At 49.5% G+C, this 141,758-nt stretch overlaps 3 protein-coding genes across 6 annotated transcripts; 1 reads left to right on the top strand and 2 right to left on the bottom strand.

Moving 5' to 3' along the window:
* Positions 1-311: 311 nt before the first annotated feature.
* Positions 312-12,720, bottom strand: Npc2 (NPC intracellular cholesterol transporter 2). Its single transcript, XM_047535269.1, has 5 exons — positions 12,566-12,720; positions 5,289-5,396; positions 3,059-3,231; positions 948-1,065; positions 312-655 (listed from the first exon to the last, which is right to left on the bottom strand). Exons 1-4 carry the CDS (start codon positions 12,645-12,647, stop codon positions 979-981), a joined length of 450 nt encoding a protein of 149 aa, XP_047391225.1. The 5' UTR covers positions 12,648-12,720; the 3' UTR covers positions 312-655; positions 948-978.
* Positions 12,721-13,060: 340 nt separating this feature from the next.
* Isca2 (iron-sulfur cluster assembly 2) lies at positions 13,061-16,042 on the top strand. Its single transcript, XM_047540588.1, has 4 exons — positions 13,061-13,177; positions 13,359-13,461; positions 13,578-13,693; positions 14,112-16,042. The coding sequence occupies exons 1-4, from the start codon at positions 13,107-13,109 to the stop codon at positions 14,284-14,286; spliced, it is 465 nt and encodes a 154-aa protein (XP_047396544.1). The 5' UTR covers positions 13,061-13,106; the 3' UTR covers positions 14,287-16,042.
* Positions 16,043-19,867: 3,825 nt separating this feature from the next.
* Positions 19,868-120,648, bottom strand: Ltbp2 (latent transforming growth factor beta binding protein 2). Of its 4 annotated transcripts, XM_047539649.1 has the most exons (36): positions 119,860-120,648; positions 113,343-113,413; positions 97,589-97,835; positions 71,050-71,240; positions 70,025-70,195; positions 69,334-69,540; positions 68,031-68,317; positions 66,952-67,054; positions 54,341-54,415; positions 51,033-51,155; positions 48,264-48,428; positions 47,794-48,009; positions 46,693-46,712; positions 45,430-45,469; positions 44,558-44,671; positions 42,531-42,659; positions 41,723-41,851; positions 36,879-36,998; positions 32,067-32,186; positions 30,956-31,078; positions 30,605-30,730; positions 30,066-30,191; positions 29,082-29,204; positions 28,859-28,984; positions 28,282-28,404; positions 27,317-27,448; positions 26,909-27,034; positions 26,191-26,340; positions 25,259-25,450; positions 25,062-25,145; positions 24,083-24,211; positions 23,672-23,809; positions 23,423-23,590; positions 22,895-23,176; positions 21,543-21,692; positions 19,868-21,169 (listed from the first exon to the last, which is right to left on the bottom strand). In XM_047539649.1, exons 1-36 carry the CDS (start codon positions 120,339-120,341, stop codon positions 21,018-21,020), a joined length of 5,460 nt encoding a protein of 1,819 aa, XP_047395605.1. In that variant the 5' UTR covers positions 120,342-120,648; the 3' UTR covers positions 19,868-21,017. The 4 variants fall into 4 exon arrangements, with proteins under 4 accessions (XP_047395605.1, XP_047395606.1, XP_047395607.1 ...); XM_047539650.1 differs by lacking the exon at positions 44,558-44,671; XM_047539651.1 differs by lacking the exon at positions 28,282-28,404.
* Between the last annotated feature and the right edge of the window lie 21,110 nt (positions 120,649-141,758).

Genomic DNA, 141,758 nt, shown 5'->3' on the forward strand with positions numbered 1-141,758 from the left:
TAAGCTCTGAGGCTTTCTCCATCATGGTGAATGGTTCCCAAAAGATCACCATGCCTCACCCTTTCAGGTGTTATTATTCAAGTAGGTGATGTTTGCTTTCACCGTCAAGCATGCTCTACGGTCTAAGATTGTGCAAAATAAAGCAAAACAAGGTCACTTTGTATAAAAAGATAGATAAGGTCTAACTGGGCAAAAGGGCAGAAAGAGAGTCTCTGAGAGCCATGGAACTGGGTTCCCACCTCCATGGGACTAGGGAATGTACTATTTGTAAAAGCAGATGACCACAGCCCAAATGCAGAACGCAACCCAAGTGCAGAATACTGACAAGTTTTTATTTATACAAAGGTTCATCTCCAGGTACAGAAAGAGGATACAGTTAATATTGTTTAAAAAAAAAATCAAACATCTGCTAACCAACTGTTGCCTTTAATGAAAACCACCTAAGATAGAACAAAAGACTTGAGAACCATGGAGAACCAGTCATCCACAGCTGAATTTCTGCTGTAGAACATGTCCTCCCTCTCCTGTGAATCTCTGGATTTCAGTAGAGAACAGGTCACTACTGTTGAGGCGACACAGCTGGAGGTGCTGTCCAGAGCCAGCAGACTTCTGTCCACATGCACTAGACTCAGTGAGGCACTTATAGAGGAGGAACCTGTAGATGTAACATCCCAGTTAGACAGAAGTGGTTTGGAAGCCCTCTCCAGGGTGAAGTCCAGTAGCCCTAGGGAAGGTATCTGACAGCCCTAAGCAACTTCCTTCTGTATAATATCCTTTTTATACAGGCACCAGTTCTGAGCTTTCAAGAAACAGGTCTTAGATGCTTTTGGAAGTTGAGAGGCATAATTTCCTTTCATGATGAATTTCCTTTCATCTTACAGCACTCATGCAGTTTCAGGTTTGATTTCTCCCCATTTCTTCCCCTCCCTCCACCCATGCCCTCTCACCTCCACATAGACAAATCAGCATCAAATAGCTCTAGCCTTTGATCTGTATTGGGATTTCCCAGCAGAAGAGCCGTTGTTGTCTGTCATCCTGAAGTTCCCACTTTACTACCAGTTTTATCTGGAGAAAGAGAAAATGAATTGGGAAAAATGAAATGAGGACTTGACCTTAATCCATAAGTGGTTTAATTATGTAGCCTAGGTGGAAATTATAAAAAACCACCACCTAATTCCTCATAGTTTTCTTCTTAAATCATGCCATTAGGAAGTCCACTTAGGAAATGGGCACCAACCATGGACTTTAAAACTTAGAGTGACTCAAGTTACACCTATAATTCACCGTTAGCAATATCCATTCTAAAAGTCAATTTATCAAATATAATTTCTAAAGCATTCTCGTCCCTCTTAGATCAATGACATGTACATAAAGCCTTACGAGAATAATAATTTTATGTTTCAACAATTTCCCACATATTTGGCAATCTAATCTAACCTTTTCCAACAGTAATCATGAGGAACAGAAAGAGGTATAAGGCAACTTTCTTTTAGCCAGAAATGGAAATGTCAAAACACAAAAGATGACCCAAAGACATTTATAACTGAAGAGTTTCAAGGACAACCACCCTTTGTAGTAGCATAGTTTTTGCTAACTTCCTTAAACTGTTTTTTGATAACACACCTCATTAGAGATCTCTGCTTTGACTTGTTGCCCTCATACTATGAGCTGTTCCTTCTAATTTCTCCCCCACCTTTTATGGTGCTGGGGATCAAATCCAGGGCTTCAGGCATTCTACCCCTGAGCCACACCCCCAGCCCTGTCCCTTCTAATTCTTAACTCAGGGACACTTGCAGGTCCTTTCTTATGCAGACTTCAGCTCACCTGTCATTAGTTACTACCTCTCTTTTTGTACTCACAGGTTTCTTCATCATGTAACATTTGATTGACAATGATAAACAGCTTTGGAAACTTGCTTTGTAAGTTTTTTATGACTAGTATGCATGAACTAGTGCTTTACTTACTTAGCATTGACTAATGCTGTTGAGCTATTTTTCAATTAAATGTAATTCATTTAAGAGTGACTTAAATGAAGTGACTATCAAATATTAAGTACCTACTCTGCATGAAGCCCTGACTAGACACTGCACATAACCAGAGTTCTGAAGGCCCATGATTATGCAGCCTACTCTGCTACTTCATTTACAAACCTCTCTCTCACCTTCAGGGTCTCTAACATCTCTTAAGCATAGACTTCCTATAAGTGCATCTCTAGATATTGGGGGTTGAACCCAGGGGCACTCTACCACTGAACTACATTCCCAGTCCTTGTTATTTTTTTATTTTGAGACAGTGTCTTGCTACGTTGCCCAGGCTGAACTTGAACATGTGATCTCCTGACTCAGCCTCCAGAGTCACCGGGATTACAAGTGTGCACCACCATGCCCAATCACGATTCATATCTTTAAACAGGCCCACTCCAGCACCATCTACCCTGAAGATCTTGGCAGAAAACACAGGCAAGTGGGGATGGGTCAGAGGTATAGGCAGAGAGAAGAAGAGAGGGTGGAAAAAGTTACCTCTCTGCTATGGAGCAAACAAACTGTATCACTCTCTTATTAAGAGATTGATGGGAAAATCTGGATCTTCTGATGACTATGCTAAGTCAACTTGGACCTTGAATTATCTGGTACCTGGTTGAAATGTTTTAACACTGCACAGGCTTTGGAGTTAAAAGCCTCCACTTTAAAATTAGGTTATTCTTATAGCCACTCTTGGTAGAGTGGACTCTGTCCAAACTATATAGCACCAGAGTCTCAGGCTTCTTTTGTCTCTAAGACAGAGCTGATATCACCTCCACATAGGTTGTTCATGAAAGCAAGTGAAATACTACATGTAAAAATGATGTCATTAGGCACCCATGAAAGAACAAAAGCACATTAAAAAGTCTGCCCTTCCTCATGATTCTAACACTCAAATCTTTCTCCTCTCCCTTAAGTCTCCTGCTTCTTCATCACAGAGCCGACGCGTCCTGTTCCCCAGTCTTTGCTTTCTGCCCCCTGTCCTCAGATTTCTAATCCTGCCCAGGGCTCCCAGAGTCCTCAACAGTGTCACTTACAGAGGGGTATTCACTCTTCACTGGCAGTTTATTCAGGTAGCTATAGGTCTTGTCCTTTTGGATGGGACAGTTGATTCCACTCTTACAACCATCAGGCTCAGGAATGGGAAAGGGGACTGCCACACCCATCAGGATGCCATGCACCAAGGCTGTGCTATTTTCAGATTCCGTACCTAAGAGGAAACAATCAGGTGGCGAAGGAAATAGCCTATGTGAAAACTCGAAACAAACCTTCAGGTACATTCTCAAACAACAGCACTGTATACTCACAAACCAGCAAGTCCACACTTCCAAATTCCCAGGTTTTACTTCTCTTGGCAGTTATACTTAGTACATAGCACCAAGCAATCAATAGGGGCTGCTTTCTTTGTTTCTTTTTGGGGGAGAGGGAGACTGGGGATTAAACCCGGGGTGCTGAGCAAGCACTCTACACTCTACCACTGAGCTTTATCCACGGCCCCCTTTTTAAGACTTTCATTTTTTGAAGATTCTTGCTAAGTTGCCCAGGCTGGCCTTGAACTTGTTATCCTCTGGCCTCAGGCTCTCAAGTAGCTGGGACTGCAGGGATGCACTACCATGCCAGGCAACAGGAACTGTTTTCTCTGCTCCTAACCCCACCTGGCTCTCCACTGCCTGTCATAGTTCTCAGGAGAATCAGAGCTACCTGGACAATTCACCTTATCTGAGAAGGCAACTAATTTTTGGCAGTAAAATTTCTATTTACTATTTATAAGAGTTTTTGTAAAAAAGTATATTGTGTTTTAAAAAAAATTTTTTTTTTTTTTTTTTTTGCGGTACTGGGGATCGAACTCAGGGCCTTGTGCTTTCGAGGCAAGCACTCTACCAGCTGAGCTATCTCCCCAGCCCTAAAAAATATTTTTATCAGTTGTTGATGGACCTTTAATTTATTTATTTGCATGTGGTGCAGAGGATCAAACCCAGTGCCTCACACATGCTAGGCAAGCGCTTTACCACTGAGCCACAACCCTAGCTCCTGTATTATGTTTTTTAAAATCATGGTCTGTTGCAACATGAAAGAGTTAACTCTTTAGATATTAAGTAAGATTAGAAAGAGGTACATTTCTTGATAGGCTCTACCCTCCATATGACAAGATGGGCAGGAGGAATAAAGGTATTATAAAGTTAGCCAGAATTATGAGCTGATAGGTATTTTGGAGAAACAGAGTAATGGCTGTTTCATTCTTTCTGCCTGGGCTGGGGATGACTTATGTTTAGAAGGCATTTCTTTTCTTTCTTTCTTTTTGGATTAAACCCAGGGGCATTTAACCACTAAGCCACATCCCAGTCTTTTGTATTTTATTTAGAGTCAGGGTTTCGCTGAGTTGCTTAGGGCCTTGCTAAATTGCTGAAGATGGCTTTGAACTAGCTATCCTCCCACCTTAGCCTCCTGAGCTGCTGGGATTACAGGTGTGCACCACTGCACCCAGCTCTTTTATTTATTAATAATTAAGGGGCCATGGTACAGTGCAGGAGAGAGAACAGGGAGCTCACAGTTAGGGTAGTCTGTAGGCTCACGAACAAGACATGACAGGCACTTTGAGGTTCCTTATTAGACTGTCTAGTCTAGTTCCATGGCACAGACAATGAGGGACAGATTCAAAGTATATACTCTGTCTGGAAAGCAACATTTTACATTTCTCCAAATTCCTGGGAAGCTGAAGGTGATGAATGTGGTACATGAAAACAACTTGATACTGCTTCTTCACGTTGAAGAAGGCTCAGATGTGTTTTGTGGGTCCTCGGTGGATTCTCTAAACTTTGCAGAGGCCACTAAGTATGAATTGTACCTTCATTTTCAGATGGATGCAGGCTTAATAACTGAAAGGTAGGTTGCTTGAAATAATATTCAGGGGGAGTTCCAAAGTTTACTGAATTGAAATCTGTATTGGACTCACAGTCTATAGCCAGATCTAGTCCCATAAAAACCTGCTGTGCAAGATGGGCCAAGGTAGGACAGAGAAAAGCCACGCCGTCTTTTCTAACCTGTGAACACAGGGAAGTTGCCCTCTGTAACTGGCAGCCAGGGGCTCTGGGAAGGGTGCATACGGGAACTTGGTATGAGAAGGGTGTCTCATAGTGAATTCCAGCTAAGGAGGTCACAGAATTCCTGACTGCCAACCCTCCACCCCTCTGTTCCCATGCCTATTCTAATACTTGATGTTTATGCTATACTTTAGCAGAATTTGAGGTCAAAACCATGTTTACTCACTGCTAGTGAAGGTGACATTGACACTGTAGGATTGTCCTTTCTCCAATTCACAGGGTTGGGTGGGGCATGGGCTCACATTTACCTCTTTTATAACTCCAACCTTAGAACCTGTGAAAAAAGAAAAAAATGAATTGGAATAGGTGAAAATATCGACCATTACCTAATGGGAAGGTCTTTCTCTCCCATTTAGTGAGTGCTCGTTCTCTTTTGATGCTTTCCTGGGATGGAATCTTTCAGACAATCTGCAGTTACAAGTGAGAATTTGGTTTGTCTTACTGCTAAAATCATATCCTGTAAATTGGACAAAAAGAGAATTAGTTGGTCTCTTGACAAAGAGAAAGCTAATATTTGTCAGAGACCATGCACACAAAAGATTTTATTAAAGAGATTAAACTACAACCAAAGAAACTCCAAATGCTCCTAGATTCTTGTCTTGCATTCCAAATGGTAAGGGAGGGTCACAATTTAAACTTAAGCCTTAAAAATGTTTGCCTCACGGGAGGATTGAAGTTTGAGGCCAGTCTGGACAACTTAGCAGGACCCCATCTCAAAAATAAATACATAAAAAGGGCTGGAGATATAGCTCAATAGTAGAATACCACTGGGTTTAATCCCCAGTACAAAAAAAAAAAACAAAAAACAAACAAAAAAAACCCAGTTGCCTCAATCTTCCTTTAATCAAAATATTACTTTTTCCTCTTTCTAGCAAAGATATAAGCATGTAAATTGTTTTGTTTTTTCTAAACATGTAAATTTGATGAAAGTTGTTCAAAAACTGTACTTTATGTAAAAACAGCTAAAAGGCAAACTCCAAGGAGGAAGGTCAGAAATGAGTCACATTGGCAGGGTGTGGCAGTGCATGCCCAGTTACTTGGGAGGCTGAGGCAAGAGGATCACAAATTCGAGGCCAGCCTCAACAATTTAGTGAGACCCTGTCTCAAAATAAAAAAGGGCTAGGGATGTAGCTCTCAGTGGTAGGGTACCCCTGAGTTCAATCCAAGTTCTGCAAAAATAAAATAAATTAACAAAAATGAGTTACATCATCTTTCTACCCCAAATTCTTCAAGAGCAAATTGTTTTAAGGTGTCTGTCATTTGTTGGAAAGTCTGCCAGAACTCAAAACAGTCAGAACCTCTTTAGTGGTCCAGGCTCCAAGGGTTCTTAGCTCCTGAGTCTTTCTATATTTAGACCCTATGAAGATTGTACCCTGGGTAACAAGAATGAGAGAAAGCTGAGGCTCCTGAGGATAGGGGGAAAAAAGAAAAAAATAATAAAACTACACAGTGACTTTATCATCCTTGTTTTAGAGGTTAGAAAACACAAGAGCAGAAAGATTACTGAGACTTGTCCAAAGTCACACTGCCTAGAACACACAGACCCAAGACTCATTGACTGACTCGGAAACCCTGTCACTGGAACCTGGAGAAGCTTTAAATACACCATGGGGCTAGGGATACAGCTCAGTTGGTGGAGTGCTTGCCTCGCAAACACAAGACCCTGGGTTCAAATCCCCAGCACCACAAAAATAAATAAGTAAATAGGTACACAGCCATGTGACTAATGAAAGGACACCCCAAGGAATTCCTGACTGAGAACTATCTGAGCACTCTGGATGAAGATCCAGGCTCAAACTCAACCAAAAAAAGCCTGTCAGGTTTATTTCACCTCATGAGTATTCTCTTTTTGTCTTAGAGGTTCAACCCCACATCCTTTGTGATTTTCAGTGATAAAGTAACTTATAGCCTTTCCCTAAACTCCTGGTGAACCATTTGCCTAGTATTCTATCCTCTTGAAATCTCTCCATGTTTTCACTCCAGCCTGGCTTTCTAAAGAAATAAATCAGTACTAAAGGCGTGGAAAATGAAATGATATGTATCAGAATATCTTGGCTTTTGAAATTGGATTCCTGAAGCCCACTCACTTGTGAGTAAGCGGACTAAGGAATTTAAGAGGAACCACCATCTTCACCCTAAAGAGGAATGACCCTAGACAGAACTACCTTCCATATGAAGTAGAAATGACCCTTGAGAGGAGCTACTTCTATTTCTGAAGTGGGAACTGTGCCGCCTCCATAGTACTGAGTTCTTTGGTCAGTCACGTCCCATGAGGGAAGAAATCTGAGGCCTACTCTATAGGTCATGAAATATTTGGGCTCAAAAAATAATAAGCAGTGCCTCAAATCTTGACTAAGTCATTAGGAACTTGATGTTTTTAAAAAATCAAAGAGATGAAGAGGACAGAGGTCAAGGTTTTTATAGATCCAATAAAAACTTAGGACCCAAATTAAACTTTACTCCAAATAGAGCTGTTTCACACAGCCAAGATAGCAGAAATATCAGTTGCGTTAAAGAAGAACACTGGTATCTGAGTTTAGGTTTCTCTTCCTCCAAAATACTTTCTTGGCCTAGGTCTATATAACTAAATGATATTCTTACCAACACTACATACATTTAAAAAATAAGGCAGATGCTGGAAGATGCTAGGAAGAGTCATCAATAGAATTAATCTGACCTGCCAGTGTTGCATCTATGCAGTTTCAAAAAGTGATTAATGGTTCACAAACTAGGTTTAAAAGGAGTTAGTTAAAAGAAGAGAATAAGGACCAGGCATGATGGTGCACGCCTGTAATCCCCTTGGCTTGGGAGGCTGAGGCAGGAGAATCAAAAGTTCAAAGCCATCCTCAGCAACTTAGCAAGGCCCTAAGCAACTCAGCGAGATCCTGTCTCTAAATAAAAAATACAAAAAATGGTTAGGGATGTGGCTTAGTTGTCAAGTGCCCTGGGTTCAATTCCTGGTACCAAAAAAAAAAAAAAAAAAAAGAAGAGAATAAAGTATTAAGGAATAACTATATATTCTCTGTAAGTCTCTGAACTAACTCTCCCTAGGAGCTGCAAACTGTTCCTATTTGATAGGAGCAAATTATGTAGTATCTGTAGTAAGCCCTCCAGCCCCCACTCTAGGTCCTGGGATGGCTGTATCAGGAAACTCCTTCCCTTCCAACACAGGACTTTAAGCAGCACACACAGGCCACCAGCGATGACTCCAGTTGTAGTACTACCATTTGCATTTGCAATCCTGACACTGGCTGCTCCCAGTTTGTCCCTATCCCTCCCTATCATCTTCCAGTCATGTTCTGGTATCTTTCTACATCAGTGGTCCCTGAAGTTCACTGAGGTAAGCTTTTTAAAATTTTTTTCCTTTTTTTTTTTTTTCTTTTAATCTCATTCTAATCAAGGACAAAAGTGCTCTTTCGTCATAATAAATACTTGACAAAAAAATGTTTTAAGTCTTTTTTTTTTTTTTTTTTTTTTGGTACTGGGGATTGAACCCAAGGGTGCTTAACTACTGAGCCACATCTCCAGCCCTTTTTAATATTTTTATTTAGAGACTCCAGTTGCTTAGGGCCTCGCTAAGTTGCTAAGGGTGGTTTTGAACTCACAATCCTCCTGCCTCAGCCTCCTAAGAGCCGCTGGGATTATAGGCGTGTGCCCTAAGTACAAGTCTTGGAAAAAAAAAAACCCATTTCCCCATCCAGGCCCCTGAAACCGGACGGGTGAATGAGAGACAATGTGCCTAAGGAGTCTGATTAACAGTGACTGACAGGTTGGGTCAAGTGTTGCCATTCAGCCATCATCGCTGAGAGGCAGATTCTGGAGCCTGCTGCCTGAGTATGAAAACTCACCAGCTCCACCACTTACAGTGTACCTTCAAGGCAATACAGTTAACATCTGGTGATAATAATCACACCTACCTTATAGGGTAGGTGAGTTAACACATACAGCTTTTAGATAAGTACCTGGAACACAGTAGTGCCATTTAAGTCTTTACTATGCTTATCTTATTTGGATTCACTCCATTAATTTAATCTAGAACAGCTTCCTAGATGGTTCAGTTTGACCCCAAAGTTAAGCCTCTGACCTCAAATATACTTCATGGACAGAAATTATGTTTGTAGTCAGAAGAATGGAGTTTCACCGTTTCAAAAGCAGAATGCATGAAAACAGCAGGCTAACTGCAGGTTGAGAGTACATTATCTACTATGCAGTCACCAAATTAGCTTAATACTGTAAAAATATGACAGGAATTGAGAAGCCCAAGTGGATGCACTTTGCTTTCTCGGCTTACGCTTGGTGGAAGAGTCTCTTTAAAGCACTTCTATCAAAAAATAAAAATAAAAAATAAAGTACTTCTATCATCACATTAACCAACTGCTCCAGAAAGGATATAAATAACACTTATTCCTCAGCTTGCTTCTCCTTTATAGCAGTTATTTTGGGGGGCAAGGGGGTACTAGGAATTGAGCCCAGAGGTGCTTTACCATTGAGTCACATCCCCAGCCCTTTTCTTTTTTGGGGGGCAGGGGCAGTACTAGGGATTGAACTCAAGGGTACTCAACTACTGAGCCACATCCCCAGCCCTTTTTTATATTTTATTTAGAGACAGAGTCGCACTGAGTTGCTTAGTGCCTCGCTTTTGCCGAGGCTGGTTTTGAACTGGTGATCCTTCTGCCTCAGCCTCCTGAGTTGCTGGTGAGTGCCACTGAGCCCCGTCCCAGCCTTTTTTACATATTTTTTAAAAATTTTGAGACAGGGTCTCGATAAGTCACTTAGGATCTTGCTAAGTTGCTGAAGCTGGCCTCAAACTTGTGATCCTACTGCCTTTGCCTTCCCAGTCGCTGGGATTACAGGTGAGCACCACCATACCCAGATTATAGTAAACTTCTTAAACTGTACATAGTCAACACTCTAAACAGTATAAGATGTACTCTCTTTCACTTCATCCCAGCTTCTGTGGATAGGAAAAAACACACAAAATCCTGAACTTTAACAATCTGTTGAACTCAGCACCTACATCAAGGTTTTCAATGTCTATATTCTACCTGCTTCTTTAAAGGCTGGGTCACATGATCTAGCAGGACCTAAGTAGAGTTGTACTTCTAGATCTTTTATCCAGTTTTTTTTCTTATAAAAGCTTTTTGAACTTCCAATGTCAATAGAACAAACTGAACTCTGACTTGCAGGACATTGCAAAACCAAAGTTTGCTTAGTTTCATTCCCCACTTGAGGAAATCCCACCCCAGGGGCAGGTGGGTGGAGAGTGGAATGCAAAATCTTTTGATGTGGGTGCTGAAGTTTTTACATTGTATTTCCCAATTCAAAAGTAAATTGAAAAGCTGTGATAGGAACCCTACTTCCCTTTAAGAAGTTCTTCCTATAGGTGTTTACCTGCCTTTTTTTCCAAATGAATAGTATTTCACAGATTTATTTCATTTCTTTTTTCAATGTTACCATTTAAATCCGAAGTAGTTCACAAAGACCCACCTGTTTCCTACTGCTTACCAGTTGTGAGATATTAAAGCAAGTTATTCTATGTGTCTTAGTTTCCTCTTCTATAAAACAGACTGTAAGGATTGAATACATTATTAAAATTAATAGAGTCTAGCCGGGTATAGCAGCACATGCCTGTAATCCCAGAGACCTATTAGGTTGTGACTGGAGGATTGAAAGTTAGAGGCTAACCTGAGAAATTGAGCAGGCCCCTGTCTCAAGAAAAGAACAAGAAAAAGAAAAAGCTGGGGATATAGCACATGGTAGAATCACTGGGTTCAATCCCCCGTACCTCCAAACAAATTAACACAGTGACTTCATTCAAATGTGGGTCACTCAGTATAATGCAGGGAAAGGCAGTAGTTGGAAGCAACAGTAGCATCTTTTAAGTGCCAGTCCCCAAATTCAGTGGAACAGCATCTGCTAAGTATTGATAGTCCTTTATTAATCTTTATCTCCCAAGTCCCCGACTTTGCTTTTTCCCTCATCGTGAGTTTGATGATACAGTGGGAAAAATATATACATTACCTCATTTGCTTTTCCAGCAAATAGTTAGTGAGCAGTTACTATTTTACGCCAGCATTGGATATAAAGGAGCAAACTTAACCTGTTTTCCCATTTTGCTGTGTAACTTTAGGTAGGTTACCTAACATCTCTGGAATTCATGATTGATTATATGATCTCCATGTTTCCTTCCCACTCACATATCTTACAAAAACAGTTTTACATCTCTTTCATTGATCATTACACCGTTCCATCTCCACCTTTCAATACAACTGCCGGAGTTCTGCTCCAACAATTAATTCTATAGACTTGACTAAATGAACTCAGAATTTCTTTTTATTTGTTCTTTTTAGTTATACATGACAGTAGAATGTATTTGGATGAAATCATAATTTCTATACCTGTTGTATTTTCCAACCAAGATTCCAACCACAGCATTGAGAGGGAATTATGTGTCATAAGATATGATTAGAAACATGATGATTTTTATAGGAGGAAAAACTGATTAAGAATCACAAAATTTTGGGGCTGGGGAGATAGCTCAGTCGGTAGAGTGCTTGCCTTGTAAGGACAAGGCCCTGGGTTCGATCCCCAGCACCCCGCCCCCCAAAAAAAAAAAAATCACAAAATTCTATAGCCCAAGGGAACCTTGCCGGTAGTGCTTGCCTGTTAAATCTCAGTGGCTTGGGAGGCAAAAGCAGGAGGATCTCAAGTTTGAGACCAGCCACAGCAATTTAGTGAGGCCCTAAGCAACTTAGTGAGACATAGTCTCTCTCTCTCTCTATTTTTTTTTTTTTTGTACCGGGGATTGAACTCAGGGGCCCTAAACCACTGAGCCACATTCCCAGCCCTATTTTGTATTTTATTCAGAGACAGGGTCTCACTGAATTGCTTAGCGCCTCGCTTTTGTTGAGGCTGGTTTTGACTGAGGATCCTCCTACCTCAGCCTCCGGAGCCGCTGGGATTATAGGCGTGCACCACCGCGCCCGGCTAGAATTAGTCTTAAAATACCACTGATGGAGTTCAGTAGTAAAGTGCCTCTGGGTTCAATCCCCAGTTCCCCCTATATAAAAAAACGGAAGGATGAGAGAGAAAGAAAAGGAAAGGAAGGAAAGGAAGTTCTGCGTCCCTTCCTTCAACCCCTGCGTTGCATGCAGACCTTCCGATATCTTCCCTGCAAACTTTAGGGAACTTCAGCAAGAGAACCACCAAAGAAGTGTACAAGGACCCCCACAAAACACGAGTTGTTGCAAAGGAAAGATACAAAGTTGTGTGTGACCAAGTTTCATCAAGGCCGGCACTTTCTTCCCCAATCCCGTCCATTCCACCCGGAGTCTGAAGCTGAGCCTAGTCATCCCAAGAACCCGCCCAACCCAGCCCCGGAGGTCTCAGCACTGGGGTTCCTGCGTAGAGGCAGCAGGAACCTTGGGCGGGCCAGGGGCTCACCGCAGTCCTTAAACTGCACCGGCTCGGCCTGGGCGGTAGCGATGAATGCCAGGAGCAGGATCGCTGCAGCCAGGAAACCCATTGCAGACACGGAGGAGCCAAGCTCGAAAAAAAGTGGCCGCCGCGGTCACAAGATAAACTAGTTGGGACGGGTGGGGGGAGGAGCCCAGTCAGGCGACCTGTCACCAGCAACCACGGCTGAGGTTCGCCTGCGCCCCGCCCCCGGCTCCAAGGAGCCAGGCCAGAAGCCATCCCGCTATCCCCGCCCATCTTGTCCGCTCGGAGGCGGGGCCAGCGGCGAACAGCCCCGCTCCGCCCCGCCTCTCTACTCAGGACTCCGCCCCGGTCCTAGTGGTGCGGCCCCTCTTCCGCAATCGGGAGCATTTCTAGCCAATCAAACTCCTTCTCCTTCTACGCTAATAGGAACGATGGGGGCGGGTCTCATTGCGGCCACGCCCACCAGCCATCTTCCCGCCTCCTGAGGCCCTGACGGAGGAGGGGAGAAGGGCGGTGTTAGCAGGGGCGGAGTTTGTTGGGGAAAATGGCGGCCGCCAGGGGCCTGTCCGTAACGGCCACAGCCCTAAGAGCGGTCATTCCCTGGCGGAGGGGCAGGTACCAAGACTGGAAGGGTGTTCTTGGGAACACTTGGGAAGGGTGTAAGGTTTTGCTTCTCCAGGGCAATTGAGAAACTGAAGCCCCCGGGGGAGGTGAGGGTTTGTCGTGAGACGGTCCGGGTGGGGGTCGCCAGGCACCCTTTCTGCTCCTGAGCTCATCCTTCTCCCTTGCACCACAGGCTCTCCGCTTCCTGTCAGGGACTTCAGACGCGTTGGGAGGCGTCATCTTCCAGCCCCGAGGCTGGCGAAGGGCAGATCCACCTCACCGACAGCTGCGTCCGGGTAAGAAGGCCGCCAGACACGGGGTGGCGGTGCCCAGCCAAGCGCTTGGACCCCCTCTTTACCACCCTTCTATCACTGCTTGCTTGGCATTCTTGATCTCTCTTATTGCATTTCAGAGGCTTCTGGAAATCACCGAAGGATCAGAATTCCTCAGGCTGCAGGTGGAGGGAGGAGGATGCTCGGGATTCCAGTACAAATTTTCACTGGATACAGTTATCAACCCCGACGACAGGCAAGGAGGAAGGGGCGGGTCCTCAGAATGTGTGGAGGGGGAAAAAGTGACTCCAGTTAAAGGTGCACTTTTATTCCAGATTTAAAGGACTTGTTAAGGATGGTTAACACCGCCCTTCTCACATGTGCTGTGAGGATGCAGAAAGATCGGTTGGCTTGACTCAAAATAACTAAATTATAGGAGGAAAATCGACCTGCCTAGTCCGTAGGGTAATGGGTGGAGAGTCAGGCTGGACTAAATTCCAGACCCAAATCCGTATACATTCCCAGTATTCATTCTTTTTGCTTCAAAGACAATCAGTACCTGTTAAGAGGTAATAAGTAATGCTCCCGCTGTACACTGTGCACTTCTGGCCCCAGAGGGTATCCTGCTTTTGGTGTTTGTGATATTCATTAATGCCTTCCTCCTGTCTTTCCAGGGTATTCGAACAGGGTGGGGCAAGAGTTGTGGTTGACTCCGATAGCTTGGCCTTCGTGAAGGGGGCCCAGGTGGACTTCAGCCAAGAACTGATCAGAAGCTCATTTCAAGTGTTGAACAATCCTCAGGCAGAGCAAGGCTGCTCCTGTGGGTCATCCTTCTCTGTCAAACTTTGACATGATGACAGGTGACCCAGAAATTGCCATCAGTTGTACCAATCTGAGGAACTTGGATTAGTAGAATTCTAGAGGTTTCCTTCTAATCATGTCCCTCTCTCAATTTTATTTTCCTTAATCCGGGAGTGTTGTGTTCTTCCACTATTATTTTCAGAATGTGAAGCTTTTACACTTGACCTAAATTACCCCCCAGCTCCCATACAATGCTAAGGTCAAGCTTCTAGATATTGTTACCTCATATTTAATTACTGGTTGAAATCCAGTGTACTCTACAGAACCTCCAAGCCTCCAAAATTTGGAGTTACTTCTCTAACCTTCAGAATGCTTGTACATACATGTATAGCAATGTATAAAAGCCTCATTTTAAAGAATATTCTTATTGTGTTTTGGATCAGGGTCACAGATTGAGTGGTTTAAACACCAATAACTAGGTCAGAACTGAGGAGAAAGGCACATGAAATGTTATCTTTTTCAATTGACCCTTTCACTACCCGCCCCCGCCCCCACCCCACTGGGAGTTGAACACAGAGGTGCTCTTCTCTGAGCTACACCCCCAGTCTTTTTGTTTTTTATGTATTTATTTTATTTACTGTAATTGTTTTTGTGGTACTGGGGATTTAACGCAAGGCTGCTCTTGCACCAAGCTATATCCTCAGCCCTTTTAATTTTTTATTTTGAGACAGGGCCTCACTAAATTATGCAATCTGACCTTGAACTTATGATTCTCCTGCCTTAGCCTCCCAAGTAGCTGGGATTATAGGTATGTGCCACAAATCTCAGCTCTCATTTCACCCATTATGAATGTGCTGCTGACATTTTCTTATTTTCTATGCAGCCCATTCACTATTTCCCAGTGATAATGTCATTGTCATTCACAGATCTAGGATTCAAAAAACCATGAGCCCATCCTCCAGAAAACTTGGACCAATCTCTGATACCTGAATTACTTGAAAAATAGCCTCACTGCTCTGTATTCATACAGACATTTCAAGATCTGTGACCATTTAGTAATTGAATCCTTTTAGGATATGTTGCTTTATCTGCCTTATGGTATAAAATGTCTTTGCTCATGCACAGCTGGAAGTGTCACTTCATTATGTAGCTAATAGAGATCATTTTTTTTTTAAAATTTGTTCTTATTCTACACGATAGTAGAATGTATTTTGACATACATATATGGAGTATAACTTCTCATTCTGGTTGTATATGATGTAGAATTATATTGGTAATGTAATCATATATGCACATAGGATAGTAATGTCTGATTCATTCTACTATCTTTCCTATTCCCATTCCTCCTCCTTCCCTTCATTCCCCTTTGTCTAATCAAAAGACTTCTATAATAGAGGTCTTTTAGAGTGAGTTAACAGATGAAATGCAAACTGCCAAGTTAAATTTGAATTTCAGATGAACAAATTTTTTTGTGTCATTTAATCTTTGTAATATAAGTATGTTTCACTCTTATGTATGTCTACAATACATACATTTACGTGCTAAACATGGCAATCCTACTTTAGGGTCTCTAAAAGAAAAGATTTTAAACCACAAATCCCAGTGCATTTTAAAGTATTTGTGTAGATATGCATTTAAATGGGTTATGGAGCTTGAAATAATTCTATTATGGTGCTAGGGGACCCAGAACAGTAAAGACAAAACTGAAAAAGAATTTGCACTACCATCACAACAAATAACTTTTTAATTTTTATTTTTTGGCACCAGGGGATTGAACCCAGGGGCACTTTACCACTAAGCTACATCCCCAGTCCTTTTTATTTTTTATTTTGAGAAAGGGTCTTGTTAAATTGATGAGAGTCTTGTTAAATTTCTGAGTGGCCTCAAACTTGTGATCCTCTTGAATCAGCTTCCTGAGTTGCTGGGATTATAGATGTGCACCACTGCACCCAGCTAACTAATAACTTTTTAATACGAATGTGGGGGAAAGCACAATCAGGTTGATTCTGGAAGAGTTACTGATTAAATCCATCTTTTGTTTGGGAGACTTAAAGTTTGTTATAGCAAAAACTTGTATTTCTGGACTGGATAGGAATTAAGGTCATCTGGTGTGAAAATTCACTATTAGAATAATGAAAATAGAGTAAATAGAAACAAAGTATCTGTGATTGAACCTTAGATACTTATGTGTAGGACAATCTAGACCTAGTGGAAAAAAACAGTCACGTGGTTAGAGGAAAGAAGGGGACTCTTGGAAACGTGAGCAGATTTCTTAGCTATCCATGGAAGGAGGCAGGAAGGAACATACTGTGAAGTGTCTGTGTACACAAGTTGACACTGAGAATGAGAACTAATTGCTGCCAACACTTGGGCCTAATAACAATTTTCAGTTCAGATTACTTAAGTACTTTCATCATCCTTATAAAGAGATGTTGCTACATTTAAAATGAACCTATTCTTCCAGAACATTGTTTTTGGCCTTCTTTTTTTTTTTTTGGACCAGGGATTGAACCCAGGGGTTCTTTACAGAGCCACATTCCCAGCCCTTTTTATTTATTTATTTTTTTGAGACAGGGTCTTGCTAAGCTGTTGAGTTTGGTTTTGAACTTGTGATCCTCTTGCCTCATCCTCCTGAGTTGCTTGGATTACAACTGGCTGTGGGTTATTTATTGCTTTGGTGGTTTTAAAACTCCTGAGCACAAGCATAACAGCTTTAGTTGCTAAATATATAGTCCATTAATTTGCAGTGGTCAACTGGGCAAAAACAAGGCCTCGTAGACTGCAGAAGCCTAAATGTGAGTGCCTACTATTAATGGAAGAAGTAGAATTTGGGGTTAGAATGTGGTGGCTTTGGGAGATATCACTTTAGTTCACACTGACAGTCCTTCATGGGGAAACTGGAAGTGAAACAAGAAGTCTTTGTTGGGAGTGGGGTGGCTTAAGAAGACAGGGCAAGGGGAAATGACAGCAGCAAGGAGACAGTGGGCCATTTGCTTGGACTAAACATCATGCTAAACAAATTTAGTGTCCTCTGCAGGCCCTTTCTGACCAGTTGCCCTCTTCCTGGCAGGCCAACAGACATTTTCACAAATTTTGCTCATTGTGTAAATTCATTTAGGAAATCTTTATATTCTTCCTTTGTCAATCGAAAGATCTTTAGTCTTACCTGTTCTTCGAAGAGGAGGTTGTCAAGGCCTTATTTGTTATAGAATCGGCTCTATTTAACGTTGTGTGCAAATGACTGGGCATCATGTTCCATCTTCCCCCCTCCACCCCCTTTTTTTTTGGAGTGCTGAGAATTGAACCCAGGGCCTCATGCATGCTAGGCAATACTCACCCTGTCTTTTCTTTGGCAAACACCATATTAATTGCAAGAACCAAAGAAGACAAAGGGACATCTACCAGACATGGTGGTACATATATGTAGTCCCAATGACTCAGAAGGCTGAGGTGGGAGGATCACAAGTGTTTGAGGTCAGCCTTGGTAACTTAGTGAGACCTTGTCTCAAAAATAAAAAAGTCTTGGGGTATAACTCAGTGGTAGAGCACCCCTGGGTTAAATCCCCAGTACCAAAAAACAAAACAAAAATCCAGGGAAGGGGCTGGGACCGTAGCTCAGTGGTAGAGCACTTGCCTCGCACATGTGAGGCACTAGGTTTGATCCTCAGCACCACATAAAATTAAATAAAGATATCGTGTCCACATACAACTAAAAAAAAATGTAAACAATATAAAAAAAAAATCCAGGGAATTCTGAGTCTGCTTTATGTTCTGGTTCAAAGATTGGGCCCTCTTGGTTGATCTTGTTATGGAATCACATTCTTCAGTTATGTGAGGAAAGTGACCAGTGGTATGTAAACTATATGACTATATGTGTCCACCTACTCTTAGTTTCTTTTTATGGGAATGTTGACTGAATTCAAGGGATACAGAGGAAACCTGTTCAAAAGAATGAAGAGATTGGGAAGAATTTTAAAGGAAGTGTCCTGGAATATACTTTTAACTTTCTTCTGAGAATTGAGTCCTGTTCTATTGTTATGAAGCATCAGAGTGGAGGACCAACATTTGGCAGATGCAACCAGGTGTAACAAATAGATAAGCAGCTTTATTTAAAAATATTTTATTTTTGAATAAGTAATACATGTACAAATTCAAAAAGACACAAAAGGGGATACAGTGGAAAGTGTTCCATTACGGTACCTGGCCACCCTGTCACCCTCCCCACCAACTACCATTGTTTCTAAGAATTTATTCCAGAGATGTAATCCCATAGATAAAACGTGAAATAACATGTGCCCAAGGATATCCATTACAGCACTATTAGCAAAAGATGGGAAACAATGGAAATATCTTTTGATGAGTCTGATTAATTATGGTTTATCCATTCAATGGAATAGTATTCAGCTATGAAATAGAATCAGACAGGTCTTTATTTGCAAACAGAAAGCGGAAGAAGCAAAGTGCAGAACAGCCTGCATAGTATGCCATTTAAGTTTTTTAATAAGAGGAATTCCGTGTGTGTGCATGCAGTATGTCTACAATAGGTGGGACGGGTTGGAGGGCAGTGGGAACAGCATTTAGGAAGGCACAGTGCCAACGGTATATTTGAGGAATGGTAAGTTCTCTGAGTGATGGGGTGAAGGTGGAGAGGCAAGGATAAGACAGACAGCTGTTCATTTCTCTTTCCTCTTTAGACAAATAGCATGTTACATACTTATATAACCTCCCTATTCCCTGGATATCTTTCTTGTTGAGGCAATTTATTTTTTGTTTTTAGGTTTCCAGAGCAATTGTTTTAAATCTTTTGCTACTACAAATAATGCTGTAATAAATAACTTCCTACATAAGTCATTTCACATTTGGTGAGAATATATCTGAAGCTTAAATTCCTAGAAGTGAAATTACTGGATCAAAGAGTTAGTGTATTATAATTTTGAAAGACACTGCCATATTGTCCTCTTCATAGGTTGTACCAATTTGTACTTCCGTCAGCTATCATGGTGTGTTTCCCCAGGTGCTTGTCAACTAAGAGTCTTAACAAACTTTTTGATCTTTGCCAATATTTTTAAAAAGGTCCCTCGCTGCATTTTCAGTTTCTATTATTATAAAGGAGAGACTACTTTCACATGTTTAAGAATCATTTATTTATTTATTTTTGTTTAAAACAACTAGTATAGTGATCTAGAGCAAATTTGTTTTTCTGTCTCAATTTCCTCATCTGTAAATTGGGGATGAAAATAGAAGGGAGCATTGTTAGATGATTAAGTGAAATTTATGCCCAGCACTCAACACAGTGCCTGCATGTGGCAAGCATTCAATAAATTATTGTGTGATAGCCAACAATCAGAGCAGCAGGTAGGACAGACAGATTAAATTAAGAAAGTAGCATTCATCTCTATGTCCGGTCACATGCAGCCGTGGTCAGTTACATTGCCATTCATCAGAGAAATGCAGTCAGAGTTGTCCTTGGCTTGGAATAGTGAAGAACTTTTTCCCATTGGAACCCATTGATAGGCATTTGCCAGAGCTGGTCATGGGTAGGCACAGTCATATCTAACATTTTGACTTAACCAACATAATAAAGAAAGTTGGTCTAATATGAAATAAAAAACAGAAGAGCCAGATGTACTTTTTTTTTTTTTTTTTTTTTTTTTTTAATTCCACCATGGTTCTGAACTCCCAGCTAGCCCAGGTTGGAGCCCTGCAAACTCAGGGATTCTGGACATTCATTTTCTGAAGGGGAAGAGGGCAAGGGACCTCTGAGTAGGGAGGAGAAACAAAACAGAAATCTGACTTCTGCTGAACCTGACCACACCAGAAAATAGACCTTTTTATTTGTAAGAAGATTAAACTGATTTTCACAAAAAGAGAGCCCTGAAGAGATTTGTTTCCTAGAAGAAACGTACATATTTAATAAAAGTCTTTGGAGATGGATCCTCTGTCCTGTGGCAGCCCTTGCTGCTGGTGCACAGGGGCCATCACTGGGTGGATTCTGAATATTTATTTACCCCAAACTAGGATTTTCTTTAGACTTGCAATGAAGCCTTGACTCCCTCTTCCGTACTGACTCTCGTATTTTCCATGTGGCCCTCCTGCAGCTTTCTCTGGCTCTTTGCCTCTCTCTTCACTTGTGTCTCCTACACTCAGCAAGCTAATACCAGTCTTGCTTCTTTGAGATGAGGGTGTCTTCTGCCCCTCCTTGGGACCACAGAACTGGCTACAGGATGGAGTTGTGGCAAAATCAGGGCCTAGAGCAGGTGGCTAGGTGGAGGTGACAGTTTTGAGAGGGGGCATTAGAGTCATCCCCCAAACTCTCCCAAACTCTTTCTTGTACCACAGATTCTGAAGGACCATTCAGGGCAGATGTAACCTCTGTCCCAGTTGTGGAATCATCGGTTGTGGATCATGGCTGGAAAGGGGTGTCTGCAGTATGAGGCCATGAGACCTTGCATGTTTGCACAACCTGGGGTTGGGAGGTGAATGACAGCTGTCCTTTGATAAGCATCCCATAGCAAGGCCAAGCTAGGTGGTGTGCTGGGCCTCAAGGCCAGTGGCTGAAGCATTAAAGTGGTGGTGTCTGAGCCAAGCAAGGGCATGGAGGCAGTGGTGGAAGCTCACAGCCAAAGCCTAAGCTGGGAGAGATGAAAGCAGGCAAGGCTGTCGGAGCCAGGCTGAGGGCCCCAGCCTGATATCATGGCATCTTCCCAGCTAGGAAAGCATCCTCAAGGCCCCTGCCTGTGGCTGGAGGCCATTTCCAGGTAGCTACCCACACTGACCCCTCAGTGCAACTCCTTAGCAGCACAGTGTGGGGGATCTGCCTCTGCCACATATCCTGGGGAGCAGTGACAACGGTAGGAACCCTCCGTGTTCTCGCAGTGACCATGGGCGCAGAGCGCAGCGGGCCCGTTCAAGTCATCACACTCATTCACGTCTAAGAAAAAGGGGAAGGAGAAAGCTGAAGGGTGCCTTCTGCCCTCTGGTCACTAAGCCCTGGCCCCTGCTCCACAATGGAATCCTGGTGTGACAGAGGCCAAGTCACCTCCCCAAACCAAACAACTCAAGGACAAAAAGCAGGAGACAGTGACCTCACAGTGTGCCCAAGACCTTGCCCTCTACCTTTTTTCTATCCTCCATTCAAGAGCTTCACAGGCACACCATGAACCTTCCTCTGGCTTTCTCACCCCCTGGCTTGAAGCCGGGCACCCCAGTAGGGGGCAGCAGCGGATCTCCCAGCCATCCCAAGTGCAGTCCCGTGTCTGTGGGCAGGGGGTGGTCTCACTTATCCATCAGGATCCTAAACTTACCCACACAGGCCATGTGGGCTGCATCCAGCTGGAAGCCCTCAAAGCAGTCGCAGGTGTAACCCTCCCGCACGCGCACGCAGCGGCCATTCTCACAGCCATTTAGGATGCCGCACTCTTCTGCCTGAAGCCCTTCGAAGGCGGCTTGGGACTCTGGCAGGAAGGAGTGAGAGGGAAGCTGAGGCCCCGTGTCCAGACTCCAATCTCAGACCTCTGATAAAGGCTGTCCATGTTGATCATGGGGATGGGATGGGCTGGGAGGTCATAAATTCCCATAGAAAGGTGCTAAAGCAAAAGGCCATACTCATGTCGTTTAGGTGGGAGAAAACTGAGGACTCCAAGAAGGTTGGGACTCCCTGTTTTCACAAGTGGGCTCCTGACCACTGAGCTACATCCCTAGTCCTTTAAAAAAAATTATTTTGAGATAGGGTCTTGCTAAGTTGCTGAGGCTGGCCTTGAACTTGTGATCCTCTACCTCAGTCTCTGGAGTTTCTGGGATTATCGGCGTGTACCACCACACCCAGCAGTTGGGTATTTCTATATAATTTTTGGGTTTGGTATGTGGGGAGGTGTTTTTAAGAGTTTTACATCTTTTTTTTTTTTTTTGATGGGGAGAGTGGCAGCAGAGGGGCCTCAGTCAACACAAGTAAGACTCCTCCCTGATCTGCCTTACCCCTTTTCTTTATTTTATTCATTTATTTATACGTGGTGCTGAGAATCAAATCCAGTGCCTCACACATGCTAGGCAAGTGCTCTACCACTGAGCCACAACCCCAGCCCCCTTACCCCTTTTCATTAAGCACCTCCCACTCCCTGAACAAACCCATCCTGCCTGGCTGGGTGGTCCTATTCAGTCTGATGTGATGGCTGTGCCTATGGTGTGTACTGTGTCCAGGTGCAGGTGCCAGGCCTGACTTCCTCATGAGGATCTAAGGCCTGAGTCCTGGGGCAGCCACCATTCACCAACTTGAGGCAGGGAGTCACCACTGTGGACTTTTAAAGTCATTAGAAATCCTTAATCTCATTTCAGGTCACAAATCTGAATGCCAGGCTTCCTTAGAGCAGCTGTTCTATATCCTGTAAGTGGTGCGGAGGGACAACAGACCTGAGCATACCCGCTTTCTCTCTACCCCCACAAGGAAGCTTTTGAAGCTGGGGCAATGTCCTGTACCTGTGTCCCTGTGCTAGTTCACTGGGAATTGGTAGGGTCTGACCAGGGTATTTGGGTCTTGAGTGACCTGCGGCTTGGCAAATCGTTCCCTTCTCTAGCCTCACCCTGCTGGCAGTATGATTGAAGGAGATGAAAGGGAAATAGCCTCAGTGTCTGCCTCTTTCCTCTTTTTGCAACAACATACCTGGATGACTGGCCATGTAGTGGGGCTGGAGTTGAGATGGCTGCAGAGGAGACTCAAGGACTGGTGTGAGGTCCCCCAGGTGGCTGGCCATGTTGGGGAATGGGGGCTCAGGCATGATGTCCTCAGGGCCCAGGTAGTTGTAGAAGGGGGCACTGTCTGAGCCATAGAGGCCATAGTTCAGGTCATCTGGACCTGGGCCGTACTCATAGCCAGGCCGGAAGTGGATTCCAGCTTCCCGCTCTGCCTCAATCCGGGCCACGTTGCACAGCTGAGCATAGACCTCTTTCGGGGAAGATGGAGAAAGGAAGCTGGGCTTCAACTCCTGCTAGCTAAAGCCTGGTGGGCTAGTTTACCTGGCCCACTCCCCAGGAGATAGGGAACTGGTGGGGACACGTGACTCCTGGGAGTTCCTGGTGTGCTCCCCCTCCCACCTCTGTTTTCAAAGAGCAATGTAAGACAAGGTCACTGATCTGATTGCCTGCTCCTCCCTTCCCAGGACTGGGCCAGCCCTGCAGGTGTCCCCCTTACCAGAGCTCCTTGGGGGACACAGAGCACACTGCTGACTCCAGGCCTCGCCATCCTGGCAGCAGCATTCCGTGTAGGTCGTGCGGTGTCCCCGCAGGGGTTGGCTGCACACATCATTGGTGACTTTTTTCCAGCAGATGTCCATGTGGATGTCATGGTCTGGGAGGTCCTCTAGGTGTCACAGGGCCCAGGGACACATGAGCTTCTCAGCCTAGGCCCCGCCCCCTGCTGCCCTCACCTGAGGCCACTCACCTGTGCTGCTGGTGCTGTTCACGCAGCGCTGCCCACTGAGGTCCAGGGTGAGCGGGGGGCTGCAGAAGCAGTGGAAGGAGCCTTCTGTGTTCACGCACTCGCCGTTCTCACAGGCCATGTCCTGGCACTCATTGTGATCTGTGGTGGCAGGAGGGGTGTGGCAGGGCCAAGGTGGCCTGTCCGTGGACTACATTCATGGAAGAGGGTTTGCCTGTGGCTGATCCTGAAGATCTCTCTCCCCGATCCAGTCCAACCTGGAAGGCCCCTCCCCAGGGACGATTGCTGCCAGTCCTGAGCGCTCCTCACCTCAGACCTGCCTGCAATGGGCATCTTCCCCAGGAAGGGGTCCCCCAGCAAGGGAGGGACTGGCCAGCAGGGGCTCGGGGTGGGAGGGGCCGTGCGTGTCCTCACCCTCACACATCCGGCGGGAGATGTTGTAGTGGTAGCCGGGATTGCACAAGCAGATGTAGCCAGGCACGGTGTTGAGGCACCGGCCATTCTGGCAGAGAGTAGGCCCAAACATCCCACACTCGTCGGCATCTGTGGGAGGGCAGAGCTGAGGTGAGAGGACAGGGAGAGGCAGGATCAGGTGGTACTTAAGGTCAGGGAAGCTGGGTTGTCTGGGTTTGAATCCTGGCCCTGCCCCGTTTGAGTTGGGTGACTGGGCAAATCGCTTTAGTTCTCCTTAGTTTCCTCTTTTGCTTGTCATGAGGATTAAAAAGTGCTAATGTACTTAAAGTGTTTAAAATAGTGCTCGGCACATAGCAAGCACTCAAGAAAAGCTACTTCTGGGGCTGTGGTGCTCGATGGTGGAGCTCCTGCCTTGCATGCTTGAGGCCCTGGGTTTGATGCCCCAGGACAACACATACACATACACATACACACACACACACACACACACACACACACACACAAACAGGCTATTTCTGTTTCTATTATTTCCTTCTCAGGACTGGCTTCAGGCCTTAGGCACTGAGCGCTTAATACCTGAAACTCCCTTTGGGGATACGGGCTATGCCAAGTTTCTGGCTTTGTCAATGGGGCCAGGGACATGGGGCACTGTGTCTGGCTTCTATACAGCAGTACACTTGCTCTGTCCCTGTGTTCATAAACAGGCAGGTAAGGGTTAGCCAAGGCACCATAGTTGTTTCTGGAGGGTGCAGACTTGGGGAAGCAGGGAAACTGAGGCGAGGGTCATGTGGACACTCCAGGAGGAGCTTGGGTTAGAACTTCGAGCTGCAACCGCAGGGAGTCAGCCCTGGACAAAAAAGATGGAAGCAACCAGGGAGGCCGGGGCTGGTTGCAGGACTTCCCTAGGGACCTCCTGGAGGACGAAAGTAGGGCCTGGTGTGGCAAAGAGAGTTTGGGGAGGTGTGTTGAGGGTGGTTACCTGCATACATGGTCTGTCCAAACATCCAGGCTCCTTCCACAGGGATGTAGCCTTTACCACTGGGGCAGAGCTCGCCGAATTCAACTGCAGGGAGGCGTCCAAGCTCAGGGAGGGAAGGGATGTGCCCCCTTTTCCCTCCCCACTTTGTCACCCTGCAGAGCTGACCCGAACAGGATTTGGGACGCTTGGGGCTTTACCTGAGTCCTCAGATGGGCAGAGTTCACAGGCATGCCCCCACCTGGCTCCCTCGGTGCAGCAGCACTCGGCCTGCGTGGAGTTGCGGCCCAGGAGGCTGGAGCATGGCAGATGGCCATTCTGCCCGGAGTAGCACGCCGTGCGAATGGGGCCTGGAGCTCGGTCTCCGGTTGGGGCCTCAGGGATGCTCTGAGCTGTGTGTGTTAGATGCCCCTTTTTATTGTCAGTTCATCACCCTCCGAGTCGCCCCAGCCCTTGACTGTATCTTTTAAATTCAACATTTGTACAGCGTCACAGTGTATGAAATGCTGTCACTGTTGTCTGGCTCGGTGCTCTCAAGGTCCGGTTGCGGGCTCTGTTCCTTTCCCCTCTGTGCTGGTGTACCCCATGGGCAGTCCTCCGATCCATTCTGCTCCAGAGGTGCCCAGCCCTTCCCACCCTTCCGTGTTCTTTGCAAGGTTATCCTTGCTTTCCCAAAGTCACTGAAGCCAGCTGACCCAGCCCAGCCTTGGTTGGTTGAGAGGGAAGGGGAGGAGGATAGTCCAGCTTAGCTCACTTTCAAACTTCCTCTCATCCCAAAGATTCATCCAGGGATGGATTTAGGGTCCCTCCAAGGCTCAATCTGAGGTCCCTGGGGCCACACCAAGTCAGTGTCAGATCCTGAGCCTCCTCTAGGTGGCCACGGTCCTGCAGCCTGGATATTGCACACCCCACTGACTTGGCTCCTGCAGCCCTTTTGCACCCACCCTGACTCCATTCCCAGCCTGCACCTCCAACACTGCCCAGTCCCCAACCTAGGCCCCCTCTCAGTAACTGGAGGCTAGAGGAGCGGATGCCTTTTATAAGGCAGAGAGTCATCATGGCAGATGACACAAGGGGGGGGTGTGAGTGGGGGAGTAAGGGAGTGGTCCTGCCAGAGGTTCGCGGGTCTCACCTCCAGGTACCCGAGGGCGAGGGCGGCAGTGCCCCTCTTGTGCGTCATACTCTTCAAGGTCGCTGGGGCAGAGGCACAGGAAGGAGCCTTCGACATTCTCACAGAGGGCAGCCCCACACACCGCCAGCATGAGCTCACACTCGTTCACGTCTGCCAGGCGTGAGGACAGGCTCGTGGGCAGAGAAGAGGAAGCCCATGTGCCCTGTCCCTGACTCCAGCCCAGCAAGGCAGGTCCTCAGCCCCCCAAAGGAACCATGCTAGGCCTTGGCAGAAGAAGCAAAAGTGGGTATGAATTAGCAGGAAGGAGGGACAGATGGACAGAGGGCATGGGAAGGAAGAGAGGGATGGCAGAAAGGGGTCATAGACGGACCAAAGAGGAAGGGCTAGCCCCCACTGTGCATTCTCCAACCATGGCGCCTCTTGAGCCCCCGAGGTCTCTAGGGAAGAGGGAGTGGGCAGGGGGCACCTTCCTTCATGAGCTTGCTTTCATTGCCAGCCCAGCCAAGATGTCAGCTGGAGAGGGGACTTGAAATCTCTCTCCTCCTTGAGGCTTCCCTGGCCCCCCCTTGGGAACCTATCATGCAGCCATGAGCCCACGAATGATTCAGGAAGAGGGCCCTAGGGCTTCCTTTAAGGAAAGTCACGACCCCTGGAGGTAAGAAGAAGAACCCAATGGCCTTCCCTGGCCCAGACCTTGGGTGACCCGCAGGCTTCTCACCAACACAGTCCCAGCCTGAGGGCGAGGTCTCAAAGCCCTGGTCACAGAGGCAACGGAAGGAGCCATCCGTGTTGTCACAGAAGCCATGGCTCCCGCACAGGGTGTCATTGGCACACTCGTCTATGTCTGTGGGACAGCAGGGGCCAGGATAGAAGGGGTATGTGTGTATATGTGTGTTATCTGGTCCATTAACACCAAGATCTGTGAAAAGCAACCTCTGAATATGGGACAAGAAAACTCTAACAGTAACATTCCTTTTCAATTTTTGTGTAAGCTGTGCTGTATGGAAAATATACAAACTTCAAACAGCTGTACAAATAGTGTCCTTGGGAGAAAGTCATTTCTAGCTCCATACAGAGGAAAAACAGATGTCCTCAGCCCTCCCGCTCCGCCTTCACTCCTACTCACCAATGCAGTCTCCAGTTGGGGCCATGTAGAAGCCAGGCTGGCAGCCTTGGATGCAGCGGTAGGAGCCAGGGCTGTTCTCACACCTCCAGGCCCCACACACTGGCTCTCCGTTATCCTCACACTCATCAATGTCTGTCCCCAGAGCCATGAGAGGAGACAGATGTGGCCAGGTCACTGTTCTGGCCCCTCCTTATTGGCATTGCAACAAGGTCATGTCCCAAAATCTCTGGAATCTTTGATCTGGTCTAATTTACTGTGCTTACCTCAACCCTGGAACAGCAAGTTCAGGGCAATTTCCTCCAACCCAGCAGGGTGAGCATATAGAAAGAGAACTGTCTACTATTTAGGAAACACTGAGCCGGGGACCTGTAATCCCAGTGGCTTATGAGGCTGAGGCAGGAGGATTGGGGGGGTCAAAGCCAGCCTCAGCAACTTAGAGAGGCACTTAGCTCAGTGAGACCCTGTCTCTAAATAAAAATACAAAATAGGGCTGGGGATGTGGCTCAGGGTTGAGTGTCCCTGGGTTCGATCCCCAGTACCAAAAAAAAAGGAAGCACTGAGCTCTCAGCCTTCAGCGATACTCCTTTGCCTCCATCCTGCTCCCCCATCTGTACCAGCAGAGCATGCAACCCTTCCATAGTGGATCACAGGGAGCTGTCTTTGTATCTGTCTCCCGATTGTCTATAACTGTTTGCCTTAGTAAAGAACATTGAACATAGCAGGTGTTTAATGTTGACTGAATCAATTTGGCCTTTAAAACTAGATTGTGTGCTCTGCCAGCACAAAAATTATGATTGTCTTCATTTTGTCAGCCTGGACAGTCCTGGAGCCAGCAGAGGCTCAATAAATGCATTATCCTGGGATGATTAATCTGTGCAAAGTGCTCTGCTTCCCTGGAGCTGAGGACCAGATGGGGGTGGAGGTGAGCAACATCGAGCAGAGCCCCGTCCACTCTGAATCCTTACCCACACACTCCCCACTCTCTGGGGAGGGCCGGAAGCCAGTTTCACACAGACAATCAAAGGAGCCCTCGGTATTGACACAGTGTCCCCCCAAACACTGGTCTGTGGCTGCACACTCATCCACATCTAGAAAAGAGACACCTGTCAACAGACCAGCCAATGGTCTCTTCCCTGTTATGACCCTGTTCTGCTTCCTCTAGGCCCCAAGTAGTCCATAAGTTGGCTACAGAGTGGCTCAGGGTAAGAAAGGGCTAGAAAATCCTAAGGAGAGTCCAGAGCTGGACATCAGAGATCAGGTTATGGGGAGAAGGCTGGAGCCAGGACTCTGTCAGGGGGCAAAGGGTGACAGAGAGTTTGGAGAGGGTGTGCCTGCTACAGACCTCACAGAGAGGCTCTGCCAAGAGGCTCCGAGTCCCTCCCCACCCTCCCAGCTCCCACATCACTCCTGCTCTTCCATCCTCTCATGCTGCATGCAGCCATGAGCATTTTATTTCATTTCAGCACAGGTATGCAGAAGGGCGAAGCCTCTGGGTAGCACCCCTGGTCTTGGCCCCCAGACTCGGCCATGCTGGCTTCTCACCTTGGCAGCTGGTGCCTCCATCTGCGCTGGCAAAGCCAGGTGCGCAGAGACAGAAGAAGGACCCGTGGCTGTTGAGGCACTCACCACGGGGCGCACAATAGGCCTCCCCTGCACACTCGTCCACATCTGCAGGGGAAAGATGGCAATGAGTGTCTCCAGAGTGTCCCCACCTCCCCATACACTCACTGTCTCAACCCTCAGTGGGGCCACTCGGGTCACTCACCCTCACACACAGTGCCATTGGCCAACTGGAAGCCTGGGGGACACAGGCACTGATAGGAGCCAGGTGTGTTCTTGCACTCGCCTCCCAGGCAGCTGCTCTGGGTGTCTTCACACTCATCCACATCTGCAGGGCCACACAGGGGAGGGAGGTAGCTGATGGGGGCGCCTCCCAAGGCCAGGGCTGAGGGGCAGGTTTCCAGAGGACCTGTCGCCTGCCTGTGGGACCATCCTCCCTGCATAGAGCAGCTGGGAGAGGCTGGTGAGGGAGCAGCATCTCCTCCCCACACACTCCCCACTCTCTGGGGAGGGCTAGAAAACAGCCTCACACAGACATTGAAGGAGCCCTTGGTGTTGACACAGTCCCCCACACCTGCACTGGTCTGCGACTGCACGCTCATCCATATCCAGAATGGAACCTGCTCTGACTAGGTTAGTTCACCGCCTGAGCAGCCCTGGCCGTGAGGGGGACAGAGGCACTGATAGGCCCCTGTCGCTGCTGAGAGGCCTCTGATTTCAATGAGTAGCAGTGGAAAACAAATGGGAAATGAATCAAGGTGATATACAGGGAACCTGAGAAGGTACCAGAAACTTGATTCTTAAAGTTGGCTCACAGATTGCCTGAGCAGGTCAGTGTTCTCCAGCAGCCACCCTTACAGGGAACACTTAGGGAGTTCATCATTGCACAGATTCCAAAGGCTCCTTGAGTCTGCAGGGTGAGTCTAGGACAAGGCCCAGGAAGCTGCACCGTGAACCAGGCCCTCAGTGATGCTCACGCACACCGTAGCCTGTGAGCCAGCAGCTTATTGGCTCATAAGACCCAGGTCTGCGGTCACCTCTCTGACTTCCACTCCAGGAGGAGAGAGAATATGCACCCCCAGCCAGCCCACCATCCTGGTGGGCAGAGAGACCCCAGTTCCTTCTTGCTTGTAGAGGAGCAGGTGAGTCCCTGTATCCCAACTGTGCTTCCACACAAAGGGGCTCTTACCTTCACAGGTGCGGCCCTGGGGGCTGGGCCGGTACCCCTCACGGCAGTCCTTGCAGGAGAAGGAGCCCACAGTGTTGGTGCAGACTCCTGTCGGGCAGACTCCAGGGAAGGTGCACTCATCCAGGTCTGGCAGACAGACAGCCATAGCCAGGGATCCAGGAGGGCTTCCCCAGCCGGTGGGCCTCACCACATTCTGGCCCCTCTCCAAGCTTAGAGGACATTTGGGGCTTCTGGGGAAGGGCAGGCCCTGGCTGGGGGCCTTCTATATGTCAATCTCCATGTCTTTTCTCTAGATTGCTCCATGGGTAGTCTAACCTCAGCTTCCTCTGGTCTCTGTAAACTGCTGTTCCTCCTGTCCTCATCTTTGTACACATGGATCATGACAACAGAAGCTCTCCTTGGGGCCAAGTCCCGTCATAGGATCCTCTAGCCTAAGCTGGATCCTCCCTTACCCCAAGACTGGCCAGAAAATAGAGTGTTCTTTGGGAGGTAAGAAGACTGATATTCTGTCCCCTTGGCCACCACCTCCCCAGGGCTACCTTCACAAGCAGTGCCATCTTCATTCACCCAGTACCCGCTCTTGCAGGGCGAGCAGGTGAAGGAGCCCTCGGTGTTGAGGCAGAGGCCTGTGGGGCACGAGGCCCGGCTGGCACACTCGTCCACATCTGAAACAGACCATTGGGTCTGCCTGGGACTCTGCAGGGCAGACACGCCAGGACAGCCAGCCAGACAGGTGGGCAGGGATTGGGGAAAGCACAGGTCTTGGCAGGGATGTTTCAGATGAGCGAGGTTAGGGATACATGATGGGGGTGGATGGGGGGCACACACAGAGAAGAGGGAGCCACAGGCTGGATTCGCCTGTGAAGGAGGGAGGCTCAGTATCTTTGTACCTTGGCAACCCTTCTCATCTGAGGTGACCTTGTAGCCATGCTCACAAAAGCATCTAAAGGAGCCTTCTAGGTTGATACACCTTCCATGCGTGCAGACCCCGGGATCCAGACACTCATTCACATCTGTGGGTGAGAAGTCCAAGATGGCGTGTGGGCCTCTCCTTCATGCAGTGGCTCTTGGCAGGCATAGAGCATTTCAATTGGAATCAGCCCTCAGAGGGGCGGAAGGCTACGAAGCCATGCTCCTTCATCCCACCTGCGCAGGGCAGGGTCCCCTCCCCACGAGCTCTCAACCCCATCTAGTAACACAGAACACTCTACACATGTCCTAGAAAAAGGGACCAGGTCCCCCAGCCTTTGGGCTGGTTCAGTCCATCTCAGGATACTTGGAATGAGGGGTCCAAGATTTACCTCACTGTGGGTCTGACCCTTTCCTACCTGCCATCAAACAACCCATGTTCCCAGCCTGACCACCAACTTCAATAGGTGGGCGGGCAGTGTGGAGAGTGGCCAGGACATGCCTGGGTGGCTGTGGCAGTCTCAAGGGCCTGGGAAATGTCTGCCCTCTCCAGAGCCTCAAAGGATCTATTCAAAACAAAGTCCCTCCTGGCATTCTGAACCCTAGGCCCTTCTTGTGGGGGCTGAAGGGAAAGAGCACGCCCCCTCCTGCTGCCATGCAGCCTCTGGAGGCAGGAGGACAACCACTGTTTGCTGAGTGGTACTGTTTAGGCAGTGCAGTCGTGCGAAGAGCAGAAGAGCCTGGCTGCCAGCTTTCCCCACCACTCAGTCTCATCCTGAGACCCTTGGGTTCCTCACCCCACCCCACAGGAGCCAGTCACAGAAGCTTCTGGAGCTTGGAGCTCTAGCTTTAGAACAGATGTGGCCAGGAAGCAGATGAGGCCTCCACCCTAGCTGATTCAGAGGGCAGAGCACCATAACAGAAGCCCACTCATGTCATGCTCAGGGTCATCTGGGAACCCAGCTAGGTCATGGAGGACAACTGCCTCCCAGCCACTTCCCTCTGCCCACCTCTTTCTCTCCCTGTGTGTGGGCTCAACCAGTAGTCCCAAGGCCGGATGGCCTTCTCAGTGCCTTGGCAAGCAGCCCTCACCTACACAGCTCCCGCTCTGGCCCCTGTAGCCCTCCTCACAGGCCAGGCAAGTGTAGGAGCCAGGGGAGTTGATGCATCTCCCATCAGGGCAGGTGCCAGGGTGACGGCATTCATCAATATCTGTAAAACAATGGTCCCTCCTTCAGTCATCCCTGGGAACCGCAGGTCATGGGTGGCTTCGCAACACAGTGGGTCCTTGACTCTGCCCTTGGTTGGGGAGAGAGATGTCAGTTTCTGCCTGGATGTAAACTAGGAAAAAATGAGAGATGCCCTGGGTTCCCAACTCTACCTCCACCTCCCACCCACTTTCCGGGAAAAAAAGAGGGTTGGAAGAACTTAAAAATAAGAAAGGGAGACTCCCTGGGTGGGTACAGTAGGTTGTGGTTGCCATTAGCTTGGGAGGGTCAGAGGGCTCTGTTTGTGAGCTGGACTCTGGGCTGGGCCTTCATATCTCCCTTGGTGAAGGCCTACTCCTTTACATAGATGACCATGACTGGCACTGGATGTGCTTGGCACAGCTACCAGTTGGACTGTTGCTACCCATCCCAGACTAGATCACTAGAGGGGTAGTGGAATCAAAATGAACTTCCCCATCCCAGGAAATGAGGACCAAGACTGAAACCCCCATCTTGGATTTGGCCCAGACCAGCCTTGAGGCTGAGTTCAGGCTGAAGGGGCAAAGCTGGCAAATCTTCTCTGCCAGAGAGGTGTCAGGCCTTTCTTCTAGCCAAAATCCATAGGGATCCCACTCTGCTGAGATCCAAGGACATTAGACAGAAAGGATGAGCCTGGGCACCAACCAGACAGGCAGAGGAAGAGGGGACCCAGGGAGGGAGAGTGACAGGAAGGAGGAGGAGGGAGATCCTTCCCCTAGAAGCTGAGTGCAGGCTTTTCCCCCAGTGACCTGGTATCCTGGGGAGTCTATTGTCAAGTTACCCAGGGGACCTGGAATGAGGTAGGGAAATCAGACCACAGTGACTCAACTCTGGGTTGAAACTATAAAAGGACATTCTGCTTCTCTGGCACAAATGTTGCAGCTCCTGGTCACCAGTGGTGACAGATTGGCCAAGTTCCAAAGAAAACAGGAGGATTTATCCTTCCTACATGGGTAACTGTCATTCTCTTGGAGGAAGTCCACCAGAGGCCCTACTTCCTGAAAGAAAGACCTACTCAGCACCACAGAGGAAATGCAGGAACAGGCCAAGGGGCAGAACACAGGCTTTCTTCTTAGAGACAAATGCCAGCAGCTAGTGCTGCAAAGGAGGACAGAGACCCTAAGATAGAGAGTGAAAATGAGTCCCCCCTGAGATTGTTTGACCTCCAGAAGTCAGGACACATCAAAGCCCTCTGTCCCAGGGGACCGAGACCCTTTCAAGTCCAAAGCTTGATCTTGAGGGTCCAGAAGAGGAAGACACAACCACAGGGCAGATGGTTATTCAGGTGAACATCAGCAAGGAAATGCAATCCTAAGTGATCTCAGGGGATGCTAAGTTAAGACTCATCTCAGGAAAGGCAACCATGAGCCCCAGGCTCAGCTATTCTAAGGGTCTCTGTAAAGATAAGATGGAAAGAATGAGAGAGAGATGGAGAGAATGAAGGACCCAGGACTGCTAACATTGGCCACCCAGGGGAGAGCGTCCAGCTTCCATGGCCTGCTGGTCCTGGCTGAGGTTGCTGAAGGAGGAGGCACAAAGTCATTGGGAAGTGATCCCCACTCCAAGGATGCAAGACTTCGGGAATAAAGAGAAAGAAATTGAGACAAGGATTCTTCTAAGTCCATGTTGAGAAAAAACGAAATTTTTGGATCTCTCTTTTAGGCATTGTAGAAGATTAGGTTTGCCAAGAGCAAAGGCCCATGGGCTCTCTCCTACTCCTAATGTTCTAGGCACGTCTTCTGGAGATGGTGTAGGCAGCATGTGATGCTGGGCATTTAGGAGACAAGTGGTACCCACTAAAGCTCTTCATAAAATATTCCAGTTCTTCATTTTCTGGGCCATGGTAGGTTTGTGCCTCCCGTTCCCTGGGGCCATGAGACTAGCATTGGCCGATGAGCTGTGAGTGGGTATGATGTGTGTCATTTATGGACCAAAGCATCTAATTGTGTGCAATGCTCTAGCATACTCTTTTTTTTTTTTTACCATGGAGACTGGTCACATATCAGGGACTGGATATTCCTTTAACCCTGTTCTGGAGAAAGCAAACATGGAGCAGAGACCCCAGATGACCAGTGATGGACCCATGGCATTGATGAGCTTGACTGCATTCTATGTCACTAAAGTGGCTGGTAATACAACAATATCTAGTCTATCCTGACATCTACTACTGGCTTCCTTCCTCACACCAGAGCCCCAGGCAGCGAGGATCATATGTGAGAGGTCTGTTGGCAAGAGGGAGAGAGAGGGCAGAAAATCCAAGCAGCCCCTCAGTCTCCACCTGAGCAACAGAAGGGCTCTCCAGCATGAAGTGGGTATAACTGAGTCATTAACCAAGTCAAGCCAAAGGAACCTGATGTAGATTCTGGATGGACTGGACATCTTGATATCCAGATATCCTGAGGCTGTTCCACCAACCTGTCAGTCCCTGGACTGGAGCCAGTCACTCACTGGGTAGAGATTTTTTTTGTCTAGTCAAGGGTTTGAATTTTAACCTAAGATGGTGGTATATTTTGGTATCTATTTATTGCTGTATTCCCAGCCATGGCTGGCACACAGTGGTTGCTCAACAAATGTTTGCTGACCAAAGAATGGGACAATGTACCTAAAAATTTTGCCCACTATCCTCTGGGTGTAAGGCTGTTAAAGAGATCTCCAAGGGACCCATGGAAATGGACATGCCAGAGACAAGCTTGCTAGTCTGCTGTCCATGAACTGGGAGGATCCCTGAGCTTCTCTATCCAGAAATCAGTCTTTCCATGAAGAGATACAGAAGCACCAGCTCTGTTCCTTGTGCAAGCGTGGGGTGGAGAGGGGAGGATGCCTAGGCAGGGGCCAAAAGCTCGGGGGACCTTGGATATGGGTGGGGAACAGCAAAGATCCTGGCAGTCTGCAAGAGAATCTGTTCCCTGTCCGTGGGAACCCAGAGTTCTGGTACGATGGAAATGCCATTGAGACTACTGCATGGGCCACTGTCCAGACCACTCGGCCTTTCACCAGAGACTTTGGGTTTCAGTGGAGAGAGTGGTTTCTTCGTTGGAGAAAGAAGAAAGAGGGAGCGGAAATTGACTGAGCTCCCGGGGTGACGGGCCGGGCTGCGGTGGCTGGTGGAAACCTGGAGAAGTGTGCAGACTACGTCATTCTTTCTTTCAACAGTCTTGAAGTGTCTGCCCAGGCCAGGAACTCAGCCTGACCTTCTGCATGGGGTGTGTGTCTAGAACCTTTCCTCTGGATGGGAAGGAGGCTGTCCAGAGGAGGGTACTGGTGTGGGGGGGTCTGAACATGAAAAGGTACGGGGCTCTCAAGTAGTAATGTTTCCCCTATTTACTGAGGGTCTGTAAGTGCCAGAGATGGCACTGAGCACCTGGGAAATATTAGCTTATCTGGTCTTCACTGGAGCCTCTGAGATGTGCACGAGGGTTTCCATTTCCAGACACGAGTCAATAGCCAAACCCAGGCCTGTCTGCACCAGATTCTGTGCCCTTAAGACAGACTGGTTAGTATAAATCTGATATTTTTAATACTATGGCATTTTCTTGGCTCATTTTCTTTAGTTTTGCTTTTCTTTTTAATAAGCCTGAGTGTCAAATTCATATTATTGTGATGCTTAAATAAGGTTACCCACCAAGCACTCAGTAAGCCACCTGGCACATAGTAGGCACCCATCAAGTGGTGGATGCCTTCACTCTCCATTCGCCTGGAAGATACCCCACTGTCCTGTCTCCTTGGTTATGAGGACAAGGGGAGTGGGTTCCAGCTCCGATCATGCATAAGCCTGAGTTTTAGAGGAGGAGCACAAAGGGGCGTCACTGAGAGGAGAAGGTGACACTGGGGGCGAAGACAGTTGTGTCTTATACTTGAGGCCCTTTGCTAAGACCTTCTAGGACTCTGGACTTTGCTTCCCTGGCGGTGGCATTGGGAAGGTGGGCTCTCCCTTCTCAAGACCTACCAGCTCATCCCTTACTCCAGGACCCTCCCAAACCAGGCAAGTCCTGGCCAGGGAACCCTTTTGTGGCAAGAAGGTCCAGCCTTAGCTCGGATCCAGGGAAGAGTTTTTCCCAGAAAGAGCCTTGATTTACCCTCATACTCCTCTTAACTAGTCTCAGGAGCATATGACCTAGTCCTTCTGCAGGTATTGGACACCCTGCCCTGGGAGGAGGGTGGTAGTGGCATGTCATCCAAGAGGTTTACAGAGCAATGTGACAGAGGCAGGCTTGAGTCAGCCTGTGAGGAGACTGTTTGGCAATTTCACAGCCTTGTTTTAGCTGTACCTGGGCAAGGGGAGAAGGATCTGGGATCTCCATTCATTTATTTGTCAATGGGCATTTGTTGGGTGCTTCTCAGGCGTCCATGCATGGGTCATCTATGGTCCAGCCCTCAGGAGCTCACAGTCTAAGATTTAGCAAGAAGGCCAAGGCTCCCAGATAGACCCACTCTCACTGCCACATGGAGAGGGCAGAGGTGTGCAGAGATGTTCCCTCTTGCACTTCCTGCTACAGGGGGGTGTAAAATGTCACGGAGGGATGGAGGGGCTCAGGAACTCACAGACATGTTTCTGACCATGAGCCTGGGCTCAACATCATGGGGACAAACTAGAAGGGGAGCTGGTGACGAGCAGTGTATGGGGACAACAGGCTGACCCCATGTCGCCATTCCTTACCTTCGCAGCGTCCCTTCCTGACCATGGTGTAGCCCTGATCACACTCGCAGTGATAGGACCCCTCCGTGTTGCTGCACTGCCCCCCGCTGCACACCGCTGGCTGCTCACACTCGTCTACATCTGCAAATGCACAGGACGGTCCTGAGTCAAAGGCAGCCCTGGGGTGTGGGGGAAGTTCCCGAGGCATCCTTTCCAGAGGCTGAGGACCAGGATGCCATGCTGAGGCCCGGTCCAGGAGAGCACACTACCTGCCACCATGTGGCCCAGTCAGGGACTGCTCAGACCCCTGATGACCCTGAGCTCCTTTCTCCCTGGGGAAGCTGCTTTGGGGGCCCCTGAGGACCCCTACAGCTGTCTTTTCAACCTGATGCAAGTGCTGGTCTTAAGTCGAGTGGCAGTCTGCAGGGGCATTGTGTGAGGAGACCAACATACCACATCCTTCCTGGCCCCAGACAGTAGCCATTGGTTCTACCCCTAAGGGACCTTCTTAAAGGTCAGAGTGGCTTATGTCATTGTCCAAAGCATACTGATGACTCTAAAGCCCAGCCTTGTCACGCCACTCCCCTCCTTCATCCCCTCCCAGGGTTCTTTGCCCCTTCAGCCCTCCAGCCCTTGCAGACTGGCTCCCAAACCTGGCCCAGCCTCACTGTTTTCTAATTTGCACCCACCCCTTGGTATAAACTTATTCCTAGCTGATTTCCACTGGCCCAACCTCCAAGTCTTCATTCACACAAATGCCTCTGCTGGGAGCGTCTTGTTAGGAGATTTCTACTCCCATTTCCAGAAGTGACTTCATGCATCAATTCTGGGGCCTTGAGACCATTCCCCTTCCCTGCCCCCAGTCAAATCAATCTAGTCCTCATCTCTGCTCCTCCCCAGCACTGGTTCAAATATTTCACAGGGTCCTTCTGAAATGCAATAATCCAGTGAAGAGTTCAGCACTGTGCCCGCCTGGCAGTAGTAAGCACAGAGATGTTAGCTGTTATTATTCCAGCGTTAAGCCTAGCCCATGATCCAGGCTCCTGAGCCAGGAGTAAGATCTTTCATGACTTGGCCCCACCCACTTCTTTCACCTTGTTTCCAGCTCCCATACACCTCCTAGCCTTGGACACATGGGACCTGCCTCTGACCCTCTGTACATGCTGATTCCTTGCCTGGAGTGGCCTTCCTCCCACCAGCCTGACTATCTCCTACTCCTCTTCCTCCAGCCAGTGTGCTCATTCCCAAGCTTCCCTTTGGACTCAGACCCTAGCACAACTGTTCACTGACTGTTCCTTTCTCCCTAACCAGTGGGGATGTGTGTTGTTATCTTGGTGTCTCCCAAGCCCAGCACAGAACCCCAGTAAGTGCCTACTGAAGGAACCCAATAAGAAGTCTTTGTGGGGCTGGGGTTGTGGCTCAGTGGTAGAGTGCTTGCCTAGCATGTGTGAGGCACTGGATTCCATTCTCAGCACCACATACAAATAAATGAATAAAATAAAGGTCTATCAACATCAAAAAATAATAAGTCTTTGTTTACAGGCAGTGTTTTCATTTGAGCAGTCCTAAGAACCCCAGGGCATGGCAGAGGCACTGACAGGTGTCACATGCACACTCCTGGGCTCCCATCTGCAGGTCCTGACCCTGAGGCCCAGGAACCAGCACAGTAACAACTCTCCAGGCAATCTGGAAATACGGGTCTTCACTTTGAGAGGTTCTAATCCCAATGAAAAGAAGTGAAAACTCGTGGGCAGAGCTAAATGTGGGAACTTGATAGAGAACCCTTAAATGAGGTGGGGCTAGGACCAGTGTCTGAAGATGGTGTTGGGAAACTGACCTTCTATATGAAGAAAAACAGAAATGGAAATGGGCAGGAAAAAACCCAAACCATGTTCTTAACTGCCATGCAAAGATGGACCCCATAAAAGGTAAAGCTAAAAGGTTTATGAAAGAAGGTGTAGGAGCATATTTTGTGACTTAAGGGAAAGGAAGGGCTTCTTCAACAGAATCTCCAAAGCATTAAAAACAAGGCAAGCTGGGTGCGGTGGTACATGCCTGTAATCCCAGCAAATCGGAGGCTGAGGCAGGAGGATCAAGAGTTCAAAGCCAGCCTTAGCAGATAAGTGAGGCACTTAGCAACTCAGCAAGACCCTGTCTCTAAATAAAATATAAAAAAGGGCTGGGGTGCTGGAGTTGTGGCTCAGTGGTAGAGTGTTTGCCTAGCACGCATGAGGCACTAGATTCAATCCTCAGCACCACATATAAATAAATGAATAAAAAATTAAGGCCTATCAACATCTAAAAAATTTTTTTTTAAAAAAAGGGCTGGGGATGTGGCTCAGTGGTTAAGTCCCCCTCTGGGTTCAATCTCCAGTACCAAAAAAAAAAACAAGGCAAAAAAGTTGAATTTCAATAGATCAAAATTAAGGATTTCTGTTTACAGAAGGACAAGAGGATATGGTTAGCAGAGAGAGAACAGAATGAGAGTTGCAATATCTAAACCTAGCCAAACATCCAGCATAGACAAAAGACTCCTAAGAAGCCACAAAAAATAAAAATAGCCACCACCGGAGGAACAAGTCATTCACACATGCAGAGACCCAAAGGCTAATGTGCAAGGATATGCTCAGACTTGAGTAATATAAATATTATTTTTAAATAACATGTTATCTCCACTTATATTACCTTACACAAGTTGTGACAGTTTGTGTTAAGTGTATAAATTAACTGATTCATAAATAAAAATCAATACAAAATGAAATCATTAAAATAACGAGATACTGGGGCTGCGGTTGTGGCTCAGTGGCAGAGCACTTGCTTCGCATGCATGGGGCACTGGGTTCAATCCTCAGTACCACATAAATAAATAAAATAAAGACATCGTGTTCATCTACAACTGAAAAAAAATGAGATACTACTTTATGAGACTGGCAAAATTTAGAAAGTATTATGTTGGATAAGGGCTCTTCAAGTGGCAGCCAAGTGCCATGGGGGTGGAGGCAGTTTAGCTGACCTTAAGCCCCGCCCCCCTCCCAGCTGCTGGGGCTGGCTGAGACTTCTGGCCCCCGGGGCTGGCACAGAGCAGAACCCCTCATCGGGGCCAATCCTGGCGACATGGATCCCTGCAGCAGCCATGGCTCGTCCCTGGCCAGCTCTCTGAGCTGGGTCTGCAGAGGGCACACCCTCTTTGGCCGCAACACCTGCCCAGGACATTGGAGCCTGGAGAACCTCCCTGACAGCCAGCTGACCGAACCACCACCTTCTGTTACAAACTCTCCTGGCTGCCACTGCCCCTGGGACAGCGTCCAAGTACTTTGGTCTGGCATTTAAGTCACTTCCCAAACTGGCCTTGACTCCTGCCACTTCCTCCATGGACCCCACAGTCCAGTTGCACGGACTTGATCATTATTCCCAGTGGGCGCCAGGGAATACTACTCTGGTCTCTGCAGAGTTATTCCCTCTGCCTGGAATAACTTCTGCTCCCTCCATTCTTCTTCATGCTCCACCATGGTGGCCAACACCCTGTGTGACAGGGAGTGTGTCATGGGAAGCAAGCCATGCTTTGGAGCCTGAGTGACTTTGATTCTGTTTCCAGTTCTGCCACAACTAGGTGTGAGGTCCCTGAGTGTTTCAATTCACCTCTCTCAGCCTTGTCTTGTTAAACAATAAAATGGGGATAAGGACTACATGGGTTGGCATGGTGAGTTTTATATACTAAAGTAATTAGGACAGGGCTGGCATACAATAAGTGCTCATTAAACGGCAGTTATTAGGGGCTGGGGATATAGAGTGTTTGCCTCGCATGCACAAGGCCTGGGTCTAATCCTTAGCACCATGAAAAAAAATGGCAGTTATAATTATTGCACCCCAACTAAGTACCCCATTGGGAAAACCTTCCCAAATTATCTCCTGCAGAGTCAGTTGCCTGCTCATCTGGATTCCACAGTGTCACCACCCACATCCAAGTCTCTCAGTATCCTCAGCTTAGCAGAGTGCCTGGAACCCTGGGGCAGCATGCTTGAGTCACTGAATGGTGCATACAACTCTCCCTCTCTGCGTGAAGTTGGATTATCTATCCCCTCTTCCTTCATTTCCCTGCACATTCAAGTGAGAGAAACTGACGGCTTTGGATTTTTCAGACCAGATTCTTGGGGGATCAGAACCTAAGGGGACCTTGGCAGTAGAAGGATGTACAGCTTCCCCTGCCACCCTGGGGGGACTGTGAGTGACCACTGGCCAGAACCAGCAATGTGAGCTCCAAGAACAGGTTGTGCCATTCTGAAGATGAAGCTTCCCAACAGTTACGAATCTTAAGGCGCTGCTTGGGAAGTGCTTCCTTATACTGTGAACTCATTCATAAAAATATATGGGGAGCATTCTATATTATTAAAGGGTCTGCATTGGAAATGTGTTTACTAAGGGTCCCCTAGTGGTGGGCCAGGTCTTCTCAGGGAAGCTCAAAGCCCTGCAGTGTCTCTAAGCTGCTGGGACCTGAGCTCCTCTCTCAGGAGCACACCTGCTCCCCAGTCTGCCAGGGGTCCCAGCTATGCATCCTCACAGGCTGCCCCGCTTCCCTAAAATGAAAGCAGATCCTTGTCACTCAGAGTTTGGAGACTGACTTTTGAGCCCCATCTCTAGTCAAGTGCCCTGATCCCCTCAGCTCCAGTCACAATTCCTGGAGGCCTGCAAATAATGCTGTCTGCCCATCCTGCAGTCCTGAGTAGGGGCAGCTTCCTCCCCGTCACATTGCTGCACTGTGCCTGGGGGCTGTGGATGTCTGCTTCCTCGCTGTGTGGGGCCTAGACAAGACTCGTTCTTCTGTGCCTGTCACAGCCCAGAGCAGGGCCAGGACAGGCTTGGCTTACCTTGGCACTCCTGTGTGGCCTCCGAGATGACCAATGTATAGCCGGAGTAGCAGAAGCAGGAGTAGGAGCCCACGCTGTTGACACAGCGCCCTTTCCCTGTGCAGGGGTCCCTCAGACACTCATTGTCATCTGACCAGAGGGAGGGAAGGAAGGAGGGAGGTCAGGGAGGCCAGCATGCCTTTCTCTGGGTATCTGCCAGCAAACTGCCCACACTAGGGATGGTGCTATGTGGCATGGAAAGGGTAAGGATGGGGAAATGAAATTATCTTGGGTTGAAAGCTATAGGGTTGACCCATCAAGCCCACTCAGACACTAAGGGCTGGTGTGACTGCTACCACTTCCTCCCTGCCTCTGTCCCCTTCTCCCAGTGGCCCCATGATCACTTTCTTTCTCCTTTAAGACCTCAGTGGGTGTTTCTCCTTTGTACAAAAATATTGCAGAGGGAGGAATGAGGCCCACACTTGATGACTGATCTTGGCTTCAAACCTCACGCAGGGATGGCCCTGGTGGCGACACTGATCTACTTTGCAGGCAGCAACATGGTTAGTTTAAGGAGAGGGCTGATCTCAGGGTGAAGGGGAGCCAGGTGCTAGCTGGGGTGCCTCCCACTCTCCTGGGGTCTGGAGGATCATCGGATGGGGATCATGGACTGGTCTTCTCCAAATGGTCAAGTTAGCTTTGTCCACGGGGACTGTGCTTCTAACTCTTCAACCACCCTGCCCTGCTGCCTGGACTCTGGACTCCATCACTTAACCCCTGTTCCCATCTACCCAGCCACTAAGAAGGTGCAGGACACCCAGGTGAATACCTGTGCAGTAGGCCTGGCTGGGGTGCAACTGGAAGCCAGGATTGCAGACACATCTGTATCCATCTGGGAGATTCACACAGGTTCCAGGGCCACAGATGTTGGTGGATCCAGCAGCACATCTATCAATGCCTGCAGGAGACAGAGCAGAGCAGAGGTTCTGGAAGGGTGAAGAGGGGTTGGAGGCAGTGGAGTGGGGTGGGGAGAGCCTGGGGGAAAGGGTTTCAGGGTCTCAGATGACAGAAGTCCACCCCACCTTTGCCAGGCCCCTCATATCCATGTGTAGCATGGCCTTGTGTAAGACCCATGGGACCTCTGCTGGCCCTGTACCCCACCCAGGATGGAGCTCACAGCAGTGCATCCTGGCCACCGGAAGCAGTTCTAGTAGCTCTAATTCCCTATAAGCATCCAGGAGGGATGCTGAGCCACCAGCCTGACCTCACCTGAATGTGGGTGCTCTCACCCACAGAGCCCAGGGCTATCCTCCCTGGAAACTCCAGCCCAGTTTCCCCTAGACAGACAGACAGATCTGTTGAGTAGGGTGCATGGAGGAAAGCACTAGGGGAGAATGGGAGAGGAGGGCTGGGCTCATTGAACAGGACCCAGGATGCCATGAGCCTGATGTGTGAGCAGAGATGTGTGTCGAATGAATGAATGAATGAGTGAATAAGTGAATGAGTGAGTGAATAAGTGAATGAATGAATGAATGAGGCTTTCAGCCTCCACCTCTGCCCTGGGGTCTTAGCCTGAAGCCCACACACTCAGAACTCCCTGCCTGACCTCACTGCTCTGAGAGAGCCCTGAAGCCCTAAGGAAATGGAATGGATGTGACCTGTGTGTGACCACAGAGGGCATCACAGTATTTGCTAAATTGAACTGAATTCAGTGCACACACTGGCTACCCTCTCCCTGGCCTAGTTTCAAGTTTGCACCCCTCTGCGGACCTGTGGGGGTCCCAAGCCAGGTTCTGAATGCTGCTCAGAGGCTGAGGTTGGGGGACGGCAGGGGAGAAGGGGGATCAGGTAAAAAGGCTGAGGCTACTGGTGGTGGGGCTTTGTTACCCACATTGTTGAGGGAGAATGCTGGCCTGGACCAGCTTCCCTGTACCTCTGTCCCTTCCTCCAGGCCCTTTTCTTTGTCAGAGACTCAGCACTCCTGAGCTGAGCCCCTCACCTGGTGCATCAGTGCATCATGTCCGGAGCTGAGCCCAGGGGAGGGAGGTCAGCAGGGGACCCCTGGGAAAGCCCAAAGCCCACCCCACTCTCCCCTCTCTAGACTGTTCCATCAGGCTACATGATCTTCCCCTTTGCTGAAGGAAGTCCAGAACTGTGCCCACTCTTGCCTCCTACTCCAGATGACTGGGGTCTCTGGACCTCAGTCCCTGAGGCTAAGAACACAGCTGGTCTCTGGAGAGGGCAGACGCCAGGGTACACACGTGCACAGGGAGCAGCTGTGACAGAACCAGCCTGCCTTCTATTGAACCAAGTCCCCAGACAATGGGCCTTTGAGGAGGGCACATTCCAGAGCAAGGTGAATTTGCCAGGGATCTCCCCCACACCCGCTCCTCTGGTAGCTGACCAGAGGGAGCCCAGACTGCCTCCTCTTGGGACTTAGACAACTTTGGGTAATAGAACTTGGTTCCTTCCTGAAATAGCCCTCCCTGTGGGCAGGCGGTGGCTGCCAGGGCTCTCACTGACTCAGGGTAAATAGCCTCGAAGAGCCTGCTCCTGTTCTACGAGCCCCGCTTCCTTGAGAGGGTACCCTGATTTTCCTGGAGGCCTCTGAGTAAGACCCCCCCACCCAGCAGGCCTTCCTGTCCCCATCCTGGGCTTGAGCAATGCCCCAGGGAGGGTTCCTGTTTTCACTAGGGGGACCCTGTGCTCTTTGTAAAATGAAGCAGAGCCACAAAGCCTGGACGGAGTCCCCTGGAGACTGTTCATCTGATTGGAGACACCCTGCCCCGGAGTCAGCTCTGGACAGCCACATCTCTCAGGGTTGGGGCAGAGAGCTCCAAGGACTGCTGTAGCTACCTGGAGGACCCAGCGTCACTTGCACATCAGTAGAGTGGGTCACTTGCTCTTCTTCCCAAGTCTCTGGAATCCCTTGTCCAGGCAGTGGTGATGTTGGTCTTCCGATGTCATCCCCTACAGAGGACAGATGGGAGCATGGCCCCTAGGCTGGCCATTCAGACTCACAAGAACCTGGAGCCTAGGTGGGTCACCCCTTGTGCCTCCCAGTCTCTTGCAACCTGACCTGGCCCCATATGGAGCTAGAGAATTCTAGAATGCATTCAGTCTCACCCTCAATTTTACAGGAAAGGAGACTAAGGTGTGCAAAAATGGCCACTTGTCCAAGGCCAGCCAACTTGTTAGAGGCAGAACTGAAGCACTTCAATATTCTTTTCTTTCTACTTGCAAAGCATCTCAGCGTTTACAGAACTCTATTGCAAATATCAACATCTACAGCCGGGCAGGTGTCAATGTCCATTTTATGGGCAGAAGCTCAGGCTCCTAGTTTCTGAGTGCAGCTCTGGTGAGAGGAAGTCCCACAGTTTCAGGAGGTAAGACAAGGCCCCTGGGAAAAAACTCTGGGGACTCAACCAAACCCTGCTTCAGCTACTGCCTCCTGTTTGGCCTGATTTACACACTGAGAGGCACCATGAGATTCAGAAAGTTAGGTGGATAGGAAAATGTTTGCAAAGCATCACAGGGTCTCTGGCTGATCCCACAGCCCCGCAGGTGTTTAGGGCTCCTGGACTGTGCACATGCCACCATCATTTGTGACCTCCTCTAATTTGAGCCCCACAGACCAGCTCATGCATTGTAACTCCCCATTAGACTGAGACCTCCCTTTCCCTCCCTTCTCTTTTCCTCCCCATGAGGTTCTAGGAGGAGGGACTCACCTGGGATCCAGGCAGGTAAGTAGGTGACATTGGTTGTAACCTGTATGAAAACAGAAGAAGGTTACTTTGGGTTCTTCTGTCACTTCCAAGACATGCGATCTTCCCCCACATTCACTCCATCTAGGCTTCCTGTTCACTCCTTCCCTTTCAATCAGGTGGTGATGAGCTCTTCCTGCGTGTCTGGCATCCTGCTGGGCACTTTCTATCCATGCTCTTAATTAATCTGCTCAACTACTTAATGATGGTAGCTTGTAACATTAAACGAGCTCATGTATGTTTTGTGCCAGCTCAGTGTTAGGCACATGGGGGACCATCAGTAGGTGTGGTATCAAGGCTATGATCCCCACATCACAGACACTGTGACAGAGGCTACAGAGGTAGACTAGAGCATCCAGGGCCACAGGACCAGTGCGGTGAAGCTGGAAACCAGGGTCACACCTGGTGCCCCTCACAGCAGCTGTGCACAGAGGCAGCTAAGCAGGGGAGAAGCACAGGACAAAGAAGGCTGGGGCAAAATCAGGACTGTGAGGATGAGGAAGGAAAGCCTTGTTCTGGGAGGACTGCGTGTGGTGCTCCTGGTGGAGAACAAGCACCAGAGATAGAGTATTTGGGGACATCAGGCTTGCAGGTCTCAGATGCAGGGAACAGTAGGATTTGCAGCCTGGCAAAGGCTGAAGCATACCCACTTCTGCTTCTGGAATAGTTTCTAGAAGGATACCAAGTCCTGAGAGTATAGGGGAATTCTGGGCCCAGGGAAGGGAGTTGGACGTCCCTTCTCTGTGAAGCGGTTTAAGACTCTTCCTAGAGTGTAGCGTGCCTACACTTCCCCATGAGCCACCCACAGACACCCTGAGGTATAAGCTAAAACTGACTCAGAAAGTGTCAGATCTGGAATGAACTGGAACCAGCTCTAGATCTCATGTGTGGCACTGAACACTTGAGTGGCACAGTCCCTCTGAACTTCCTGAATGGCCAGACCATCTGGGTGAGAGGAGCTTGCACAGGTTGCTCCATAATCAGGACTGGTTTTCTCATTGCCATTAGGAGCCAATAGGGTCTTCAGATCAGCACCTCTCTTCCTCCCTGCCACTACATCATCTCCCCAGTAAAATACGACATGAGAGGAGAGTCTATCCTTGAAAGACGAGTCTATCCTTTTCCTTTTCCTTCCTCATGGGACACTTCCCTGGGGCTCCAGTGGCTGCCAGTTCCCACTTTCTACCACCTTGATACCACCTATCCCTGGTAGGAGGACTCACTCACCTGACCAGCCTGAGAGTCACCTGGGGAGGAAAAGGTAGAGCATGAGCTCAGGGAGAAGTAGCAGCCCTCTGCTCTCCGCCCATGACCTGGCTGCTTCACAGTCTATACCCTGACTGTGTCCCCAGATGTGAGCAGCACAGATTGACTCTTCTTACCTGCCTCTGCCTGCTACTTCTACCCATCGGGACTGATCGTCACAGAAGCCTAGGTCTGCAGGGCCTGCAGGTAGCCCAGCGCAGCTTCTCGCTTGGTGAAGGGAAGTCTCCCAATTTCCTCTAAGGTCTCCAGTGATGGAAGTCCCACCCCTCCAGGCCAGTCCACCCCATCAGTCCTATGACCCACCTCCTTGCATTGCCATCTCCTTCTTCCAGTCACATGGGTCACTCATACCCTTGCCCTGGGTAAAGGGCCAGGGAACAGTTCTAGAAGGAGGAGTTGCTCCTGGCTTGGCCAGTGCTCACATTTATGAAAACAGGGGTTCTGTCCTCCCTGTCTTGTGTGTTTCAGATTCTTGGGGCCATTTTGGTGATCATATAGTTGACCTGGTCCTGATACACTCATGGCTTCCTCCATTCAGTGTTCCTAGTAACCTGGGCGTGACTTCATGGTTTTCCAGAGCACCTGCCAAGGAGCTTCAAACCCAGGCTCTTTCTGACCTGGCACCTCCTGAGTCCTAGGCAACTGAGCTGGAATTAGTGCTCAGACCCCAAAGCCAGGGCAGGAGGTCAAAATCCTACAGATATTTCAGGATTCACTTGCAAGCACAGTAACCCCCAGACCCAAAAGTTGCATAGCTGGGCAGGGGGTGGAGAGGCCTGGTCAGCTGGGGAAGGGTTGCTGCAGACCTCTCCCACCTCCACGAGCACCCCCCTGGGAAGTGGCACTTCCTGACCTCATATAGGAAAGGGAAATGAAGCCTTCCTGTCAAGTCAGGCCATGAGAGAGGGCTCCCAGAGCTGCATGCTGCTGCTTCATGCTTCCTTTCTTAATGCCCCCAAAATGAGACCCCAGGAACCCAGGAGAAACACCTCAAGCCTCTTTGAGGTGCTAAAACCTTAGAAGAAAGCAGAACCCCTCAGTTATCTCCCACAGTCTAGATACCCTTATCGGGAATGGTCCCAGCTTCAAGCCAGGTGTCAGTGGCTGCCCGGAGTGGCTGCCTCTCTGCTGGCTGGGGCAGGGGTCCACTGCTCTTCTGCCTTTGCTCCCTCGAGGGTCCGGCCAGTTCCTCTTCCTCAGCTTTCCTCATGGACAGGCGGATGTCTGAGCTTGAGTAGGTGTAACCATGGCCAGCAGGGCAGATCTCCCTGAAGGCCTCTGCAAAGCCAGCACCAGAGGACAAACTGAGTGACACTGTTCCTGCAGGAGACCAGACCCTCCCTCCCCACCCTTTGTGGGACAATTGTGGCAGTAAGGAAGGACGAAGCCCCAGGCCAGGAAAAGTACTTAAGCAGGGAGGGAAGACCAAGAGTCCTCTGGCTTGAGAGGCGTCTACCCAGTCTGGGGAAAATGGCTGCTGGCTTTGAGGAAGCCCCTTGATAGCCAGAGCTGGGATGGGGACAGGGGGTTACCTGTGCCAGGCAGGGGACATTTCTCACACTTGCTTCCCCATGCTTTGCCCACACGGCTGCAGCAGCATATCTGCTTGGTGATCTGCTGGACCAAAGGCAGGGCGCAGGTGCCAGTCCCCAGCGACCGGTAGCACAGTCCCTGCTGCATGGAGACGGCCTTGTCCGCTGCAACAGACACAACCCATGGTGATGGCAGGTGGCCAGAGGGAGGGGAAAGTGCAGACTGAGGGCCGCGAGTAGAAGTATGTCTGGCCTCCTGTGCTCAAACTAGCCTGGCCTATGTCTCAGTCTGGAATTTGGGGACCCTGAAAATGCTCCCAAGAACTTTAGGAGGAATGTCTGAGTGGAATGCTTCCAGGTCTCCTCCTGTTATCCACTTGGTGAGGCCCTGGGCTCCCCCTCCTCACATGCAGAACTCGAGAACAGGGAGTAAGAAGGAAGTTTCTTGTCTCCAGCTGCTGCTTTCCAGTATTCACCAAAGTCCTCTGGTGTCCCTTTTCTTGTACTTTGAGGGTAAATACTGAAGAATATTCTCTGACATATTATCTCAGTGGAAGATGGGAGGCCTGGCCAGTTTGCAAGAGATTTTATTCCCTAGAGGGTAGACTAGACTCTGTGGGTCAGTGAAGGAAGAATGAAGAGGACAACAATCAAGGCTGAGGTGTCCATGATCCTGGGAGCCTTGGTCAGAAGCAAGAATTAGCAGACCAAGTTCAAATCCCTGCTCTTGCTCAGCTACACAACTCACTGGGCCTTGGCCTCGGCATATGTGATGCTGATGATGCTGACGTGCCTTGGTAGTGGGTTCCTCTGTTTATGCCTTCCCAGCATCTGTGCCCATATTATGGTGTCAGCACCTTGGTTTCTATGGATTCTGTCCCACGCCCAACCTTGGCCCTCCTCCTGCCTGAGGAAGCATAGTCCATACCCCTGGTCAGTGACTGAGTCAGGGATGGGCACTTGACCAGATAGGCCTGAAGATAATAAGCTGTGGGACTTGACCTGGGTTGTTAGAAAAGGGGTTCTCATTTTTAAATTGAGTTTGCAAGACAGAGAGAATGGGAGACAATGGCGTCTGGCAGCCACCTTTGAAGGAACTATGAAACTGACACAGGATAGAGAGCAAGAAACATCCTGCACATGCTGTGGGCGACTGGGTCCAACCAACGAGGCCACACTTACTCCCTCACTTCCTAGTTTTGTTGATCATTTCATTCTTTTTCACTTAAGGCAGTTTGTGTTGGTTTTCTGTCACTTGCAATCCAGGGACTCTTGACTAGTATACCCTTATAGTGCCGTGGAAATAGGAGCAAGGTATGTGAGAGTGACTTGTCAAGGTCATGTGCTACACACAGGTAAACTGTCCACCAGTTCATGAGTCCCTGAATCTTCAGAAGCAGTCTCTGCCTCTGATAGCCAGTTCCTTTGGGAAGGAAGGATTCTGTCCCTGAGTTCCAGGGGGGAGATGATCCCAGGGGGACTATCAGGAAGCTGGACCAGCCCCTGTAGGTGACTGCTGACATTGCTCAGGTGCAGCAAGGGAGGGAGGGAAAAATACCCACCACCTCCTGCCCACAGGGTGAGGAATCACTGGAGGAGCTTGTGGGGAGTAACACTGAGGAGGGAGAGAAAATGAAAAGCTTCCCTGAATTAAAGGTCTCTTCCTGGGACTAATAAATGAGTCACCTTGGATGTTGAACACATGTGTTTCATAAAAGAATCTTAAGTGACATGGAGGAGAAGGAAGGGTTGAAAGCCCCTCAAGGCTTTCATTACTCTTCATTGCCCCCGTGATGTTCCCTGAGGGCTGCCGTACGTGTTCTCCCTTTCTGGGCTCCTTCACTCTCCCAGTCCCCCTCCTAAGGTTCCTGCCTGGAGACACTGGGCCTAGTCTCCCTTCCCATGGGCTACTCCCTCTGGGTGGCACCAGAGTCTCATTCCTCCCTGTGTCCTTCCTAGTCCCAGTACCAGGCCCTTTGCAGACCAAAGAACTGGCTGCTGCAGGTAGTCCTGCTGAGCCGGAAGTGGTTGCATCCCAGGGGCCAGTCAGTACCAGTTTGTTCAGCTCTGGTCTGGCCTTCCTGCCCAACAAAACCCCCTTCTGGGCTGTGGTATCAACTCTGCCACCAGGAAGGGGGAGTGGGAACTGCCAGCCTGCACCCCTCCAAGTGGAAAACTACAGAGGTAACTGGAAGAAAACAGTTGTCGTGTGTACCTGCACACACACACACACACACACATATGTTCACAATGCTAATGCTCATGACTCATGACACATGTGTTCATGGACATTCAGAAGGGACCATGAGATTATGGAAAGGCCCTGGGATCAGTTAGCTGCATCACTGATCTGTGTATGGTCCTTTAAGAAAGGTCACTGAGCCATGTGACCAGGCTGCTAAGCTCAGGCACTGGAAGACGCAGCCATGGCTCAACCACATGCTACAGTAAGAAGCAGTACGTGTACCCCAAGTCAGTCGGGTAGCACATGGGAGAGAAATAATCAGAGAAAAAACAAGCAGTCACCTACAGGGGCTGAATTTCAACCTGCAAAGCCCCAGGAGGAAAGCTCAGGCAGAACAGGAGGCAGTAAGTACCTCTGTTCCTATGGGATGAGCAGCTTGGATTTATTCATTGGCCCGACACCAGGTTGAGTAGCAGACACTGGCCCTGGGCACAGGGTGATGGGGCCCAGGGAAATATACTGTTCTGGGCTTGGCTGGTGCACCCGGAGGGTGTCCCCCACCCCTGGTCCCTGCCAGCACTCACATACACAGCGGCTTCTCGAAGGATCCAGCATGAGGCCAGGTCTGCAGGTGCACAGGTAGCTGCCCCGGGTGTTCACGCACTCCGAGTCCTTGCACAGGCCCAGGGTCAAGCACTCATTGATATCTGTAGGGGTGGAGGAGATGACCAAGCACCGGCCCCACTGAGGCCTGATGATAGGGAGGGCTACACATGGATCTGAGAATGCTGTCTTCAAACAGAAGGACAAGAACAGCTACTGTTTCTCGAGTGTGATCCTTCTCTCTGTGCCTCAGTTTCTTCATTTGCAAAATGGGAGAACTACGAGACAGTGTTTTTGGAAGGATAAAATAAGAGAAAAATAGCAGGGCTGGGGCTGTGGCTCATTGGTGACTGGGTTTGATCCTCAGTACCACATGGAAATAAGTAAATATAAAGATATTCATTTATAAATAAAAAAATACTTTAAAAAAAGAGAAAAATTGTAAACTGCTTGGTTCAATAATTGGTAAGTAATAATGGTCCTAATAGTAAGAGCTAATGTTTATGACATGACTATTACATGCTGCAAACTATGCTGGGTATTTAAGGTACACTTCTCCATTTAACTCTCACAAACAAATCTGCCAAGTAGGTCCATGTGTCCTCATTTTATAGATGAAGAAACTGAAGCTCTCAGCCCTGGTAACTTTCATAAGTGACATGGTAAGGAAACAGAGATGGGGCTGTCTGGGTTGGAGAGGCGAATGACAGCCAAGTCCTGTTGAACCTTCCCTGAGAGACCCTGAGCAGAGCCCAAGACCCTTGGTAAATGTCTGCAGGGAGGGAACAGGAAACAGGAAGCTGAGGGGCGGTGCTGAAGGGGCTGGGAAGGGAGGAGCAGAGAGAAGGAGAGTCAGCAAGGGTGGCACAGAGAGAAGGAGAGTCGGCAAGGGTGAGCAGAGGCAGAGGGCTAGGAGGCATGTCTGCAGGCCTCGCAAACCCCCTCAGCCAGGCTGCACACCCCCAAGCCCATGGGGCTTGTGCTCTTCTTCAGGCAAGGAGGTGCACTAGCTTCCTCTATAATGTCTAGAACTTCTCAGGCTGCATACTTCTTCCTGCCAAGGGGAAGTCCCAATCCTCACACTCCAAGAAGACAGTGCCTCTGTTGGCCATGATAGCAGCATAGATGCTGAGCATGAAAGGCCAGGGCCAGCCATCTCTGGGGCTGGGAGATAACCCAGGAAGCCCACTGTCATGAGTCACTTGTTCACCTGTAGTTTGGGGAAATTGGCTCAGGAAGAAGAGGCCATAAGATGACACAGTTAGGATACCAAGGGGTAGTATGACTTGGTAGGATGCCCCATCACAGCAGAGGCACCTGGGAGATGTCACTGAGAGCTAGGAAGGGGAACCCATCCACCTGCCTCCAGATTGTCCAGAGTGATATATCTTCTCACAAATCTGATGCGCCTCCCTTCACTTGAGAAGCTTCTGGGCTCCTCATCACTCCAAGAGGGAGCCCCTAACCCATAACATGGTATCCAAGGCTCTCCTCCATTTTTCAAAGCTGCCTGTGCTACCTACCTCCTGTGCGTCCCTAGGCTGGGAGCCTAGCACCTCTCAGACACTCCAGTCAGCTCATACTGTCCCTGTGTTTATCCCCTCTGCCTGGAAAGTCTGCACCCCCTTTAGCTGACCAACTTGTGCTCATTTTTAAAAGTCTTGGTTTGAGTACCACTTCTCCCTGATCCTGCCGGTCTGGGATAGGAACCCACCATGGAGTCCCATGGCACCCATCAAGAACTTTCTCTTGTAAGTAATTGTTTAGGGAACCATCTTCACCTAAGGAAGGGACTGGGTCTTACCTATTACTCTGTATTTAGCAACTAGCACAGTAGATGTTGCTCAGAGATCCCACTCCCATATTCTTTGGAAATAGGAAGGGATGCTGGAGAGAGAGGAGGGATAGGGCCTGTGGATGCAGAGGTAGGTAAGTCCCTTTTAAGATATGGGGACCATAGTCACAGACATGGGACAGGGTTGGTTGAGGGGGCAGGACTGTGGGACGGGGCTTGGTATTCTGTATGCCAGGAGCTCTAAAAAGGAAGGGAGAGAAGCTCATTTGAGATCCTGAGAATAGCCATCAAACTCCAGACTGGTAAAGCTAGCAGGAGAGGAAGCTGAGAATGGTTTAGATATGAACAGCCATACTGTGCCACCAAGGGCAAAAATACAGGGTTCTCCCCACACCCGCAGTTCACTGGGCCCTTTGCCCACTGCCTTGGGGAAGTTGACCCTGGGCTAGCTGGACCAGAGGCCTTCCCTTTTGCCTGGTCCAAGCACCTTTTCTTATCCTCGTGCCAGAAATTCCTTCCACAGCCTGGTACCCTGGGTGACAGTCAGTCACCCAGGCTTCCTAGGGCTTCTCCCTCCTGAAGAAGCCTCCCTGTGGAAGGGACTTAGGGGGCAATCTGGGGCAATGGCCTGACTCCAACCCAACTTCATCCAAAGCAAATCTTGCAGACCCCTGATCCGGTTGTCAGAGTTCTCCAAAGGGAAGCTGTCTGGGCTCCCCACTGACCTCACCAGCCCAGGAGCCACTCACTGGCAGGAGGCACCGCTCAGATCACAGGCCCACATCCCAGTAGGGCTCCCACTCAGCCTGATTCTGCTCAGTGGCAGTAGTTTCCCCTCCGCTAAGGCTTCCAGTCCCTTCGCCATCCAGGTCCCACTTCCCACCCTCTCTTAACTTCTAGTAGTGACAAAGCCATGGCCAAGCCCCTCCTTCATCCTTTGTCCCAAGGTGCCCAGGGGCCAGGCTCCTCTGTGGGCTCTGTAATGCAAACACCCCAGCCTCAGCTGGCCCACAGAGCCCATCAGCCTGGCCAGGGCAGGCGCTGGGCTTCATGGTCCCCCTTCTGGGCCACCTGCACAAGTTTCTTTCCTTTTCCTGGCCGTGGGGTGAGGCAGGTAGGAGGGAGGCCTGAGCAGCCAAAGGTGCCTTGTTGGGAAAATCTCACAGTCCCCACCAGCTCAGGCTGACTTGATCCCTCACCTCAGTGGAAATTCCTCCCTTTCCGGGGAGCACACACAGCCCTAGAGGTCACCTGGCCATGGTCCAGGTGGGCACAGGTAAAGATGGGGAATTGAAGGGAGTTTGACTCCTTAAGCAAGTCCCTGGCTTCCTTTGGCTCCTGGAACCAGCAGCCCCAATCAGCAGTTTCCATATGCCGGTGCCAGGGGAGGCCACCCAGGCAGTGACAGACATTCCTCCTTTCCGGGGGTTGCCACCCCCAGAGCAGGCCCCATTATTTCCACTCTAGCCCAGCCCTGGCCTGGGTTATTCTTACCTTGGCAGTGAGTGAGGTTCAGTCTCTTGTACCCCTGGGGGCATTCCAGCTGGCCATTTTCAATCACAGGGGAGGCTGAGGAGTGAAGGTAGAGACAGGTCTCACTGGAGGGCTCCTGGCTCCTCTGTCACTCACACTGGGAAGTGAGGTGCGGTCTGGATGTCTGACCTACTCAGCAGCTCTGTGGCCCGGCCCCCCAAGCCATCGCCCTGGGTCACTGCACCACCTCCCTCTCACCAGGCTCCACTCGGCCCACCTTGCTAGTGTTCAAAATGATATTGGGTGAAATAAGCCTGGCCCAGAAAGACAAATACAGCACGCTCTCCCCTCGGTGTGGACTATGAAAAGGCAATACACAGAATCAGAGCCGAATGTAGTTCCCAGGGGCTGGGGAGATCTTAGTCAAAGGTACAAATTTCAGCTAGTCAGGAGGAATAAGTTCAAGAGATCTATTCTATGACATGGTGACTATAATTAACAACAATGTATTATATGCTTAAAAATATCACAAGGATTTTAAGTGTACTCACCACAAAAATAAAAACACCAAAAAATAATGGAACTAATTAACATGCATCTTACATGCAAGGTAATAACATGCTAATTAGCTTGAGTTAGCCACTCCACAGTGTATTCATATTTCAAAACATCATGCTGTATATCATATATGTTTGTGTGTATATGTATATGTGTGTGTGTGTGTGTGTGTGTGTGTATTCAATTATTGTCAACTAAAAAAAAAAAATTTTTTTTTTTTTTTGGTACCAGGGATTGAACTCAGGGGCGCTCAACCCCTGAGCCACATCCCCAGCCCTATTTTGTATTTTATTTAGAGACAGGGTCTCACTGAGTTGCTTAGCGCCTTGCTTTTGCTGAGGCTGGCTTTGAACTCACAGTCCTCCTGCTTCAGCCTCCCAAGCCACTGGGATTACAGGTGTGTGCCACCACTGGGCCCAGCTAAATATGTTTTTATTTATTTATTTATATTTTTACAGACTGCATTTCGATTCATTGTAACTGCTAAAATTTTTTTAAAAATACAAAGAAAGTAATTTTTCCTCTAACCGACTTCATACCTCATAGTTATAATATTATATACAGTATATATTGTACTATATTCATGTTAAACAATATAACATATGTCTCAACAGCCTTTATTTTTTGAAATAATTACAGATAAACAGGAGATGTATGATTACAGATTGACTAACAAGGACATGATTACCAGTCTTTTAAGCTGATACACAACCTGCCTTGATTTCACAACATCCCCCCTTTTCCATGTAGAAACAACAATTCCAAACTACTGACATTAAATAAAACAGGGACACATCTCCATTACTATAGAGAGACAGAGTGCCCACCTTCTAGGAGAACTCCTGCAGGTAGCTCACTATTCACAGACCCCTCCCGTTGCTGGAAAGGGCAGCAAACACAGAACATCATCTTTTTCTTTAAAAAAATTTTTAAAAAGTGGGTGGGAGATGTGCTTGCCTAGCATATATGAGCCCTGGGTTCCATCCCCAGCACCACGACAAAACGAAACAATCCAGGCGGAACTCATCTTTAAGTTTCATGATTCCTGTGCCAAGACATAGAAAGTGGTCCTCAAGGGCACAAGTGACTTTCACAGGCCTATTCCATACAGAATTTCATAAAAAGATACCCCTGGCTTTGCCAAGTTAGCTACACATGACGTCCTATGGGCTTTGATTCCCTTGGGACAATAGCTTGTCTCTCCTTCCCTGTCACCTTACTCCAATTCTCATTCTCTCTCTCATTCTCTCTCTCTCTCTCTCTCTCTCTCTCTCTCATTCTCTCTCTCACTCTCTCTCTCTCTCTCTCTCTCTCGATGAGAGCCTCACTATGCTGCCCAGGCTGGCCTTGAACTCCTTGGGCTCACGTGATCTTCCCACCTCAGTCACCCAAGGAGCTGGGAACACAGGTCTGTGTGCTGGGTCTGCCATGCGGGGCTCCACAGTTCCTTTTCATTTCAGTCAAACACCACCAGTTACACTTGCAGAACTGTTTGCTGAAGTTTATTTTTATCCAATAAGTCATGTAATTATTAAAAATATATGTGCTCTGGCTTTTCTTTTCTTTAGTGATTTACAAAAAAATTAGTTCTTCATATGTTCTGTTGTTGAAATAGATTCTTGCAAATACCAAGAGACATGTTAGAAATATTTATACTTTCAGCCAGGCCCAAAGGTGCACACCTGTAATTCCAGCAACCTGGGAATCTGAGGCAGGAGGATTGCAAGTTCAAGAGCAGCCTCAGCAATTTAGCAAGGCCCTAAGGAACTTAGTGAGACCCGGTCTCAAAATGAAAAATGAAATGGTTTGGGGATGTGGCTGAGTGGTTCCCTGGATAGGAAGGAAGGAAGGGAGGAAAGAAGGGGGGGAGGGGGAGAGAGAGAGAGAGACAGAGAGAGAGAGACAGAGAGAGAGAGAGAGAGAGATTTATAGTTTGAGTATCGCAGTGTTTGTCAAATTTTTTTCTAATAACAGTAGATTTTATTCCATCATAGCTGCTCTCTCCGGGCACATTACACACTAAAGGAAAGGTCTGTTATTGATCATAGAAGATACACATCTATATTTTATAGATTCTTGATCATTTGGCTCTTAGGTTACCTTTTATGTCACATCTGGTAGGTCGTCATTATCTTTCCCTTGGGATAAGGCTGACAGAATGTTAGAGGAGCATCGTCCCGAGGAAGGTCAACATTACATTTCTCATGATTGCTTGCAATCATGCTAGGAGTATTATTCTGAACCCATGGTTTCTTTGCGGGAAGTGTTTGTGAGGGTTGGTTTTGTTAACACCAGGCAACATAAAAGTCCAGTCAACCGAGTGCTGGGAACCATGCTATGTTGTTATGTGACAAAGACAAACACAAGGAAGTGCCACAGTCTCCTGGAACACCCCTTCCCTGAGGACACATCACATACCAAACAAGATATGTGAGTCTGACATCCAGACAGGCCAGTGAGGACATACACTAGTAAAGCTTAATATTTAATTTTTTAAAATGTGAATTGAAGTTCTAACATTTTTTTTCTTGCCATGGCCTGTCTTGAACAGCCTGCTGTGGAGACTGGGCTCTGGCCCACTTTCATGGAGATCAATGTGGATTCTGAAAATGCTGAGATTGAGACAGAAAGATGGGAGCGAGGCTGGGAAACATGCGTGTCCCTGGCATGGAGCCTGGTGGTATGAACTGAGGACAGAGAGGAGGGAAGGGAGAAGGTTGTGGGGAAGCCTCAGAAAGCAGCCTGCGATTGGATGTAGCCTCTGAACACTATGAAGAGCAGAGGTGGGGGGAGAACGCAGGGCAGTTGCCAGCAGACTGAGGAATAATACCCAGAAACATGGATGCGACACTTCGGAGCTGTAAGGACACTGGAGCGTGCTGTCCTGTCTGTTTCTAACTCTGTAAGGCAGGGTTCCTTATCCCCATTTTACAGATTAGGAAAGCCATGCTCAGAGAGGTTAAGTAACTTGCCCAGGTGAGGAAGTTAGCTGGGGTTGAATCTAGACCTCCAGCCAAAGGCCATGTCCTTTCTATGATACTCCACTGCCCCTCTGCAAGACAGAGACAGAGACAGAGACAGAGAGAGGCTGGGGGTTTGTGGATGAGCCAGCAAGCCAGGGCAGCATAGCCTCTCCAGATGTCAAGAGGGAGAAGTTAGGTGGAAGGTCTTTGCTCCTTCAGTGATCTGGAAAGGAGAGGCAGAGAGCGTGGATAGAGTTGGAGCTAGAGGGGAACCAGCTGTTGGCACCTGCAGAATACCCTGAGAACTCAAGGAATGTGTGATGCTAGGAGGACCCAGCTGCATTCGTTAGTCTAGAGACAGATTCTTTCTATAAAGTGACTTCACTTCCTGCCTTGGTAAGGGGACTCTGTGCTCTTGCTGGGCTGGAGAGAAGGGCTGGTCAATGCTTCGTGAAGGCAGGCTCCTAGAGAGAACCAAGCACCAAGTCACTGTCTCTGGTGATGCTCCAGTTTTTGCATCACCAAATAACCCCTCCTCCTCCCCCAGGGCTCTCAGCTTCCTTCCTCACCCCTCACATGAGCAGCTGGTGCCCAGCATCTGTAAGACCAAGTTAACATCCAAGCCAGAAAAATCAGCTTAAAGCTCCTTCGAAGAAAGAAATCAGAAGTGGCCATGCAGCCCGGGGTAGGAATTCAGTCACCAGCAAAGTCAAACAATACACCCCTCCACCCCATCCCACGCACCCCAACACACATCAGCATTCTCCGGTCCCAGCATGCAACTTGCTGTGTTGTGACTGCCTGTTTGCTTGTCCATCTCCTCACTAAGCATAAACTCTGTGAGGATAGAGATTTCATCAGATCATTGCTCTGCCTCTCATGCCAAGCCAGCACCTGGAGCCAAATGGGCATGCTGTTCAAATGGAGACGAATAATAATAGCAAACACCAGGACAACATTTACTCCAGGCAAGCCCTACTATAAAGATTCTATGTGTATTAACTTATTTAGTCCTCGTGACAACCTAAGTAAGCAATAATGCTTACTTATTCCCATTTTACAGATGAGCAAACCAAGGCACAGAGAAGTCAGGAAATGTGCCTGAGGGTGGAGCTGGCATTAGGAACCTAGGCAGTCTGGCTCCAGAGGAGAAATTCTGAACCATTCTTTCTGCTGCCTCGAGATAAACTAACGGATGAATTCACAACAAGCCTTAGGAGTTGTCTAGGAAGAGAACCCTAAGGTCCGGGGGAGGCCAAGGGAGACAGCCACCCAGCAGGAAGCTTATACCCTTCCTGAGATACCCCGCTTTTTTTTTTTTTTTTAAACAAGGGATTATGAGAAGGAATGGAAAGCAAAATGTAGAGGTACTCAGAAGGAGGCCAGAAGAACTCATCAGATATTGGACAAGCACCCTGCAACGTGTCTAACCAAAGTGCCAAGCGGAATTGACAAAGGAAGGGGTGAGGGCCTGTCCCAACCCTCATGGTCCCGCACCGGATCTAGGACCTAAGAATGGGTCAGAGGAGAGAGGAGAGAATTTGAGATCTTGAGATCTTGAGAGAGTGGCTAAGCTGTGATTCCCACGGTGCTTCAAGGAGACACTTGGGGGCTTCGGCCTCCTTGCAGTTGGCACGCTTAGACCCCACAAAACCAATGCAGCTCCCAAGGGGCCCGCTGGGATCAGCTTGAACTCCAAGGAGTCTAAATACCACAAAATGCATGGGAGCCACTTAGGGCGGGCATGGGGCCACATGGTCTCTAGGCCTTGACTTCAGCTCTTCTGGCCCTTAACCTCTGCCCTGTCCACCCACGCTGCGCTCCTATTGTTCACAGACTGGAGAAAGGAGCAGAGGGTCCCTGGCTGCATCCTGCCCTGTCCTGCTCATTCTCCCCCAGCTGCAAGGACTCCCACAGAGGCAAACTCATCGCTGGAGAAGGGTTTGGCCCCCACTCCACATGCAGAACTGGGAGGAGACGTGAAAACATGTGTCTGGCCACGGTGCTGTTGACAAGCCTGATGATCTCAGCCTGCAAATGACAGGTGCCCACAGCCCAGAGAGGTGGACGGTCCCTTCAGCACATCCTCTCTGCCCACCGAAAACTCTCACATAGCTGATGAGGCTGAGCGTGGTGATGCAGGGGCACAGGAACAGGCTGGAGCCTTGGCCCGCTGGATTTGCAACCTCAGGCATGTTCACTGGAGAGAAACTCCTACTCCCCCACAGGGTGCTAGGGCCACTGGACCCACATCGAATTACTGACTCTGCTCTGTCTCACTCTGTGACCAGAGCACATTTACCCTCTTTCAATCTGGAGTTTTTCATCTATAGAAGGGGGGACAGAAACTCAGTTTGTAGTTGTCATGAGGATTAACTTTGCAGAAACAACAAACATCACACAGAACCTAGCACGATGCCTGCTATGTCCCCAGGGGCTGCTTCCCAAGGACTAGTGCCCTCCCCTGCCCTCCCCTGCCTTTCCCTCTCATGCCCTCCCGCCCTTCCTTTCCCTCCCACCCTTCCTTCTTTCCTGCAACTCTGCAGGACAGCACCCTGGCCTGCTACCCTGTACCAGCTGGATGAATTTGGGTGAGTTACTCAACCTCTCTGGGCCTGGGTTTTCTTATTAATAAAATGGAATGACAAGTCCTTCCTCATGGGGCTATTGTGAACACTAAATAAGCATGTGAAACTCTGAGCCCAATGGTCAACGAATTTTAGTAACAAACATAATGTCCACTGTTCAGATTTTCCTCCTTGGTGAGGTGCCAGCAGCTCCCCTTGGTGATGATGGACATTTCTCCCAGAGATGGCCTCTGACTGTTTCCTCAGAGTGGCACTGAATTCAATGGCTCACAAACAGTGAGGTGGAGAGGGGCTGGGCAGACCTCCAGCTCAGACAGGAGTCTCCAGCCACAGGACCCAGCCTTCCCTGGAGCCCTGCAGGACAGATATGCCTCATGGACGCCTGCCCACCCCTGCTGGTAGGGAGGGAGTTGGCTCAGTCTGGGGCCCAACTCCCAGGAGGTTTCTAGTCCCTTGGGAGAAGCTCTCAGACTATCACTAGCCCAAGGAGACTCTGCTTTTAAGCCTAACAACTGGAATTCTGAAAATCCCATTTCTCTAGGGCAGGGGACTGGGACCCCCACCCCAGCACAGCTGTTGCTCAAGCCGGGGTCTTCTAGTTTAGCCGTGCCTGAGCCAACACACACGGAGGAGCTCAGGCAGGCACATTTCAAGAGCCACTGGAAGCAGGGGTCTGGAGTCAGAGAGACCTGTGGTTTCGGGTCCAACTTCCACATCTGTAAAATGGGCACAGTAGCAATCAATGCCTGGGAACACTGTTACCATAGGATAAAATGAGAAAGCCCTTAGTGGGGTGCCTGGCACCCACAAATGTTCAGAATGAACAGCTGCTAAGGAAGCTGACGTGACAATAGTGCTGTTGCTGCTATGACTTGCCCTGAGGCCCTCTGCTCCAAACCTCCCCTCCAGCGCACATGGCCCTCACCTACCCAGCCTCCCCAGGGCTGGCATCCCAGAGCCCATCTGCAATGCTCCCCATGCCCCAGGGTCAGGACCAAAGCAAGGCAAAGCATTCTTGCTGCTGAAGGTTTCAAGGAAACCTCATCCCTTCAAAAGTCAACGTCCTGTTCTGAGGATGTAGCTCAGTGGAAAAGCATGCTCCAGGCTTTGCTGGGCACTGGAGTTTTGAGTCAATTGACCCTTGTGCTAAAGTTGAGTTCTGCTTACCAGAAACATCCACACTTTGGCTTTTTCCTCTCTAGAACCACATGGGCAAGCTTACTGTCTTCTGCCTAGATGATTCTTTCAACGTTGTCTCTGTTAACTCACTCGTAGGCCTGGCTATGTGTTGCTAACCTGCCTGTCTATTCAATCAATCTTCTCGACAGGCGTTGTTGTTTGTGTACAACTAACTCCTGCACCATCCTGGTGTGCATCCACTTGGCTAGGAAATTCCCATCTAGTATCCTGAGTTCTGTCTCCTTCAGGCAGGCGCGGGTCTCTCCAGAATGATGGGTAAGCTCCGGGTCCACTGAGAATCAGACACGCCATGGTTGGAGCTCTGGCCCCACCTGTCCCTGCTGTGTGACCTTGGGCAAGTTCCTCAGCCTTCTCTGAGTTGTACTTTCTTCATCATTAAACAAGGTTCAAGATCCTGAGCATGCATGTGACCACAGAGGTGAGGGGCCAGCAGAGTACCGTTCAGCAACTGGAAATCTTTCTTGTTTTTAGGAGGGAAGGACAATACATTCCTGAAGGGACAGAGGGAGAGAATCAGCTGTCCCTGGAGATGCAGGGAGGGGCCTGGGTTCTGAGGTGAACTCATCCCAGGCCAGGCGGACGGAAGACGATCTCGTGGCAAACAGCTGGAGCCACCCCTGTGGGCCTCGAGCTGTGTGCCAGCCCCGCCTGTTCCAGCAAAGGGGCCCTGGGGTTGACACAGACAGTGCCAAGCTTGATGGGGCAGCAGCCAGCTTTCCAGATGTCTGTCTTATACGGTAACTTAAAAATGTGGCCTCAATCAAAGTAGCTTTCGAGAGTTGTGTGTTCCCCACACTCTGGCAGGGGGCACTGCAGAGGCTCTGAGCAGGGACCTTTGATAATTCCCAAGGAGTCAGGAAGACACGGCTCTTAGCTCCGGCTAAGTCCTGTAAGGTCAGCGGGGGACATGCTGCCACAGGCAGCCTAGATTGACTCCTGGAGCCATCTCTCCGGGAAGGAGCTCTGCAGAATTCTTCTGGAAGAAAAGGGATTTGTCTGTGCCATGCAACTGACGCTGGAGGTAGCTCTTTCCCCATCAGGAGCAGTATTCTGCAGCGGCCTTCCTCAACGAGGCATAACCCTAGCTATCAGAGGAGAAATAGAGGCAAAGCCGCTAGGGCCAAAAATGTTCTAGAACTCAGAAGTCCTGCCAAAACCATTCTAGCAGCTCATCCTTTCAGCCTCTCAGGCCTGCACGGTAGCTTGCTTGTCACGCCTGCTTACAGCAATGTCCCCTCAGCCCCAGCCCCAGGCTCAGGAATGGAGCTAGGTTCCCCAGCCTCTCACCCCTTCTCTATGCAGTGCCCACCCGCACTTCCATGCATTTTAAGTGTTTACGTCGCCCTGGTCTTTGTTACTTCTTGTTCAGCGTGTTGGAGTGATTGACATCCTGGGGTCTGTACCCAGCTTGCTGAGCTTTGCTAAACACAGTGGGACAGGGGAGGCCACCACCTGGGAGGGTGGCAAGGGTAGGGGTGAGCCTTGGGTGCTGCTGGGATTCTGCACCCACACGTGCATGGGGGCACCTGACCCACAGAGCTCTGTTCCTGCACTCCACTACCTGGACAGAGCTGGCCAGCTCTACTGGGCTCAGGGTCTCTGGACACCAGAGGGCTGAGCTCATGAGGCTGGCACACCACGGGACCAGGAATGAATGTGCAGGTGGGTGGGCAGGCAGTCCCTGAAGTGCAGGTTTTGGTCTTCTCCCTGTCCTTTATCCTCCCAAGTGAAGGCTCCCCAGTACTCAGAACCAATTCCGAGGTCTAGGAATGTGGCCACTGCCCATCAGCCCTGGCTGAGGGGATCAAGCACAGGATTTCTCACTGACAGCAGGTGTCCCTGGCCAGGATCCCTGATGGGCTCCCATGTCCTGGACAGGCCAGGTCTTATGCTCCTATTAAAATCCTGTAAGCACTGGAAGTGACACTTAATTGAAGAATCTGGGGTGGCTTCAGTTTTTATTCCCACAAATATCACTGACATATCTCTGGTCACTAACATCACTAACATCTGGTCACAAATTGGCCCAGTAAGTTAAAGAGAAGAAACAGACCCCATAGGACCCTGCAGGACCCTAAGTGCTGTCCCCCACCCAGAGGGCTGCATCTTGAGGGCTCGGGATCATGCTTGATGGCCAAACCTGAGATGCCTCAGGGCTTGAAGACTGGCCCAAAGGAAGGTTCCGAGAGGAGCACAGTCCTTAGCTGCAAGGAAGGCTGGAGGTGGAGCCCAGCAGTGAAGCAGGATTCTAGGGAGGCCCCTTCCAGAACCCCATTCCTCAGCCACGGGACACCACTCTTTCCCTTCTTCACCCATAGTCCTTGGCTGCTTAGCCCACTCTTCCCCTCCAGGGTTTCTCAGGCCCGAGGCAACACCGCGGGCAACACCAGGGCAGCGTCCAGGCTCCAAGACAAAGAGAATTTTTTTTTTTTTTTGCAGGGCTAGACAATTATTGAGCTATGATCCTGGCCCAACAAGAAAAACTGATAAAGCTATCATGGAATTGGCACTTGGGTGACACCTTGCTGCTCCCTCCTAGGATAGTCCTACTGGATCAGGTGGTTCCTGGGCAAGTCAGCACCTTGGCCAGCAGCAATAGGTACTGGATGCCCCTAGGAGGGCTAATGGTCCCTGTCTGCATGAGCCAGCTCTTGGGAGCAGAACCTGCCCACATAAATGACTTCTGACACGTCTGCTTTCCTTCAGGAGAGCCAGGGCTGGGCAGGGCCCAGCAAGAGGCACACTGTGCTCCAGGGACTGTTGCTCACTTTCCTGGTCTCACCTGTATATGCAGTTTTTGTGGGTTGTTAAATTCTTCCCTGCCTCTTTGACTGTCCTACCACCAAATCACTCTTCAAATCTCATCTTAGATATCACCTCCTCTAAGATCTACCAGTTTGAGGTAGGGTCCGCTTCCCCACAGTGTACAGATGTACAGGTTGTACTCTGCACAAAAGCACCACATTTAAGGGAATTATTGGCATCCTAGATTTTTATACTTATGAATATGGTTCTGAACAAATGGAGAGGGCACCTATGATAGCCTGGCTCCACTGTCTACATCCTCATAGCACCTGGCACTTGTCCAGTTACTACAGGAGCCTCTTTCCTTGATACCCACCAACTGTGACCTCCACTTGACTGTAAGCTTGGAGATGGAGGTGCTGGTTTTACCTCCTCACCATCCACTCAGGCTCTACACACTATGGATACTTCAAAGGGGTGCTGGTCGAAGTAAATATTTGTTGACTAAACAGATTGTGGGAACTAGAAGTCTCAAGAACTGGTCTGATAGGAAGGAGGAAGGAAAATAAGAAGAAAAGTGGAAAAAATATCTCTGGTCTGCAGGGGAGGTGCTTAGTCATTCACGCAATTCTTTCCACGGTGGATGGGTGGTCCCTTTTGCTTTTCTTGAGGATCCCTTCTAATAATGATGAAGACGGTCCTAACGGTGCAGTCGCTCCTCGGTATCCATGGGAGATTGGTTTCAGGGCCCCTCGATGTCAAAATCCTTGTGAGCTCAAGTCCTTTGCATGAAATGGGGTAGCATTTGCATGTGACCTGCACACCCTCCCTTGTGCTTCACCTCACCCCTAGATTACTCATAGCACCTTCCGCCAGGTGAACACTAGTAAGTGGTGTTTACAGTATTGTTTAGGGAACAGGGACAAGAGAAAAGCCTGCACGTGTCCAGCACAGACCCCGCCATCGCAGGCCGAATCCCCAACGAGGGCTGAGGTGAACATGCTCAAGTGCGTGGGGGCACACCGAGGGTCTGGGGAAAGCAGGAGGCTGCAGGAGAACATGGCCATGCTTCCTTCATCCGTGTGGCTTCAGCTCGCTGCAGGACAATCTCAAGTTTTAACTTCTTGGAACTTTCTAGAATTTTAACTTTTTGTGGTGCTGGGGCTCAAACCCAGGGCCTCAAGCATGTGAGGCAAGCCCTCTACCACTGAGTTACGCCCCCAGCCCCTTGGAATTGTTTTCAAAGAGTTTCTACCTGTGGTTGGTTGAGCCTGCAGATTTGGAACCTGCAGACGCGGAGGCCGAGCGTAATAGCTGCTGCGTGCCCACCGAGGGCTGAGCGCACGCATCCTTCCTGTTACGCTTCACAGCAGCCTCACAAGCCTGCCATTATACTGTCTTCACAGATGAGCAGACCAAGATGCTGGTGGGCAGAGCCGGGGAGCCTGAATACTAACCTTGTGGCTTCTCTCAAATTTCTATCACACTGAGAAGCTGTCTGCACTTTATTTTTAGTCTGGAAAATGTAGTCACTGTTCCACTCCTGAGTCTGACGCTGGGAGCAGCCCTGCCCCTTCCACCTTTGGGCTTCCCTCCAGGCCCCCCTCCAAAATGCACTCACCGAGCTGACTGCTGACAGGCCAAAGGAACACACGCCAGGCCCAGGCCAAGGAGGCAGCCGGCCCAAGCAGGCAGCAGCCAGCCTAGCCACAGGCACCTGCCACCCCTCCCAGATGTCATACCAACACCCACAAGAGCAAGCACCAACGGGTGTTTTGCTTACTCCAGAGTCCTCAGTGCTCGGCACATGGGTACATACCTGGGGGTATTTGCTGAATGAATGAATGTTGGGTTTTTGTTGTTGGTTTTTTTGTTTTTTTTTTTTACCATTTAAAAGAGGGCAGGAGCCAGGCATGGCAGTGCACGCCTGTCATGCCAGCGACTCCAGAGGCTGAGGCAGAAGGATCACAAGTTTGAGGCCAGCATCAGCAACTTTGCAAGGCCCTAAACAACTTAGCCTGACCCTGTCTCAAAATAAAAAAGGAATGTAGGAATGTAGTTCAGTGATAAAGCACCCTTGGGTTCAATCCCCAGTACCCTCCGCCCTCAAAAAAAAAAACAAAAAAAATGCAGGGTTCTCACACTCCAAGGCTGAGGACATTCTGGGACAGACAGTGGAGAATGGGAGACAGGAACAGAAGGTGAGTGGTGAGAAGCAGACCTGGGGGTCCCTCCAGGGAGAAAATGAGGGAAACACTGGGTCGCCAAATCAAGACCGCTGGGCCCTGGAGCCTGGGCAGGGGCGTATGTGGGAGGGATTGGTGGAGGCGGCCCAGCACCAGCAAGGAGCAGCCGCTCACAGGCAGACAGCAAGGGGCCAGGGCAGAGGGGCTGAGCCGGCTGAGCCGTCTGCATCCTTGAGTGCTGGCCAGAGGCTCCTTCCAGGATCTGGAAAGCCTCCAGGTGTACCAACCTGTCCACTGCCTGGGGCCAGAGGTGGTCAAGGGCATGGCCTGCAGCAGAGGTCAGGCCCTGGGAGAGCTTCCCCAGAACCCTGGACCTTAGCACCAGCACTCACCTGGTCTGGGTGGGCACGGAACACAGGAGGTGACCCCCCAGAAGGCTCCCACACTGCCACAGCAGTCCTCCTGGACGGTCAGCTCCAGCAGAGGATTAGCACACTGGAAAAGAGGCCGTGGATACCTGTAAGCCTTCACTTCCCTCCCTCGCTATGCGCACAGCGGTCCCAGGTAAGCCCAGGATGCAGAATGCACATGCCACAAGACACCCCACCATGGACCTGAGAGAAAGGAAGCCCGTCCACCCTCCCAGCCACTAACTCGCCACTAAGACACTAGATCTTCCCTGGGCAGGTCTGCAAGCCACCACCCTCAGCCCATAGACAGAGGGTCCCAAAGAACAGCTTTCCTCTGTGCACCTCCAGGGAACTCTGGGGTGACCCACGCTGAGTGGGGCCAGGTTCAGTAACACCACAGACTGGAGGGCTAGGAAGGACCTGGGGCTCAGGTCCTTGTCCCCAAGCTCTCCACCTCCCTCGTTCCCCTATCCTCAGAAATGCAGAGCTGCAACCTCGAGAAAAATCACCCTGAGTCTAACCTCCTAGCCTCTATTTTGGGGTGCCTGGCCACTGAAAAGTCACCTGGTCTCCCATCACGAGCTGATGATGTGTCAGGGGGAACGGGAGCGTCTCTCAACTTTGCACCACCAGGGTTTTGGTGAGTAACCTACCTTCACTAATCCCACACTTCTGTGACCCGTCCAGACTAGAGGCCAAGCTCCTTGCCAGGCATGATGGCCCAACTGTCCATGAGATGGAGGGTCCTGGGCTCAGCTCTCGGAGATCCCAGGAGGTACTGGGACCAAACCCTAGACTAACTTTGCCTGAGGGTGACAACGCCTCTGCAGGGGACTCCCGAGGTCCTCTTCTGCCTGTCTGGGACTGACAGGTGCCAAGGGGAGGCTAAGAAGGAAGCCGGTCTCTTCACACTCGGACAATTACGGACCCTGGATTTTGCCATCTGGGAAATGGGAGACCCTAAGGACACATTCCACAAAACAAGGAAGAGAAAGAAGAGAAAGGCAGGTCCTGGAAGGACTGTCCTGGAAGGCAGGGGTGAGGCAGGAGCGCGTCCTTACCTGTCCGTTCACAGAGCTCAGGTAGCACCGGCCCAGCAGTCCCTGAAGCCTGGGCAGCACTGCGGGGGGCACCTGGGGGGGCTCCCCAGACCGAGCAGGGATGCTGTTGCTGTCCCAGCGGCCGTGGCCTGGGCTGGAGGGGAGCTGGGGTGGGCCTCTGGCCTCCACGCTGTTCTCCTCCAGGGTCCCGTCCGCCTCACCCCGCACCCGTGCCACCTGGTGGATCTGCACTGAGGCCTCGGGTGGGTGTTGGATGTGCACTTTCACCAACGAGGGGTTCACAGAGGCTGGGCACAGAGTGGGGTTCAGAGTTGAGAAGCAGGGTCCCACCTGCACTGCCCCTTCCCCTGAAGAGTGCCCACAGCACTGGGCCAGGTGGGCCACGGGCTGTGTGCTTTCCCCAAACTCCCTTTCCATTTCTTTGCTTGCTATTAGGAACCCCAGAACAATCCCCGCTTTGAAGGCAGGATGGAGCACCAACTCCTCGGCTGAGGGACCTTGGAGAACTTCCGTCATCCTTCCTGACCCCATCTCCCCAACACTGTGCAGCCCCGAGCTCCAAGCTAGCCACTGCTGGCCCCACCTCAATGCCAGTCCTTTCCCCAGCTGAACCAGATGCTGCCCATTGGTTGAGGGCTGACTGTCTTTCCTTCCATGCAGCCTTCCCAGACTGCTCCAGGCCCCCCTCCACCCCCAACACTACACAACTCTGTTCTGGTTTTTTAAGATCCCTTTTTTGCAAGCACAGTTGCGCATGCCTGTAATCCCAGGGGCTCAAGGAGGCTGAGGTAGGAGGATTGCCAGTTCAAAGCCAGTCTCAGCAACAGCGAGGTGCTAAGCAACTCAGTGAGACCCTGTCTCCAATAAAATACAAATTAGGGCTGGGGATGTGGCTTAGTGGTGGAGTGCCCCTGAGTTCAATCCCTGGTAATCCCCCCTCAAAAAAATCCTTTTTTTATTTTTTTGGTACCTACTAATGAAAGACAGGGAAAATGAAAAATTGCATATTGAAATTCTGCTTCCCATCCATCCTCCCTCTATTGTCCAGGAACATGGACTCCTGACCTCACACTGCTTTGCCTTCTCCAGCACAGGGTAAATGCCAAAGCTCAGGAAGGAATTCAGATGGAAGGGAGAGAGAAGTGCAGGGAAGGGAGCAGAGCCCTGCAGGGACGGAGGAGGGAGGACTGACAGGCAAGGATCGTCTGCAGGTGCTGCCCCGTCTCCAGCCAGCACAGCGAGGGTGGCACCGCCTGATCTGGTGCCCCTCCCAGGTCTGCTGCCCCCACCGTCCCACGCTCACCCAGCTGGTTGGAGAGAGGCAGTGTGAAGGTGGACTGCTTCAGGGGGCCTTCCAACAGGGCCCTGTGGCGGGAGCCCCTCTCTGAAGTCTCCCTGTCCAGCTGCGGGGCGGGCAGGTGGCAGAACTTCCCGGTGGAGTTGGCGGGGCACCAGCATTCATCCCGGCCGATGCAGCGCCCTCCGTTCAGGCAGGGGATCTGGCAGAAATCTACAACATCAAGCCTCACGGTGACCCGTGGTCAAAGAACAGTGGCACCCCCAGGTGGCTCGCCAGTGACAAAAGAGAAGCAGGAAGAGCAGGACATGAGATCTGGATGGCTAGGGGAACCCAGAACCCCTGAGTCCCCAGAGTGAAGAAGAGCAGATCCCTGGTTTTTCTAAAAAGTCCTTCCATGTCTTCCCATAATGACCTAGGACACAGGCCAGTGGCATTACTAGGAACTCCCTCACTTCTCTGTTGAGGTAACTTGGACTGAGAGGTTATGTGACTTGCCTGCCTAGAGTCACATGGGCAGGCTCCGTGAAGACTCAGCTCTCCCTATGACTTGGGACAACTGATGGAGCCATAGTACAGAACAGAGGGCTGCCTTCCTTGGGGGAGCTGGGCTCCCGTCCAGGGCAGGCCTGTCCCTTTAGCACCCCAGCCCCCCAGGACCAGCTAGAAACCATCTGGGTGGGGGAAAGGAACTCACAGATGCGGAAGCCGGACTTGGGGTCATGCCCATGGCCGCCCTGGCTGTACAGGGTGGTGGTGTCGCCCCGCTCACAGCTATTGGCACAGCGCCCGCGAGCACAGGTCTGTTTGCAGATGGTGGGGGTGAAGACGATCTTGATCTTCTTGATTTTCTCTGTGAGGTTCTGCCCTGCAGAGAGAGGGCTTGGGTCCAGGGGGCAGGGCTGAGAGGCACAGCCGTGACCTCCAGAGCCTGGTTAGAAAGGCCAGTGGGACAAGGGGTACATTCACCCCCAGAGCATTTGCAGAGTATCTATTAGATGCCCGGTCCAGGGTGGGGACAGGATAACACCTTTGAGAAGCTCATAGATGCAGTTTTGTACACCTTACCCTCGTGATGGGTATGACTTCAGGCTGAGCCACTAGAAATTGCCATTTGTGTAGGTTAAAAGAGCAGAGCACTGGCATTTTGGGTACATTCAACTTAATATTTCTATTTAACAGGACTGAAGCTCAGAGACATCCAAGTGACCTCCCTTTACACAGCCAGCAAGTGCTGCAGCTGGGCTTTGAACCCAAAGGCAGGGAATGGCATGTCACTCAGGCTGGCCAGGAAGGGGAGCCTTTCTATAGGAAGTGGGGAAGATAATGGCTGAGGGATGATTACAGTCATGTTTGGGGGCCCGTTTACCAGAACAAGGATCAGGCACTTTATTTGGTGGGTGTAGGGGAAGCCATTGAAATATTTCCAGCAAGATATCAAGGAGGAAGTGTGGAGAACTCGTGATCCAGGAAGAGTGATGGATGGGCAGAGACAGAGCAGCCAAGGTCTTAGGACCTCAACAGGGGCCAAGTCCAGACCAGCTGGTTTGGCAACCCTGGATAGAGTTTGATTCAGGGCAAGTACTCAAATACTATTTTTTGATTGGCTGAAAGAATGACAGTCAATGTGATAATTCACCTCCTCTGGGAGAGTGGAGAGGGAGGTAGAGGTGGGATAAAGAGGGGTGGGAGATTTAGAAGCCCGAGGCAGGGCAGCCTTACCCCAAGGGGAAGAAAGATGATCTGGAGACGCTGCCTGCTGGGGACCATCCCTCTGCTCCAGTCCCAGGCCCACAGGCAGAGCATTGGAAGTCAGCTGGCCGCTGGCAGCATTGGCTGGATAACGTCGGACCGTCCGGGACAGCCCCGTGTGCTGCTGGGAGGGGAGGACCTGGCTGAGCCCACTCAGGGTCCTGTGGAGACAGACAACCATGGCACGGTGGGTCACATCCCAGGAGCAGTGTCTCTGTGCACTCCCTCATCTGGCCACCCACCTCCAGGCCTGCACATTGGAAAAAGGCTCTTAGTTTAGTTACTCTCTCCCCAACCCTGTATGCAACTGTCAACATGGAGGTGTCCCAAGACAGGAAGACTGAGCTAGGGCTGGCCAGCCATCTCTGGGGGAGCACCCTCCCTATATGGAATAGCCAGGCTTTTGCTGAATTATTCTGGGCAGGGCACTCAGCTTCTCTGGGCCTCAGAACCTTGACTGCAAAATGATGGCCTCAGGCTGTTCCTAGGTAGTTCTGACATACTGAGAGTCTTTGGAAGCCCACTTACGGGCTGACCCCTGTCCTGAAACCCACCATGCCACCCACTGCCACTTCTTCATACCACCCTTTGTATGAATTAACTGTGGAACAGGTGCTCCACAGACGCCCGTTCACAGGTGGATTCAAGGCAGAGCCTAGAATCTCACTCTCATTTATTTTTATTATAAGATAATATAACAACAATATTCCAGGAGGAAAACATGAACTCATCATCCCCCACCCAACACAGCAAACCCTTCCGCCTATTTCCTCCCAACCCTTGCTCATATAAGTGATTTACACTGTCATCATCACCCACAGATAAAAGTTAAATTGATCTTTTCACTCTTTCTTTTTTTTTTTTTTTTTTTTTTTTTTTGTACCAGAGATTGAATCCAGGAGCACTAAACCTCTGAGCCTTTTTATATTTTACTTAGAGGCTAAGTCTCCCCAAGTTGCTTAGGGCCTCACTAAGTTCCTAAGGCTGGCTTTGAACTCGCCATCCTCCTGCCTCAGCCTCCCAAGCTGCTGGAATTGGGATTCCAACATTTTTCATTTTTGTCATTTTCACTGTCCCATGGTAGTTCATCTGAAGATGAATCACAACTTACTCAGATATTTGCCTCAAACATATTTAGTTGTTTTAAACTTTTAATTGTGGCCATTCTTACACATAGGATTTTTGTTTTTCCTGTTAAAATATTCCTTTGGGGGTTTTGTTGTACTATTTTATTTCATTCTGTATATTTGAAAAGTTTAAATGTTTTCTTTTTCAGAGGATCCACTGTACTATTCTCATCTCTTTTATGTGTTTCCAATTTTTTAATAATAAACATTTTGAAAGGGGTGACTACTTTGGGATTAATTCAATCCCTTGGGCTGCAGGACTGTGTCAAAGGTCACAAACATTCATGGCTCTGACATACACTGGTGCTTTGCTTTCTGGAAGGGTCACATTGAACTACACAAACACACCCTGTAGAGCAGACCCTCACTGCAATAACATGTTCGTTTTTTGTTTTTGTTTTTGTTTTGTAGTTTGTTCATTGAATGAGCATAAAATAGCACTTCAAAGTTGCTTTTATCTCCCGTTTTAAAATTACTTCTGAGGTTGAAATTTTGTTCGTCAATCTACTTAGATTTGTGGAAACTTTTGGCTCATGACCTTTGACATCTTAACTATTTGAGTTGTTTGTCTCATAAATTTGAACCCACCAGCCGCAGATGCCTTTCCCTGGACTGTTGAGAGGACTAAGAGAACACAGAGACCATGTGGTTATTTTGTGAATACAAGTAAACAGTCACAATTTGAAAAGTATGCTGGAATTTTAAAGTCCCATGAACAAAGGGGTAAAAAAGGGTGAGTTACACTTTGTACTAAATACCTCTTGCCAGGCCAGATAAGAAAATGTGACTGAATCCCTTAAAATTCTTCTTCATCTAAAGGGAATTAAAAAACTAAAAAATTTTAAAAACTCAAAAATAATAAAAAGAACTTGTTATACATAACAAGGATGCTCAGTCATCCTTATATATAAAGAACCAACTGCCTAATCTGGTGTCAACATATTTTTACCATCAGAGTCCTCTGTGCCCAATTTATTGTCATTGACTGCTAAAATGGACAATTAAATGACAGAAATAAGAAAGACCTGCCTATAGTGAGGTTCACGGCAGATTCTCCCTGCATAGAGGCTGCTATCCCCCTAGGACACCCCAGCATAGTCCTCTGAGGTGGGCAGAAAGAGAGGGCAGTGGGCAGGCTGCAGGCTCTTGGCTCAACTCTGCCCCCTGGGAGGTCTCCAGCTGGTTGCTGCTGCCCTCACCACTTAGAAGGCAGAGGCAGATGGGCCAGGATGGAGACTTGAGCTGTGCAGACTGCAAGACGGATTGTCTGGCCTTGTGCCATCTTTACACTCGTTTCCCTTAAGCCAATCGCATGCCTTCAGCCAAGTCCTGGTTGCATGTCTCATCCTGGTCTCAGTGAGGCTATGGGGTATCAGGAGAAGGGTCTGGTGCCATGTTTGGTCCAAAGAAGCAGTGTCCACCTATGGACGATAGAGCAAGGGCAACGGAGGAGAGCAGAGCCCCAGGGAAAAGGTAACTTTCTTGGAAGAGCTGCTGCAATTTCAGTCATTGATAGTAACAGTCCTCAAACTTACACTGCAAGGATGGAACTTGCTCTCTCTCTGACTTGTTCCAGGGAAGTCCTGGCAAAGCTGCCAGAGTGGACCAAAATTTCATCTCTAGACTTCAGGATTTCATGGATCAGTGAAATTGTGAAATAAATTTAGGAGACCAACATAAGTTGCCAACTTTTTATTTAGGTAAGACATTAAAACACAAACAGGTACCAATGATTATCACTGTAATTTCATGTAAGAAAAGACATTTCAATGCCTAAAACACACTCGAATGAATTTAACGTTATGGAAATCTCAGCACATTGACTTCCTTTTGTCTCTTTGTGAACCATAAAAAGTCCATCACAGACCAGTACCAAGTCAAGGAGGATCCACTAAGCTCTGCTCTCACCCAAAGTCTCTAGGACTCTTTCAATCAATTTGGGGAGAAAAAATTCTCATTCCAGCTACCTGGGACCTCCAGGCCCTGTGAAAACAACCTCAATGGTGTGTACCCACAACTGTGTCACACAGTTAAATGTGCAGGGTGCACCCACACACTGCCCCCCAACGCTAAGATCGATGTGGAGACACTGGGTAAGGGACTAGGGTCACCTACCCCATCCGCTTCCACTCTTGCCTGGTAGTTTCATGCCAATTTATAAAGATATAAATAATTTGGGCTTCCAAAAACTATTTGTTATTGAAGAGTCTTTGTTGCTAAAAGACAAGTTGAAAAGATCAATATAAGGTACATAGAATAATCATCATTACCATTCACTGAACACTGAGTCAAATGCTCTATTTTTATTTATTCATATTTTTATTTTTTGAGATAGGGTCTTGCTATGGTGCCCAGGCTGGCCTCCAACTCATGATCCTCCTACCTCAGCCTCCCTGGGTAGCTGGGATTGTCATCAGATATGTATCATCATGTTCAACTGAGCCAGGTGCTTTAAATATGTCACTTTATTGCTCAACTTAGCAATTAAGAAAAGTAAGTTGCAAAATAATATGGATGATATGTTTCCAGTTTTATGTTTTAAGAAAAATTTCTCCCTCTGCCTTACACATTTATATAGGCAAAAGAAAAGTATGGAAAAAAAAAAGAAAAGTATGGAAAGATTTGTAAACAGTGTCAGCTCCTTGGGGATGAGGGTACTGTGTATGTGTAACTACAGTTTTAAACTTTACATAGTTCTACATTTTTGGAATTTTTAAACAAGAAATATGCATCATGCAGAATACATATGTATTTCTTTTGTAATAAAAATAAATCTCCATTATTCCCAGAAACTCCATCTTAGAGCTAGGGCAACCAAGGTTCAGAAAAAAGCCTGCACATGACTAGGACCCAAGTTGGACTGTGGTGGGGGCCAGGGTTGCAGATGCAAGAAAGACCATATCTAGAAGGACTGTAGAAAGTCTCAGGAGGAAACAACCTTTGAGCTGGTGCTTAAATGGATGGGTCTCAAGAACCCAGAATTAGATTAGAAAAATAAGATAGAAAATACACAGAGGTGGGAAGCACCAGCCATGTTTAAGAAAGAATCAGGAGCACAGTTTGAATAAAGCACAGAATGGAAGTTAGGAAAGGAAAAGGAAATGATAGCCATTTGGTGTCAGGAAGCATGCTAAGTATTTCCCAAAATATATCATTTATTTAATCAAACAACTCTATGATCAAAAACCTCTGCTTGGGCAAAACTGCCCTAAACAAAGTAGAGGATAAGTAGCAAATGGGGAAAATATGTGTAATCATATCAGAGACAAAAGAGGAATCTCTGTAACATCTAAAGAGTTGCTAGAAACAGGAGAGTCCAGCAGCTGTAAAAGAAAGTCAACAAAGGATATGAAAAAATCAGTTCAGAGGGGGAAAAAGTGTTTCTTATGCATAGAGAAATATGTTCAACCTCTCATAAGAGATGTGCAAGGGAAAACTAGTCTAAGATAGGAGGTCTTAATCCATCAGACTAGCAACACTGCAAACGTTTAATGACACCCATTTGGTGAGACTGCAGAACAGGCATCCTCAGATGTTGCTGGCAGGAGTGTAAACTGATACGACCATTTCTTTTGGGGGGGAGGGGTACCAAGGATTGAACCCAGGGGGTTTAAGCACTGAGCCACACCCCCAGTCCTTTTTTATATTTTATTTGAGACAGCATCTCACTAAGTTGCTTAGGGTCCCACTAAGGCTGCTAAGGCTTACTTTGAACTCGAAATCCTCCTACCTCAGCCTCCCAATCTGCTGGGATTACAGGCATGTGCCACCGATACAACTCTTACAGAGAACAATTTGACAGTTTTGCATTATACTCCCAGCACAAGGCATGTATGCTTTCACCTTGCAGTCCCCTCTCAGAGACTATCCTGCAGGGAAACCTGCTGTGTGGTAGGTGCTACTGCTGTCCTGCTCAGTTCCCCTTTGGGGCTGGTGCAACAGTTGCAAAGGAAGTAGCCAAAGACTTCCACCTGGGACTTCTGAGATGCTCCTCCCACCACCTTGACTACTCACAATAACTGCCCCAAAGGGAAATTCAAAAGCCCCATGGTCTCAAGAGGGACAACTTCATTAAACTGCAGCCTCAATCAGAAGGCTTGATTTACCTGGGAAACTATTCTTACTCGGTCTCTCCATGTCCCATTCTGCTCTCCTTCTCCTTAGCACTCTCCCAGTGAATCTCACACACAAATTCCACCTCTGGGGAACCTGACCTAAGGTACTGGTAAACATACAAAATAATACATGAGTATTCACAGCAGAACTATTTTGTAATAGTGAAATATTTTGTACAGAATAGAAACTACTGAAATGTTCTTCAGTAGGGGATTGTATAAGAAAACTAGGATCCAAAGTGCAGTGTGGAATGGGGTGAACCCCTGTAACCATAGCTACTCTGGAGACTAAGACAGGAGGATCACATGTTCGAGGCCAGCCTCAGCAATTTAGTGAGACCCCTGTCTCAAAATAAAATAAATAGGGCTGGGATGTAGTTCAGTGATAGAACACATGCATGAGGATCTGGGTTAGATACCCAGTATGGCAAAACAAAACAAAACAAAAAAACTAGAATCTATCTAGGAATGGAGAAATGCACCCTGGAAACAGAAGCAGCTCCTTGACATCAGTAAGGAAGGTTCTCCAAGATACATATTGAAATGTGAAAAATCAACAGCCTAAATCCCACCTACCAGCTATTTTTATATAGCCTGTAACCTAACATTGGTTTTTACGCTTTTAAATGGTTGAAAAAAAAAGTCATAAAAGTAATATTTCTTGACATGAGAAAATGATACAAAATTCAAATTTAAGTTTCCATAAATAAAGTCTCTTTGGAGCACAGCCACACTCATTGTCTAGCACTGTTTTTGCTCTGCAGCTGCTCAGTTGAGTAGTTGCAGAAGCCATATGTCATAGGAAGCCTAAAATATTTACTCTCGGGCCTTTTATGGAAGAAGTTTGCTGACTCCTGGTATAGGGCATGTAAACTTTTGTGTAAAAATACAGAAAATAAGGATACACATTGTATATCTTTGCATATTCATAAAGCAACCTTGGACGGATACCCTGGAAAATTAATAACAGTGGTTACATATGTGGGAGGGGTAGCGGGTGGGAAGTGGGGCAGGGGATCAACCGGTGCTGTAATTGAATGAATGCTTACTCTGTGCCCGGCTCCGTGCCAGTGATGCACGTCACATGCATTCCCTCACGTAGGCCTCTCAAAATTCACTACCCCCATTTTTTAGTTGAGAAAACAGAATGTGCAGAGGTTCTACGCCCTGTTGAAGACTGCAGAACACCTATGTGCAGAGGCCAGGTTACTAGGCCAAGCTAACTTCATCCTAAATCCACCTACCATCTGTCACTTCTCTCACCATTTTACAGATGAGGACATTAAGGTTTTGAGGGATTCAAGAATAGGTTTGAGCCCTCACGGACAAGGGCCTGAAATATTGGGGAAGTTGTATTGACTGGGTAAGGGGGTGTCCTTGGAGATCTTGGAGTAGGGAAATGAAATGGTCTTAGGAACAGCCCACCCTCTTTCACTCATTCAAGAAGCACGTATGAGTGTCTGTCACATGCCAGGCACTGGGGCCCAAGGATGGCAAGGATCAACTCCCCTCTCAGCTCCAATGGAGGCTGGACAAAGAGAACAGCACCCCACCAAAGGTGAGGGGAGCTGGGCGTGGTGGCGCACATCTGTAATCCCAGAGGCTCAGGAGGCAAGAGGATCATAAGTTCAAAGCCAGCCTTAGCAACTTAGCAAGCCCCTAAGCAACTCAGTGAGACTCTATCTCTAAATAAAATATTTTTTAAATGGTTTGGGGGGCTGGGGAGATAGCTCAGCTGATAGAGTGCTTGCCTTGCAAGCACAAGGCCCTGAGTTCAATCCCCAGTACCGCCAAAAAAAAAAAAAAAAAAAAAAAAAGAACTTCTCCCTAAATGGTTTGGGGGGCTGGGGTTGTGGCTCAGTGGTAGAGCACTTGCCTAGCATGTGTGAGGAACTGGGTTTGATTCTCAGCACTGTATATAAATAAAATAAAGGTCCATTGACAACTTAAAAAATATTTTTTAAAAAAAGGGCTGGGGACATGGCTCAGTAGTTAAGCACCCCTGGGCTCAATTCCCAGTGCAAAAAGAAAAAAAGGTGAGGGGGCTCAGAAGGAGCCAGCATTGGCCTTGAGAACTCTTGGTCTCCAAGCCAGTCTAGGACAGGATGCAATGGGCATTTCTGATGATTATTATTCTGCAGAAAGGCTCCCTGGTAGTTGACAGACCAGGAAGGGGAAGGCTTTGGCTAGGGTCCGGGTCAGGAGTGACCAAACATGGGACCAAGAAAAAGGCCTGGATTCAAGGGAGATTCAAGAGCAGAAACAGAAAATTCCCAGTTATGCCTGAACAAATGGGCAGAGGGGTTCCAGGAACCCAGACCTCAACCTGAGAGTTGCCAGATGTGGATGATGGGCTTGGTTTTGGACATGATGAGTTTTGTATCTCAAGATGGATCTTAAGGACTGGGTGCAGGCGTAGCTCAGTGTTAGTGTGCTTACCTAGCATGCACAAGGCCCTGGGTTCAATCCCCAGCACTTAAAAAATAAAATAAAAATTAGGATGGTTCTTAAGATGAAAACACCCAGAAGCCAAAACTCAGGAGAGTCCAGGGGCTGTAGACCCAGGGTGGGGTGGGGGTCCTAAGTGAGGAGGTACTGGCTGCTGAGTTAAGGGGTGGGCTGCCACCACTCAGGGAGAGCACACAGAACTAGCAGCAAACTCTGACTCCCAATTTGAAGGAGGAAAATCTGTTAATGAACAGAACAGTCTCAGTTTTAAGCTTTGCTCCCATAAATCCTTCTCCAACCTCTGGCGCCTGCTCCCACTTGTCTGCTAGGGCACGATTAAACAAATGAACAGGCAATCGGCTAATATTAGCAGAAAACCATGCCAACAGCCCACCCCACTTCACTCGGCATTTCAACATTTCGCTCTTTTCATGGGCACGTGTGTGCCTATAGCTGGCTTTTCCTTTTGGCTTCGGCTTCATTGCTTTGTCAGAGTTTCCAGTTAATTCAATCAAGGATTTCAACGTATTGATAGTTCATGGTATTCCTTATGACTTCCGGGAGCTGTGACACCTAAGCACTGAGGAATGTAAGTGTGAAGAGCAGACAGAAGGGTGGAGGGGCCTGGGGCAAGCAGGGTTTAGGGGTAAACAAGGAAGAGGCTGTGAAGGGAGGCAGCAGCCAGAGAAGGAAAAGGAACAGGGAGACTGTACCAGAGAGGAGGGCGTTCCCAGAACTCTCTGCTTCAGGCCAAAGGGGCAGTGCTGGCCCCTTCCTGTGATTGCAGGCCCAGCTCACCGCAGGTTAGCACACCCTGGCGCCTCCCATGTGGCTCAGTCTTACCTGAGAATCTGGGTGCTGTCAAGGCTGGGGGAGGGCAGAGCTCTGCCTCCTCTCTCCCTCTGACTGACCAGGGAGGCCTTGAGCCCAGGCCAGGGTCAGATGGCACTGGGCTGCCATACCCCCAGGGACCAAAGGTAGAGACAACAGGGCAGCGTGCTCAGTGGGTAGTACCTGGGTAGGCCAGCACCTGCCTGTTGCCTGGCAACATCTACACTGGTATACTCACTCCCTGCTGCCCATCCTGAAAGGGTAACAGTCAGCCCTTCCAGGTGTCCCCCAGGTGTCTCAAGATCACTCCTGCTGCCTGCTGGGCCACCCTCCCAAGTCCTTCAGCCCCCCTGGTCTGCCCGAGGACCCCACTCAGCTCTGTGAGTCACACCCCGCTGCTCTAAGACCAAGTCGGGAGCCTCTTGCACTTTTTGTGGTCACACCCAGGTCTGAGAAACCTGGATCTCTGGCACACAGACCCCAGGGGATGCCCCTGCCAGGATGGAGGGGGTGGGGTGAAGGCAGAACCCTGCAGAGGTCTCTGCTGCCCAGAGCTGCTGGTCTGCTTCCCAGCCATCTGGGGAGAGAACACAGCATCCCTGTTTCCAGGCAGGTAAATAAGCAGGAGGCTCCAGCTCTGCGTGTTCTGGGGAATATCAGGGAGGACAGCCAGCCCCCGCAGAGACCTGAGCCCTGCCTCAGCAGCAGCCCTGAAGTAAGTGCTGCCTCAGTCCCCAAGGGGTCCAGAGACCCCTAAGAGCCTCATTGCTCTCCTCCACCCTCCCACCCCTCACGCCTCAGTGAACTGTGAGCTCTTTTCCACTGAGCAGCCTGCTCTGTGGCCTCCGGCTGCCAAGCCCACACACCTTGGCTCGTCGCCTGCCTGTGTTCTCTTCTGGCTGGGCAGGAGAGCCAGCACAGGCTTCCCAGGCACGAGGCCCACCCCCGGTGTGGGACACAGGTGGGAAGAGAAGGTGGCCCTGAGGGGTCGGGGAGGCCCAGGTGATGCCCTTTCTATTCTACCTACCTTTCCCAAGAATCATATTCCAGGGCAACAGTTCTCTCCCTCCCACCAGGGAGAAGAGCCCCTCCAAGAGTCCTCTGCCTCCTGGGCCCACAGGACCACCCTAGAGCTGGGCCAGCGACACAGACTCACAGAGGGGAAGGGACTAGGTCTTACCCTCTTTATATTTTCAGCTCATGGGAAACCTCAGTCTCATGAATTACCAAGGGGCACTTAAGAGGCCTTTGAAAGGTGCACAGTCCCATTGTGCACTATGGGAAGGCATCAATGCAGACAGGGAAGCGGAGGTTGGGGTGGCCTAGCACATCTGTTGCCTTTACATAAATTAGAAAAGGGTCCCCTCAACTATCAAGAATACAAGTGACAATAAATGTTGGTGAGGATGTGGGGAAAAGGCTCACTCATACGTTGATGATGGGACTGAAAACTGGCATAACCACTCTGGAAAGCAGTATGGAGATTCCTCAGAAAACCTGGGATGAACCTACCATTTGACCCAGCTATCCCACTCCTCAGCTTATACCCAAAGAACTTAAAATCAGCATACTGCAGTGACAAAGTCACAAAAATCTTTACAACAGCTCAATTCACAATAGCTAAACTATGGAACCAACCGAGGTACCCTTCAACAGATGAATGGATAAAGAAAATGTGGTCTATATACACAATGGAATATTACTCAGTCATAAAGAGAAATGAAATTATGGCATTTGCTGGTAAATGGATAGAACTGGAGACTGTCATGCTAAGTGAAATAAGCCAATCCCAAAAAACCAAAGACTGAATGTTCTCTCTGATATGCAGACACTAACTCACAATAAGGGGGCAGCGGTAGGTGGTTAGGTAAGAATAGAAGTACTTTGGATTAGATAAAGGGGAATGAAGGGAAGGGGGTTGGGAATAGGAAAGACAGTAGAATGAATAGGACATACTTTCCTATGTGTATATATGAATACAAGACCCAAGACCAGTGTAACTCCACATCATGTTCATTCACAAGAATGGGAAGTTATACTCCATATATATATGACATGTCAAAATATATTCTATTGTCATGTATAACTAATAAGAACAAAAAAATTATTTAAGTAATTGGGATTGATGGTAATAACCATAAAAAAAGAAAAGAAAAGAAAGAAGGAAGGAAGGAAGGAAGGAAGGAAGGAAGGAAAGAAGGAAGGAAGGAAAGAAAGAAGGAAGGAAAGAAAGAAGGAAGGAAAGGAGGGGACCCCTCTGGGTAGCCAGTGACAGAAGTTACCCCACTTCCCTCAGGAAGACTACAGCAGGCCAGATTTTAGCTCTGTTCATCCCCTTACCAGCACCCTTGGGAGAAAGATGCACAGTCATTCACACATTGGCCCAAGGACAAGGCCCTGCATGCAAGCATTTTATAACAACTCAAGAGAGGAAAAGCAGGAGAGCCACCAGGCAGTAGGCTCATGGTCAGGTAAGCTGTGCAGCTCAAATGTGCCAGGACTCCTAAGAAGTTGGAGTGCTAGGGTTGGATGGCTGGAGAAGGCTTTCCAGAGTTGTAAGATGTGAGCTGGAGGAAGGGTTGGGGAGGGCAGAGAGGACCATAAATGCAAAGGGACAAATCAGGGACGTGTCAGCAATGATGAGGCTCGTCTGGTTAAAGGGAAACAGGAACCAAGGATGACCATAATAATAGCATAATAAAGGCAAATAACTACTTTGTGCTTATTACATGCCAATCCTTTGCATATATTAACGTACTTAATAATCATTAAAATTTGGAAGTCGGAGCTGGTCATGTGGCCCCTACCTGTAAATCCCAGCAGCTTGAGAAGCTGAGACAGGAGGGTCTCCAATTCAAAGCCAAACTCAGCAATTTAGTGAGGCCCTAAGCAACTTAGTGAGACCCTGTCTCTAAATAAAATATAAAAAAGGGCTGGGGATGTTGCTTAGTGATTAAGTGCCTGGTACCAAAATAAACAAATACATTAAAAAATTGGAAGTCAGTATTATTATACCTATTTTACGTATGAGGCACAGAGAAACTAAGTAATTTGTCTAAGTCACACAGCCAATGACAAACAGAGCTAGGAATGAAACACAGGTGTCCTGATGATATTCCAGTTCAGAGCCTGGACTCTAAACCTGTATACTATGTCCCTGCTTGAGAACTATATTTTGGGACTAAACTTGTAGAAGACCAAGAGCCTGGGCCTCATCCTGCGGACCTCACACATAAAAGGGAAGCCTTGAAGAAGGTGTTTTTACTAGGAAGTAACATGGTTAAAAGGGGTGCCTTAGGAAGACAGGTATGGAAAACCCCTCCCTGAAGATGAACCCCCTTCCTGCCCTGTGCCCACATTGTCCAGGGAAGAGATGCTCCTCGAAGAGCTGGGTGTGCTTTAGCCACTTTTGCATGCCAGATGGCTGGATCTGAGCTCTTAAGGGCAAGGCATGAGTCCAAGTCATCTAACACTCCTTGTGCCTGGAAGGAAGGAGCAGGGAGAGGGAGGGACAAGGGGTGGGACAGAAGCCAGCAGGCAAGGCTGTGCCTGAACAAGAGCCCTGTTAGTTACCTGACTCAGAGATTATCCCTCTTTGAACATCCTTTCTTCCAACTGGCCTGAAAAATCCACCAGGACATACATGCAATGAACAGTAAAAGGATTAATAGGTAGGTGGAATTCACACGGGAAGCAGTTATTTATCCCTGGCTCACTGGAATGTCTCTTGGGGGTGCAGCTATGGGAGCTAATTGCAGGTGACCCGCTCTTAACACAGGCTGCTGTGGGCAGACACCTAGGGATGTTAAACCCAAGGTCCAAAGGTGTGTGTAGATGTGTGACTGGAGAACAGATCAAGGCCTGAGTTTCCCCTGGCTATTGGAACAGGCCATCTGCTCATGCTGAAGGGAGACTACTGCTCTCAAATCCAAGGACAGGAAGCCAGCTGAGCTGAGACCATGAGACTTGTCTAATAGCGTCTTCTCCTCTGAGAATCTGCTGCCCAGTGTGGGTGGTTGGGGCGAAGTGGTGGAGTCCCTAAGTGTCACAGTGCTCCCTATAGAACCCATCTTGATCAAATCAAGTAGTCCCCCTTTACTTGCAGTTTTGCTTTCTGCCATTTCAGTTACTCTCAAGGTCAACCACAGCTCAACCATGTTAAATGGAAAATTCTGGAAATAATCCATAAGCTTTAAATTGTGTGCCACTCTGAGGAGCATGAAGAAATCTTTCACCATCTGACTCTGTCCCCTTCTTTCAACCAGCATATCCACACTGTATACACTACCCTCCCATTAGTCACTTAGTAGCTTCCTTGCTTATTGGACTGACAGTATCAAAATGCTTGTGTTCAAGTAACCCTGATCTTACTTCATACTGGCCCTAATGTGCAAGAGTAATGATGCTGGCAATTCAGATGACAAAAGAGAAGCCAAAGAAAAGCGGTATAGTGCCTCGTTTAGGTCAAAGTTCTTGATTATAAGCAAGGAAAGAAAAAAAAAAAAAACTTTGCTGTGTTTGCTAATATCTATGAATTTTCTATCCATGAAATTGTGAAGGGAAAAGGAATTGGTGCTAGTTTTGTTGCAACACTTTAAACTGCAAGAGCTACAGCCATAGTGAGTGATAAGTGTTTAGTGAAGACAAAAACATTCAGTTTCAGGGTTCAGTACAATCTGCAGCTTCAGGCATCCACTGGAGAATCCTGGGATGTGTGTCCCTGGGATATGGGGGTTCCTGTGACAGTGACACTTACTGAACACCAGGCACCAAAATATACGACTTCATAGAGGTTCCCCAACAAAATCCTGAGAGGTAGGACTCAGCGTCCCAGCATGATCTATGACACTTCTGCACAGAGAAGGGAAGTAGCTGGCCAGGCTGACCTGGCTTGAGTGCCGCCATCCAGGATTCTAAAGCTCAGGTCTGCTGGGCTCTGAGGCTCAGCCCGCTCCTCCCATCACCACAGCAGAACCTCCAGTCTCAGGCTCCAGCCACAGGCTGCCATGGTGGCGCTGCCTGAATCACAAAGAAGTGGATGAACCAGGGTGGTGGGACAGCTGAAGCCATCTGAAGAATGAAAACATAAGGCAAGGCCCACGAGACCTGGCAAGGGCTGCAGGAATCAGAGGAGGTGCAGGAGGGAGGAGGACAGGAGGCTGCTGGAATGGAGCAAGGGCCATTTCTCAAAGCCACAGAGAACCTGGTATATGGGCACATCACTGCCACCAACTTGGCCATAAAGTGCCTACTTCTTGAACCCTTGGGTTCCCAGCTCCCAGCTCTGGAAGACTCCCCACTCACCATCTTGAACCCCTCTCCCCCTGCACACACACACAGAGCTTAGCAGGCCTGGCCTAGGGCACAACTCACAACCCATACCCTCATCTCCTGTGCCCTAGAGTCCCCAGTATTCTAGTAGGTGGAGCCTATAGAGTGCTAGCTTGCTCAGGCCAGTCGATGACTTCAGATGCGTTTCCCCACTCCTGAGGCTGCCTGGACAAACCCATCATCGACAAAGTTGTTGGAGGCCTAGGTCAAGGGTGCACTCCTCAGAGGCTGGCCAAAGTCATGGCCAGCTTGCCCTTCCTGCTCTTCCCACTCCAGAGCTATGCACGAAAGATTTCCACAGAAACTCAGACTCCAACCTGAGACATTCAGCAGCATAGCCTAAACCCCCCAACCTATTTTGCCATTAACACGCCAGGCACTTGCTAAGGTATCTCATTTCAGCTGGGTCTTGACATTGGTACCTTCCTTGATGAGTATAACAGCCCCCGTCATGGGAACTGTCATCCACCGCCCCCCACCATCTTGTAGATGAGAAACTGAAGTAAAGATAGGTTGTTAAGCACCTAGGCCCACCCCCAGTAGGGAAGTGCAGGGGTGGGGTCTTCAGGCCCAAGCTCTGTCAGCCTTTGGCCTTTAGTGGATGACTTCCTGACCTCGGCTATGACAGGAAGTCTCGACAGGGCCAGAAACACCTTCGGATCTCTGGGCAGACTCTCAAGAGTTTCTAGTGACTGCTGTTATCGCTCTGACATAAACAATAGGCTCAGGAAACCCCAGAATCATGGACAAATAAGAATGGATGCCATTCACACAAGACCTAAAAGCTGCCCGGTGCATTTATACATTAGTAACACCTGACAATTCTGTAAGGTAGTGATGGTCATTCCCCCATCAGAGAGGTGGGAAAACTGAGGCTTCCAAGGCTAAATCAGTTGCTCTAGGAGGCATGGCTGCTAAGTGGTAGAGCTGAGACTCATTCAGGCTTATCTTTGGGATATAAATTATTTCACAGCTCCTTCCTTTCACGCTACTATATTCTGTAGGGCCTCTGATCTCCATCCAAGACAGAAACATGAAGTCTGTTTTCTTCCCCAAGAAAGTGGCTCTGGAAGGGTGTGGCCTGGAGAGGACACTGCCTCGAGGGCAGAGTCAGACTCCTGCAAGGCGCCTCTGTCGCAAGCCAGGTCCTGTTCCGCCCTTGTGGGTGGATGAGTTAGGCCGGGTGGGGGGCTGAGGCCCCTGGAGGAAAACAGTGGGGCGGGCAGCCCCCTGGAGCAGAAGTGTGGTAGCTCCCGAGGTTTTGATTTTTAATTTTTGTTTTGCAAGGAACAGAGATTTTTCTCCTCAAAAAGCACTCCACTTCCTTGAATTTTAGAACTTTCACAAATATTTTTTTAGGAGAAATAAGAAGAAAAAAATCCCCACAGAATGCTTGTCCCAGCTACTCACTTCCACAGTGAATCACTGACACAAAACCACAGTTATGTGACTAACAAAGGAACTGTGTGTTTTCACATTTCATTATTGGAAATCATTTAGCAATCGTCACTATGTCTCTGCAGACAGACAGACAGACACACCCCTCTGGGTCCTAAATGCAGCCATCTTACAATAGGGTCACCAGATGACTGCATCTCACCCCTTCTCGGCTAATCCATCTCTGCTCAGCCTAAATCCCCCCTCAGCCCCTCTCCCGCGGTGCGGTGCATGCGCATGCGTGATCCAGTGAGCTCAGCGAACAGAAACACGTTCTCGTGTCCGAGTCTTTTTCTTGGTACTGTTATCATAATACCACTTTGCTTTGCTGAAGCAATTTTCACCTGGGAAGCTTGCAGAGCCTCTTCTGACAGGGGCAACTGAATTAACTGATGGCAGATTTACAGATGGAGTAAATGGAAAAACTGTTGGGCCCATAAATCAGAAACTTCCTCTACATCTGGGACAAGGGTTGGAACCTGATATGTATTTGAAAACTTTGATCCCAAGTCACAGGCTCCAGGAAACCTCCATTAGGATTTTTGAGACATATTCTCCCCACCGCCTTCTGCTCACACCGTGTGTCATGGGTGCACAGCCCCAGCGGGTGACACCCACTGAGGAGCCAGAGTTCTGTGTAAAGCTCTCACACGGGGCAGACCTTACCTGGAATCTGAGAAAGAGCTTTGGCTGTCTTTCCATTTCCTCTTGCCCATCACTCCCTAACCTTTTCCTTCCAAACAAAAATCCTAGAGTACTTAAGTTAGTCAGGCAGGATAAGTACAAGGAGCTACACAGTCTGTTATTGCTACTTTCTAAAGTCTGGTGCTGGAAACTGCAGGCATTAACATTCTACTGAGGCCGACAAGCTCCCTTCATGCCCCATACACCGCTGCACGGAAGGCTGCCCCAGGCTCTCACCCTTTTTCTGGATTTTTCTGGATGCCTCACCTGCCCTAGTTGTCTGTAGCTTCCGAGTCAAGCTAGAAGTTTCTGCCCTTGCCAAGCTCACCTGCTCCAGAGACTGTTAGGCAGAATGCTGGGAAGCACAGGTTAACCTTGGTTCTCTGGCTTGTGGAGTTGGGGGTGACAGAATAGTGTCCTCCCCAGGACATTGTGGGAACTGGCAAATGTGCTGGAAACCTACTTGCCACTGCAGACCCCTGCTGCCTGTCTCTAGACCATGCTGGGGTGTGAAAGTTTCCTTCACCCTCTGCCTTTCAGTCTGGTTGAACCAATGAGGAACCCCAGCAAGGGGTCAAAGGGCAGGAGGAGAGTCGGGGGGTCCCATTCTCCCACTGCCTCCCAACAGGCCCTGGGGTAGCCCTGGAAATAGTGCTGTCCCACAGCTGTGCTGCCCTGAGTTCCAGCCACCACTGGCCCCTCGTCCCTTTAGACTTGGAGGCTTCAGGGCTTTCCCATATGGCCACCCAGGAATGCCCCATCCTTTTATGTCCATGCCTTTATAAATGGACCCTTTATTAAGCCGTCCCCATCGAGTGTGTCCTCTCTTCCCTGCTGGGACTCTGAATGATTCAGAGAAGAAAAATGATCAGCTCTCAAGTCCTGAGCAGCGCGCCCCGTGACTCAGCCCTTCATCCTCATCCCTTCTGATTCAGACCACAGTGCTGCTGATGGCCGGTATTAGCAGCAGTGTCCTTTTACACTGAGACTCGGGGAGGTGGGAACCCCACACACACATCCAGTGGCTGATCAGCAACAGACTCAGAGGACTGAGGTCTGCCTGGCTCACAACCCATGTTCTCAACCCCTGTTCCATGGTGTCTCCAGAACTAAAGTAGGTGGAGCCTGTATGATGCTGGCTTCCTCATTAAGGCTCCATTTGGGAGGTTAAAAAAACAACCAGACTTCACTCAAAAAGCCACAGTCCTAAGTCCTACTTCACTATAACCCCAACCACAACCCCAAGGTAAAAATCTCACCCCAAAGCCACACTAATGCTACTCCTCTAATCTGACTCCGCCCACCACTCCATTGTTCAGCTGCATAAAATGAATGTCACCCTAACCACAAGCCTAGTCCTACCCAATCCTAACCCAAACATCTAGACTCAGAAATCTAGACCCACCACAAAGGCTGTGGGGAGCACTGGGGGCTCTGCCTGTCCCTCTGCCCCCACCCCGGGGCAGCTGCTGGCCATTTATACTCCACTGTTGGACACAGTTGGCCAAACTGCTGTGCAGCACCCTCTTCCTGCATATCACTTTGCTGGTGACTTTGATCTGGGTACCACAGGGAGGAGGAAGCGAAGGGCCAACTAGTACAGTGCCTGAAACACAGCAGGAATCCTGTTGATGACGATGACAATGACAAAGGAGATGTAGAAAAGGAAAAGGACCCACAGGTTTCTCTATCACCAAGCCGCAGGCTGTGGGCGGGTAGGCGGCCATAGTTTGAATCTCAGAGACTGATGAAGACTGGGGCCAGGCTGGAAGGAGTCCTTGCTGTAGTTTGGATCTTGAATGTCCCCCAAAGTCCATGTGTTACAAGCTTGGTCCCCAGAGAGGTGGTACTGGGAGGTGGGACATAGTGGGAAGTCTTTGGGTCATTGGGCAAGCCCTTGAAAAGGCCTATAGGACCCTGCTCTCTTTCTCTTCCTCTCTGGCTTCCTGGCCATGATAAGTAGTTTGCTCTTCCACACCCTCCCAGCAATTGCCATCTGATTGCCAACCAGAGACCTAAAGCAATAGTTCTGCCTTATCTTGAACTAGAAGATCCAAAATGGTAAGTTGAAAGAAATCTCTTCTCTTTATGAGTTAATAATCCCAGGTATTTTGTTATAGTGACAGAAAGCTGACTAATACAGTCCTTTATGGCACCTGAAGCTGGGATTGTCCTAATAATCCTCAATTCTGGGAGAACCTGGAGAAGGGAGGCACTCAGTCTTCATCAGAGATTTGGGGACCACCTCTGGCCAGATGTCCACCTTTGGGCTTAAATAAGAGAGAGGGGAGGGAAGAGGCAGGGTGCCAAAAGCAGGTACCATTTCCCTCAAATCTGCCCCGCTGTCCTATGTGGGGAGCAGAAGAAAGAGTCAGAAGGCCCTGGTTCCCCTTCTCCCCTGAGCACTTAGAGGCTCCTCACCAGCCCCACAGTGTCTTCACTGAACAAAGCATGGTGGAAGAGGGAGACTCGCTGGTTCTGCCACACAGGGAGAAGGAAGACACACGGGCCCCCACCTTCCTCACAACTTCTCCAGGGACCCAGGTTCGAAGCATAGCCAGACTGTGTGCCCTGAGTTGCATCTGTCCAGAGCAGCTCTCTTTGTATAATTTATACCCTACAACCAGCTGTGTTCCTGCCCAGGGCCTGAACTCGAGTCTCGGCTATGTGTGTGGGTTGAGGAAGTGCAATAACACTACAAAACCCCAGAGGTCCACCTCTCTTTCAGAGGAACCTAGAAAGAAACTCAGTGGTCAAACCAAGATGGAGAGAACTGCCTTGAAGCAACATGCTTTGTGAGGAAATGGGAAACATCTTTCTCCCTCCTGAAAAGAAGCCTAGACTAGGATCGTAATGTACAGCTGCACAGACTGTGTACTGCACAGCTCTGGTGTACCTGTCCCAGAGACTATGGGGACATCCCCTGGTGTTATGTTCAGCAGCTCAAATTAACCATGAGGTTAAAATCATGAAAAGGTTGTTAGAGAGGACTGCAGTAAGGAACTTCTACAGGTGACCCATGCACACACATGAGGCATAAGCAAATACCCCAGCTCACTGTCAGGACTGCTACACAAGAATAATAAACATCCGCAAGGTGTTTAGAGTTTGCAAAGTGATCTTTCCCACACACTGTCTCAGTTAATCCTGACAACTTCCCAGTGAGAAAGGGATTGCCTTTCCCATTTTCCAGATAGGGACATTAAGGCTTAGTGAAGTTCAATCCCAAGGTCATGGTGGCTGAGCTGGGAAGCAACATTTGGTCTCCAGAGTCCATGTCTATTCAAAATAGTGTTGTCTAGGTCCTAAGGTTTGGAGAGTTCCAGAAATCCCAGGGGGCAAAATTGGGATTCAGAACTATAATAACAAGTCAGGAAAAGGTGTTTGTGGGGCAGGGGCAACTGAAAAAAGAAAAGAAAGGGAGGGAAGGCTCTCAAGCCCCAGAGACCCGCCCCCCACAAAGTACAAAGGGTCGAGTCAACCCAGCTGGGAGGCACTGCTCGCTGCCAGGAGGAAACGGAGACAGATGAAGGTGCAGGCTGCCCCACCCTGCTGCACTGGCAAGGAGGACCTGAGGCTAGACCGTCAGCAACAGCTAAGGTCTGCCCGGGTCAGGGGCTCAGGTGTCCTTGTCATGACCCTAAAAGTGGACAAAAGGGGAGTGGCCACATTCACCTTCAGGGTGGAAAAGGCCAGACTGAACGCCAGAATAAGACCATCAGCTCTTGAGCGGGGGGGAGGGGAGTGCTGATCTAGCCCTCTGATTCATAAAGGTGCAAACTGGAGCCCAGGGAGAACAAAGACTTTCCCAAGGTCTCCCAGCATGCACTGGTCTCTTCTCATGTCCCAAAGGCATCGGAGAATGGTCCTGGGTCCGCGGGACTTGAATGAGGAGGAAGGAGGGCAAACGTGGCAAGCAGACACGCAGAGGGGAGGACGAGACGGGAGGCAGTGGGAGCCGGGGCCAGCAAGCCTTTGACTGGGCCAGGGTCTCCTGGGCTCCCAGGACACCCCACACCCTAGCCGCCACCTCAGTTTCCCCGCCTCAGACACTGCAGTGGAGAAAATCCTCCCTTGGTAAACGGGGTGCCTGCGATGATTTGCTGCAGGTCAGGGAGCAGGCACACAGTGAAGAGGTTGGTTGCAGGGCAGACTCACTGCCAAGTGCTGCCCTGGCAGGACTTGTAGTTCTCCCAGCCACCCCAAGAGACAGGGGGTTAGCTTTCCCGACACCCACACACTGAGCTGCCTCCTGGCACCTTCTCGTTGGCCTTTCTTCCAACCACCAGCCTCCCACCAACCGGCGCCCAGTACCAGCCCAGCCAGGCACCAGTCTGGGCTCCCCGACACCAGTGCCATGGAGCCTCCTTCCAGCCAACCAAAGCTGACTCCTGGCTCTAGGTTCATGACATCACCAGAACTGTCCACAGCAGCCCTGCAGGAAGCCCTGTCCCCGACCCAACCCCCGTTGCTACTGTTGGGGGAAAGGACAGAAGTGGTAAGCTGCTCCATGGATTCACCATGCTGGTGTCCACTCCCAGCTGCCCTCCCATCCAATCCTGGGACAATCCCATGTCCATGTCAGGAAGAGATGCTGGCTTCTCTGTCCTCTTTGCCCCCAGGAAGGAGTGCGTGGGTCTCCCTGCAGTGACTCCCGGTGCAGTCAAGAGATTGTTCTGCTCCCTCTGATTCACAGACACCACCCATTTGGGGGCAGAATCCTGGCTCCCTGACTGGAGATCTGGGCAAGGCCTCGGGAGGAAGGGCAGCATTCTCCCAGGGAAAGCCGTGGCCGTGGTCTCAGCCAAAGGAGGTTAAAGGTCACAGGTAGGGATGTGCTGAGAGGGCCTCTACTTGGGCACACGCTGCCACCTGGGCTCAGGGTCCCCTCCCGCCCTCCCCTTACAGACCAAAGCATGAGAGGCTGTGTGCATCAGGGACAGGCGGGGCGGGAGAGGGCACAGGTCACCTGGCCTCTCTAGGCCTCTCTGTTTCCTTGCCACTGGAACAGGACCCTGGCAGCCTGAGGCCATGAGCTGAGAGACATACAGGAGATGAGGCACGGAGCACCACTCTGGGCTGGGTGCTGAACCACATCAGCAAAGCGACAGAAACCCTGGTCCTCCTGCACCTGACATTTTACTGGGCTAAGAAAACAGTAAATCAAATATATAAGTCAAATATCCAAGATGTTAGTATTCTGGGGGGGTGTGGGGGAAGGAGCCAGTAGTGGGTAGGGAGTTTGGAGAGTGTGGTTTAGATGGCTGCAGAGGGTCTGGTTGTGAGGGGTGGAAAGGCAGCCAGCCCTGAGAGAATCTGGGGAAGAGTGTTCTGGTGCTGGTTGAGTTGTGTCCCCACAAGGAGATACATTAAAGTCCTCACTCCTGAACTGTGCGTGTGGCCTTCTTTGGAAATAGGTTTTTGGTGGTGGTTGTTGTTGTTGTTTGGTTTTGGTTTTTGTTTTATATTTTGGTACTAGTGATTGAACTCAGGGGCACTTAACCCCTGAGCCACATCCCCAGCCCTTTTTTGTATTTTATTTAGATTCAGGGTCTCACTTGAGTTCCTTAGGGCCTCACTAAATTGCTGAGGCTGGCTTTGAACTGGCAATCCTCCTGTCTCAGCCTCCCAAGTGGCTGGGATTACAGGCGTGCAGCACCACACCAGGTTAGAAATAGGGTTTTTGCAGATATAATTAGTTAGGTTTAGATAAGGCTATAACGTAACAGATTAGGGTAGACCCCAAATTCAACAGGAGTCCGTATAACAGATGACAATAGAAAGGTCATGTGATGAGAGAGGTCAGAACTTTTTCAGTGCTGGTGACTGGACCCTGGACCTTGTGCATGTTAGGCAAATACTCCACCATCAGGCTGCATGCCCAGCTCTTGGAGACAGAGGTTAGATTGATGCAACTACAAGCCAAGGAATGCCAAGGGTGGCTGGGAGCTGCCATATTCTAACAGAGAAGCCTGAGACAGATTCCTCACAGAGCCTCCAACCCTGCCAAGACCTCGATTTAGGACGTCTGACCTCCAGAACTGTGACAGAAGTATCTGATGTTTTAAGCCACCTAGTCTGTTTGATATGGAAGTCCTATTGATATGGAACTATTGCCGTGTTCCAGGAGGGAGAGGTAGCAAGTTCTAAGGGCCACGGAGTGGGTGCATCTCTGGCATGTTTGAGGAAGAACCAATTGGCCAGCATGGCAGAAGCAACAAGGTAAGTCCAGGGAGCATGGGTTGATGTGGGTTGATGTTGGCAGTGTCAGAAAGGTTTTGGGGTACAGATCATGTAGGCAAGCCCTGGATAAGAGGAAGCTGTCACACTTTGGACAGAGGGTCCCAGGTGGAGTGGGCTTCAGGGGGTGGGAGTGGTTGTCCCCCATGATCTTTGTCTCCTGGTGTAATGGACACATTTCATTAAATGGCAAATGGAGCTCTCATCCTAATGCGGGTGGAATGAAGATACTAATCAGCCAGCTGCTTTAGGAATCCAGGAAAACTGTCCAGGATGATCCAGCGGGGCCCAGGGTCTTCATGGGAGCCCTCAGTGTGGCAGAGGAGGCAGGAGAGTCAGGGAGAGAGGCAGCTGAAGTGCGAGGCAGAGGAAAGACACATGGGAAGAGACATCTGCTGTCACCAACTTTGAAGATGAAGGAAGGTGGCCACAAGCCAAGGGATGAGGGCAGTTTCTAGATGCCCTCAAGTGACAGCCAGCAAGAAAACCAGGGCCTCCATCTGTCACTGCAAGGAATTGAAATCTGCCACCAATCCAAATGAACAAGGTTCTCTCCGGAGCCTCCAGGACACAGCCTAGACACCTAGACGTCCACCTGCTGAGCCCCGGGTCTGACGTCTGACTACAGAACAGCATGCTAATAGCCCCATGTCGTTCTGACCTGCTAATCTGTGGTTATATGTTCTGGCAGGCACAGAGAATGAAGACAGGGGACTCTCTCAGAGGTGGGGTGTGCAGAGAACATCCAGAAGAGACCGAGACTGGGATTCTAGGGAGAAGGCAGACTCCAGGGCTTCTATGGGGACAGCCAGGGTGGAGCCACCACCATGAGGCCTCAGTTCCCCAGACACTTCCCCACGACCCACCAGCCCTGCTCAGCACATCCTCAGGCCCCTTGTTACCCATATATGGACCAGGCCTGCTTAGGATGGCCCCAGGGCTCAGCCTCTAGGGCCTCAAGTCTGGCCTGCGAACAAACCCAGTGGACATCCCACCCCCATTCTTGACACATCCCCCACTCTCCTCCCCATATGGTGGGTGAAATAACACACCAGAGGCAGCGAATGACACTACAGTTCTGCTACTGCACCTGCTGGTCACGTCCCCTCTGAGGCTGGTCTGGGCTTTGACTTCTCCCTAGAACAGGCGTGCCCCAGTGTCATGCACACACACACACGCACACACACACACAGAGCCTAGGTTTCTCTGATCTTTACCACCTCCTCCCATCCACCCAAGTCCTCATGGTGAAGAGAACCTGCCACTAATGGCTGCCACGTACTGAACCCTAACTCACATCAGGCACCATACCAAGTGTTTACCCACCTGGTAATGCCATCAGGTGAAGACTATTGGCTCAGAGAGGTTAGGATGTATACCTCATGTCACACAGCTGGTAAGTGGTAAATTCAGAACTAGAACTAAGGATTTTCTGGATCCGAAGCCCAGGTGTCAACCCTTGCTACTCAGTGTGGTCCAGGGACCAACAGCATCAGTATCACCCATGCTAGAGATGCTCACCCCAGACCTGCCAAGTCAGAAGCTGCCTGTTGTCAAGTTCCCAGGAGATTCAGATAGTGGTTGCATATTGGTCTAAACCATAATTTTCCATAGCTTAATGGTCCCCAGTTCTTATAACTGGCCCACTCTCCATCTCTCAAGGTCCTTGCCCAGCTGCCTAGCTATTCCTGGACTTGGGGCTCAGGGGAGTCTCTGGGCCCTACAGCCAGTGCAGGCTGCAGCTGCACATCAGGCCCCAGCTGGCCCACTGCAGGGCATCCCGCCTGCTGCCTGAGATTCTCCTGGCCCCTCCCTCTTGTCTGCCTCTGTGACACAAGTCACTTGGCCTCTGTTTAGGGCTCTTCTGAAAGGGGCCTCTGGCTATCACCAATTCCTGCAGTGTGTCCCCTCCCAGACATCTCATGTCCCCTTCCCACTCCTATAAAGTCATGTCACTCCTCTATCTGGACACACAGGGCCTGTCCAAGTTGCTATCAGGAGAAAGGCCAACGACTGCTTGGGAAACCTGGCCAAGCTCACAGGAAATGTCTGACACCACCAGGCAAGTGGGATTTGGCCTCCCAAATCAAAACACAGCTGGCCGGACAGCAGCCGCCGGCAGGGTGATTGGACTTTCCCAGATTTCATGGCATGGAGGCCCCAGGGCAGAGAGGGAGTGGGCTGGCCTGGAGGCTGCAGCTCATTAGGAAAGTCACAGTAGCCCCTGGCCAGGGAGCCTGTGAAAGTCAGAGAGGACGCCCCTGCTGTGGGCCAGAGACCTCATCAGGACTGTGGCCCCTGCTAAAGACTGAGGCTCGCACGCACCTCCAGGCCATTCATTAATTCATTCAAAGTATGTCGACTGAGCACCTATGGTGTGCCAGGCACAGTGTTCAGTGCCAGGGACACATTCATGAACAAGCAGGACACAGTCCCTGCTCTCAGGGAGCTCCTGGTCCTGTGAGCAGTGGACGGAGCATCCTAAGGTGAGTGAAAAGTGCCACACAAGGGGCACCTGCCTGGGGACCAGCAGAGTGTCGCCTTCTCTTGCCCTCTCAGTTGCACCCTGGACGATGCCCTGGTTTCCAGGTACAGGGTGAGGGTTCAATGCAAGTGAGCATTTTGTTAGGTGAACTCTATAGTTTGAAGCAATATCAGCAGCCCTACATAGTCAAGGGGCAGGTACAGGGCACAGACCCTCCCCATTATGCCAGTAAGAAAGTGCTGCAGGGGGGCAGATAGCAGGGTGGACAAAGTGCAGGGAGGCATTTGAAGGAAATGGGCCTGGGCCTTAAAGGATGGGGAGGAGTTGGATGGGTTGGAAGATGGGACAGGAAGCATCAAATGGTTCTGACTCAGGGGCACAAGGGGCAGGGTGACTTGCCAAGTAGCATGAGATGCATATTACAAATGAATGAAGCCCACAAGTCAGAGACTTGCAGGGGGAAAGCCCAGCTTGGACTCTGCACTCACCCTGCCTCTGGTTGGCCCTCAAGCTGGCCCTTCTCTGTGCCTCTAAGGTGCCTTCATATTGGGGCCACCTGTCCAGGATCCACATCTGGGAACAATCAGAATAAGGCCTAGGCCCTGCCCGCCAGCTCACAGTCAATCTCTGCCCCTCTGTATTGTCCACTTGGACCCTTGGCTCTTCTTGTTTCTGACCCAGCCTCCCCGACTTTGGTCACAGATTTAGTTCTTCTCAATTTGACCTTGGAGATCCCTAGGCCTTGGCCTCAGTCTATCTTCCTTTCTTCCTGCTCCTTTGGAAATCATCCATTTGAGTGCTCAGGACCCTGGAGCCCCACCTCACCAAGACCCTGTTCTTTCTGTTCTACCTCCTTTCAGAGTTTCTGGACAGCCCCCACCTCCTTTCCTTCCTCTTCCTCCAACTCAGCAGGTCTTTCCTAACCTTTCCTGACCTTTCCTGCTGGGGACTTGCCCTCAAGGTCAGCATCCTCCCCAGTACTCTTGGCCTCTAAGAGGGCAAATCCTTTTTCCCCTTAGTTCAGCAAGATCTGCAACATCTCAGAAGGAACTTCCTAAGTAGAAGCAAATGGAAAAACCAACGTGAAAAACCAAAAGCAAAATACAGTACTCTAGAAATAACCAGTTTACAAAGTTCAGATTTCCTGTCCTGAGCTAGAAGAAGTCTAGCCAGATCAACTGGCCAGGGACTCCTGCCTGGGAGCACTCCCCAGGTCCACTTCTATCCCATCTCCTGCACCCACATTCCTCTTCTCTTCCCCTCTAAGGAAAGAGGCTGGGTGTCCAGTGAACAGAAGGGGCTTTTTCTGCAGAGGAATGCTTCTAATCACAGAGAGCATGGGAGGAGGCGGGGGAGGAGGAGGAACATTCACAATGAGCTTACGCGAACATCTTGCACTGTTCTTATCATTCTCTTTATATTATCTAATTTAATCCTTACAACAATTCCATGACGTAGGTGTTAGCACTGTCCGCTCCTTACTGATGAGGAATCAAAGGTACAGAGATAAGTAACTTGCCTGTGCCCAGGAAATGACAAAGGATGGGAATCAAGGGACCCTGATGCAGGAACAGGCCCTCCTCAGCTCTTTCTCCCAGGCTCTGGAAGGGGAAAGACTTCATCTCCCCAACTCTTCCATCCCATCTGTGAAGCCCCCACCTACCCCAATGCCTGCTCCCTGCTCAGCCCTGAAGGGAGGGATAGTAGGAATGAGGGACAACATGAGACTTCTCCACACTGTCCTGAGGAAGAAGCCCCTATGACAGGGCCTGAGCCCTGGACCCAGAGGTCCCGATGAGGTGGGCACTTACCCAGCTGGTGGCAACTGTGGCTCCGGTGGCTGTGTTTTGGCCACAGGACCTCCTCTAGCTGCGCTGCTCCTGCGTAAGTTGGGTGACCCCTCAGCTGAGCGTCGGGGTGCCAGCCTGGAGTTCTGGGGGTCAAATTCCTCCTCAGGAATGACCTCCTCGCAGCGGGCTCCACGAAAGCCAGAGCGGCAGATGCAGAGCTGGGGCCGACTGCAGGAGCCTCGGTTCTGGCACGGTGGCTGGCACACGGCTGAGGAAACAGGGAGAGAGAAGTGACAGTCGGGCCTGGCACCCTCCAGTCATCGGCTGCCCAACACCTTCCCCTCAGAAGCACTCCCCTGCCCCAGGGAGTGGCCTGAGCCCTGCCTGGCCCCTCACTCACCGAGGAAGCCAAACTCCTGGCCTCAGAAGGCAACCTAGGCCCATTTCCCTCTCCTTTCTACCCAGAGGCCTCCAGGAGCGTCTTTGATTTTTGGACAAGAAGTCAAAGACTTGACCAGAGTTGTGGATGGCTCACAGCAGCCCTTCCAGCAGAGGCCTCCGCAGGGCAAGCACACCAGCTGGCAGTGTAGTTATAACTAAATGTCCACTCCTACCCTGCTGGAAGCCCACAAGGGTAGGCGTTTTGTTTTGTGCCCTCTGGTAGCCCCAGGACTCAGACCATCACTGAATAAATCCTCAATCGATATTGAATGAACGAGTGAATATCTTTCATGGGAAAGGCCTCAACAATGGCCTATTAGTCAGGCCTGAGCTGGTGGGTTTTTCTGCTGCTCATGAGCTCTGTGACCTTGACCTCACTAAGCCTGTTTCATCTTGAATCATGAGGAGCAGACTGAGGAGGGGCCTCTCAAAGGCACCTTCAGCCTAACAATCTCTCCCATCTTCCTCTTGGAAGAACACCTGCTCTCCAACTCCTGACCCCAGCTAAGCAGGGCCTCCTGGCTGGCAGCTGCGAAGATTCTACTTTCTGAGTCCAGGGTCAAGCCTGGGGATGGGGTAGGACTGAAACTGGCCCCTTGCTCCAAGCCAGCCCTGCGGAGCAGCATCAGGCCATGATTTCTCTTTCCATTGCCTTTCTTCACCTTGTGAAGTTTAGAACAACTGATCAGCGATCAAGGGAGAGTCACGTGCAGAGGCCCACCTTGAGCCTTCCCTCTGCCTCCAGGAACCTCCCCGTGGAACATATACGAGCCCTGGAGAGCATACTGGGCCCTCTAAATCCAGTCTCATCCACCTATCACTTACTCACTCCATAAATAGTTGTTAGAGCCCTACTGTGCACTAGGCAGTGAGCATGAGGTCCTTGCCCATGTGGGGCTTACAGTCCAGTGAGGGAGACCAACAGAGGCAGGAAAAGAACAGCCTGATAGAGTGTCAGGCAGTATGGAGGGCCACAAAGACAACCATGGCGAGGCGGTGTTCCAGGCCAGCCCAGAAGGGTGGCCAGGGCCCCTCTTTGAAGAACGAGGTGGCAGTGGTGCAGGGAAGGTGTATCAGAAGATTCAGGCAGAGGAAAGGCAAGTTCAAAGCCCTGGAGGCTGCAAGGAACCAGCAGGCTGGGGGCTGGTGGGGAGGGAGAGTAGGCCCAGCCATCCAGGGTGGTTGAGGAAGCAAAGGCAGGTACACAGACCTTGTCTCCTCCGTTATTCTAAGCTTATTTATGAAACTCTCAGGCACCCTTATCCAGACCAGCTATCTGAGGTGTGGCTGGCTGCCCTTCCCTTCTGAGAGGAGCACCAGAATCCACATGGCCTATGTCACCTCTCTCTCAGAGAGGTGGCTCCCCAGTACCTTCAGGGGATCAGCCCACAGACAGGCAGTGAGGCCCTCCCAAGGCTGACCCCTCTCACATTCCTTGAAGTCAGGCTGCCCTGGCCCAAGGTGGCCTCTGCTCTCTCTTCTTCCTGACTTTGCACATTTTTCTGCTTCCCCTGCATTTACCTAAGTGCTACTATAGCATTAAGGTCACCTCCCCATCCCTGATGGCCCACCTCTCAGCAACTGTTTCCTTCTCCAAACAACAAGGAAAAGTGCTTACTGTGCACAGCACTCAGTGGGCATGCCCGGGTACAACGGGCTTTTCATGTATGTACCACAGTGTCCCAATCAATTCAGTCAGCCCCTCCGAGTGCAGCACTTGTCCTTACATCTCTTTGTATCTTCAGTTCCTAGCAAGTGCCTAACAATGACACAGCCATTATCTTTTTCATTATGGCAGTTAATGTCCAATGAGTGCTGTTAGACTCTCCCATTTAATCCTCAGGACAAGCCTAGGCAGCAGATATGATGATTCCCAAGTACAGATGGTGCCTCCCAAGTTGAGGGAGGTTAGGAGACTTGCCTAAGGTCACCCAGCTAGATGACAGTGGAGCCAGGATTCAAATCTGGATCTGTATGACTGAGCCCAGACTCTTGAGCTCACTGACCCCCAGCAGGGCTGATGTGACTGTTCTTCCTCCCCCCTATCTCTGAGCCTTGGCCCAGCTGGTGGTGGAACAAAAGGGATCTGTTGGCTTCAAATAGACCACCAAATGCACCCTGGAGCCCTGTCCTAGGAAGTTGTACATCCCAGGTTGACCCTGGTGGTAGAGACACCAGAACCCAGACCCCTCCAAAACCCTCACAGTAAACCTTGATATGATGAGGGCAGATGAAAACCAACCCATGCTTCTACTCTACGGCCATTCATGAGCATTTACTAGGTGGGAGGCTTGTAACAGAGTCTCTAGCACACTGTCTCACGTAGAAAGCAGGACGCACAGGCCAAGGGACAAGTGCTGTGTTGGCTACAGCCTCTGATCCAGGCTGCATAAGGTTATAGGAAAGTCAGAAAAGGCTTCCTGGAGGAGGCGCTGCTGGCTAGGGTGTTCTTACCTTGATGGACATCATGTCCATCCAGGGCCAGCCTGCCCAATCAGCAGATAGTGGGGAAATAACAGGTCTCACTGCAGGATTACGACCCCTTCCCAGAAGGCCACTGGCCCCTAGACCTTGCCAGACAATTGTAACCAGAGCACCTTCCAAACACAAACTGCCGCCATGGTAGGATTTTGCCCTATCACCTGGCTGACACTCCATTTTCCTCAGCAGGCTTAGTCCCCACCTTACCACCCACCAGGCCTTTGTCACCACCACTACAGAGACACAGTCAGCTGGGGCGAGCCTGGCTGCAAAACCAAGACAGATGGGCTCTCAGGGAGAGAGAGAGAGACCCTTAGTAGATGGAGACCCAGACCTATGAACATGACTAGCCTCACTGTCTCTTTCAGTAGATGAACAAAATCTCCAGCAAATGCTTGTATCAGATCAACTGGAACGAAAACATAATCGATGTTAATGTCACCAGAGTCAAAGATGCGCCCATAGCTGGTTCAGGGATAGACTGCTTATCCAGAAAGAAACATCCTGAATCCCAAATATCAGATGATTGACATAGCACTTGATTTTCACAAAAGTTTACCTGGGAACCTGCACTTTTCTTCCCAGGAAAATCATATATAAGATCAGAGAGCTCAACCCTTGGTGTGTCACCACCGGTCTTCTGTTTTCTGAGCAGTGAGGGGTGTCTGCACTCTGCCTTTGGGGTATGTTTACTTTCACTTTGCTGTTCTCTAATAAATCTTTGCTATGCCTAGCTTTTGACACATCCTGAAATTCTTTTAAGTGGCTAAGTCAAGAACCCACATGGGCTGAGTTGAGATTCCTCTACCCTCTTGGAGGGACCTTATTCCATCCCTTTCCAGTGACAAAATCAGGGTCTGTGAACACTGGGGAAGGCAGACACGCCCAGGACAACCCTCTGCCCTGTTTTTCTTCTTAGGGAGGGAGAGGCAAGGGAAGGCCTGAGTGGACCCACCCCTCTTTTCTAGCAGAGACCCAAAGCCTGGCGTGGGTGAAAGGAGGGTCATACAACTCCCACCTCTGAGCAGGTGATCCTCACCCCAAAGACAGTCATCAGAAAAGAGTCTAGTCTCCATTCTCCCCTCCTAATGACCCCAAAGATGGCCCATCCTTGACTTTAACATTAAGATCTTTTATTCTCTAGAAACCCAAGACCCCCACAGTCCAGCAAAGTGAGCCCCTGTGCCTTGCTTTGACCCACCTAATTCTGGTCCTGCCTCATTTCCACTGACATTAGTGAGCACCTCCTCTCAGTCAGACCAGGCATGGGGGCGCAGAGAGATAGCAATAGTGTGCCCCACACAGAGGCAGTTCAGCCAGGTGGTGGGTCCTCCCTGTGTGGAAGGCCCTTGCCCAGCAGGGAATTCAGTCCTCTGTGAGGACGCAGGTTGCTACAGTGAACACCTCAGAGCCAGGGGGAAACTATGGAAAGTGCATTTTCTGTGTATAACGTGGTAAATAAAAGTTTGAAAAGGTTTCCAAGCCAGGCAGATGTGTTAGTGGAAAAGAATCTACTTGGGAAGGTAAGTCTTCAAGATCAACCACCAAAGAGGCGGCCGGTGCAGAGGGCCTGTTAGGGAGGCAGATCCTCCAACAAATAGCTTTTGAACCAGCTCTCGCCAGCTTCACTTGCATCCTGTCACTTGAGTCCCGTCTTGTGTGGTTTTCACAAGTCTCAGCAAGATGCCGAGTGCCTGACTTCCTCCCTGAAGTGTTCAAATGTTTTGTTCTGAGCAGAGCATATTCATTGTGGGACTGGAGTATAAACTCCTTTTTTCTCTATTCCCCCCAAAATCACCCCCAAATGGCCCACAATGGTGGCTCCAATTGAAACCAAGTCCTTGTGTTTGCTACGCCAGCAGCTCCACCATCAAGTGGCATTCCCGGTCCTCTTTTTTTTTTTTTCTTTTTTCTTTTTCCTTTTTTGGTTGTTGTACTGATGATGTAACCAGGGCCTCAGAGCACTGCTGGGCAAGCACTCTACCACTGAGTTGCCTACCTGACCTATTGGTCTTTCTAATGTAAAAACAGTCCATAACTGGGTGCAGCGGTGGACACCGGTAATCCCAGCAGCTTGGGAGACTGAGGCAGGAGGATCACAAGTTCAAAGCCAGCCTCAGCAATTTAGCCAGGCCCTAAGCAACTCAGTGGGACCCTGTCTCTAAATTAAAAATAAAAAGGGGTAGAGATGTGACTTGGTGGTTGAGCACCTCTGGGTTCAATCCTTAATACTGAAAAAAGAAGAGACAAAAGTATCTTTTGTGTGGGAAGAAGGATGTTAAAATGTTCCTTTTAATTAAAGGTGATGATATGTGGTAGTAGTTTTTTCTCCCCCTAATATCCTCACTTGGAAAAATGAAAATCTAGCCACTATACATTGGTATTTAAGAAATTTTGGAGTATTGTAATGGTGCATAAAATTCAGTGATACTTTGCATGGGAGGGGCAAGAGTGGTCTGTGTCCTGAGACCCTACAAAACATTTCTACTTCAAATAAGCACTATCTAAAGGAAATCAGTCATCTCTGACTTGCTGGTGGGTCCTCTTGCATAAAGTGGAGGGCAAAGCCAAAGGCCCCTGAGAGGTGGCTCCATGCAGTGCAGTGGGATTTTAGAAGAGAAAACCTGAAACCATGGTGGTCAGGAGATCTTCATGTTTTGTCCTTGGAGCTTCAACCTGGGCATTTTTCCTACAGAGTAGAGATCACACCTCCTGCTTGAGAAAGCACAGTATGAGTTACAGGGCGCTAATCAGTCTTCGATGGATTATTGGTGGAGGTTATCAGCATGATGCTGCCCTGTTTAGCCCTCCAGGGGTTGACCATCACAGAAAGAACACGCCAGGCCCCTCCCTGCAGAGATCTGCATCCTCAGACAACTGGAAGGCTCTGCCATACCCACTTGTCAAGGCCAGTCTTCAGCCATTCATAATCTCAGCTCTTCTGGAACCCTGTCTTTCCCACACTCCTCTCTTCTTCACTGAACATTAGATATGTGGAGAGTTCAGCTCTGTAGAGTTAACCGGACACCAAAAGAGGAAGAAAATTCTGAAAAGTGCTCCAAAAGCAAGAATAGAAGGCATTGTTTCCCCAAACGCCCCCACCTTTCTGGCTGTGCCCCTTCTACCTTCCCTCAGCTCCAAAACACTAGAGCTGAGATTTGCTCAGATTTTCCACACAAAACCCCTACTTTTGGGAGGAGACCAAGCTCAGATCCGGCAAGCCTAGAGGGAAAGTCTAGAAACAGGTCCCACTATGCAAGCTGCTTCGGCCATCTGCTCAGAGCCTCTGGTGATCAGTTCCTTGGTAGCAGAAAGTACATGGCACAGGGTGTCAGAAAGATTTGGTTTGACGCCAGCTCAGTCATATCCCAGCAGCGTGACCTTGGACACCTCTCCTCTCACTGAGATGGCTCACTGTGCTTCAGTCATCTTCTTCATAAGATGGGACTGATAATTCCTGTCTCCACAGCTTATTCTAAGTCTCAACATAGATCCTGGATGTAAAGTATTTGAACTTAAATGGATTAAAATGAAATAAAATTTAAAACTCAGTTCCTCAGTCTCACTAGTCACATTTCCAGTGCTTTAATAGCCACCTGTGGCTCATGGTGACCATACTGGCCAACAAGATACAGAAATTTCTATCATTACAGAAAATTCTGGTGGATGGCACTGCAAAGTTTTTATTTTGTTTTGTTTTGTTTTGAAAGAAAATAATCCCAGAGGCAAGAGGTTTTCTGAACTCAGAAACCCTCAGCATGACTATTTTCCCAAGGAAAAGCAATGTCAACTTAGGCCCTGGTTAGAGAGACCATCCAGAGGCTTTCCAATGTCCAGTACAGCCATTCTCCTCCCCAACCCTATCCATGCCCCAGGCAGGGCATTTATTATCAATTCTCTCTCCTAGGTCCCAGAGACATCTTCTCCTTCATCTGTGACTCGTAAAATGAGGCACTGATGTCAGGATGGGCCGCCGAAGCCTCTCCCTTCCTCCAGCCTTCCAGCGTCACCCTCTTCATCTCCAGACCAGCCTCCAGGCCCTGCCTCCACACCCTGAAACTTAGCTGCTCCTCAGGTTCCACCTCCACTTTTCCTAACATCTGTGATCTGGGAGACTAACAACCTCTTCCCTGCTACCAATCTCTTTCTCGCTTGGAAGACTTTGCAAAACTGACCATCTCTATCCACCTGCAGTACTTGCCTCAGCCCTTTCCTCGGCACCTCTCCTGATTACTCCCACCTAGAGGTCTCAGTTTCCCTCTGGAATTTGCTTACTGGAGCATTTACCTGTGGCCCTGTTTTTCCTCAATCATGACCCTTGGTTTCCACAGGAAGGGGACCCTGATATTACAGAGCCCTGAGGAATCCCTGTCTGGCTCAACATACACCTTCAGAACCCACTGGGGATTCATTCTCTCCACACTCAAGCCTTGACCAAGTACAATGTCTCCAGGGCCCTGACCTCAGGCCTGAGCCCCCAGGCCATGGAGAAGTCAGGGCCTCAGGGCCTTGCCCGGCTGCCACCACAGCTGTGTTGGGCCGCTGCGCTGCTCGGGACTGCTGGAGAAGGCACAGGGGCTCCACAGCCGGCCAAGTGGCCGGCCAAGCGCCCAGCTCCAAAATAGCAGTTGTGTTCACATAAAAGCCTCTAATGAGAGAAAGATGCCGTTCTTGGCCTCTGGCGCACTCTCTGCAGACGGCCGTCTGGCAGGCCAAGTGGGCCTCTACCGTTTGGCGGCCCGAGGGGAGGAAGGGGAGGTGTGAGTCAGACCTTGGCCCCCAGCCTCTCCGCCTGGACCGCCCTGTTAATTGCATTAGCAAATGCTGCAATGCTGGGCCAGTTGGGGGCCGGGGGGTGAGGGGTTGGGGCAGACAGCAGCCCCAATTACCATGAGCTCCAGCAGGCATGAGGAGCAAGACCTCTGGGCATGTCCATCCTTGAGGGCTCATCTGGGAGGAGGCTTAGAAGCCTCAGTCCCAGAGAGGCCTCTGGAAGTGAGGGAGGATGATTTGAGGACCTGGAGTGTCCACCCTCAGGCATGAGCCTGGGATGAATCTCTTCCTGGGAAGCAGCTAAGAGTCCTGGAAGATAGTTCTGTGGTTGACATGGAGCCACCCATCCTGGTGCACCAGCTCTGGGGCCTCAGTCACGGTGGAACAGAAGCATGGAAGACAGTGTGGCCTCACAGTCACAGGCTGGTTGAATTCTAACCAGGTGACCTTAGGCCAGTTTCCTTCCTCTGTGTGCCTCCTGCCCTCATCTAGAAAATGATTGTGCCTCCCATATTTGCTACTTGCCTACGATGGTAAATAAAATAGACATTGTCCTTTTCTTCATGGAGTTTCCAACTTAGAGAGACCATCACTAATCCAAAAGTAAAACAGAAATCGGGATGGGAGACGTGAAGTCAAAGAGATCCAGAATAACGAGGCTGCTCAAGAGCAGCTCTTGACAGCGGTTGGGGCAGCCCCTTGAGGCAAGCAGTGGGCAGATGACAGGGGGCTGGAGGAGGAAAAGCAGATGGGAAGAGAGCAGCATGTTCCAGGAACCCAGGCTGGATTCTGCAAGTAAGGACTCAGAGTCCAGGCTGGAAAGCAAGTCAGGTTCAGAGACACCACAGCAGGACGCTAAGTGGGTGGTGGGGAGAGCAGCCAACAGGGAACAGCAGAGAGGTACAGAAAGGTACACAAGGGATTTGAAAGGGAAGTCAGGTTTGCAAAGGTTTCCAGGTGAGAAAGAGATCTGGTAGCAGGGGAGAGGTTGTTAGTGTCCCAGGACACAGATGTTAGGAAAAGCAGGGGTTGAACCTTGGAGAAGGATGATAAAGCCTGAACTGGTGGAAGGTGTCCCAGATGGCCCCAAGGTGTCTGGGGATGCCATTTTGTAGGGTGGGCAAGACCTGGGTGGGGAGTTGGCTCAGAGGAAGGGAAATCATGAGCTCACTTGGGATGATTTGGGGTTGGGCTGTCTGGAAGATACCACAAACAGATGTTGAGTAGGCAGCAGATGCAGGAGTCTGGAGGTCAAGGAAGGGGTCCTGCTGAAGATATATATATATATATATATAAATCTAGACTTCAGTGGCCCCAAGATGAAGTTTACATTTATGAGAAAGTGCTAGATTGTTCCAGGAGAAGGGCTGTGAGAAAGAAGAGAGGACACAAGACTAAGTCTTGGAAATCCAATATTTAAAAGTGGGTAGAGGAGAAACAGCATCAGGGACATGGGGTTGGGGGAGACCAGGACACAGAATAGCAAGACAATCACTCTAAAATCAAAGGGAGATTGGAGTGTTTAGTGCATCCTGGTAAAGTAGGCACCCGGCATTATTGTCACTGCATGTTACACAGTACTACTGGAGCAGCAATTTTTGCTAGGCTTGGTTCCCATGGCCCCCGTCTTTGGAGTAGGAGGTTTATAAAATCCTGGGGAAGTCCAACATTTAGATGTTGGGTAGAGGCTTGGGGATGTGACTCAGGGGTAGAGTGCTTGCCTAGCATGCTCAAGGCCCTGAGTTTGATCCCCAGCATCACTAAAAATAAATAAATAAATAAACAAACAAACAAACAAAAAGAAACAATCAAAGATATTGGATAGAGAAGGAGACCAACAAGAGGTAGCTGGGGATAGAAGAAACGAGCAGGTCACCTATGTGATCCGCTACTCACTCAGTCCTTTAACAAACTTGAATCAAATATGTACAGAGGACATAAAGGTGTGGAGGGAGGGCCAGGCACTCCACTGGCATCCTAGAACCCAGAACCTAGCTTCAGAAAGCTCCCAGTCAAGGACATCTTCTAAATGTTATGTTGGGCAAAGAGTCCCAGGGGAACACATACCTGCTCACCAGGAAGATCTAAGGTGTCCCCTACAAAGTATCCTGCTGAGACTGTGCCTCTCCACTGAGGTCATATCGTTATTCCCTGACCACCTCCCACCTTCCTCTTCACCAACCCCTCAGTCCACAGGATGGTCCATCCAGAGATGACCACCCGTAGGCTCAAGCCTACAACTCCTGGCACGTTTTGTTGTTGTTCTTTTTAGTTATACATGACAGTAGAGTATATTTTGACATATCACATATACAAGGAGTATAACTTCCCACTCTTGTGGTTGTACATGATGTGGAGTTACCCTGGTCGTGTATTCATATATAAACATAGGAAAGTTATGACCGATTCATTCTCCTGTCTTTCCTAAATCCCATCCGCCCTCCCTTCCCTTCGTTCCCCTTTATCTAATCCAATGAACTTCTATTCTTCTCTCCTGCCCCCCAACCCTTATTCTGAGTTAGCATCCACATATCAGAGAGAATATTCAGCCTTTGGTTTTCTGGGACTGGCTTATTTCACTTAGCATGATAGTCTCCAGTTCCATCTATTTACTGGCAAATGCCTTAATTTCATTCTTCTTTATGGCTGGCTCCTAGCACTTCTAACCAGTTAATGAAGAACATAAAAATCCCACCCAAATCCTGACCTTTTTCCCCAAGATTTATTAAGCACCTGCCATGACAAAGTCCTGGGCTGTATGCATTGTGTATCACTTCATGTACCTCATTTTTTTTTTTTTTTCTTTTTGGCAGTACTAGGGATTGAATCCAAGGGTACTCTACCACTGAGCCACATCCCCAGTTTTGTTTTTGTTTTTGTTTTGTTTTGTTTGATACAGGGGCTTATTAAGTTGCTGAAGGTCCCCCTAAGTTGCTGATGCTGGCCTTGAACCTGCAATCCTGTCTCAGCCTCTCGAGTAGCTGGGATTGCAGGTGTGTGCCACTGTGCCCAGCATGATCACCTCACTCTTATAACTACCAAAGATACATTCTCATCCTTAACTCACATATGGGGAAACTGAGGCTTAGAGTTGTCAAAAACTTGCCTAAGATTGTTGTGGTAATAAGTGATGGGACAAGGGTTAGAACCCAGGGGGACTGCCCACTTGCCAGTCTTCCCCTTTGGAATGGGATTGGGATGGGTAGGGCCAGGCAAGCTCCCTCAGTGAAGCCAAGAGGAGACAGACTGGAAGAAATGGGGTTCTTGTAGGACTAAGATGAGAAGCAGAGGGGATGTTGTTCAAATGCCCATGATGTGTGCAGAGGCTCTGAACCAAGAAGGCAGGAGCTATGTCACAACAAATCCCACCATTATGTATGTGGAGTAAATGTCCACTGTCTTTACCCCCAGAGTCCCCTAAGCACCACGGAGAGCTTCTGGAAGGGTTGAAACAACTTAAGTAGCAGAAAGTGACCTCTCAGCTGAGGCCTGGGATAGGCACTGTATCATTCACTCCCTTCTTTTTTGTGGACTGAACCCAGGGTCCAGTGCTTGCTAGGCAAGCACTCTACCACTGAGTGACATTCCCAGCCCATTCGATCCCTTCTTAGTGAAACTTAACCTTGTGCCCAGGATGCTGCATGCTGGAGGTAGTGAGACATAGTCTCTGCCCTCAAAATCAAAGCCAAACACGTAAAGAGCACATAGTAGAACATGCTGGGCCTTGAACTAAACATCTGACCTAAGTGGCTTCATTTGTTCCTTTTTAGTCACCATGTACAAAAGAGAAAAGTGAGATAGAGAGCATAAGCAATTTGCCCCTAGTCACACAACCACAGGGTGGTGGAAATGGCATTTAAACCCAGCAGTCTCCCAGATGGAGCATTAAACTACCGGCTAAACTGGCCATGGGTCAGACCGTGGTCACACAGTTGCTCATCTAGCAGGGGGCATGGAGGTAAGGCCTTGAACTCTGGAACCAGGCTACTGGATTCACAACCAGGCTCTGCTGACCCCCCCAGCTGTATGGCTCAGACAAACAGCTGGCCTCATCTGCAGATGGGGAGAAAAATCAAATCTAGCTTACAGAGTCCTTGTAAGGACTAAAAGTTAATAATATAAAGGGGTTAAAATAGCACCTGACACACTGTAAGAACTATAGAATGTTGTCATTCATTCTCAAACACACCTCTACATCGTTATACCCATTTTATGGCTCCATGGCTAAAAGAGGGCCAATCATGCATAAGGACCCAGAGTTGAGATTCAAACACACATCTCCCTGGATCTGGTGCCAGAATCCAAAGCACATGCTCTTAACCTTGAGCTTGGTAATAGGCCCCCTCCCTCCACAACTGCAGGACGACGCTCTTCTGCTCTCCACAGAGTAGCCCTTGCCCCTATGCACTCAGCCAAGATAAAATGAGAAGGCAGGGGCATCTTCACAGCCCCTTCCCAGCTGAGGTGGGAAGACGGGTGAGCCAGTCTGGGAAGATTGGACAGTCTTCCAAAAGCAGCAGCCATACACAGGACACTGTCACCCCACACCCTACATACAGTTCTTCCCCTTGGCAGAGTGGGCAGGGCAGGCCCCAGGCAGCTGCCTCTACAAATACATAAACACATAAATCACAAAGCAGAGCTGGCAAAGCCACAGAAAGAAAGGCAGATACCAGGACCAGAAGAGGAGATGATGGCCCAGCTCCAGACCCAGCCAAGGTGGAGGGAGGAGCCAGGGATAGAGCAACAGGCACCTGCAGACACAGCCTCTCTGAGGTCCAAGGGCTAGGGACCTCTCTGAGGTCTAGTGGCTAGGGTCCAGTGGCTGACTAGGGAGATGGCCTGTGTGTTACAGCAACTGAAGATTGTTTCCATGAGAGGAGGAGAGAGAGGCCTGGGGTTGGGGGCAACTGAACCAGGGTCAGCACTCTGCACCTGAAAAATGGGTCAGGCCCACAAATATCTGGAAGGCCAAGGGAGAGACTGAGTCCTTACAGGACTCTGGGCCTAGATTGCATATTGGCAGTAGGGGGATGTCATCACCCTTCTTTGTCCGTTCTCATCTCCCACTGGCCAGGAAGGTACCCCCACATGGACAGAATCATGAATACTCCCCTACATGCAGTCTCTGTTCCAGCCAGGAGGGCAGCTGTGGAGAGGGGAGAGGGAGATGCAAAGCCACCAGGGGAAGCAGGGGAGTCAGCTGGTAGGGTGTAGAGCCAAGAGCCCCACATTCTACAGAGCTCTGGACCCAGCCACCCAAAGCCAACACCCTACCGCCCGCGTGGTTCTCATTAGGCTCATTAGCAGCAAAATAGCAACAAGCAAACAGTGCAGGAACCAGCTAATTAGCGCATAGCCCATCGGTGGCCGAGCTTGCCCCAGCTGACTTCAAGTGCAACGCGTCCAGGAGAGCTGCCAGCCTGCGTGCCCGGGTCAGGGTGGCTGCCACAGGCGATGGAGTGAGAGGGCCCAGGAGAGAAATAATGAGGGAATTCTTGAACAGCACCCACAGGAGCACAAGGGTGCACACACACAGGTTCTGTGACAATCTGCACCCACCCAAACTTGAGTTTCCAGTGTTGAAACTCCAGTTTGCCAGAGAGAAATGCTGGAAAATCACAAGCAAATCAGAAAACTGAGCCTCCAGGCTGGTGCAGAGGGATGGTGGCCAGGCCCAGAGCCCTCAGGCAGCAGGGGAGAAGCCCACCCCCGCGAAGCTGCCCTGCTCTAGCAGGAACTCCATCCTCAGCAACACGCTCCACTGGCCAAGGCTGCCTCCCTGCAAATGCTGAGCTCTCTCCAACATACCAACCTCCTCATCCCTTCCATGGCCTCCAGAGTCCCCAAGGCCCTGCTTCTCAAAGTGCCACTTCTCAAAGTGTGGTCCCTGGCCCAGCAGCATCAGCAACCTTGGCAGCTTGTTAGAAACACAGAATACCTGCCACTGCCTCAGACCTGCTGCATCAGAATCTGCACAGATCCCTCAGGATTTGTGGGAATATCCAGATGTAAATAGGGTCCCCAGTGTAGACCTTTTGATAATGGACACAAAACTGCTCAGTGGTCTTCAGTCACGGCTAGAATCACCTAAGGTGCCAGGCCCCAGCCCCAGAGCTTCTGCTTACCCTAAAAGTATCTGGCCACCCTCTTCCATAACTTCTCTGCCCCAGGGACTGGCCCAGAGGTGATTCTGTCTCGGACTCTCCCCTAATGAGTGCTGTGGCCTTGAGCAAGTTACCATCTCCCTGAGGCTCAGTTTCTTCTCCTTCAAAAGAATGGTTCTCCTGGACGACCCTGCCTCCAGCTACAGGGCTGTCCTATGAGAATCCTCACTGATCCAGGTTTTCAGAAAAGGAAAGATTGTGTGGGCAGAAGGCCTGCTTGGTAGTTTGTTCTTAACTTTGGGGTTTTGGTTTCTTTATCTGGAAGTCTTCAGAGTGTTCCAGTAATCTACCCGAGCTGCATCTGCAGATGGGTAGAGGGTCAGGTCATGAGGCCTGAATCAGAGCCCCAGAGCTTGGCCAGCGCCATCCAGTCGCACCACATCATCATCTCTGGATATATTGGAGCACCAGCGATGAAGGCATCCACCATGCTGGGAACACAGACATGTTGTCAGATGCTTGGACCGTTCGCTATGAGGCCCTCACCTGAGAAGGGCCTGGTGCTCGTCCTTGAGGGAGGAAGGGAGGGGGTCTGGGGGTAATGAGGCTTTGCAGCCAGGCTTGGGCCTGACAGAGGCAGTGGCCACTACAGGAGGGGCAGGGAGCTGGCATGGACCTAAAGGGGTTCCAGAGTACAAACAAGAAAGATGCTAGGGGCTCCTGATATCACCTGTGGGGAATGCCCACGCTCAGTTGGTGCTGGACAGGAATAAAACCCCAATGATAAGAGGGTAGGGGTTCTGGGTCAGACTGGCCGCATCTAGCTCAGCTCCAGCACCTGCAGCAACATATTCTCAGCCACATTTTCTAACCAAGCAGAGCCTCAGTCTCCTCATCAGTAAATGGAGATGGTAAGTAAATACCCACTTCATAGAATTATTGAGAAGTTTAACTAAGATAATGCATGTGAACAGTTTGGCACAGCGTTGTAATAGTAAATGCTCAGCTGTTAGCTAGGAGCAGCAGCATCAGTATACTGTTATACCCAGTTCACAGATGGAGAAAATGAGGCCCAGAAAAATAAGGTTAGATAAGTGGCAGCAGGATACAGGTATTAAGAAGAGGGACCCGGGAGTTAGGTTTTCTCGGTTCAAATTAGTTCTGCCATTACCTGGTAATGTGACTTTAAGCAAGTTACTATCTGTGCCTCAGTTTCCTCACCCACAAAATAGATAGTGGCCCTACCTGCCCCATAGTATCTAGAAAGTGTACCTTGCACAAAATGAGTACTGCATCAGTACTGACTTTTGTCATTGCTACTTTCTTTAATGCCATTCACAGGAGCTCAAGAAGACCATGGTGCTTCTCCCAGAGCATATGGTTCTTCCTACCTCAATCCTTGGTTTCCAGAGCTAAGAGTACTGCTCTTTTTCCTTTCATTTGAGCCAGACTTGCAGACTCCAGAGCAGTCCAAGGGAAGACTGTTCCAGACTCAGGATCAGAGACAGCCTCATCCTGGCAAAATGCGTGACAGAGGCCAGGACTGCTGAGCCAGGCACCAGAACAGAGGTGGATCCCCGTAACACAGAATACGAATGGGACCCAGGAGATGTACCACAGGGAGACGCTGAGGCCAGAGCCTGGGAAGAGTTTGGCATAGTGTTGTGTAATAGTAAATACTCTGCAGACCACAAGTATGTGTGGGCACCTAAGAGACAAATGGTGACCAACACAGTGGGGCAGCAGAAGGGGATACAGGAAGCTTTAAAACATGCGTGGGAATTTGCACGGAGAAGTCGTTGCCAGTTGGAAGATTTTGAAATTTCCTCCCTTCCCCTGCACATGGCCTTTACTCCGGGGATGGGCTGCACCCTCAGGAGGCAGACTGAGGAAGACGCCTCTGCTGCATGTCCTCATCCTCAGCCTGGCCCACCTCAAGGGAGAGAGGGGTGGATGGGGCAGGAGGTACTCACGTTTGATACAGTGGTTGGTGCTGTTTGCTGTTGTCCACCCTGGGCAGCACTGTCCCCCGCAGACGTTCCTCCTGCAAGGGGTCACAGCACAGGGTCAACACAAGAATGCTGAGAGCCAGGACTATTCAGAGAGCCCTCGGATGGCCCCACCATTGTAGGCAAGGCCCAGGAGAGCACCGTGAGGCTGGGAAGATTTCCCCATTCCGCAGGGAGGCTGCCTGGCCCAAGGACAGGAACTGTGGGGTCTTGCAAGTCTAAGTTGAATTCTGATTCTGCCATTCCCTGTGTGGCCCTGAGAAACCTCACTCTCTCTGACCCTGTACAATGGAGACGATAATGCCGGCCTCATTCAGTGGTTGCGATGATTAACACCGGATGCAACAGGACAGTGACCATAAAGAAGATAGACAAGTTCAGAGAGGTTCAGTGACTTGCCAGAGCCTGATTCCAACCTGGGTGGGCTCAGCTCTACATTGCCTCTCACCAAAACACAAACACCATGCTCCTTGTCCTGTAAATGCTGACAACACAAAGGAGTCAGAAGACACATATGGAACAGCCTTAAGAATGTATAAATGTGCCCACAAACGTGCGCTAGGAGGAGCCCTAGTCTTCAGCAGGCCGATGCATCATCAGACTGAGTGCTGAGTGGGAGGTTTAAGGAGCCCAGCTCTCTGGTCTTTGTTTGAGAGGAGATTCTGGGATGGCAAGATGGTAGGAAATTGGGGCTGGGGACATGGTGAAGCTGCCTCTGCCTAGTGAGCACACTTCTCATTTGGGAAGGTTAATGGAACTTATTTTTATGGGGAATAGAGTCCTTTCCCCAGCTACCCCTTGGTGCTGGCTTTGAGGGCATCCACATGAGACACTGACCTTCGGTACTGAATAGGACATTCACCCCATTCACCTGAACTTAGCTCTCAAGTGTCTGGTGAACACTAGCAGCTCCAGCAGATTTCCCAGTCCTCACTCCCCAACCAAAGACTCAAATGTCTGGACCCGGGTGACTCCCCATGAGATCCCCTCCCGGGGAGGACTAACTCCTTAGGGCCTGGCTCCAGTGCCCCTGAGCCCATCATAATGAGTACAAGTCGTCCACTGAGCACTTGCTGGAAGCAGAGGTGAGTGAGAGGAGGTACAGAGGCCAGAGGATGGAGCAGATGGCCATTCCTGGGATCCCTGTGGCCAGCATGGCGAGCATCTGGTCCCGCTTAGGAGATTGTTTGACATTTGAGCGGACCCCAAAGCTTGTGTGGTTTTGGGAGCCTTACAAAGAATTCAAAATAAATTCCTGCAGCTTGAAAAAGCTGAGGCCCATTCCTAGTCCTTTGGCCCAAAGTCGTGTGGAGCTGCCTCCCAGGGAGCTCCCAGAATGTCCTGCTGGCCCAGAGCTCTGCCTTGTGGGCCACCACCTTCAGCGGCTTCCTGGTTCCCTGAAGGCCAACTCCCCGTCAGAGCCCAAGTCACCAGGTCCTGAGGAAGGGGCTGCTCCTGACATTGTATCTGAGAGTGTACTCTGGTGGGAGGGGGAAACAACCCAACCCAGTGGAAGTCACTACCCCTTGTAGTGGTGACACAGTCTCTGAGGGGGCTAGAGTGTCTTTGAGAGGAAACAGACTGCATGCCCTGGGGTTTTCTTTTTTCTTTTCTTTTCTTTCTTTTTTCCTTTTTTTTTTTTCTTTTTGGAACCAGAGATTGAACTCAGGGGCACTTAACCACTGAGCCACATCCCCAGCCCTTTTTATGTTTTATTTTGAGACAGGGTCTTGCTAAGTTGCTTAGGACCTCTCTAAACTGATGAGGCTGGCTTTGAACTTGTGATCCTCCTGTTTCAGCCTGGGATTACAGGCATGCTGCCCTGGGGTTTTCTAAGAACAAAGACCTGTGGGAACCCAGTCAGCATGCACTAAGGGGCCTGTTTGCTTAGGTCATGGCATGGAGCTTAGTGCAAGGAAACCCCCTGAGCCATCAGTCACTTCAGATGTCCTCAGCAAAACTTTGCAGCTGCCCTGCTTGCCCATAGTGGAGCCCTGAGGAATGTCTGGGTCACTGTGAGGACTGGCCAAAATGAAAGGCTACTAGTCCGAAGGACCAGACTGGGGACTGGGAGGATATTCGAGAGAGATCCCAGTATTCCAAGAGAGCCTCTAGGGTCCCCGTGAGGCTGATATGAAAGTCTTAGGTACAGTTCAGCAAAGAGATCAGCTGGGAGATGACCATTCGGGCCAGCACCAAAAGCAGATGAACCTGGCTAGTTGAGGCATAGGATTCACTGGCTCTGGCTCCCTGGAAGTAGCTTTCATACTGCTCAGAGATCAGATGAGCCTAATCTTCCAGCACTACTACTCAGCAAACATTAACTCAGTGTCCAGCATCACTGTTGGGTGCACAACTGGCTAACACCTCTTACCAAACTGGCCCTTTGTTGAAAACCTCCCCCAGCTCTCCCCTGACCTCTAACTGCCTGTGCAGTCTAATTGCCCCATCACCCTTCCCCCATCTCCATGACCATCCACAGCCAAGGCTGTGATCCTCCAAGGATACAAGCTTGTCACCATCAGTGTCACGCTTGGGTGTCTTTGCACCCACTACTCGGTCTGGGAAGCCTTCCCTCTCTTGCATGTTGAATTAAACCCTTTATATTCCAGATCAGACGCTACCTCCGCTGTGCAAAACCTCTTCTGACATCTATCAGCCTGTCCCCTTCTCCCCCTACTGCCATCAGTAGCACCGACTGTCTCAGGTGGTTGGGTGTCTGGATCTGTCTTGGGTATCTCAAGGGTTCTTTCCCTTTGCTCTTTGTGCCTCTGGAGAAGCACACAGTACCCGACATGTGCTGTCCTGAATACTCCTTTGTTTTGCCAAATCCAGTGCTTCCTGCAAAGTGGGGTGAGAAACACTGGAGGAAGTGCAGGGGATGTGATCACAGCATTCAGCAACATAGCGAGAAGCGACTGCCTGTTCTGTGATGGCTCTAACCTGTACCGTCAGTGAGCAAGTCTCTGTCTGAGGCTGGGTCCTCATGCCTGTTCCTCCCCTGGGAGATCATACTACAGGTTGGAGCTTCTAAGATAATGAATGGTGTCTGACCAGAACTGAAGAACATTTTGTTTTCATTTCCATTTTCCTACAATTACCTCCTCTTTTTGACAAATGGTACTACTTCAACTTATGATAATGATACAAAGTTTCCTTTTAATTATGAATTTATTTATGTAGAACAATGAGTCAAACACTGTTTGTAATGGCAAAAAAGTGTAATTCATCTAAATGTCCAAAACCAGGAGGATGGATAAATAAACTGTGGTATGTTTAGACAAAGGAACAATATACAAGAGTTAAAATGAATAAACTTGGACTAATTATATTAGCATGGTTAAATCTCCAAAGTTTAGTGAGGAAGGGGAAAAAACAAACTGTAGAAGGAATACAGTAAGATATCAGTTGTCTAAGTTTAATAAATACAAAAATAATATTGTATACTTTATGGGTACTTGTATCTGTAATAATAATATAAAATCATGTTGAATTAAATTCAGGGTAGTAGTTAACTGGGGAAACAGGGAGGCAAAATTACAGAAGAAATTTCAACTAAAAAATTGGAAGTAAAATATGCCAAAATATTATGGTTTTTCAATACCTCTTTGTATGTTTGCAAAACTTCATAAGGTACTTTAGAATAAGTAAAACGCAAAGTCCTGTTATTTTAGCCGTACCTGAGTTTAAAGAGAATAACAGAGTAAGAGAATTATTATGAAGGCAATATGCTGTGAGATTTGTTCAAGAAACACTGAAGACTAGGAAACAATGGCTTAAAATTCCCCTTGTAGGCTGTAAAAATCATTAGTTCAGGAAAGGTATCCTGCTCTGTCACTTCTATCCCTCAGACACTAGCACTGTGCCTGGTGCATACTTTAAAAGTCTTCACTGTGTAAAATAAATCCCCACGACATTGAAAATTCCATAAGGACAGAGGCTGTCTTGGCCACTGCTGTGACAGGAGGATCCAGCATGGTACTTGGCATATAGAAGCCTTCCATGAACTGTGGAATGAGTGAATGAAGCATTCTGGTAGCAGTAATGCAGTTCCAAGATTCACCAGAAGGTGGCACTTGGTCCTTGGCGCTGTGCAGCCACAAGGCAATGGTCAAAATGGTCAGTCTGGCCTGAAGCCATTAGGCAGAATGGACTCTGTTGAGGAAGTCAGTAGAAGAAAATGTCACTCAGTCCCTCCCCTTCTACCACGGAGTGCCTGGAATGCCAGAGGAACCCATTTTCTATCAAAACTGCAGGAGACAACTTAGGGGAGGAGCTAATCCCAGCACATGATGTGACCTGTGCACCTGTGTATAGCAGGTGCCTGTGGATCTGACCCAGCCCAAGCACTTACACACCTGTGTATATCTACCAGCCTTGATGCTCCACCATCTTCTTTGCTCACTACCATCTTATTTTATGATTTCTAATAGTGTACCCTCCTACTCTGACCCCAGTCCATCTTCTCTCCACTTGCATTTAACACCTACAGTATAAGCTCCTCCCTGATCCAGTCCAAATTCCATCTCCAGTCTCAGCCCCCTTGGCTCCTCTACATCAAGTCTGCAGTCCTGCCCCTGGGTCAGTGTAAACAGTGAAAACCCTTGTCCTTGGGCAGTGCTACACCTGCCTGCCACTCTCATTTCCAGACGCCACTCTGGTCATCACCCCTCTGAATCTTCACCTGCTGTCCATTGAGCCCTAGAGACTCCAGTCACAGGGTCTCCCTCTGTTCTGAATTCCTCAGCCACACTGTCCCACTTCTTTGCACTTAACGTGAAGCTTCCAGTACTCCAAAGCACACTCACCAGTACATATTTGCTCATTTCTCCAATATGATTTTAAGTAATTGGGTTGCTCTCCCAGCAGGAGCAATTCTTTGGTCTCTGGGCCCTTGCCCTTCTTCCCATGCTTAGCACACACTCTCATGAAGCATGTATCCAGTTGCACAAGTCAGGAAAGGAAAAAACTGACACACAGCAGGTGCTCCATTAGTACTCATTGAATGATCTTACGTGGGAGGACTTGGCAGCAAAGGGGTTCATTCTCTGCTGGCTTTGGGGAGGGAAGCAGGGAGTTCATTCACCTATTCAACAGATACTTGGGGAACACCAATTATGTATAGGCACTATTCTAGGCACTGGAAATGCAGAAATGAAAAAAGCCCAAGTCTCAGCTTCATAGAACTTGCATTAGTGTGGGCTTGGAGGCCAGATCCTGAATACACAAACAGAAATAGAAAGATAAGTCAGTTGGAATAAGTGCTGTGAAGAAACCATACAGCAGGCTGAAGGGAGAGAGGATGAGGTGGGAATGGTCAGAGAAGGCTCCTCTGAACAGAGACCTGAATGAAACAGAATAAATCCTGATAAAATACTGAAGAGTGATCCAGTCAAGAAAAACATTAAGAACAAAGGCCACGAGGCAGAAGGTCCTCAGGAATAAACTGGGGGTACAAGTGTCTATGCTGTTACGGGAGAATAAACCCTTCCAGGCCCATGCCAGGAAGAACTGCTGGACTCCTTCCCAGACTTTACTGTGGTACACCACCCAGCCTGGCACTGCTGGGGTCTCTAGTGCCCTCATTCCAGAGACACCTGTCATACTCATACAAGACCTAGAGCCCTGCGCCCATACCATCCTGGATTGTAGGGGGTGGGAGTCACTGAGGAGACTTTTCACGCTAAGATGGAGCCCCTGAAGGGCAGGGGGTGGTGCCAAGGGAACAACAACAAAAATCGCGTATTTGGAGGGAGGCTTAGCCCTGCATCGCGGGCAAATGGCGCTGACACCTAAAAGCACTTGCACACAACAGACCCGGTTCTCCACGTACCCACTGTGCCACAGCCACTTCTGGAGCATACGTCCTGCCCAAAGTGCCCCTAAGCCCATCCCTACGCCTACGCCCAGCCCTCTGCGTGCCCAGGCCGACCCGTTGCCCCAATCCATACACTTGTCTCAGCGCGCCGGCTTCGCTGCCAGCCCCTTCCTGAAGACTCATCTGTCTTCATGCCCTGGAGCCCTCCACTTCTCCACCTATCCGCACCCTGAGCCGACTCTACCTCCGCTGCGCCTCAAGGGCCCGGAGCGCTCACCCAGCTGCCCGCCTCTCCCCGCAGCCCCTCTGATTCCGACAGCGCTGCGAGCGAGCGTCTGCTAGAGCTGGTTAGCTGAGGGCGGGAGGAGCGTGGGCGCCTGCGGAGGCGCCAGCAGAAAGATTTAACGTCGGGGTCGGCGCGAACTGGTCTGAAAGAGTGAGGATGGTTAGTCTTCGCCCTAAACTCTTCGAAAGCGGGCCTGATATCAGAGCCCTGGCGTCGGAACCTTGGGATTGCTTCCCCGCAGTTCTAAGGACAGAGAGACAAGGACACGAGTCCAGTGCCGTCTCTTCTGGTCTGCACACCCCTCCACGAATGAGCGCTCCGTAGTCCCGGCTCCCGCTGTCCCCGGTGCCCGCCATGCTTCCCTCTCCCGTGCTCACCCCGTGAGCCGCCCTCGCGATGTAGACCCTGACCGCTGCGGGGTCCCGAGGCGCGGGAGAGCCGGCGCTGCCCGGGCCCGGGGTGTAGACTGCTGCTGGCCCAGTGGACTGCTTCTCCGGGTCTGCACAGGTGGCTGGACTCGGCGCGGCTGCTGCGCGCGGGACGGCCTCCTGGCCTCGGTCTCAGCGGGCCTCCTGGGGTTCCCCCAGCTGAGCTGGGTCCGCTCCGCGGGCCTCAAGCCCGGGACGGGCGGGTCCTCCTCTCGGAACAGACTGTACACCTTGGCTGCAGCCGCGGCGTGGTGGCTACCCCCGGGGCGCCGCAGCCAATTCGCGTCCCTGCTAGCCGGCTCGTATCTTCCCATGGGGTCCCTCTGGGCATGCCCCATGCCCACCAAGAGAGCCAAGGTAAGCGGCAGGAAGGCCCTCCAGGGGTTCCGCAGGGCGCGCCCCGTACAGCGGGCGATAGTCGGCGGCCTCATGGCGCCTGGCCGGTGGGCGCGAGTGACCGCTCAGGGTTTTGCAGTGGGCGAGCCCGAGCTTTAGCAGACTGCTCTCTCGACACTCCTCGAGGCCCGTTTCCTCACGTCTAGGGGCCCCTCGAAGCAGTTGACTCGGGCCTAGCTCTCCCCCAGCTAGGGCTGCGCGGCGTGAGCGGCGGGGTCTGCGCGCCCACAGCCTCAAGTCCGCGCTGCTCTGCGGCTGGGCACGCACCGCCGCTGCACCTTCGCGCTCCCTCCCCGGCACTGTAGCCGTCTGAAGGGGAACCGGAGGGGGTTATTTTTGGAAACCTCCCCCTGCTTTTTCGTCTCTTTTATCCACGCCATGCCCCCTCCTCGGAGGGACAGCTCAGCCCCCTCATTACCGGAGAGGGAGAGAGGAATTCCAGCAACACCCACTTTGGCACCGGGAAGCGAGCGGGCGGCGAGGGGGATTAACCCGTGAGGAGCTGGGGGCGGCGCGGGGCTGACCCGGGGGGCTGATAGGGCAGACGGCGTCTGCCTGAACAGGAGCACCTGAGCCACCTTTCTCCTGCCCTGGGCAAGCTCGAACTGCCCACCTGTTCCGAATTTATCTTCTGCTCCTGACCTCACAGACATACTCCAGGTCTGATGACCAACGCAGCAGCCTCACAGGTCTGAAGAAGGCTGGGCGAGGTACAGAGACCCGAGAGACAACAGGGCTTGGGCCAGAGGCACTAGTGCCTGTCCCCTTCGCCTCCTACCCTGACGGGAGGGGGCGCCCGCCACAGGAGCGGGCAGTCGCAGGGCAGCACCCAGAAGCTGGCCTCTCTCTGCCGCAGCGGGACGCCGAGCCCTGGAAGGACGCCTGGGGCGCGCGCCCCCTGGTGGAGCTGGCCGCGCCCCTGGCAATCCTGGAGTTGTAGACTTGAGTCTGCCAGTCGCCTTGTCTCTCTTTTTTTTTTTGTCTCCTCGATCTTAATCCCCTTCCTGTGGCGTCAGGGCAGTGATGGTGGCTGCTAGAAGTGGTGTCCTCTTTTTCACAGATGCATAGACATGGAACCTCTTGAATAAGGTTATTCAGAAACAGCATGAACCAAAGAAGGGAATGAAATCCAGGCCTTCTGTCTGGCTCACAGTTCAATCCTTGGACACCTATCCCAGCCCTTCACTCCCTCCAAAATTTCTGAGGAGGATTCGAAAGTTCTGATTGAGCCCATGTGCATATTTATCTCACACCTTGTTGGATGCAAGGGAGATAGGTGTGCAAGAGCCAATTGCCTTGCATCTGAGTACCAGCACATAACCTGCCCACCATTCTCACCCATGCCCCCTGCCTGAAAGCCTGAGGCCTGGACAAATGCGACTGCCCTGGGTGCATTTTTACAGAGTACTGCTTCCTACCCAGGCTGAGTGAAAAAGGAGCTTTGGGCTTACAGTTTCCCACACTGCCACTGATAATATGTGATGTCAGAAGAAAGTCTTAATGCCCAGTGTGGGCCTACCAAGGCTCACTCAGGAAGTTTCTTGCTATAATCTCAGCTCACCTCCTGGGTACTCATCACATGGCAGCTGCCTGTGCCCTCGTTCTCCTCCTTGATCAACTCAAGTTAGTGCCCACTTCCCTCTACCTGGAAACTTTGTCTCCGAGATGTCTACAATACTTGTTCCTGGCCACCTCACCTGCATCTCAGCTCAAACATTACCTCTTGGAATGGCCACATCATTTCTCTCTCCCACTTCACCCTACTTCATCTTCATTGCTCTATTGACCCACTGAAATTATCTTATTTGTTTAAACGTGCAAATGTTTTTCTTATTGTTGTTTTCATATTGGTGCATTGTAGTCATACATAATAATGGGATTCATTGTTATGAATTCATGCATGCACACAATATAACAATATAATTTGGTCAGCAACTAGTTTTTTGAACAGACTGAACCTGAAGAGGGACAACCAGGAAACAGCTATACTTTCTCCATTACTGCCTTCAACCATGCTATGGAGAATTCCCTTTCCCTCCCTTAATGACATCTCGGGCAAAGTCCTTGGCTTGCCCATCCTTACCGGACACACGAACTATTTCATTTCTGTAATTAAAACCAAATTTCAAGCACTAAACTATTTCTGTTTAAATTAAAATCTCATTCATTCATGTAATCAATATTACATCCAGTTTTATACTTTTTATCTCCCCCCTCAGGCCTGATCCTTTACCTCAGACCCTGGAGCAGGGAAAGTGGGACATGGTCTGGTTTTTGACCTTCCTTTTGTGCCACAGCTCCTCTGTATCAAGGTGGGGCAAGAGATGTTGGAGGAAAAGTAGCAAAGTCTTATGTAGCGAGCCTCCTGGGTTGGCAGGTGCAAGTGTGGACTTTTTCATAAGCACAATTGTGGGTTCTTGGGGGACTTTCACCCTGTGTTGTCATAGCAGAGCCATCTCTGGAAGACCTCCTGAAGATCCCTGCATCCCCAGTATACCCATGAGATATTCCATTCCATGCCAGGCAGAGCAATGGCGAGTTGGCCATTCCTTACCTTGGCATAGAGACCACTCCTGCCAGGCTCCACAGTCACAGTTTTCTAGATGGAGGTGCACACAAGTCTCTTCAATTGTGTACATCCTCAATTCCTAAAGGCGTCTTGGGTTCTCCCAAGAACTTTCTTTCTGTGCTTTGGTACACTGGGATGCCAGCAACTCCCAATAACTCATCCAGCATAAGTGGAGGGACAGTTATAGGGAGTTGCATTAGTCAGTTTTTTATCGTGGTGATAAAATACCTGAGATAACCAACTTAAAAAGAGGGAAGATTTATTGGCTCATGGTTTCAGAGGAGTCCATGGTTTCAAGGCCCATCGTTTTGGTTCTGTGGCAAAGCAGAACATCATTGTGGACAGTATGTGGTAGAACAAAGCTGCCTAACTCTTGGAGGCCTGGTGGGGGCGGGATGTTAGGGTCCCAATATCCCCTCCGAGGCACACCTCTGGTGACCTAACTTCTTTTCACTAGGCCCTACCTCCCAACAGCACCACAGCCAGAGACCAAGCCTTCAACTCATGAAACTTTTGGGGACATTTTAGATCCAAACCAGGCTGGGCACAGTGGCACACACCTGTAATCCCAGTGGTTCAGGAGGCTGAGGCAGGAAGATTGCAGGTTTGAAGCAAGCCTCAGCAACTTAGCGAGACTCTGTCTCAAAATAAAAAACAAAAAGGGCTGGGGATGTGGCTCAGTGGTTAAGTGCCCTGCATTCAATCCCCAGTACCAAAAAAAAAAAAAAAAAAAAAAGATCCAAACCATAACAGCAGTTGTGCCAACCTCTTCTTGCAGATGCTTGTTGCCCGGTTTGCAGTGAGGAGTCCTGGGGTCGGGGGAATCTCAGCACTGTCTGCTAATATAACCGTTCTCTACCTCAGTCACCTTCACCCTTTTCATCTGTAGCCTGGAAGCAAGGGGTGTCATTTGGGAGTTGTTGAACCTGTTCTTTAGTAAGATATCCTGTATTGCTCTTTAAAATGTGAGAATAGTTAACCCTGTTCTTCAAGGCTTTGCTGCTTCTAGGAAGAATCTTGTTCAACAACCTATAAAATCATCTATTGTCTGACTTTCCAAGCCACAATAATATCTCTAAAGGAATCAATCTCTTGCTTACCATTGCTTCCCCAGAACCTACAACAGTACCTGATTCTAAGAGAAAGCCAACATACATGTGTTCAGTGGATGGCTAACTGAATGACAGAATGATCCCATCCATCAAGAAGGAATAGTGTCATTAAACCCATTTTTAAGAGAAAGAATGAGTACCAGGTAGTAGCTAATGGTTCAAGTCCATGCTTGCTACCTTTTGGGGTGGCCCTAAAGTTTTCCTTGTGTCTTAACCCGTGCACTTTAGAAAGAATTCCACCTCAATTCCCATAATACTCGGTTGTCTCCCTGCACAACTATGGAAGCCTCAGCTCCACACTGACCTTCCCTTGCCTGGACATCTGGCCCACTCTGCAGTTTCAGGATCCCTACCTCTGCCCACTGCCTTCAGAAGCTCTCCTCTTCATCCCTAAATGCTCACCTCAGATCCCCAAGAGCCCGTCAAGGCCAGAAACCTTGGCGTCGTCTTCGTCCCTGAGCTATTTTTTCCTCCTGTGTGTCCAAGTCATTATTACTGCTCCGTCTCCTCCGTCTGCATTTCTGGAAGTCTGCCGCCCATTCAGCCTCTCGCCACTGCCTCAGCCAAAACCCTCACGCAGACACACTTCCCTCCCCACCCGGCGCTCCTCCCACTCCTTGGTGAGTACAAGTGGTCCTTGGAAATTCCCACCCTGTTCTCCTGGGGCCCACAGCCTGGTTATCTACTCCAAAGCCTGGCATCTGCTGCCCCCATCACAGTACCATCCTTCTGTCCTACCTCCCATGTTCTGCCCATGCCTCCCTGTCCCTGTAACTGTTGGAACCTGAGGAGTAGCTCAATATCCCCTCTCCCATAAACACTTGAGTTTCAGTGTTTTCTTTCTTTTCTTTTTTTTTAGTTGCCAAAAACTATGGAGACTAATAGTATGGTTTAGGCACTGTGTTAAACCTGCCACACAGATTGGCACATTTAACCAGCCAAAGGTGACATCATGATCTCACACATACAAAGGAGAACACTGAGATTGAGATGGCTACTGGCTTGTCCAAGATGACACAGCTAACTAGAAGCAGCAGAAGCAGGTTTCAAACCCAGGTCACTTACCACCTGAGTCCAGGCTTTTAAGACCACCCCATCCTGCCTTAACCCTGAGCCCTTCTTGCAATTGAAAGGGGACCTTCCCAGCTACCCCCACTGCTGTCACCACCAAAGGACCTACAGTGCATATTTCCAAATGCCATCCACCCTGCCTGCTAGTCTACAGTTTAACCCCCTGGAGATGTGGGGTGATCAGAACTTACTGCTCTCCTCAATCCTCTTTGCCCAGTAAGAGAAGGGAGACTGTTTCCAGCCTGGTCCCTGACTCACCATGTGTCACTTCCCCACCCCTGACGATGCAGGAGAATGCTGCTAAGCCCACTCACCTATCTCTTGGGTCTGAGGAGGGAAATCATCTCAGGAAAGCCTTGCAGAGAGAGTCTCGAGGGACGGATGAAGAGATTCCGGCAGGGCGAGGTTTGTCAGATGCAGCACCACCCCAGGGATGGCAGTATACTGGACATGCAGGGCAACCTAATTGCTTTCCCATGTCTCGCTGGAATAATATTGGCAGTCAGAGAGCTACCAGAACCTGAACTAATTTGGTAAATAAGGACCAAAAACAAGGAGTACATTTCTGTTTCCTTTGTTGAGACCCAGACTCCGGACAGAATTCCAAGGATTTTTCTTTTTTGGAAGTGACTGGACCTCCAGTCCTGAATTCCTCTCCCCAGGAGAGCTTGTTCCCCTGCTCAGAACAAATAACACATTTCCTAGTTAATCAGGAGTCAGACCCACCAGAGGAAGGGTGATTGGGCTCCCTGCCTTCCAGATGGGAGCACTCATGGGCTCAGGAGTCCTTCTGCAGACACCAGGCAGCTGAGACTCCTGCATGGTGCAACTTCAGCCTCCAGTTTGGAGGGAGACCTCAGGTCCCTCCTATCCAAGGTCTTCAAGGCCCACAGAGATGGCCAGGACCACTCTGCCTCAGACATTATTACCTGGCATCTCCCCGGGACTCACAAGCACCCTGTCTGGTCTGCCAGTCTTCTCTGGTGAGCATGATGTCCTGGCTGGGTGGTAGCAGCCTCTGGATGCCTCTGTAGAGATGGGCCTATCACCATGAGTGTTCTGAAAGGGGTCTCCTGTACCCCTGTCTTCTGTGAATGGAGCTCAGTCTGAGCTTTGCTTGGCTTCTATTTTCTCATCTGAAAATGGAGATAATGATGATCACTCTTGCTGCTCTCTCATTCAGGGCAAATTAGAGAGCCAGCCCTATGTACTCTGTCACTGAAGGAGATCCATGACTGCTCTTCCACTCACTGCCACTTAAAATGTACCAGATACAGTGCTACATGTCTCAGTCACTTTCTCATAAATCCTCATAGTTATCTTAGGAAGGAAGTACTATTATTTCACTGTAGCAGATGAGGAAAGAAGGCTCAGGGAAGTAAAATGACTCACCCACGGTCACAATGCCAGTATGTGGCTAAGTGGGGACTTGCTCCTGATTGTGAAGTTGCAGATACTAAGCCATGGGCAGCTTCCAGAGGTGGGAAGACCCACCTCTGGTGAACAGAAGTACTCACACCATTTGTGGTGTTGTGCTGATAGCCCCGCAGAGTTGTCATCACGAGTTACCCTACCAAGCATACCCCACCTGCCCAGGTCTTTTACCAGCTAAGGACTGACTTTGGGTCCAAGCACCACCCCAGGGATGGTCCAAGCATTTGAATTCTTTGGTGGGGTAGGGGTGCAGAGGAGCAAACCCAGGACCTCATGCAGGCCAGGCAAGCACTGTACCACTTCACTACACCCCTGCCCCTGCTGGCCTGCTGAGTTTCAGTGAATCTGATTCTCAACCCCAGAGAAGGGAGGAAATCAAGTTCACCCTGCATCATGTGGTTTGCTAAAGGTTCAATCTCAATCCTCCATTTCTCTTTTTGGGAACGGAGAAGGGACATAAATGGAATGTATGTGGTGTCCTGTGTGGAGGGTATTGTATGCCCATGTCACAAATCCAGAGGGGGTGAAGGCTCTTGCTCAAGGTCACACAGCTCAGAGTCCATCCAGGATTCATCTAAATAGCCAGAAGTACTCCCAGTCCATGCTCATACCACTGCAGTATGCTGCGCCCGCTCCAGGTGTCCTGCAATGACATAAAGTGGGCCACTCTTCAAAATAACTGATTTCATTCTGTCTCCCTTCTCTTCCAAGCTCTGGAACAAGGATGAGCCTATAGTTGTTACCGCAGACATTATTTCCTACTTACCTGTATAAATTCCTCTGAACTCTGGCTGAAGCAGAATCTTCTAGAATTCCTGGGAACTGAAGCATATCTTCTCAAGCAGAGGCTCTGAAGACCTGGGCAGCACTCTGTGAGATCCTGGAGACCTCCTCCTCTCCATTCCTCCTGGTGAGACTACAAGGACTTCATGTGCTCACTGAGGGTAAGGGAGGAATCACAGAATTCTTTCAAGTTCCCAGGCGGGAAGCCCTGTGACGTGGGGACTATACAGCCTTATAGGACTCTGCAGTAGCTGTCACCAAGGTTCTCCCAGCCTGCCCCCACCTTCCTGCTGGAACACAGTGACATTCCTTACACCCTGAGAGATGAGGACTATGGGGACCATTCTGTGGGGTCTTTCCTAGAATTAGCCTCCCCTACTCCTCATCCTTGAGGCACACAGTGGAAGAGGTATAGCTGACACCATCAACCCTGGGTCACATGTCAAGCGTGTGGGGCATCAGTGAGGTTTGCTCTGGTACCCCAATTTGCTCTAGAATCCCAAGCCCTAGGGACAGGCCCAGGCCCTGAAAATCCCCAGGAAAGGCCACAGCTGCCAGGCTGAGAAGGGGGAGGGGCAAGCTGCTGCCAGATCCTGAGGGGCCCCAACCCCACCACATGACTCATTCCCTGTTTCTGTCCACTCTGGTCTGAGCGCCTTGGCCCAGGGGCCTCTGGAAGGTTGTAACACAGGCTGGCCCCTCGCCCATCGGGCCTCAGCAGACAAAAATTAAAGATCTCACCCCTTAGGAACTCACACAGACAGTGGAGGCTGCTCTGTGCTCTGCCTCACAGACCAGACCTCAGGCCAGCAGAGGCTGGTGGCCAAGGGAGGAGGGAAAGGCATCTTTATTTAGCTCCTCCCCCTCCTCCCCACCCCCAATTCAGCCTGGAGTCCCGAGCACCCATCTCTCTCTTTTCTCTTCCATTCTGGTCCTGGCCTGACTTGGTGGTACCAACCAGTGTCTCCTTAGCTCTGCCCCATTCTTGCCCACCTCTGTCTGAAGACAACAGTGAAGGTGAAAGCTGGGTCTTGGAGGAGAAGCAGACTTGTAATTAACTGTCCAGACATTTTCTGGTGGCATAGTTCTGATCAGGTCAATCTCAACCTTCAAGGACTCCCCACTTCAACCAAACTTCTTACTGGGCCTGGCACATAAGCTTATCCCATACCCCACCCCTCCATCTACTCCATCTATGCTGAAATCCAGCAACCCCAATTCCTTACCTGTGTCCCATCCCCTCACCCAAATACACCAGCTCGCATCTTCTCCTTCACCTAGAATGTTCTTCACCACTGTTGCCTGTCCTTTAACTTCCATCTCAAAGGCCTCTTCCTCCAAAAAGACTTCTTAGACTCCTCCTTCCATCTGGAAGTCTTGCTGCCTCTACAGACTCTCAGGGTACCTCATCTGCCCAGCGTGACCAGTCCACAGTCGTTGGTCCTAGAGTAGTGGAAAAAACCTGGGGCTCTGTAGTTCTAGTCTCGGCACAATCGTTTACCAGTTTCATGGCCTGGGCTAAGTGACTCTTGGAGCCAGTTTCCTCACCAATAAAAGAGATCAAATAAATGTCTTTCTACACAGTGTACCTAGAAAAAGCAACTGTATTTGCCAATGACATCACTCCAGACTACATGTGATTGGACCAGGGATGAGCTCCCTGGTCCAAGGGCAACCTTTTTTCTTTTCTTTTCTTTTTCTGTTTTCTTTCTTTCTTTCTTTCTTTCTTTCTTTCTTTCTTTCTTTCTTTCTTTCTTTCTTTCTTCCTTCCTTCCTTCCTTCCTTCCTTCCTTCCTTCCTTCCTTCCTTCTCCTCCTCCTCCTCCTCTTCCTCCTTCTTCTTTTTTTTTCAATGTTCTAGCAATTGAACCCAGCTCTACCACTGAGCTACACCCCCTATCCTTTTTATCTTTTGTTTTAAAACAGGATCTTGCTAAGTTGCTGAGGCTACTCTCAGACTTACAATCCTTCTGCTTCAGGCTCCTGAGTTGCTGGAACTATAAGCATGTGTCACCTAAGGGCAGCCCTTTCCTCAGCAGATGACTTAAGACTTCTATGGTCTGGCGGGGCGTAGCGGCTTACACCTGTAATCCCAGTGGCTCAGGAGGCTGAGGCAGAAAGATCGTGAGTTCAAAGCCAGCCTCAGCAAAAGTGAGGTGCTAAGCAACTCAGCAAGACCCTGTCTCTAAATAAAATACAAAAGGACTGGGGATGTGGCTCAGAGGTTTAGTGCCCTGGGTTCAATCTCTGGTACCAAAAAAAAAAAAAAAGAAAGAAAGAAAAAAAAGAAAAAGACTTCTGTGGTCTGACTTGAATACAGACATCCTTAGGTGTTGGACCAATCAGATATTCTGTGAACATTTGAACTAGGAAACACTGCTTTGAAAGCCAGGGCCTAGAATTAAAACAGAATAGGCATGTTCCTGTTCCCTAGAGCTCACAGTCCAGTGGGGTCATATAACCACAGAACAATAAAGCCACAGAAGTGAAGTGACTTCCCCAGCTAGTCAGTAACACAGAAAGGGCTATAACTCAGGTCTTTGGACTTGGATTTGGCTCAGGGTTTGGTCTAGATGGCCTTTGCTACAGTCATAGAAGGCACATTGCCCTGATCTGATTGAAGAAGGCTGAAGAGCTATCAGGCCCCATGTTGACCTATGTAGCACCCTTGGGCAACTTTCCACTCAAAGCAGTGAAAGCTAAAGTCAGATCATGACAAGGACAGACCCTGGTTCTAGCCCTGCATCTCACCCCTGCGTGTCTATATAATCATGCTCTTTCCCTCCCTGGGCCTCAGTTTCTCATCTACATAAAGAAAGGATTTTACTGAATGAATTCAAATTCCCTGTTGACACTAAGATTTGATTTGAGGAGCAGACAGACGAGGATTAGATGTGAATCCAAGAACTGCAGGGACCAGAGAGTGCATGCTAGAGGGGAGCCCCCAGAGAGACCAGCCAGCCTATTCCTTCAACTTACAGTGGAGGAAGCTGAGGCCCAAAGAGGGAGAGATTCTTGTCCAAGGTCACATGACTGATGATTGGCAGCACCCAGCACTGGTATCAGGGTCTCCTGACTCCTAGGCCTTTCAACTCTTCCTCTTTCAACTCTCCCGGAAAGCTGGGAGCTATTTGGCCATCTGGGCCAGGAAAACCAAAAGTCACTGTTCATGTCAGAATGGGGCCTCGGGGCCTGGGAACATGTCTGATGGGGAGTGTAAGTGCCAAAGCTGCTGGGAGAAACAGAGGGGGTTGGAGACCTGGGAGGACATCCCGGAGATAAGCTGTCAGCATCTCCCCTCTTCTACTTGGCAAGAAGAAATGGGGAAGTGTCCATGACAACAGGGGGACAGTCCCCACTTGTGGTTGCACCATTGCTCTGTGGAATACCCAGGCACATACACTGCCCACCCTCAGCTAGCTGTTGAAACCTGCCACCTGCAGCCTCAGCCTGTAGAAGTGTGTGCACAGATCCCTTAGCCACTATTTGTTCGGGTATGGAATTGCTTACACTGTCTGAGATGCTTCTAAGCGCCTGCTTCTAATGCTCAGCCTCCTTGGCTGGGATTACGGTACCCTCCCATTCCAAGGACATTTTTTAGAGCACCTAATAAATGCCAGGCACTGTGCTAGGCCCTGAGGCATCCTCACCGCCTGTATAATGGTGAGTGTGTCAACAGATTTTTTTTTTTTTTGGTTGCATTTATTTTGCTTTTGAGGTTACTGGAATTGAACACAGATGGCAGTTTTGTTTTTTTGTTTTGTTTTGTTTTGTTTTTTGGGTATGAGGGATTGAACTCAGGGGCACTCAACCACTGAGCTACATTCCCAGTTATTTAGAGACAGGGTCTCACTGAATGCTCAGCACCTCATTTTTGCTGAGGCTGGCTTTGAACTCTCGATCCCCCTGCCTCAGCCTCCTGAGCCTCTGGGATTACAGGTGTGTGCCACCACACCTGGCAGATTGCAGCTTTTTTAAAGGCAAGGTTTCCCTGAAATAGTGGGATCTAGCCTGGTCAACAGGATATTTGCATTTAGCCTTACATGTAGGTTGATTTCAATTTATGAATTATGTATGTATATTACATACATATTACTAATTAATGGGAATAATATAATGGCAATTAATTTTTTTCATTTAACTTTACTGCTCTATTGTCTTACGAGAAAACATCTGGAGATTTGAAATGGAAAACATTTCCCTAATGTCATATACAAATAAAATGTAAGGCACAGGTGTAATTTTAACTTTTCTAGTAATTTTTATTTTTTTGGGTGCTGGGGATCGAACCCAGGGCCTTATGCTCACAAGGCAAGCACTCTACTGACTGAGCTTTCTCCCCAGCCCCTCTAGTATTTTTTATAAATAAAAAAGGTTCATTTTAGCTCATAGTTTTGGAGGTCCAATCCATTATCGGTTGGCCCCATTGCTTTGGATGAGCCAGCAAATCATAGTAGGAGCCAGAAAACAAGGAGAGGGAAAGGAAAGAACGAAGGTTCTTCAATCCCCTCCGAGGGCACACCTCCAAGATCCAAAGACCTCCTTCTAGACCCCGCCTCTTTTTTAATTTGTTCTAATTAGTGACACATGACAATAGAATGCATTTTGACACATCATACATAAAGGAAGTATAAATTCTCATTCTTCTGATTCAAAAAGATTCACTCATACATGACTGGTGGGACTGCAAATTAGTGCAGCCACTCTGGAAAGCAGTATGGAGATTCCTCAGAAAACTGGGTCAAATGGTGGTTCCATTTGACCACCATTTGACCCAGTTATCCCACTCCTCGGATTATAACCAAAGGACTTAAAATTCACATACTACAGTAATACAGTCTTGTCAATGTTTATAGCAGCTCAGTTCACAATAGCTAGGTTGTGGAACCAACATAGATGTCCTTCAATTGATGAATGGATAAAGAAAATGTGGTATATATACACAATGGAATATTACTCAGCCATAAAGAAGACTGAAATTATGGCATTTGCAGGTAAATAGATGGAACTCAAGAGTATCATGCTAAGTGAAACAAGCCAATCCCAAAAAACAAAGGCTGAATGTTTTCTCTGATAAGCAGATGCTGATTCACAATAGGAGAGGCGGATGCTAGGGAAGAATAGAGGTACCTTGGATTAGACAGAGGGGAGTAAAGGGAGGGAAGGGATTATGGGGGTAGGAAAGGATAATAGAATGAATTGGACATTATTACCCTATGTGCATATTTGACTACCATGTGTGGAAAGGTCTGTGCCAAAAAGAAGGCAGTGCATATATGAAGCCTGAACTACTGGGGGACTCATGAGCTGCTGGTGTGGCTGGTATTCAGCTAGGAAAGGGGGTGATGGAAGAGGAGGAGGCTGAAGGGGGAAACTGGGATAAATTTATGGAGCTCCGTTCCAAGGAGAGAACCATACCCATGTCCAAGCCATCAGCTGTGCCTGGAGCGGACAAACTATCCATCTGGAATTCTTGAACTGATGTCTTCTGGTCTACAGCAAGAAATCACTTCATGGAGAACAGCAGCACATCCCTAATCTCCGACAACCCACCCAAAGTCTCCCCAGATAAACATGAGTTGACATAAAGCCAGGGAGCTTGCCAGGCTTAAAGCACACCCCCAGTCCTGCTCCTACACAGTCTGTCTCCCCACATAATGCCTTTTTCATAGAAACTACAGAACTGCCAATGCAGTGGGTCAACTTCCTGCTGTCATTTCCCCTCAACCAAACTATGTCCCCTTCTCCTGACACTTCTCTGAGATTCCTGCACCTCCCTAAGCCATGTCTGAATTCTCTGCTCCCTTTGCACCCTGGTTCCTCTTGAGACACAGCCTCAGCGAGGCTTCTGTCCCTCACTCTTGCTCTTGCTTGACCTCAGTTCCCTCCCTGATTCCACAAGCTCATGTTAAAGTTGCATCATGCCTGGGTGTCACAATACACATCTCCAAGCCCCAACCTCCCCACCTCCACTGCAGCCTCCCTCCCAGCTCTGCTCCGTAGGTAGATAAGCCAAGTGGGCTTGACATCAAATTGGTAGCTGGGGAGTGCCTAATGCATTTTAGCCATCACCCCTTCAGCAGGCATCAGCATCATCAAGAAGGTGGCAGAGGATGGCACCTGTCCTCAAGGAGCTAGCCGTATGGGAAAGGCAATGGCACATATCATGGAAGGGCTGAGACTGAGACAAGCTCAATATAGTATAAGTGAGTCCAAGTTCACAGCACCCAGCCCTGAATGGGAGAATGGGATGACTGGTCAGGGAAGACTCTAGTGTAGGCACCCTGGCAAGTCTCAGCCAGGAGAAGGTGCAAAGGATGGTAAAGAGGAAGCATAGCAATTACCAGAGCCAGATTCACAAAAATGACACCATACCAGGCCTTACCCAGTCTCCTTTCACATTGGGGTTCCTGATCAGAGAAATTTTGCTGTCTTTCAATGATATTCAAATGGTACCCAACATGGGTAGGCTGAGGAAATGGGAAACCCACTGTAATGTAGTTGGGTGAATGCAGAGATGTTTGAACAGCTGTGTGGATGGGGGTCACTAAGATCGATACTCCTGTGAGACAGGGCTGTGACCTACGCAAGACTTCTCACAACTGGGAGTCATAAGAAGCATTCTTCCAATTTTCACATGCCATAGAACTGGAGGAATAAATGATAAAACTAGATGGTATAAGCAAGATGTAAATTTATCTAGATAAATTGAGATTTAGTAGAGATAAGTAAAAAAAAGTCTTGCATGTTGGTCCAAAAAAGTCAGTAATTAATTTAAGAATGCTTTGATAGCAGTTCATGTGAAATGACCTGATTTTTTTTTTTTTTTTTTTTTTTTTTTTTTTTTTTTTTTTTTTTGGTGAGGGAGATTATTAAAAGGGAGAGCCCAGTTAGCCACTGGCTCAAGAATAATAACACTACCTTCCAAAAGATCTAGTGCCATCTTGGCTAGAATCCAGGTCTGAGAACAAAGACGGCAATGGTGTACTCTCAGATATTCAAATACAATGGACGCTTTGCACTTAATTCTGCTGCCAAGTTTTAAATGGAATAGTACAATCCTGAAGCCTGTCTAGGGAAAGGTAGCCTGAATGAAGATAAATATAGAAGAAGCAACTGAGAGACTGGAGAAGAGAAATCTTGGTGGGGCAGATTCTGACAATCTTCAAACGTTTGTAGGAAGATTGGACAAAAAGGAATTCAGCTGATTCTGTGTTTGTATCAGTCATAGCAGGTTGACTGCTGTAACAAAAATACTTAGAGCCGGGGTTGCAGGTCAGTGATAGAGCACTTGCCTAGCATGCTCAGGGCCCTGGGTTCCATCTCCAGTACAAACATAAACCCCAAACAATAAGTGTGTTCTTGTTCATGCCAAACAAGGAGATGAGAGGGCTCCACACAGTCTTTCAGGGCTCTAGGATCCATCCATTATGGAACTCCAATATTTTACAGATATTCTTCCTCCATAAGTGAAAGGTGGGGACTTAGCAGAACATCAGAATCAAAAGGGATCTTGGGGACTCCAGTAGTAGCTCAGTGGTAGAATGCTTGTCCAGCACATGTGAGGCACTGGGTTCGATCCTCAGCGCCACATAAAAATAAATAAATAAAACAAAGGTATTGTGTCCATCTACAACTTTAAAACAAGGGGGGTTTTTGGGGGTCATGGAGACCACAGTCTTTCCACTCCTCACCCCCATTCTCCCAACAACCATCTATCATTTTTCCCAATGAACAGTGTTCCATTTTGGCTTTCTCTGGTCTTTCCTTCCATGTGCCTCAAATGCAAAGGAATCCCAGGGCCCATCAGGCTCACAAATGACTATTCCCACTTTCATGCCAAATGTCACTGGCAGCACAGGCCAGCTTGGAGCAGTGGTTTTCCAATATTTTAGCTGTAGTTCACAGTAGGAAGTGCATCTTACAACCCAACTTAATACAGATGGACATAGATTAGTTGAAGCAACTTAGTTTTCCTTCATGTAATGCAGTCTCGTGTTGTCTATTACCTCCTTTCTGTTTGGAATCTTAGTGTTGGCTGTGGTTCTCTCCAGTGATTTCACAACCCACAAATGTATTTTGATGCTCACAGAGACAATGGTGACCCAAATAGGGATTGGAATAACTCAGAGCAAACCCAGAGGGCAAAGCATGAAAGAGCAGCAGGGATGGTCAATTTATGTGCTCCAGAAGAAAGGTCTTGAAACCCCTCAAGTCAAAGAAAAAGGAGGCAAAGGACAATTTCATCTGGTCTTTGTGGCTATCTGTCTGTCGGTTTGATGTAGAAGACAGGGCGTGGTATCGTCCATGCTAAAGACTGCATGAAGGGGAGCGGACTAAAATTACAAGGGAAAAGATTTCAGTTTGACGTCGGATTGGTAGGTGAGCAGGTGTGAGGAGACACCTCACAAGAGATTTTACAAGAGATTTTACACATTAAAAAAGCACTTGAAAAGGCCCACGTGACATTTGTTCTTGTTAAAAGTAAGGGGAAGACAGTTGAGGTTAAAAACGGTTAAATTCTTATCAATGTAGGATGGTGTTAATGTTTTCCCAGAAGATGGGAAAGGCCAGATGGCTTCCATGAGCCTCAGGGTTCATGACCACACTGCAGCTCACACCCACGAAACCTGCCTGTGAACTTTCACCCTGGCTCCATGTTGCCTGAGGAAGATCCAAATGGAAATTCACCCAACTTCCAGACCCCAGAGAGCCAGGCTAGGAAGAGCCAGAGAGATGGAGAGAGAGAGACTAAGAGGAGGGACCCAGAGAGCGGGTGAGGGTGAGGGGAAGAGGCTGCTCGCTGAGCTTCGAGACTGGCAGGAACTACGGGGCCAGGCAGGTTGATGGCAAAGGGCTGCACAAGCGGGCTGTGAGCTCAGCGTTGGGCATGAGGCAGGCCTGGCTCCTGCCATACCTGCACTAATGAGCTGGAAGCAGACAGAAACAGCCCAGCGTGTGAAGGCCAGCAAAGGGAGGGTCCTCCCCATGCCAGCTGGACAGGAGAGGATGGAGCTGGGTGGAAATAGGGCCTGTCCCCTCCCTACACCCAGTGTTCTCAAGCTGGAGGCTGGAACTTCCAGGAGAAAGGGCTGGGAAGTGAGGGCTGATCAGATGAGGCTGAGACAAGACCTCCTGGGGGGAAGGGGATTAGAAAGATGCCAAGGGACCACAGCACAGGAGGAGAGAGAGCCCAGGGGCTGCAGAGGAACCCCGCCAGCCCCAGGGAGGGAAGAGGCCCCAGGAGGGTTTCAGCTACAGAAGCAGGCTGTGAGGAGGAAACTGAACAGAGGCAAAGGCTGTACTTAATAAGGGCAAGCAGAATGGATGGATCCTCCCGGCCCTGCTGGGGCGGCAGCCATGGCCACAAGTATTTGCAGACTGAAAACACTGAAAAGCACAGGGCTTGCCTGAGTCTGGGAGGATCTATCTAGGCTGGGTGGAAGAAGGCCAGGGTAAGAAGGAGGTCTGAGCCTGGCATCCTCCACAGTGACTGTCCTGAGATCCTGGAGGAAAAGTCACCTTGGGAACCCCAGGAACAACTTAGAAAAAACCCCAGAGCCAGGAACTGAACACAGCCCCGCATGGAGATCTGGCACTGTCTTTTGAGCATATAGAGGAAAAATCACCTCCGCGGGCCAAGGATCCAGGAACTCAAGAGTGACATTTAGTGCTAAAATTGTAGGGGAGCCGATTCTGCCTCCCAACACCAGGGTGGGATCAGGGCAGTTGGATAAATATTTATGGAGTGTCCCCATTAACCTTTCACATGCAGGGTGACTCCTCCCAATGGCTTCCATATGGACCTTTACTCCCACCCCATTTCTTGTATGGAAAATTCTTATCAGAGCCTGTGGATCCCAGTCTGACCTGTTCGGCACTGACTGGGAGGCCTCTGGGCAGACTGTAGGTTAAATCCTCAGCTGAAACCAGAGACACAGAAAACCTCGGCTCGACTGCCTTCCTGTTTGGGGCTGTAGTTCATTAACCTGTGACCTGAAGAGACTGAGTCCTCTCTACACCCAGTGCTCTTCACTGGTTATAGCTCAAGCTGTGGTTTCTATGGGAACAGTTCAAGGCATCTATAGGACAGTGGGCAAGGGCGTCCACCCTCTAGCCTGTGATAACCATGGGCTTTGCCTGTCTTCCAAACATCCCTTCTCTATTATTCTTCCCTTTTCCTTTAGGGAACAGCCCTTCCATTTTCTAGGTCACCTGACAGATGACCAATTGCAATACTTGCCACAAAACACATGACCCAAGTTGATACATGATTTGAAACTGATAAAGTTATAACTGAACCACCCCAATTGCATCTCCCAGAAAAGTCAAGGCCCAAGAGTTTCCTGGGGCTGAATTCTGTTGCTGCCTAAATTCCTGGCCTTCTTGATACCTACCTATTCAGTTCATATTTTTATTCTGTTTGTTCCTAAAATCTTTCTGGTAGTCTACTCTTTTTTCTTTTTCTTTTTAAATATTTTTTTTAGCTGTCAATAGACCTTTATTTTTATTTATTCATATGTGGTGCTGAGAATCGAACCCAGTGTCTCACACGTGCCAGGTTAGCACCCTACCACTGAGCCACAACTCCAGCCCCCTTTTTTTTCTTTTCTTAATGCACATATTAGAGTCCTTGTTGTTGCTTGCAATCAAAGAACCCTAATTTAAATATAAGCCAGGAGATACAGGCCAGGTGTGGATTGCAGGCCTCCCTCCTTTGTGGTCCAAGGGTGATTGGCTCAGTTCTCATGAGTGTTCACCTCATGTAGGAGATATGGCAGGGAAATATCTGTTTGGTCATAGCTGGAGGTGTAGCTCAGCCAGAGTACCCGTGCTTAGGCCCTGCATTTGCTTCCCAGGGCCAAAAAAAAAAAGAAAAAAGAAAGAAAGAAAGAAATCAATGACTATGCGCCTTTATACCTCAGACACCTGGCTCAGGACTGTACACGCTGCTGGTGCTCAGTTTGTTGAATCAAGATCTTATAGGTTGGCCAGGTACAGTGGCACACACCTGTAATCCCAGTGACTCAGGAGGCTGAGGCAGGAGGATGGAGAGTTCAAAGCCAGCCTCAGCAATGGCAAGGCACTAAGCAACTCAGTGAGACCCCATTTCTAAATAAAATACAAAACAGGCTGGGGATGTGGCTCCCTAGCTTGAGTAATCCCCCAAAATAAAAAGATCTTATAGCTTGAAGCAGGTAGCAGGTCATTTCAGTAGGGACAAACTTAATAAGTATCAGGGGATAATATTTACAGACAGAAAGAGCTACTGAACAGACGAGTTCTGGGACAAGGTGAGTCTCCTTGTTGGCAAGTGACGAACAGTGAGAAGTGGTCGGGGTTTCTTCCAGGGTGTTTTGAGGAAGGCACAACCAGTCCCCCGAAATCTCTCTCCCACCCCTTCACACATTGGGTAGAAATGCATCAACCCCCAGGAGAGCAAAGACAAAATTTGATTTACTGTAAGACAGAAATGACAGGTATAGTCCCTTCCCTGAGATGGGAGAGAAAGGAAAGAGACATGAAGGTTTTCAGGGTGCAGAAAATGAGAATGGATTTACAGGTAAACCATGAGAAAGAGAAAGAGCTGGAGAGGGAGGCTGGGACACTAGCGAATGGGAGGCACTTCAGCTCTGACTGTGATAAAGAGAAGCTGACTCTGGCAAACTAAGTGGAGAAAAAAAGAATTGATGGGAAAGACGAAGGGTACTAAAGGAGGCACTCAGCAACCAGGCCTGGGAAGGCCAGAGGCCAGGGCAGTTCTGGGGTTCTGGGGGCAGGAACTCATAAGGCTTTGAATGAAGTTAGTAGTGACTCCAACTCGGATCCAAAATCCCCAGGAAAAAGTCTGATGGAGCATGGGTCCAGCACCCACCCTTCGGGGAGTAGAGGGTGGGAAAGGCCTGTGGCTGGCAGCCCCACGAGGAATGTGTGGAATTGGGGAGGTGGAGCTCCAAGGAAAACGGAGTTTCTGTTCCCTGAAGAAGGCGAAGGAGTGCTGGGCATATGCACACAACAGATGTTCCCTACACATGGGATGTCGATTAAGAGAGGAGGGAGATGAGTGCGGCAGGGTATGGGAATTTCCAGGACACTCCAGAATCCACCACAGGGGCCAAGGCTCTGGCTCCAACCCTGGATTGCATCTCTCACTCCCTCTATAAAAACAAGCTCAGAAAAAGAACGCTGTTTTTGTTCTTGACAGCTTGATAGAATTGTCTCCTTAGCTTCCAGTCACGCTCAGCTCCTGCTAGAATAATTACCACCCACCTGTTCTCCATGCAAGAATTCACAGCCAGTGGACACACATCTGGCCTATAAAAGACATGTTTGGAAGTCTCCCAGACTTCTTGGAACAGGCTGGGGACAACCCAGGGTCAGCCACTGATTCGAAAGCAAGGAAACAGCTGGTCTGAGAGCCATGGTCACTGTGGCCTGAGCAGCTGCCCACCCCTCCCCTGCCAAGCAGCTCAGTGGACATAAGACAGGTGAACCCTGAGACAGGCAAAGGTCCTGAGACTGAGAGGTGGTCTGAAGAGTGGGCCCTGACCTCCTCCCCTATCACATGGCTGTCCTTCCCACCCCCATCTACTTCTCCCCAGGGTGAAAGGGGCTGTTGGCCTGCCTTTCTTGATATGCTTTTTTTCCCCTCTCCATTACTGTCCATACCAGTCTCTTCTAAGCACCCTGGAAGTTAAGATAAGGCCAGGTAAGGTTTTAATGGGGACAGAAATATTTCAATGGTGAAAGCAACTACATCCAAGTTTTAAGAATGTGAATGAAGAACTGGAGCGGGCTGAGAGAGTCTCTGGGGTTTCCAACCTTTTTTTTTTTTTTTTTTTTTCAGTAAAACCCTTTGTGCAGTGTTTCTGCATTCTACACATATTTATTAAATGCCTACTGTAGGCCAGGCACTGTGCTAGCAGATAAGGAGCGTGCAATCCAAGCCTGATCCCTGCCCTCCAGAGCTGACAGTCTAGGGAGGGAGACAGCTGGGAAGCCAGTTATTGGGTAAGAAGCTCAATAAAGAGAGCTAGGAGCGCAGCTAGGTACAGATGCAGCTAGGTGGCCTGCTATAGACTTGGGGGGTAGGGAAGGGGAAGTCATCCCCAAAGAGTGACATTTGAGCTGAGATCTGAAGGATGCATAGGCAGTAAGAAAAGAGATAGGGAGGAGAATGAACAAGAGACAGTACGAGAAAAATCCCCATTTAGCACTTGTGTTGGAGGAAACCACAGGAGTTGAGGTTTGCCGGGAGGCTGAGGGCTAAGGGGAGGGACACCAGGACCAGACCACCAGGGCCTCAGGGCCCAGATCACAGGTGTGAACAGGTACCTGGAGAGCTGCTGTGGCTGAAGAAAGGCCCCTTCCTGACATCTCCCCCACCCCTAGGAGGCATCTTGGCAGAAACACAGCCTTCGCAGAACATAGCTTGAAAACCACTGCTCCATCCCTACTGGCCAGTTTCAGATGAGAAGCCTGTGACAGGCCAGGCATCTGCCCCAGTGACCTCTCTGTTAACTCTGGGCAGCTCACCAGTCTCCCTGGGAGAGTGTGATACAGGAACGGGCTCCCAGGACATTTCATGAAGGAAGGGGCCAGCCTCAAGAGCTGTCCAGGGTTCTGGCTTGAGAGTAGAGGGACAGACCCCCATGGCTGTATGGTCCCTTTCCTGCACCTGGGGCCCTCAGTCTTCCCTGCTCTGCTGGGACAGTCCTGACCTCCTCAGCCTGTCGGCAGCTCTCATCCAAGGCATAGGCAGGCTGCCAGCCAGGACAGCAGACCCCACTCCAGCTCCAGCCTCAACATTCCTCTCCACCCAGGGGTCAGGGGCAAGCGGAGGGTATTTTCCCAAGCCCTGGGGAACAGCGGCGCCTCCTGATATCTACAGTCGCGACCCATCTATGGGGGCAGCTACTGGGGCAGACAGGCCAGAGAGCAGAAGTCAGCTGGCCCTCCAAGCAGGGGTGCAAGGTTGAGGGGCCTGGGAGGAGGGGCTGGAATATATCAACAACTTCAGCCTCAGGAAGCGGAAGTGGAAAGCTAGTGAGGGAAAATGGCTGCCGAGGCAGAAGTCTGAGCTGAGATTGCTTCTGCCTCAAGAAGAGGTTGGAATTTGTCTTGCCCTAACCCAAGCTGGTCCCCCTCTAACTAACCCCAAGTCTGGCCTCTCTAGGCCCCCCCATTGGCCTGTCTGCAGCTCCTGGGACAGAAGCCAAAGGCAGCTACCAGCTCGAAGGCAGCATGTGCAGGGTCTAGAGGAGATGGGCAGGCAGAGCAGGCACCTGTACAGCCCTGGAGGACTACAGGCCAAGCAAGCCAGGCTGGAGAGAAGGTTCCAGAGATCAAGGAGGACGCAGAGGTAGCTGCCAGATTGGAGGAGCTGCAGGGAGAGAAGTCTCCAGGTTCTGGAAGGGAGTGTCATCAGCCAAGGTGGCCTAAGGCACAATTGTGTGACCACAGCCTCCTTTCTTCCCATCTTTC

This window comes from Sciurus carolinensis, chromosome 2 (assembly GCF_902686445.1).
Source record: "Sciurus carolinensis chromosome 2, mSciCar1.2, whole genome shotgun sequence".
In the NCBI taxonomy this organism is placed as follows: Eukaryota; Metazoa; Chordata; class Mammalia; order Rodentia; family Sciuridae; genus Sciurus; species Sciurus carolinensis.

Bases quoted from the DNA above. Each gene is read 5' to 3' on its own strand.
- Npc2 (XM_047535269.1), bottom strand. From the start codon at position 12,647: ATGGGTTTCCTGGCTGCAGCGATCCTGCTCCTGGCATTCATCGCTACC. The intron at 5,397-12,565 runs GTGAGCCCCTGG...CTTTTTTCACAG, and splicing joins GGTGCAGTTTAAGGACTGCG to GTTCTAAGGTTGGAGTTATA. The intron at 3,232-5,288 runs GTGAGTAAACAT...GTTTCCTCTTAG, and splicing joins CAATGTCACCTTCACTAGCA to GTACGGAATCTGAAAATAGC.
- Isca2 (XM_047540588.1), top strand. From the start codon at position 13,107: ATGGCGGCCGCCAGGGGCCTGTCCGTAACGGCCACAGCCCTAAGAGCG. The intron at 13,178-13,358 runs GTACCAAGACTG...CTTGCACCACAG, and splicing joins ATTCCCTGGCGGAGGGGCAG to GCTCTCCGCTTCCTGTCAGG. The intron at 13,694-14,111 runs GCAAGGAGGAAG...CTGTCTTTCCAG, and splicing joins GTTATCAACCCCGACGACAG to GGTATTCGAACAGGGTGGGG.
- Ltbp2 (XM_047539649.1), bottom strand. From the start codon at position 120,341: ATGAGGCCGCCGACTATCGCCCGCTGTACGGGGCGCGCCCTGCGGAAC. The intron at 69,541-70,024 runs GTGAGTTCCTTT...TTGATGTTGTAG, and splicing joins CAAGTCCGGCTTCCGCATCT to ATTTCTGCCAGATCCCCTGC. The intron at 32,187-36,878 runs GTAAGGAATGGC...ATTGTTTTACAG, and splicing joins CAGGAAGGGACGCTGCGAAG to ATATTGATGAATGCCGTCAC.